The 144,179-nt window shown below is 38.1% G+C and overlaps 1 protein-coding gene, 2 long non-coding RNA genes and 1 other non-coding gene across 4 annotated transcripts; 2 read left to right on the top strand and 2 right to left on the bottom strand.

Moving 5' to 3' along the window:
• The first annotated feature begins 210 nt into the window (after window positions 1-210).
• LOC138830976 (uncharacterized) lies at window positions 211-97,577 on the top strand. The gene is made up of 4 exons (XR_011373097.1): window positions 211-258; window positions 28,747-28,890; window positions 51,010-51,046; window positions 97,097-97,577. It is a non-coding gene; the product is annotated as an uncharacterized lncRNA (long non-coding RNA).
• On the top strand, window positions 26,186-26,292 carry LOC138834744 (U6 spliceosomal RNA). Its single transcript, XR_011374249.1, has one exon. It is a non-coding gene; the product is annotated as a U6 spliceosomal RNA (small nuclear RNA).
• Window positions 40,674-46,607, bottom strand: LOC138830939 (uncharacterized). The gene is made up of 3 exons (XR_011373087.1): window positions 46,422-46,607; window positions 43,246-43,329; window positions 40,674-40,867 (listed from the first exon to the last, which is right to left on the bottom strand). It is a non-coding gene; the product is annotated as an uncharacterized lncRNA (long non-coding RNA).
• On the bottom strand, window positions 51,950-53,473 carry LOC138809090 (PC-esterase domain-containing protein 1B-like). The gene has a single exon (XM_069995510.1). The coding sequence runs from the start codon at window positions 53,471-53,473 to the stop codon at window positions 51,950-51,952; it is 1,524 nt and encodes a 507-aa protein (XP_069851611.1).
• Window positions 97,578-144,179: the final 46,602 nt, after the last annotated feature.

Genomic DNA, 144,179 nt, shown 5'->3' on the forward strand with positions numbered 1-144,179 from the left:
AACAAACTTTACAACTTCAGGGTGCGGGAGGGAGGAGTCAGGGAGGTGGGAAGGGAAAGGATGGGAGGGGAAAAATCAAGGAGGGGTAACAATATACTCATTACTCATGTAACTGTAACCCCTCTTTACAGTATCTTTACAATTATATATATATATATATATATATATATATATATAAAGAAGGAGAAGAAGAAAGAAGAAGAAAGAAGAACAAGAGGAGGAGAAAGAAGAGGAGGAGGTGGAGAAGGAAGAGGAAGGGTAGGAGGAGGAAGAAGACAAAGAGGAGGAGGAGGGGAGGGGGGAGGAGGAGGAGGAGAAGGAGGAGGAGGAGGAGGAAGATGGAAGGCGGAGGGGTGGGGGGGTGGGGGGGGGAAGAGACCTGAAGAAAGAACACCTGAAGTTTTTAAGAAACCACTTACCCAGTGCACTCAATTTAGCTTTAGAACTTTCTTGACTGGATGGCGAATTAATCATTGTCTACTTTCAAACATTCTGTAATCGTATATCCCTTATCAGGGTTGCATTTTTTTTCTTCATCATTGAGAAAAAAAAAAGAGCATTCTCTTTTATTGGAAAGTCTTTCCTCAGAATCTCTCATTGTATTTCTGGAAATGACTTAGGGCTCCTTATACACAAATACCGAAACCAAATAGTCATATTATCAGTAACCCTGAAGACACTTAGCATGGGTGTGGGTTTACATAACAGAGAAACTAGTATTGACCTGGTATAAATGCTAATGAAATGTTGAAAAAATAATTCAAGGATAATGCTGCAATGATGTGAAAGGCTGTGTGTGTGTGTGTGTGTGTGTGTGTGTGTGTGATCAAATTATAGTTAACAGTAGATCAGTAGATACAAAACTCAGGATAAAAACAGAAAAAATAGTTTGCATGAGTGGCGAGAGGAAAAGGCTGTTTCTTGCAGGGAAGGTTTGACTCACTCACTGCTGGATGAGGTACATGGTACCTCATTTTCCTGTTCTATCCTCCACCTCCCAAATGGGAGCTCCAATGATACCGCTCCGACAGTGTCTACCTCCCAGAGACAGGAGACTCATGTCCTAAAGTGCACGTATCTTTGGAGGGAAATATGGGAATGGAAGAATGCCAAATAATGAGTCTTTTAAGACTTTCTGGGAATTCTCTAATATCATCTTGCTCTTTGAAAAAGTGAAAGCAAAATGAGACTTCACAGATAAGTGCAACAGAGAAACTTGAGTTGTAAGGAAATAAGAGTGGAATGGGAAAAGGGTGTGGAGAAAGGAAAGCAAAACCCAACATTCTTCAAGGCAATTATTAATAACTTTTATTATAATTTTTATTATGTGTGTGTTGGTGCTAAAGTTTGAAATCAGGGCCTGGTCACTGTACCCTAGATATTTTCACTCAAGGCTAGGGTTCTTTCATGAGCCACAGCTTCATTTTGGGCTTTGTGGTGGTTCATTGGAGATTACCGTCTCATGGGCTTTCCTGCCCAGGCTGCTTTTAAACTATGATCACTATGATCCTCAGATCCCAACCTCCTAAGTAGCTAGGGTTACAGGAACGAGCCACCATCCCAAGCTAGTTTGTGTTTTAGGGTTTTTTTTAATATATATTTTTATTGTAAAGATACTGTACAGAGGGTTTATGGTTACATGAACAAGGTAATGAGTCCATTTCTTATTGAGTATTGTTTCATCCTCCTTTGTTGTATTTGATTCCGGTGTCCTGAATCTTGTATACACACTTTTCTAATTTGGGGGGGGGAGGGTAATAACTAAATGCTGAAATAAAGATTCAGGATGACCCATTGTAATAATGAGATGTACAAGACAGTATGTTGAAAATGAACTTTACAACTTTGCCTGGGGTAGGGGAGGAGTTGGGGAGGTGGGGAGGGAAGGGATGGTAAGGGAAAAACATAGTTTTACTTTTTTAACAGAGCAGATACATTCCACTTTCTATTGAAATCAACTTCTAATCCATATCTTCGTGCACCTGCATTGAACAGTTAAACTGTGACATATATTCCCACCCCTCCCCACCACACTGTCTCATTTATCTTTGGAAGTTACACTTTAATAGAATACATAAAAGTGAAAATATTGACGTTTCTTTTCTTGCCCCTTTTGAATGAGTTTTTACAGTAAGAGAAGTTTCTGATGTTGATATATTCTGATTCAATTAAAAAAGGATTTTTTTCTTGTTCATTTATCAAAAGGAGGAAGCTGCTTACCCACAAATTCTCTAAAGGAAGATTCAGAAGAAAAAGGAATTGCAGTTAATCCTCTCCCGGTCACACCTCAAAAATGTCTCAGCGTATAGGGAAGTCGGTTGTATTTTTATTATGAATATGCACTTCACGATATATTGAAGGGATCACTGATGGAGGACAAGTGTCAGAAGTTCAACCCCATATTTAAAAGATCAAGTATAAAATAGTTCTTAGCACATTATGATTGAGGATCCAAGAACATCTACTAAATATTTCCAGAAATACAAATGTGCAACAAAAAATCCTCAGTTAAATAATTCTGGGAGGCTGTATTAAAGAAGATTAAAGAACCTGGTGGTGATGGCTAGTGACTGTAATCTTTGCTACTCTGGAGGAGGGAGATCTGAGAATCACAGTTCAAGTCCAACCTAGGTAGGAAAGTCTGTTAAACTTTGGAGAATATCATGAATTTCTGAAAGAAGTATATATGGAGTAAGTAACAAATATCAACCTGAAACTAACTCAGTAACAGAAAAACAATATATAATATTTATTTATTTATTTATTTGTCCTTGTCTTAGAGCTTGAACTCAGGACCTGGTTGCTGTCCTTTAACGGCTTTTTGCTCAAGGCTAGCACTCTACCAATGAGTCACAGCTCTACTTCTGGCTTTTTCTGAGTACTTTATTAGAGATAAGAGTCTCATGGACATTCCTGCCTAGGCTGGCATTGAACTGCAATCTTCAGTTGCTAGGATTATAGGTATGAGCCACCATCACCAAATATATAATATTTTAAAGAAAGCAGGCTGGAAAATTCTGGCATAGAACAAAATACCTTGATATCTTTCTCCATACACAATGGCCACTCCATTTTTTTTACTCTGAGTTATGTATTGAGTCAATCTTTATGCTGAGATGTTCATACTACTTGATACAAAAATATGAAATATGAAATCTAATGGCCTTGCTCTGCTGTCCCTCAGTGAGCAGTGAAACAAGAAAACAAAAAAAAATTCAAGCAGTAATTTACAGAGTTAGGGCTGGTCACCATGGTACACTCATAATCCTAGCTACTTAGGAACTGATTAGGAGGAAGACCATAGCAAGACTCCATTTTAACAAATGAGCTGGGGAGGATGTGCCTGTGATTCCAGCTACATGGGATATATGGTAGGTTAGAGAGTTATAGTCTGAGAGTTGTAGCAGGACTCTACCTGAAAAATAACCACAGTGCAAATGACTACAGGGTCATGGCTCAAGTGGTAAAACACCTGCCTAACAAGTCCAAGACCTTGAGTGCAAGCCCCAATACTGAAAACAAAATTCCATTCAATGAGAAGCAGTGAATATTGACAGCAGCACTATTCAATCACAGCAGGATGAAAAGTTAGGAAATATTCTTTAGTGTTTTCAGTGGACACATAGTGTTGAATGGCAAACTCTCTTGTTTTCCTATGACAGTGCTTCTAGAACAGTATGCCTTGTTTTCATGATGCGAGATATGAATGATATTTTAAGTAGCTTTATGATTATCCAGCACTTCTCAATTTGTAGTGCTGATTTTTTTTTCAGTCAACCCTATTTTTCTTTGGGTGTCATTCTGTACCACAGGTGAAAATATTCTGGAAGAAGGAGTACGTTCACCAGAGAGACATGCAGTTTGAAACACATCTTGCTCTATCATTGCTTGTGACTAGTATCCCTACCTGGCTCACATAGATTGGAATTTGCCATGTGAAAGTTAAACTCCAGACTAGCAACAAAGAGCTTTAGAAGAAATCCACTGGTAATGGCAGGGAGACTTTAGTATAATGAACTGTAACTACTAAATATTCCCAACTGTGGGAATATTAATATGTCAAGCAACAGGCATTGGAAGATTATGAGTCCATCATCTTAAGTAACTCTCATTTTAAAAAAAACAAAGCAAAACTTCTAAGGAAGTGGAGAAGATAATAAACGAATCATAAATGAGGAAATGTACATGGTTTCCCTAAATTAAGGTCTTCAGAATAAGAGAGAAAAAGAAGAGCTATCTCTGTGGCAGGAAGACTGTAAATGAAATTGGCCCTGCCAGCCTGTTAGTCAAATATTCCGGCATCAGAATTCAGGGAGAAAGTTTGTTCCCACCACATGGCTCTTTTCCCTTCTGTTGACTCTTGTCTTCCTTGGCAACCATGCACAATGAATGCACTCTTCCATAGGCGGGTGATACAGGTGGCATGATGTAGCCTGTCAGTCATGTTGGACACGCCCCATAACAAGCACCCTTCTGATTCAGGTCCAGATAAAGAGTTCAGTGCACACTGTGTTGTTAAGGGAGGTGATCTGAAAGCATTAGCCATACAACTTTGGCAGAAACTGTTTTGTAAATGTGTCAGTGATATCTCAAGTACATGAAAAACCAGCTTTACTGTCTCTTGATACAAGATTAATTTTTTTTGTATTTCTAAGGCATTTACCATTGTATGGCGGACAAACAGTATCCCTGTTTTTCAGAAGTGGTAGAAACTGGAATGCTAAAAGGTTAAGCAATGTTCACAAAGTTACACAGTGAGTCACTTTTCTGTATCAGGAAATAAATCGGTGGCTGTGATTCCCTTTTCCCCCGATTCCACCAGCCAACAAGGCTTTTAACACTGTTTACAAAAGTGTTTTTTCTTTATTGCTTCGCAATGGGCACTGAACAGATTTCCTGAGACTTAACATCATAAAATGTGACATAGTTTGAGGAATAGCAGAATTTAGTCAATAACACTAATTCATGTAGCAAGTTTTATGGAGCATTGACTGGCCATAGTAGTCAAAAGTTTTCTGTCTTAATTTGAATTCTACCTATGCTTTGAAATATATGCAGTAATGTCTCTTTGCCTCCAGAAATAGAGAGCTACGTGTTCTTATTAAAAATGTCATAAGTTATGTGATTATATTACATGATATACTATGAGCTGAATGGAATTACAGAATACAGAGTTTTAAATGATTGTAGCACTTCCTTTTCTAGTATAACTTTGGTTAAGTTTGTTATGAAAAAGTTTTAAATTATTACCTTATTTTAGCAAATGTGTTTATAACTTGTCAATACACTTCAGAAAGGTGAGACATATTTCAATACTAAACATTTAAATATATTGTATACTTCAATTATAACAATCATGATATGACTCCTTAATATAGAATTATAATTTATAAAAGAAGCCAGCTGTGTGTGGGGGGGTGAGGGGGCAGGTATTGGACTTGAACTCAGGGTCTCACTTGGCTTTCTCCACTCATAGCTTTTTCTTTATCAGTTGAGATACAACTCTACTGGCTGGCATTGAACCTCAATATTCAGATTTCAGCATTCTGAGCAGCTAGGATTACAGGTATGGGCCACCAATACCTAGCTGCCAATTCTGTCTTTAAAAGTTTCTTGGGTGTCACTCCCTCATTCATTTTGCTAGCACAAACACTATATTTTCTGTTTTCTTCTGCTTTATTAGCATATATTAGTTGTAAAAAAGAGATTTCAATGTCGTGTCTCCATATACACATATAATGTCGCCCAAATAAACCCATCTCTTCTATCACTTTCCATCACACTCTCTATTCTCTTCTTGGAACATATTGAACAGGCTTCCTCATTCTATTTTCAAGCAAACGTAAAGCACATGTTGACCATAGTCTCCCATCATACCCTTGCCACTGAAACCCATCCCTAAACAGAACACATTTTACATTCCTATAATTCATTTTTTTTCAGGACTAGATTCCACATATGAGAGAACATATGATATTTGGTTTTCTCATTGTCATCTAGTCCACTTAAGATGATAATCATAGTTCCATCCATTTTTCTGCAAATTGTTTAAATAGGGATTCAGATTGACCACATTTTCTTTATTTGCTTTCCATTTGGTGGGTGTGTAGGCTGATGCCATATCTTGTCAAGAGTAATGAGTACTGCTATAAACATGGGTGTGCACATAGACTTACATTCCTATAGATATATGCCCCAAGTGGTATAAAAGGATCATATATAATTCTATCTTTGGAGTCTAAGGAAACTCCATCCTTATTGGATGCACTAGTTTATATTCCCATCAACAGTGTGTAAGGGTCCCTTTTCACCCACAGTATCCCCAATGTTAATATCGATTAACATTTTGATCACTCTCACCATGGGTTGAGATCTCAATAAGGCAATAACTAAAACATGCTAAAATGTTTTAAATTGATTTCATTAATGTAATCAGAGTTTTGCATTTTCTAGGCTGTTGTTTAAAAAACTTACTAAATAAGAAAAGCTAACAAGGACATAGATGTAAAAGTGTAAAACAAATAACAAAAGGACAGAATTTAAATGGTATAATTTCTTAGAAAAAGGTAACTCACAGTCCAACAAAATGAATACTAAGAAACTGGCATGTGAAAAGTGTGGGAACAATGGGTGTTGGCGGCTCTGGCCTTTAATCCTAGCTGCTCAGGAGGCTGAGATCTGAGAACTGTGCTTAAAAGTTAGCCTGGGTAGGAAAGCCTATGAGACTCTTATCTCCAATTAACCACCAAAAGCTGTAAGTGGAGCTGTGGCTCAAGAAGTAGAGAGATAAACTTGAGCACAAAAGATCAGGGTCAGTGCCTTAGCCCCAAGTTCAAGCTCCAGGTTCATTGTATTCAATACATATTCTATAAAACTAGGAAAATTGAGAGTTGGGATTGGTTTAAGAAGGATGGGAGAATAATAAAAAGAATAACATCAATCAAGAGACATTGTAGGGGCCGAGAAGGTGGCTTAGTGGTAGAGTGCTTGCCTTGCATGTATGAGGCCCTGGGTTCAATTCCTCAGTACCACATAAGCAGAAAAAAGCCAGAAGTGCTGTGGCTCGAGTGTTAGAGCACTATTTTTGAACTGAAGAGCTGAGGGACAGAGTCCAGGCCAAGAATTCAGGCAAAAAAATGAGAGAGAGAAAGAGAAAGAGAGAAAGAGAAAGAGAGAGGAGAGAGAGGAGAGAGAGAGATTGTACTCATAAATTGATTTATTGACTAGTAACCCCTTTGGAAAATACTTAAAGATATATGTATATATCTCTATCTATCATCTATCTATCTATCTATCTATCTATCTATCTATCTATCTATCTATCTATCTATCTATCTATCTATATCAGGAAGATTTCTGATTCAAGCTAGGTGCCGGTGGCTCATGTCTGTATTCAAGAGACAGATCTGAGGATCAGTTTTAAGCCAACCCTGGGCAAAAAAGTCTGTGTGAAGTAGCTCTGTGGCTCAAAGCCATAGAGCATTGATTGGCCTTGAGTGATAAAGCTCAAGGACAGCACCCAGGCCCTGAGTTCAAGCCCCACAGCTGATAAAAAAAAAATACATTTCTGATTTAACAATTGCTAACTAGAACTAACCCTGATAAGATCTGCCTGTCTTGTTTTAAGCACCATTTTGAGGAATCTGTACTGCGAGCTTCCTGTGGTTACCTGCTTCCTAGGCTTCTTACATGGCAGTTCATGCTTTGTTCTGCATGGGGACACCATCAAATCAACTGCTACAGAGAATCCCATTGAAGAACACCTAGTTCTCTGTTTCCATGAAAGGAAAGTAAAGTCTCTTGAGGGATTCTGCCTGGCTGAGATGTGCCTTAGGCAAACGGGAGGCCATAACTACTTTTGGATTGTTTCACAAGCTAACAAACCCTGCTGGAGCCAAGTGGTAGGATTCATGAGAGTAGCAGTAGTAGTGAGAAGAGTACGGCCCACAGAATGCTATGATGAGAGATGCCCAAGCAGCCCAGTAACCCCCCACCTCCTCACCACCAAAGCTCCTGCTTTTATGGCTGAGTCTTAGGTTCCTAGTAAATTGGTGCTATCTTCATTTTATGATGGAGAGGAAGAGAGGGAAAGGGAGAAGGAGAGGGAGGGAGGGAGGGAGAGAGAGAGATTGACAGAATTTAGAAGGGCAAATAACTCACAAGGGCTAGGTCAGCACTAACTGGTTTACCTTGAATTTGACCCCATCTCCCTTTAAAAAGCATGCTGCTGTTCCTTCTGAACAATCTAAGTCAGGATGCAATATAGGTACATCCATGTTTATAACAGCACTATTAACAAGAGCCAAGTTATAGAATCAATCTAGTTGCCCATCAACAAATGAATGGATAAAGAAAATGTGATATGTATCTATATACACACACACATATACATACAGATATACATACTTATGGGTTTATGCTTGTCTATATGTATACACACCATGCCTTGTACTCTCACTCTGCTTTTCTGCTCACAGCTGTAGCACCACCAGTTCCATGGAGTGTGATGTATCTGGGAAGAGAAAGGGGAACAGTAAGGGAAGTGAGGGATGATAAGAGGGAGAGGAGAGGGAGTGAATATCTTCAAAAAATATACTTTACCTGTGTTTGCAAATATTGTATAATAAAAGCCATTATTTTGTTCGATTAGTATGCACTAAGAAAAATTAATGGATAAAAATTTTAAAAACCAGCAGAGTCTGACTTTGTACCTCATGTGGCAAATCAAATGTCTTCCTAATCCGTGCCGTGTCCCCAAATGAATGTGAAGCCCCAGGAGCATTGATTTTGAGGTTATGGACATATTTTAGTGAGTAGATGATCTCACAACAATGGAATCTGCAAATAACAAGACTCAACTACAGATACAGAAACACCATGAGATGTGTTTTAATTCTCTTTGACCATTTGTAGCCTTTCTCCAGATTGAGCCATCAAAGCATTTCATCTTTATCCTGAGAAGTTTCTTCTTAGTGTCATTGTCAACCTTGCTTCCATCTTAATCTTTTCAATCCAATGATATATTTTCCACTACCATTTTAATGATAAACTCAGTGAAGAATCATGAATTTTTGAAGTAGTGTCACAGAATTAAATTAGTAAGAGGGATAAGAAACTAAAAATAAATGTCAGTAATAGCATATGATAGTAGGGCCAACATTGGGAAAAAAAAAGGAGAGATGGAAGATGGTTTTGCATGCATGCCAGAATTTCATTTCCACATAACTGTTGCTGTAAGATCCTCCCACTACCTTTTTAAACCAAGTGCTATCATCCCACGCAGTCCGCATGAGGCTCCTGCCATTAAGCGAAGTGATAGAAAAATAAGTGAGGGAACAGCAGGGTTATATCTCCCAGTGACTTGGAATGCATGCCTAGAAAACACGTAGTAGAAGTCGTACAGCAGAGAGGTTGGAAATACGGCAAGCATTTAGGAACCAGTGAGTGGTGACCTTCATAATATTATTTTATTATTAATGGGCTTTTATTGTTTTGATTTATCTTTAAGTAGCTGTATAAAGGAGGTGCTATTTATCAAAGCAGTTTGTGAATTCAATGCATCTTGATCAATGTCATCTCCTTCAACATTTTCACCTCCTTCAACCCACCTCTGACTTTACTTTTCTTAATTTTGTAGCATATACAGTGAATATTTTACTTCATTCTTCCCCCTATAATCCCTTCATTCATCAACCCCTCTATCCTTGCTCCTCCTCTTTCATGTACCCATATCCTGGTGCTGATATTGTTGGGCTTTAAAATCCCAGTGAATACCCATGAAAAATACATATGACCACAAATCATGCATTTGTTGGTCCTCAGATTGTATGGATTAGAGTTCACTTTATTTTTATCTCATAGAGTCTACAAACTATCATTAATATGAGTTTGGATTAAGGAGTTTAGGAACGATAGTAGTAATATTAAAAATAGTGTGTAAACACAATTGTCATATGTGTCAATAATGTTTGAAACAGTTTAGATCTGGCACTGAGTTTGTAGTCCACTCTAAATTGCTGGAAGGTCTAAGGAATCTGATTATATTCCATCTGAAATTTCAAGTTTAAGAAAATTAATTCCATGTATAGCAAAGCCATCTTTCTCACAATTTTCTAACCAATGAACATTGTGTGGGAAATTGATTCCATATGTTTTCAAGTCATTTATGCAATTTGAATAATTAAAATATTCATTGGTAGGAGCTGCCTGATGTCTTTAAAGTCAGGAAATTATCTTATGCCAAATTAGACAAACTTGAACACCAAAAGGTCAAGCTAAGTTTAAAGTTTCATATCCTAAAATGCAATTATTCTAAAAAGAATTAAATGTTTGCTAATCATCCTTGTTCATTATCACCTTGCAGGAAAACAAGAAATTCTTTTATTCTTATAGAATGTTAGCTGTTCCTTTTTAGGTTTGATTTTTTTTCTTGCTTATATGTCTTTCTTTGCTAAAGCTACCTCCAAATATTGCTGGAAAGCAGCCTAGCATACTAGTGACATTTGCAATGAAATCTTGTGGTTTTTCCTTAGGATAATAAAATATACTTTGCTTCAATCATATCTAAATACTTTTATAATTACTATTCTCATTTTGTAAATTTAGAAATCAAAGTCCTGATAGATCACACAGCCCCAAGAAATACAGCTTAAGTGAATGTTAAACTTTGCCTGTAATAATTTACAAATTCTTAGAACATGCAAAAAGGAGCCCATGGATAAATTTGGTCCTAGTGAAAATTGTGTAACCCCAAAGTTAATCTACTGAATAGTAGGAGATATAACTTGAGAAAAAGTTAAAAATAAAAAAGGGGAATATTGGAAAGCTTGCAGGCTTCTCCCAAAAAGATGGCTAAATTTGAAGTGGAAGACTAATGTTAAAATTCTAAGTCTTTAAGTTTGACATTGGGCTAGTCACTTGACCTCTGATTCTATGTGCTCTCATCCCTTCACTGGTAATAATGCAGCTATCTATTTAATGAGAATGAGATATGAATGTAAGGTTTCTATATTGAAAAGCACTACCTGTGCAAGTTAGTCATAATAGTTACAATATACCTAGTATAGTCAGTCCCTTTATTTTCTTTATTTTCTCATCTTGTCATCAATTTCCCAAAGTGAGATAGTTTTGCCTTATTTACTTTAAATTTGAAGCATCTTTAATTGGTTGGAAAATTAATGAATTTTACAAGATCGATAATGGTCATCTGAAGGAAATAAGGTATTCCTTTAGGAAAAATGGTGTGGAGAAAACAAAGGAAGAAAATGAATCATCCAGTTAGAAACAGGCAGATACTTGCCAGAACAATCCATGGGAATTGCCCATTTTGCTGTGCATATTGTGTTCATGCTATTATTAAAAGCAGATTAAGAAGAACTGGAGCACAGCGCCTTTGACTTGCTGTTTTCACTTTTGCCCTCAAGAGCAGAAAGCCATGATGTTATATTTAGCCAGTGGCACTAGAATAAGTTCATGCTATCTAACCTAACTCTTGGGCAGGGAGAGCTTTGACAAAAATTATTTTTGTTCTTGATGTTTCTCGCAAAATAGAATAGGCAAGGTAAAATCATTTTAAGCTAGAAATGCCATGTACCAACCAGGAACTTGAAACATTCCCTCTTCCCTCCTCTTAGTGCAATGTCTAGAGCACTAGAATTAGTCATGTTCAATATATTGGGGTTTTTTTTTTAACGTATTTCATCGAAGTTCAGCCAAGAACATTTGACATTGTGGCGAAGCTTTGCTCAATCTTCTGTCCTGAGAAATTTAAAACCTTGTTCTCAGTGGATGAAGTGCTAATCCTCCACCGTTTTCCCCAGGTAAGAAGGCTGCTCCTGTGTTCTTTGCCCTTTCTCCCCCTCCTCCTGTCAAACCAAGTTCCATTATGTTTACCCAGAAATGAGGCTTTGTGGCAATTAAAAGATTCCTAAGTGGCAGAGGCTAACGTACCAGTAGAGCTGGATTCCAGCTTTCCATGGTAACACCCAACTTCTCTTCCTTAACCTCCTCCTTCTAGCCGCCCAGACGATTCTAATCCTACTTCTGTGGTTACTCTGAAAAGGCATCCAGTTTGGTTATCAGAAAGGATCTTTCTTAAACAAATATTTGCCAGTGTCTATTTTACTCTTTTAGGGAGTGAGCAAAGGAAGGGCTTGATTCTCTTAATCCTTTTTGATCACACAATATGTGGAGGAGAGAATGCAGCCGGCGCCCCTAGCATGAGAGTCCAACCCGTAAGAAGACTTGGGTCTTCACGATCCATACTCGCAAGAAGTTAAGGGGCTTGATCAGTTTCTCGTCACCCGCGTGATTATTATTACTGTGGTCCCCGCTGCATGCAAGCCCTTCCTTTTCATGGCAGAAATCCAGGAACATTCCATGAGGGTTACAACGTTTTCGTTTGACAATAATGGGCCTTACCTTTTTCTTAGTTCCATGAACTCGTTAAATGTCAAAGTGATTCACCCGGAAGAAACTGATCGGACATTCCTCACCGACATGCCCAAAAATACAAGATTGTGTCTCTCATGACATTCTCTGATGCTATGTTCTTGATCTTTTTCATAATATCAGCCTGCATGGAGCCTGCTGGAAAAAAAGACATAAGGAATGTACAATATCTGGAGAAGAGGGCTTTTTATTATTGTTGTTGGTCTGTTTTTTCTTTTTTTCCCCTTAACCTGTACATTATCTACCTATTTTCAGTCCTCTGAACGACTACAAAGAATATCCCATGGTTCTGTATGTCCTGGTATTGTAGGATATTTCATTACTCATATCCTAATCTGAAGATAGTTTGTAGAGCTATCACTCTAAAACCAATTTGCCTTTCATAGGATCGAATTATACTGCCAACAAATTTTAAAGAATGAGAGTTCATTCTTCTTTCAAGTGGCTTATTTGCCTGAAACGAAATTTCTTTTTTTTAAATAAGTTTTTTAATTGTAAAAATACTGTAGAGAGGGGTTACAGTTCCATGAGCAAGGTAATGAGTACATTTCCTATCAAGCATTGTTGCCCCCTCCTTTGTTTGAAATGAAATAAATACATGTATATAGACACACATGAAAAGGTGTTCTCCTCGCTTACAAGCCTTCTTTTGACATGACTCACACCCAGCTACTAGTTTATTTTCTCTATTCCTTTTGAGATAAAGTTAGAGGTGTTGAATATACATGTACAGCCTTGATCTTCTCTCACTCCCTTTAGAACTTTCTTCTACCAGGCCTTTGTCTCTATCACTCCATCTGAATGACTATAAAAAACACAAACAAATAGAAGTGGAGCTGTGGGCGAAACAGCGCAGGGGCAATGCCCAGGCCCTGAGTTCAAACCTCACTACTGACAAAAAAAAAATGTAATTTAGTGTTTTGGGAGAAAAATGAGGGAAGGGCTAACAATTTGGATAAGAAATGTACTGACTACCTTATGCATGTAACTGTAGCCCTTCTGTATATCACCTTGACAATAAAATTAAATAATCAATCAATCAATAACTATAGTCATAGGATCCATCTGTGATTATACTCAAAGATACATCATTTTACCTAACAGATTAATAACAGCATTTAACTATGGTGCAGTATTTCTAGAATCCATAGCAGTTTCAACCTCTTCTTCTTCTTCTTTTTTTTTTTTTTTTTTGTGACAGTCGTGGGACCTGAACTCTAGGCCTGGGCACTGTCCCTCAGCTCTTCAGCTCAAGGCTAGCTACTACTTGGGCCACAACGCCACTTCCGGCTTTTACTGCTTATGTGGTGCTGAAGAATCGAACCCAGGGCCTCATGCATGCGAGGCAAGCACTCTACCACTGAGCCACCTTCCCAGCCTTCAACCTCTTCTTATTGATTGATGAACTCTGGTCCATCTTGAGAATGATTGGAGGCCTGAATGAATAAATGAATAAATTTCCATTTTTATATTTTAGGTGTTCTAAAAATAACATTATTTGTGTGAAAACAAACTAGAGCATATGGCTATAGCTTCACTCATTTCATTATTTTTGTGTGTTTATGTCGGTCGTGGAGCTTGAACTCTGGGCCTGTACACTGAGCTCTTCAGCTCAAGGCTAGTGCTCTACCACTTGAACCACAGTGCCCACTTCTGGTTCTTTCTGTGTATGTGGTGCTGAGGAATTGAACCCAGGGCCTCATGCATGCCAGATAAACACTCTACCACTGAGCCACCTTCCCAGCCCTCATTTATTTCATTCTTTAGTAGAATTTTCTTGTTACAACTTTTCCCCAAGTAATAACACTTTATTCAAAATCATAAAACACTGCAGTTTTATCTTAATACTTTAGAAACAGTGGAAGTTGTACCCATATGTATTGTCTATCATGACAATTCTCTTCTTTATTTTTGGTACAGAGATGTAATTCAGGACCTCATGGTTATTAAGCAAAATACTACCACTTTCTCAGCCCCTATAATATATATATAATAATATATAATATATATATAATCTATTATATATAATATATATATTATATATAATAGATTATATATTATCTGTGAAAAAAATAAACTTTGTTGCCAATTATTGGTAAAAATTAATCTGAATATGTGGCCTCATGAAAGTGTTAGGAATAAAGTATCTTTTTCTCATGCATCTGTCTCCTTGCTTGGCCCCTGCTTCTTGAGCCTATTTGTCCTGTTCTGGGCTCTTCTCTGGCTCCTATTATTAGCATGTATTCTCACAACCAGGAAGCACGATGCCCAGCAGGTTCTTAGCCTGTCTGATCCTGTCCCATGCTCGGTAACCAAGTCCTGCTTTACTGATTGTGGTCTACTTAACTCCATTCTTCCTGGTTCTTGACCTTAACTATGAGCTGGATTTTGAAATTTTCCTAATAAGCTTTGCTCTTGGAAGTAAGCTTCCTGTAACCAGAGGACCCTGACAGTAAGATTTTAATTCCCTTATGAGTTCAGAGATAAAACTATCAATCAGATTTGTACTATGAATTCTTTTTACAGCTATGGATATACATGTGGGTATAGCATACAGTGTTTTTAGTGGTAGAGTGCTTGCCTAGCATGTATGCCCTAGGTTCAATTCCTCAGTACCTCATACACAGAAAAAGCCAGAAGTGGCACTGTGGCTCTAGTGATAGAATGCTAACCTTGAGCAAAAGAAGCTCAGGGACAGTGCCTAGGCCCTGAGTTCAAGCCTCAGGACCAGCCAAAAAATACCTTTCATTTTAATAACTCTTCTCTTCCTTTGCCATATGAAATTTACAGTGGCCTAGAGTGGTTTAGACTAACAGTGATGATTCTTGAGTTGAAGGAAATTATTTTCTGTTAGACATGATTCTTTTTTTTTTGAGAATGTGACAGCAAGTATGAGTAGAGTTGTAAGAGAAGGAATTTATATTACTCTTTATGAAGTACTTAAAAATAATGTGGTATTTTTATTTGGCAACTACTTCTACAAATGTATTGAGATATACTCTTAATAAACAGAATCATAAAGAAGGAGGAGGGATAAAAGGGAGAAAGAAAGCAAGGAGAAAGGAAGAAATTGAGGGAAAGTAAGGGTGGAAAGAGGAAAGTAAGGAAATGGAAGGAGGGAAGAAATGAAGAGAAAGGAAGAAAGGAAGGGGGAAGTAGGGAGGAAAGGAGGAAGAGAGGAAGGGAAAGAATTCTCTTCACATGAGACACATTTCTCAAATGTTTCAGATAAATTGGAAATTTCTTTAAAGAGTTTAAAGAGAAAGAGAGAGAGTTTAATTCCTGGAGGTTCTATTTCATTATAGCTAAATTTAAAATTAAATCATAAAAGTAGGCTTAAAGTAGGAGAAAGTAATTATGTTCTTGAGAACTATTAATATGAAAAAGAAAAGAAAGTATATTAGGCATTGAGTTCAAGTCAATTGTAGGAGCATATATTTAAAAGAATGTGACTTATTGTGAAAAGCATAAAAGAATGGAGTTTCTTTCTTTTTTGGATCCACTTGTCAGTAAACTTAGACCTTATGTTATTTGTGCTCTTATTTTTACTTATGAAAACAGAAATCTGATCATTTGTTATTTTAAAACCTTACGGTACTTTAGAAGCATCACATTTATGCTAATTTATAGATATTAATGACAGTGAGAAAAGTTGCTGATTTGAAGGAAAATAATAATGCTGTAACCATTTTACTAGCGTCTATTGGCATGACATGCACACAACAAAAGTTATCATTGTACATAGCACTCCTTGATCCCATATACCAGGATTCTCAGAAGAGAAGCCAGAATTTTGACTCAGCAGAAAGATTGATCCCTATTGCTGGATCCTCCCATTTGGAATAATGTTCCAGACAGTTTGTACTACCACTCCCTATGCTGAATAAATACATAAATTCTGCTTTCGTGATGTGTCCATCTTTCCTTACCGTGAAATTCCCAGAAATGTAGCATAGAATGTCTTTGATAGTTATTTTAAAGGAGACAACAATTAGTCCTTATGGCTTAACTTTTGAAAACTACTTTCTACCTAATATTCACACATATACCCCAGCATAAACCCATGTGTTGCGCATTGGATGTTATAAGTTTGAACAAAGAAATACACATCAAAAAGAAGCCCAAATAGTATGGTTTCATACTGCAAGCACCTTCTTGGGAAGACTGATTGTAAAGCTAGGGATAGGAAGACACACTGTCATGGTAGGGGTGAAGGAGAGTCGCCATACTGTAAAGGCTTCTATTAGAACCTCTAAGGCAATTGCCAAGTATAAAAAGATCAAGGACCTTCATCCTTAGTTTAGTAAATGTGTGTGTGTGTGTGTGTGTGTGTGTGTGTGTGTGCGCGCGCGCGCGCAGGCATGCGCAAATCCTGAGGTAGTGTTGGTAAAATTTGAATCTCAAGCAGCAGACTTTTGTGTTTGTAGACCATTAAGCTGTTACTTGGTGAGTTTTGTATGTGTTAATTCTCTTTCCTCAGTCTTGTGATGACTCCTTGTATTTAGCATTCAATCAACAGGCAGAGACATACTCAGAGTCTCTGTGACACACCATCAACTTCTTGATTCCCTTGGAATGTGGTGACCTTTGTTTTCACAAACTCAACTACGCACGACATGGATTTTCATGTCACTGCTGTCTTTCACAGTGTTTTTGGATTCCCTTTCCCTACTGAAAGAAAAAAAAAAAGAATCCTGCTTCTAATACAGAGCTTCAGCGATCACGGGCCTGGATTAATCTGTCATCACCACATTGACACTCTTTGCAACAAAGTTCAGAAAGTCAGTTCTCCTGGCTTCTGAACAGCCCTTTGGCTAAGGAAAGGAAGACAGGGAAGGTTAGGCCCCTCGGTCACATATTTCTGAGCAAAGATCCAGGTTTATCAGATAAAAGTAAATCAGAGAAAGTTAAATTATTTTGAAAGAAATACCTCTTGGAACATTTCTGTAAGAATAACACAGAGCTCTGTCATCAGCAAGGTGTAAGTCATTCATAATTAGGATTCTGGGAGAGATGACTCATGTCTCCTGGATAGATGAACACAAAAGCAATTAGTAGGGTGTGAATTATTTGGTTTCTAAATGGCCTGGCATTTCTGGTACCCAAATTTAGATATTGTGTGTGTGTGTGTTTGTGCTGGTAGTGGGTACTGGGGCTTATTCTCAGGACAGAGGCTCTGACTAGGCTCAAGACTAGTGTTTTACCACTTGAGCCACAGCTCCACTTCTGACTTTTTGGTAGCTTTCCTGCCCAGGTTGGCTTTGAACAAAGTTCCTCAGATCTCAGCCTCGAGCTAGGATTATAGGTGTGAGCCACCAGAACTTGGCTTCAAATTTAGACTTTTATTTGTCCAATGTTGATTTTATTAACTTTTTATTATTAGAGTGAATGAGAAGCTTTAAATGTTTTTTAATTGTGTTATTCTAGTTTAAAGAAAGAGAGCATGGTCAAAAGATGTTATTCCAATTGAAGTCACCAAGTTAGAGGCTTTTTCTCAGTGAGACTGTCTAATATGAAGTAGAACTTCAAATCTCAGGATGGACATCAGAAGATCAGCTGTCTGTGAACCTTGTGCATGATAAACTGTGAAAGTTTGTAACCTTAATTGTCAAGGCTGTCTTTCCTTGCTCCAGGGAAATATATAATCTAAAATGCACACATAGTCATAGGCATAGGGAGCTGAGGACTACAGAGAGATTATGAAATTAATCACATCGTAGTGACTTATTCCTTAGATTTGTACTGAGACGTTATTTAACAGCATGAGTAACAGACAGAATGCTGCTTCAGAGCAAAGTCTTCAGAGCAGGATTGATATGGGTCCAAATACTGACCCTGAAAGTTTCCAGTTGGATCATCCTACACAATTCTTTTTTTTCTGTATCTTTATTGTAAAAGTGATGAACAAGGGTGTTACAGTTATTTAAGGTAATGAGTACATTTCTTTTTAAACTCTTTTACCCCCTCCCTCATTTTCTCCTACTTACTCCTCCTCACTCCACTCCCCCAAGTTGTATAGTTCATTTTCAACATAGTGTGAGCATCGTTGTTGCATTAGTTCCTCCTTTGTCCTGCTGTTTCAGGGATTCCCTTTCCCTTCCATAGATAGGATAAAATTATATACAAGACAAAGGGTACAGAAATTAAAACAGAAAAAAAGAAAAAACTACATATAGGACATAATAAGAACCTCTTATTTCCAATTCTTGGGGTTCATGTTGATACACTTCATTATATATGTCCCTATGCACTTAAAAATTGGGCTATTGAGTTCCCCTGTTAAGAATATCATAGACATATTTTAGTTATTACAAATTAGGGAAATGATGGGCCTGGCTTACTCTGTTTAATATATTTTTTTCCAGGTTATTCCATTTCCTCACAAATGGGGCAATGCCATTCTTTCTGATGGAAGCATAGAATTCCATTGTGTATATTTACCACATCTTCTCCATCCATTCATGTAGTGAGGGGCATCTAGGTTAATTCCATATCTTAGCTATCGTAAATGAACATGTTTGGAACAGAAATGATTATTGGCCTGATGCTAATGGTTTTCTTAGAGCTAAAATTAATTTACATACTACAACATTTTTCAATGGACAAGTTCTGGATTTTATGAATAACAATCTTCACTTGAGTCATCGTAAGGAGTTGTAATCAATTCCTCAACTAATTTCCCTAGTGTGACACAATTAATGAATTTAAAGTACTCTCTTCAAGGGGCAATCATTTTCCCTTGTGTTAAGACCCTGTTGTGCAGCCAAAAGTGTCTACATTCTCCCTCTTAGACTTCTCCAAAGGAACCTGTGTTCACTTATAGCATGCCTAGCTACTGGAAAAGAGGAAATAGTTATGTTTTGGCAGATCCTTGAGTACAGACTACAAAATGACATCAGTTTCTGGAATCCTAATTACTACCGTAGACCAATACTCAGAATAGGGGATTATGAGCTCAGGTGGTTGATGGAATATTACCTTAGGATCCTCCATACCCACAAATGCTTTATGTGATATTCTTTTCCTCAGTTTCAAAACTATACAGTCAATAATCCTCTATAAAATGATGCAAAATGCTATAATAGGTGGTAAGCACTAGCAGTAACTTATCATGCAAAGATATTAAACCAAAATTAACTATATTTTAGAGGGATTGTGGAGACATTTGATATTATCAAGCACCTGAAATATTCAGAAGTAATGAGTCTTAACGTATTCTTAATCAGCTTAATATCCTGTGTAATACACAGAAGAATCTTTGAGATGGAAATAAAGATAAGAAATTATATTAAGTTTAATTAGCTATTTACTCCAGTTGTAGATGTTGTACTTTATAGGTGTAACCATTCTTACCAAAGTAAATGAACCCCTCGCTATGTTAGATACAGACACAAGTTGGTAACTGGGTTATTCCTATTTCTGTGTCTCATCCTGCCATTCTCAGGACTGTTTGTGTTCAACTGGAAGGCCAATAGCATACTATCTTTGTGTTAGCACTACAATTCATGCTATTAATATTGTAAGCAAGAACTTGATTACTTTTATATTGATTGTAAATACTACATTGATTATGCCATTTTTTTTAAATTTGGGAAATGTAAAATGGGCCTTTTTGGGAAGATAAATAGATGCCAGAAAGATGGCCCACTGTGTTGGAAAAATTTCTAGGGATCTTTGGAGAGAAGATTAGCAGATTTTTGTTTTATAAATCTTGGCTGCATCCTATGAGGTAGAAGCCTGATTTGGCTGCTGTATGTAGTTACTCATTTGATTATTCTTTAGCAACTCTGTAAAAATAGTGGTGCAGAAGTTTCATGCCCATAGTGAAGTAAGTGAATCCTACTCATTACTAAACTAATGGATTTTGTCCAGAAGAGGATATACATTACATTCTAAAGCACAAATGTAAGAGGTTAGGACATCTTGATTAATAGTATCATCAATCCATCAAATAGGGAAAAGAAATTGCCCCAAAGTAATTCAGACTATTGCTAAAATGTGTGGGACAGATGTTAGACAACTAAGTGAAACTAATTGGAAATAAGAAATATGAAGCACAACTGAACAAAAATGTAAAGCATTATTATGCAAAGTAATGTAAATGAATTAGTATATAATTGGCAGTTTGGGAGAGCATGTAACAAAACCACATAATCAAGATCTTTGAAATCAATAGGAAAAGAATCATCCATCAAAACAAAAAGTAGAAAAGTGGTTAAAGAATAAGAAAAGGGAAAAATACTGATAAGAGTCATGTGATAAGACAGTGAATGTCACTACAAATCAACTAGGTGCAAATTGAAGGACAATGAAGGCATTTTTTCCCATCAGATAACAGATATTGAAAAAGATAGCAGTCACCATTAGGGCTGCTTGTACTATAGGATGGTACAGACTTTTGGAGGACAATACTAGTATTCAAAAAGCTATGTAGGCTAGGGATGTAGCCCAGTAGTAGATCACATACCTAGCATGTGCAGGATTCCTGGTTTGAGCATTTTGTTTTTTCCCTTCCGCTCACCAAATGCTTAAATAGGGATACAGGTTGACCCATTGTAACAATGAGATGTACAAGACACTATGTTGAAAATCAAACTTTATAATTTAGATGGCGGGGGTTGCGATTTGGGGGAGGTGTAGTTGTGGAGGTGGGAGGGAAGGGATGGTAGGGAAAAAACAAAGGAGGAGGTAACAATGCTTGGTAGGAAATGTATTCATTACCTTGCTCATGTAACTGTAACCCCTCTGTACAGTATTTTTACAATAAAAAAGTGTCAAAAAAGATTCCTGGTTTGATCTTCTGTATTGAAAAGAAAATTTCATAAAATCTATTTGTAAGTAATCTGTGTAAATTGTCATAAAAATTGTTCTCATATGCTGTTGAGTGAAATGGAAAGGTAAGTGGTTAATATATATATAGGATGATCCCTGTTGGTTTAAAAAAAATCACATCAAAGAAACTTCTGGAATGATCTATCCTAACTGGTGTATTGTATTTAACAATCTTGATAATGTTTTATCTCTTGAAAAGGATGTGGCTTAAGTGACAAGATATAATAATGGTTTTCTTGCATCTGTTTCTTGCATTTAAGATTATTACCAAAAATATCAAATATTTATATCTTTGTAATATAACAATTTAAAAAGGAGAAAATAGAACTTCCTGTTTCCTTCATAAATTTAAATCAATGTAGAATTTCCAGTTTTACTCATAATACTTACCTAATAGGATTATTTCCTATTTGGAAGTAAGAAAAAAGCAAAATAACTCAGGGGGAGTTGTGTTTTGCTAAAGTGTTAGATACAGAGTCCTCGGAAATGATAGAAATGGGAGACACTCATATCCAGCTTGCCTTTATTTTATGGTTGAAAAGAGCTTGGAATTCTAGGAAAGTGATTGGAAACTCTTGTGATGAAAGTGCCATTTCTCTGCTGTAGATTTTTGTAAAACATTCAGCAAAATAGACAACTTCCTCAAAAGCTCCTTTAGAGCAGGGAGAGTGGCACCGTCTAGAAATAAAACACGAAAGTGTTACAAGGCAAGGAAGTATTTAAAGCAGCCAGAACAGGTTTATTTGAAAGCAAAATAAAAATAGGAAAACAGACTTTCCTTAGAGAGGGGTCCCAGAGTAGGGAAGCAAATGGTGTCTTTTTGGAGGGCAGTTATTATACTGTGGTATAATTTCTCAATTCCTCACCTCCTGGGCTTTGTGTGGAGTTTTTGATGGCTTGTGTATGGACCATTAGTCTGGACTCGACTCTTTTTATTGGTTGAACATTATTGGAACAAGAAGTGCCATTATGGACCCCATGTTATGGGAAGATTGTTATGTCCATAATTTTTCAATACTTTTAGTATCTTTAATTATCTTTAGTTGTACAAAGGAGTTGTCACTCACCAAAGCAGTTTATAAATACTGTGCATCTTGATCTTTCAGCGTTCTCACCCACTCCTCCCAACTCACCCCTTCCCTTATTTTAATTTTAAGTTATGTGTTGATTTTTTTGTCATGTTATAAAAAAGTTTTATGTATAATGCATCTTGATCTGTGTCACCATTTCAACATCTCCACACCCTACTTTCAGCCCACCCTTTCCCTTACGTTTCTCAATTCTGTGGTATATACAATAAATTCTTTCCTTCTCTTCCCCTTCATTCTTCTACCCCTTTCCCCTTGACCCCACGCTCTTCTCTTACAAATACCCATTTCCTGGTACTTATTTTGGTGGGATTTGACTTAGTCTTTTTAAACAATTATACTATTTGCACTTTCCATAGAGTTTGTTACATTTAAGCTAATTCATTTGTAACCCCTTGCTTACCACTTAGTGTATTTATTTGAAGATTTATATACACATTCTAGCTAACACAAGTGAGGAATTGGTTCTTTGAAAAAATTAATTTACAGACCCTTAGCAATTCTTACTAAGAAGAGCTCACCCAAATAAATAAAATTAGAGATGAAAAACAGAATATCACAACAGAAAAAAGCAAAATTTAGAATATTTAGGGAATACTTTGCAAACCTTTATGCCAACAAATTGGAAAATCTGGGAGAAATGGATGCATTCCTAGGAAACATCTCAATAGACTCAAACTAAACTAAGAAGATTTAAGACAATTAAATAGATCTGTAACAAGTAATGAAATTGAAATGGCAATATAATATCTCTCATCCAAGAAAAGCCCAGGACCCGATGGCTTTACTGCCAATTCCATAAGACCTTCAAAGGACAACTGACACCAATACTCTTCAAACTCTTCAATGAAATAGCAAGGGAAAGATCACTACCAAACTCATTCTATGAAGCCAGCATTACATCCCCATAGCTAGATAGGGACCCATCAAAAAAGAAAACTGTAGACCCATCTCTTTGATGAACATCCATGCAAAAATTTTCAATGTCTACCATTTGTTTAATCCCTGTGTACCTAACTGAGAATGTCTAATCCCCCTCATAAGGAAAGACTTGATTCCTGTTCCTGGCACTGCCCTGTCTTTATGTGACTTTAGGAGGTCCTCTTGAGTCACAGGCACTCTGGTCCTTCAATTTAAAGTAATAGTAATACTTATTTTCTTACAGGGGTGTCCTTTGGAGTTGGTGAACTTCATATGAGAAGGCAGTTGAAAAGTAGAAAAAAAGCTTTACATACTTTCACCCCTTACTTTTCTTTCTTTGGTCCTAAAGCAGTGCAGAAATAATGAATTTGGAAAATATAGGACTGGTGTCTGCCTGCATCTCTGGGTCACTGACTACATGGCAGCTGAGAATGTGTCTGTGTTTTTCCCCATTAACTTTTCTATTACCAACAAATATCTGACTCTCACTGTCTATTTCATATATAGTTGAGTTAGTGAATGTCTGACTGACTGAATGACGAATGAATGAAATCCAGTGCTTTTATGCTTTTCTAGTCCTCCATAGGTTGACTGAAACAGGCCAAAGAGTTTAAGAAACCAAAAGCCACCCTGTCCCCCAGACTAAGAACAATAATTCCTTGAGCAATTTGGCCTCTCTCCTCCTCTCCCTTTCCCACTAGGATCAGGGGAATTCCAGAGGGGCTGGGAGGACTTCATCAGCCAAAGTCACCACAGCTCTGCCAGGCAGTCAGACACTCAAGGATTAGGTCAGTGCTGTGGCCTAATGGGTTTCTAAAGACTCTGGATCATCTCTTTGAGAATTCTTATTTGGGGGTCAGCCAGAGAATTTACAAAAGCTATTGACTTTAAAGGGACAGGACAGGCAAAAGGCTCTTTGGAAGCTCAGACTTCATTGTTCATTTGCTTTAACAACAAATGTTTCAAATGCCAAGAGGATAATCAGTCAGCTTGCATTAACAAATCAAACCAAACCCAAACTCAAAAGGTTTTCTTACCCTTGCTGGTTATTGATAGGTTTGCGGAAAAGTGATCTATACCTTGACAGAACTTGGAGTCTTGCAAAAATACTTTGATTGTTCATTTGTCTAGAATTTCTATCTGAATTTCTCCAACACACTTATTTCACTTTTTTTCTTCTACACATCTTTCTCTGTATTTCACAGTAAGGGTAACTAAGCAATTTTAAATTAAATAATATGTCACTGAACCAAGTTTCAGCTTAAAGAGGTAAAACCTTTAAAATATTGGATTTTTTCTTTGAAATAATGATTTGAGTAGTAAGAGATAATGAAAATATTTTATGAAATGTTATAAATTAAGACCCATTCAGAATGTTCCCACTTCTTTTGCAAAAAATAAATAAACCTGATTTTTTTTTCAACTGGGTATTCCAAAACTCTTTTGATAAGAAAGCTAATTTGAAAGGGGTTATGAGAATTAAATGGCAATGACATGGAAAGAAAATTAGAGAAAACAGAACTGCCTTTTCTTCCTCCTCCTCCTCTTCTTCCTTTTCCTCCTCCTACCCCCTTCCCCCTTTCTTCTCCTCTCCCCCTCCTTCATCTCCACGGGGTGGAAGTCATATAGATTTAATCAGTCCTATTTGTGCTTTTTATTCATTCAGTCACCAGATGGTGCTACACCATGTTATGGTTCTGTGTGCCTTCCTCTGCTCCAGGCAATCAGGAATTGTGGTCTTTCTAGAACTCACTTTTAAGAGCCTGACAGCTGCTAAGTAGAAGGTGGGGTTTTATTTCCCATCAGCCTGTCTCTATTTATGCCTTTCTTTGTGTATACAGTTGTTGTTTTTCCCCTGTCCTCTAACCCAAGTTTTTTATTGTCTGCCCATGTACTATTACACTTTACTGTATGATTTTAAAAAATAGCTTAACCAGCTTCAAAATCTTTTTTTTTCAAGTTTCAATATATCATCTTTAATTCTCACACCCTGCTGAGATATGATGGAATGCACAATAGCAGACTGAAATGTAGGCCATGTGGTATATAGCAAGGAATTCTGTGATACTGCAAACCAAATAATTTATCTGATATTGATCAAAGTCTCTCTAGCAGTACATTAAAATACTATACAAAGGGACACTACAGTATTTGAATTATTATGGCATAATACCATAATAGTCCCCTTTCAAAGCTATATATTGCAAATAGCAACCCAAGATCCCAGATGCTTTAGGTCAATTTTTATTTTAGATACTATGACCTGTTATCACTTTCTCACACACACACACACACACACACACACACACACACACACACACACACACTCACACACTGTAACCAGTAAACTACCTGCTCGTGTTACTTTCATCCAAAAGCCTCCTGGGCCCTCCTTCTTTCTTGCTTTATAACTTTTTTTTCCCCCTCAGCAAGCATTATACATATCTGAGAACGCATAGATTTTACAGTTCCACTTACTGTGCGTGGCATTTTTGTTTTTCATTTTTTACAGTACTAGAGTTTGAAATTAGAGCCATGCCCTTGCTAGGCAGGTTTTCTACCACTTGAGCCATATGCTTAACTATTTTTTTTTTGCTTTTGTTATTTTTAAATAAGATCTAGGCCAGCCTAGACTATGATCCTCTTCTTTATACTTCCCTTATAACTGAGATGATAGGTGTGTTTTTGGTCTGCTGAGATGTAGTCTCACAAATATTTTCCTCAAACTTTTCCACAAACATTTGGCTCAAGCTTTGATCTTTGTAATTCTTACCACCTGTATAGCTAAGATTACAGGCATGAGCTTCCACACCTAACTGACTTTTGAACTACATCGTTTTATTTCTCTTTGTGTTTCAGTGTCATAAAGAATTCTTTAAAAAAAGTTTATAGTAGTGCTCACTTCAGCAGTACATATACTAAAATTGGAACAATACTGAGAAGATTTGCATGTCCCTTGTGCAAGGATGACACAGACACTCATGAAACTTTCCATATTCTTAAGCACTGAGTCTGAAGCTACTATAGGAAAATGTAAAAAAATTTCTGGAAGATATAGGCACAGGAAATTACTTTTAAAAATAAGACTCTAATTGCCCAGGAAATAACAGAAAGAACAGACAAATGGGACTATATAAAATTTAAAAAATACTGCACATCAAAAGAAACAATTATCAAAAGCAAAAGACAACCTACACCATAGGAGACTTTTTGTCAGTATTCACAAATACAAGATTAATATCCAGAATATACATAGAACTCAAAGATTAGAAAATAAAAGAACAAATGACCCAATGAACAAATGAACAAATCAATCAGTTTTCTTACAAATGACTAATAGATAAAAGAATTAGTTATGCAAAATACTAGTAATTACATGAAGAAATGTTCAACATATTTAGCCATAAAAGAAATTCACATTAAAACTACTCTAAGATTCCATCTCACCCTAGTCAGAATGGCAATCATCAAATAAAAATAACAAATGCTGCTTATAAGGAACAGGCATTGAGGGAAAAATCCTCAAACACTGTTGAAAAAGTGAACTGGTATGACTATTATGAAAAAGTAAACTGGTCTAACCTCTAGGTCCACTAGACTGCATGGAGCATCTTCAAAAACTAAAAGTAGAGATACCTATAACTCTACCATATCATGCATTGGCATATACTTGAAAGAATGTAACTCAAGTGTACAAGAGGGATACCTACATACCCATATTATTACTGCAACTCTGTTCACAATAGCCAAGCTATGAAATTGGCTGAGACACACGAAACCAAGGAATAGATAAGAAATTATGAAATATATATGCACATACATATGCATAGACATCTTTAAATATATATGCATATATAATACACCATGGGATATTACTGAGCCATAAATAAGAATAGAATTATGTCATTTTGCAGGACAGTGGCTAGTAGTAGAGATCATCATGTTGAGTGAGATAAGTTCTTAGGACACTTAAAAAAACACACAGTAAATCCTCTCTGTGATTGATGCTATCATTGACTCACTCTTCCTCTTCAAACTCTTTCAATTTGATTCATATAGTTATATTATCTTTAGTGTACCATATTTTATAGTATTTATATCCTATTTTTAACCTTAATTTTATCAGTTGTTTAGTTTGTTGATAACTATAGACTTTTTTTACCACCGCCTTTTCATTTCTGAGTTTTTTGATTACTTTACAAAAGACTAGTTGTGTTAACCCCTACATGATTCACTATCCCTCCCTAGCCTAAAGATTCAAGCTCTATGTCAGCAATCTACCTTCTGGCAACATCTCCCGCTCCATCTGTCCACTTTCTCTGTATCCCCAACATTCTCTGTATCCTCTGTTTCAAGCATATTCTGTAGATATGCCAAGCTTTAAAAAAAATCTTTCTGCTACTTCTCCTAGTGTTGTTTGTGTTTGGAATACCATTTTCTCCTAAATGTCTATCTACTTGGCTTTTCATAGAAACTTTACCATTTCACTAAGCAATAGCACACTCCTTCCAATCACCAAATATCCAAATATAGAGTCCTTCTCTGCTTCTTTTGCTATGTATCTATCTTATTAGATATCCCATATCTACTCCATCAGTAGACCTTCTCATCTCATCTACAAACTATTTCCTAAATCCAATTACTCTTATGGTTATTATTCAGTTATTGTGATATAAGCTAATATATCTATTTCTTTGTTTACTTTCTTTGTGTCATTTTTGAAAAACTGTCTTTAGTCATACAAAGGGGTCTCAATTCAACATGTCAATTTATTAGTACAATGAATTTCAATCAGTGTCATCTCTTCCATCATTCTCTCTCAGGCCTGAGTGTTTTGCTTGGATAGCCCCATGAATCTCCACAGTGGTCTTCCTTCCTCTAACTTTGCCTCCCTTCTACTCTGTTCTTTATATTACCAGAAGAGTACTCTGTTGCAATCCTATTTTAACTCTCTGAATATCCTGAGGAGCTCTCTGTATTATTTTGTTGGATGGTGCTAGAAAAATGTGTTTTTTAAAGTAATAATATTCAATAAGTACACAGTATTTGGGGTGATGGGTTTTACTTAATTACCTTTAAATCGTTGCATCAAGGGGTTAAATTCAATATGCTAATTTATGTGGTGTATAATCCATCTTGTTTAGTGTCACTCCTTCCATCATTAAGATTGTATTTTTTATTCAGTTTTTTTTTCTATTCAAGAAATATTACTTCTTCGTATAAGGAAACTATTTCTGAACTCCTATTTCCTAAATGTATTGCAAATTTTATAAACAATTTTCTACTTGCTCATGGTTAAAAACATTGGCATTCTATAAATCAATAACTTTGCTTGGAAATTTGTATTAGAATCTTATATATGCAACTTATTTTTTATACTTATATTTCTGTAAAATTCTTTGTTGTTTTCAAAATAAGGTTTATGTTTTTTCACCAAAGATTTCTCCTACTGCAGGTTCCTTTGGAAGGAAGGAAGCAAAGAAAAAAGGAAGGATGGAAGAAAAGAAGGAAGGAAAAAGGAAGGAAAGAGGAAGGAAGGTGGGAGGAAGGAAGGAAGGATTAAATTTGATGAATGAAAGAGAAAAGAAAGAGTAAGAAGGTAAGCAAGGAGGCAAGAAACCTGTAACATAAAAATTCCTCAGCACTGAAACTAATATGAATAATGAATACTCTACTAGCAGTAATATTAATTTTCCTAGCAATATTGCCAACAATATCAGAGGTGTTCACAATAGACATCTATTGAAGACATTCTGTGTTCCAGGTTCAGAATCAAATACTTTACAAGCACCCTCCTTTTTAATATCCTTGTTATAATTGAATATTTATGTCATGAAATGTTAAGTGACACACACACGCCGCAGGTCAGCCAGTCATTACTGAAACTTGAACTTCGGTCTCCCAATCAGATCCTTTGATACTATCCAACATTTTTAAAAATCTTTCTCATCATTAAATAATGAACTAAAAAGGTAAAAAAAACATCTTTCAAGGTTGAGTTAAGAAACTGGAAATATTTGTGGTTATGGTTCTTATTTCCTCCATTGAAAAATAGATTGTGTTTCACAGTTTTAAATCACAACAATTCCATTAGCATTCGGCTTTTGTTGTAAGGTTTGGCTCTGTGCCATAAAATGACCTTTAAAATAAAATCTGGCCAAGTTGTAGCCTAGCAGCACAGTAGGCGGGCACAATTGATCTATTAAAAAGAAGTTGCCAGACTTTGAGTGGTCTAAGGACCATAAAGTATAATGCTGACCACACAGATTCAATTTTTAATGCCAATAAAGCACTAATTTTTATATTCAGAGGTGTTCACAAATAGTCTATCAAATTTCTTACACTTATTTTGGAAGCAGGCAACAGGGCCATCCTGTATTTAAACCGCAGCTTGAAGGAGTTGCTTCCGACACATTCCTTCATTTTCTTCCCCATTCAAATTTAGAAGAACTCAAGGCAGAGAATGCCTAGAATGGACTGCAGCTGATTCAGTGAACGAGTGGGTATTTAGGACCTTGGTAGTAAGTGACAGAAACTCAAAGGATGCGAAGCTCAAATACATTTGCCGATTTGGGGCGGGGGGGGGGGGGGGGGGACGGTTAAGGGGCTTGAACTCTGGGCCTGGGCGCTGGCTTTGAACTCTTCAGCTCAAGGTCAGCGCTCTACCACTTGAGCCACAGCGCCACTTCAGTTTTCTGGTAGTTTATTGGAGATTAGAGTCTCAGGACCGTCCTGCCCGGGCTGGCTTCAAACTGCGATCCTCTGATCTCAGCCTCCTGCATAGCTAGGATTACAGGCGCTGGGCTTGTCAACTGTAAATTTGAGGGGCTCTTGTTTCCAGTTATGTCAGGATCCACGGGCTCTAATAATGCTGGTAAGAAGTAATGAGTTCAGCTTGCGCCTTCATTGCCCGTGTTTTCCCTTATGAAGGCAGTATTCCTATCGGGGCAAAGATGGATCTGTTTTGTGTTTAGCTTAGTACCCATTAGAACCATAAAGGTGCCTCAGTTCCTGACACTTCAGATGCTTCCTGAAGCAGCTACCAGTGGCTCTTTGGGCTACTGTTGCCTACCAGTGGCTTTTCTAGTCTCAGCTACCCATCCCTGAATAGTATCAAGATTCTGTGGACCTGAGTGTCCAGAATCACAATTCAGATTTTCAATTTCAGCCAAATAGAAATCTTGTCTTTCTCTATTGCTCCTATCCTACAACTTGGCCAAATTTTGCCTTCAACCTCTTCTTAAAAATCAAGAGTCTAGTAGGTCTTCTCAAACACAGTGGTGGGCAAAATGAAGGAGATGTTGTTTGCGTTACTAGAGAACAAATTTTGGTTTGACAAACAACAGTTAGTGTGTTAGTTTACCTGTTAATTTTTTTTAAGTTACAAGTAAATCAATCATTCACCAGCATCTTATTTTATTGGTATTTTGCTAATTTAGCTTCAAACAATTTCTTTCCATTTACTTTAGCTTAACTTTTTTCATACCTGGTCTCTTTGGATCCTTACATAAGCCTGTACTTCTCATCAATTCTGTTGGCAATAATTGGAGACAGAATGTGAAACTCAATATAAAACCAGATAAAGTACAGTTTAGAAAAGGGAAAAAGTTGAAGAGTAAAAGCACAGGAAAGACAAGAAATAAGAAGCCTTTTCTTAGAGACTGTTAAATTTTAGCAATAGGTGTATGATGTGTAAGAGACTGATGATATCTGCTTTGAATTCACTTTATCTTAGAGAGAATTAATAGTTTACACCTCCTTATGTGTCAAGAGAGAATTAGAAAAATTAGCAACTCATCTAAGCTCTTTCAATGGAAAGCAATAATGTTATTCCCTCTCTCTGGTTCTATAGTGAAACAAAAGAGGTAAGAATAAATAAATATAACTTATAAATTCAAGAAGATAAAATTCAAGAAAGAGACAAAGAGTATTAAAGAAATAGATTCAGAAAGTACATTTTAATATTCACATTTTAAGCAGCAACACCAGTTTATCCATGAAAATCAAGTTGAATTGTAAGGAAGAAAAGTCTTAAATGTCTCTAATGAACAAACAAATATAAATACAAATGGAAAATTAATTCTGATATTATTATTAATCAGGAATTACAGTGGCACCTTATGTGTAGGGCTATTGTGAGGATTAAATGAGATGATAATACCCAGTGTCCCTCCATGTCGATTTATTCACATAAAGTGAAAAACTAATAGCTTGAATCACTTCACCTAAGACCTTGTTGCCTAACTTTAATTTTATTGAAGGTCTTGGATCTCAAAAATGGCATTTTCTAGCATGAGTAGTTCCACAAATCAGGTTGGAGAAGCTAGTATGGATATAATAGTGGTTATATTCCATAGGAGAAGAGAGAAAATTGTTGATAAATCTGAGTTGAGAAGATCTCAGAGAAAACTTTTCTTCACAATGCCACAGAGACCTTTGGAAAAGGTAAAGAGAAGGAGGGTCAGAGAAGGTGCCAGGTTTGGCAAAGGTCTGCTCAGATCCCAGTCAGTCTGCCAACTTTTAGAATCCTGAACACATTTGCAGAGCTACAGTAGATGTCTAGAGAAAATCCATTTACAGAAAACACGGTTAAAAGCCTCCTCTTCTCCCGATTCCTACTGGCTCCATTCCCATCCATGTGCAAACCTGTAGTCAGAGTGATCTGATTGCTGTTCTTGTGTAAACAAGAAAATCCTGCATCAGAAGCAAGTCTAGAATTTTCTCTCTTCCTAATACACTTCACATTTCATCACACTGTAATTTCTTCACCTCATTGGCACAAGCCAGGTTCAGGCTCTTTTCCTGAACCCCTAAGTTTGTGACAAGTATATTTTACTACTTCTCTTCTGTTTCTGAGCTCCTCTTGTTCCAAGCTTTCCTCCAGAGAGCAACCAGAGAGATCTTTAGTCAAGGAAAATTTGGCATTTTACTTCCTTGTTCACAATCTGTAGGAGATACCCCTGACTTACAGAGCAAAATACAAAGTCCATCGGATGGCACTCAAGGACACCAGTAACACCTGCTAACTTCCTGTCATAGTTTAGGCCCCATCCCTCCCAGGATCTGTGTCTTCCAGCACTCTGAATTGTGGTTAGCTTTTTGAACTTATCATCCTTTCTACACTTGAGATTATGTATAACATACATAATTGATATGTTAATTATATTTTATATATCTTAAACATAGTAGTAGGTATTTAATATGTTTAAAGAGTTAAGAAAAATTTAATGTTTGTGGGAAATCATATGCCTTACCTAGAATAGGAATTGTTTTTAAAATTATTTATAATCAAATAAGAGATGAAGTAGCCCTTGAGATAAAACTAGGCCATAACAGGAGAGAGAGAATTCAGAGCAATACAGAATGCATGAACATTGTGCATGTAAACCATGCGGACATTTCTCTTTAGTTAGGAAAACTGGATGATTTAATAAATAGTTCTGAGAAAACTGTCTGTCTATCCAAAGCAATGTAAAACAAGACTGTTGTAATGGTTTGTGTTTTTTTTCAAATCCTCTAAAAATGAAATTTTAATGCAACACAGACTTAAATGAAAAAGATAAAATAACAAAAACTTAAAAGATTAAATGTACCATCTATAGGTAGAAGAAATCTTTTGAACGAGTGAGGAAATCTGTAATCTATAAACTGGCTATGAGAATCCCTGTTGAACAATCCAAGACTAAGCCTCTGTTCTTGTAAACAGAGCTATGTCACTGTTCTAAGAATACCCACCTTTGAACAGGCCTTAGGAAACCATGATTGTTTGGGCCTTAGAAGTTATCTTAGGGTCACAGTAGTATTTAGCTGGAGGAGCAAAGGGATGAATGGAATGGGGGTGAACCTATGACTTAAATATTTTGATACCTCATTATGTGAAATTAAAGGATTCCCTTTTAGGAAAGTGATATTTGACTACTTTAGTAAAATTGTCCTAGATGATTTCACTAATATAAACATTTAAATTATACAGTGTGTTTCTTGGCTGCTTCAATATTGGCATATAGAAAAGTTACTGATTTCTAAGTGTTCATTTTATGTTTTACTCCATTTCTGAAGTCATACATCAGGCCTAGAGAAAATTTGTTCTGTGAAATCTGTAGTCTCTGCTAAGTATAGGATCATACCTTTTACAAATGGATGATTTACTTCTTCCTTCCCTAAGTGAATCTACTTTATTCTTTCTCCTACTTTATTTCTGTGGCTGGGAATGATAGTAGTTTGAGTAGATACTCATCTCATTCCTGACTATGAGAAATTATTACAGTTTTCCCATTTAATAAGATGCTGGCTATAGGTTAGTAGTAAATAGTCTTATGTGTTGAGGGAACTTTCCTTCTTTTTCTAGTTTCTTTAGAACTGTTACCATAAAAAGATGCTGAAATTTGTCAAAGACTTTTTTGTTATCAACTAAGATAATACCATGCTATTTTTTTCTTGATCCTGTATTTCATTTATTGATTTATACATGTTGAACCATCCTTCCATTTCTGGGATAAAAGAACTTGATCATGGTGCATAGTCTTTCAAAAGTGTTGTTCTTCGTTTGTATGATTTTATTTATTTATGATGATGGTCCTGGGGCTTCAACTCAGGGCCTGGAAGCTTTCCTTAAGGCTTTTCTGCTCAAGGCTAGCACTCCACCCCTTGCGTCACATCTCTACTTACAGCTTTTTACAGGTAACATGGAGGTAAGAGTCTAATGGACTTCCTGCCTGAGCTGGCTTTGGTAAAACTAACCACAATTCTTAGACCTCAGCCTCCTGAATAGCTAGGATTACTGGCATGAACACCTGACACCCTTGCTTTAGTTTGTAAGGATTTTGTTGAGAATATTTTGTTCAATATTCGTCAAAGAGATTGATCTGTAGTTTTCTTCTTTTTTATTCAGAGGAATTTTTATGCAGAGGGATTGGGAAAAGGGGCATTTCCAGGCAAGCCAACTTTTTCCACTTGACAGCTTTGCCATGGTCCTCTCCTGTTGTTTGCCTTTATCTAGATCCCGATAACTAGAAGCTGAAGCCAAAAGACTTGTCCTTTGTTCTGCATGACAGAGCACAGTGCAGCCTGAGCAAAAATAATGCTAATAATGCTAGTTCCTTACAGAGACTAGGGAAGCAGAGGGAAGCTGCTCTGTGCTAGAGAAGTTTCCTTCCAAAATTCTCCTGCTTGGATTTTTGTTTCCCACATACAGTTCCAAGGTGGTTGTTAGTTCCTTTAAAATGTTTTCTCTGTTTATTAGCTATCTGTTCTTCTTTCCTGCTATCAGCATTCTTGTTTATATTGATTTTGGACTTCAACCATCCTGCATTTTGTGGGAAATGGAGAGTTACAAGAATAAGTCAATAAACAGTGCTAGGACAGAGGAAAGGCATTCATAGGGCTATGCGCAATGTATGTGCCCACATTTTCAATTTAATATGCCAGGGATTTGCTATAGGTAGTAGGTAAAGGTATTTAATAATTTTAGGAGAGCATGTATAGACATTTATCACAGGAATATAGACATCAGAAGAAGGGTTTTAATTATTCATTTAACAAATTTATATTTGAGGTTGCTGAGGAACCTGAAGGAAAAAGAGAGGGAAAACAATTACAATGATCCCACATAGTATTCGTTTTATGCTGGAAAAACAAAGAAGAAGCCAGTGATACATGTGTATATGGTTGTATAAAGCATTGTGGCGAAAATAAAGAAGATTAATGGGTTACATATTGACTGCTAAGGTAGAAAAAATGAGTAGACATGTTGAAGAAGGCCTTTGTTGAGAAGGTGTTGCTTGAAAGTAAATCTAGGGGTTGGACCAATGGCTCAGTTGGTAGAGTGCTAGCCAATGAGTAAAAGCATCAGGTACTGAGTTTGAGTCTCTATTCCAGACCTTAAAAACAACCACAACAATAACAATATCAGTAAATATAAATGAAATAAGGAGACACTAACTATTCCAATAATTAAATATCCACCTTTTTAAGTGAAGAGACCAGCAAATGGTGTATTTCAAAAGGAGGCTATTGGTATTTACCACTGATAGCAACCAGATCTCATACGTGATCTGGGAAGGGGTAGCTGAGGCGGGTGAGAATGGGGCCGCTGGACATGAGAAGTTCAAGGTAGTAAAATTAATAAGAGAAGATGTTTCGCAATGTGAGTCTCCATGGATATAGATGCCATCATTTAAAAATGATTACAGCATAGTGGTGCAGTCAGAGAGCAACTCAATACATTTTCAGTTAATTAGAAGTGATGACCTCAGGGTCTGCAAATAACTGGAAGTAGGGAGGGGACATTCTGTTTGGAGGTTGTCACTTGGCACAAACATCAAAGGAGCTGGAAGTCTTTTGGAAGAAAGGAGGAGGTAGTACTTGTTTGGAAGTGCCAATAAGAAACAAAGGAGATTATCTACCATGTGTCCAGATTTATAAAATGTAAGGAAAAGAAATATCACCTGTGTTCGAAGCTAATGAGGGAGCACTCTCCATAAGTATAATCGGGTTTTAAGGTAGAAAGGGAAACCAATCGCTTACAAGGAAGAGTTAAGATTAGGCTGATGATTATCAAGAATTTCAGAGGGCACATTGGAAGACTCTGAGAGAGAAGGGAGGGGTGGCAGATGGTTCCAGATTAGGATCTGTTTGGTGTGCTGTGGGGAGGAGAGTTCGGGTGATGAGGGATGACTTGTGGTTCTTGGGGGTGATTGAAATCAGCAAGAATGTAGGGCATGACAGGATGAGCCCAGGAACAAGATTTTGTTATCTGCACAAATGATTACTCAGTTCCAATGTCATCTTGGGAAACCTCCAGGAAAGCATGGAAAGGTGAGAAGAGGAATTCAGAGTTTTTAATTTTAAAATGCCAGATAAAGTTTTAGAATTACCCAACATGACCAATCACCTAGCAAAACACTGTGTCTTAGAAATATAATTTATTAGTAGGTTAGCAAAAATGGTTACAAACAAAAAGAAAAAATACACGAGCACTAAGTCTCACTGATTATTAAATACTTGTTTTACATATTTATTAGGATATGTCATTTTCATTTAGTTTCACAAATGACACTACAAGTTAATATGCTAACTTCTGTATCATCCTTTAACAATGGTTGGCAAATATTTGTATTTAAGAATTCTCTAACCTCACTGAAGGTATGGCTCAAGAGGTAGAACATCTGTCTACTAAATCTCAAGTTCAAACCCCAGTACTGCCAAAACAAACAACCAAGGTGACATAATAATACCGGTTTTCTAGGTAAAAGTATGTATCACAAAAGTACATATTTCTCATTTATTACCATGAATGCTAGCTTAGGTAATGTAAGTACTAAGAACACAGAAAGTAGAGTATATGGTATTGTAATACCATTTCTACTGTGTGTTAGAAAAGGTCATATATGAGAATAATTTAATGGCTCATTAAGTCATTATTTCAAACAAAATATATTTTTAAATATTTACTTTGGAGCTTATAAGTGGTTTTCTGATGGTGTTGAGACAAAAATGTAAGAAAAAACCTGCCCTGTAGAAACTCAATGTCAAACAAAAGAGACAAAAAGAAATATGAAATGGATGTATGGATAACATTGGCTCTTATTCTGAGAGTCATCATATATCAGCTTCAATGAGAAAATAAAAACGACTTATTTGGAACATTGTAGATGCTTTTACATATATATATGTATATATACATATACATATATATATGTGTATATATTCTCATTACCTGTTGGTTTCTGCATTTTTGGGCTAGTCAACCAGAATGTCAAAAAGGAAGGGTCTAGGAATTGACAGTGACTCCCAGAGAGTCCTCTGATGGCACAGATTTGGGAAGAATGAATTCAAACAAAGGATTTTAACCACAGGTACACAGTAGAATCATTGAAGGCAGGTTAAAAGGAGTGGTGCCTGGCTTCATATAGTCAGTCCTATTGAACTAGAAACTCTGGAGGTGAGTGCGCAATGGTTGCTTTAAAAGTTTGTCAGGTAGCTGGGTGCTAGTGGCTCACGCTTGTAATCCTAGCTAACTCAGGAGGCTGAGATCTGAGGATTGCAGTTCAAAGCCAGCCTTGGCAGGAAAGGCTATGAAACTATTATCTCCAGTAAACCACCAGAAAGCCGGAAGTGGTGCTGTGGCTTAAGTGATAGAACGCTAGCTTTGAGCTGAAGAGCTCAGGAACAGCACCCAGGCCCAGAATTCAAGCCCCATGACAGAAAAAAAAAAAAAAGCCAGGTGATTCTACTTGTGAGAACCACTAAAAGCCAGAGGAAGGAGCCTAAGAAACAGCATAAGGTCAAGAGAAGCCCCACCGGCAGGAGTGTCTCCCTCCTCGCAAACCGCAGAGATATGATTAGCTGAGAAAAGTGTCTGAAACAGCAACAAGGCCATTGGACTGGATCTGGTGAGTCTCATCAGTGCAGATTCCAAGCACAGAAGGACAAAAGCCAGAATATAACGGACCAGGGACTGAATGAACTATGAAGTAAGTGGAGAGAGAGTGTGTATGTTTATGCATTGATTATGCTTTTACAAATACCTTTAAGTCATTGTGCAAAGGGATTTCAATATAACAAACTAATCTGTAATTACGTGTATCTTGATCAATGTCACCCTTCTATCATTCTCACTCATCTTTCCCAGCTCCACACTATCCCTAAAGATATGTGGTCTAGATATGTTTTTTTCCTAAAGCCTTCTTTAAAAGGAAGAAGGGGGAGGTGGGGGTGGGGGTGAAAAATCAACCAGGACCAATAGTTAGTCTTGAAAGGATAACTGGTAAAGTTGAGAAAACCTGAGACCTAGAACAGGCGGAAAGTTAGTAGGAGAAAGGCAAATTCTTCTCGAAAAAGATATTTGGGGGCAGGAAAGGAAGCTCAAGAAGCTGCTCATTATTGCTGGCTACTTAGGTCACAAAGTTATTGGGGTTGAGGATGGGGAAGGTTGAGGAGCTCTGTTCAGTTAGTGCACACCCAACAAATTAAGAGCTCAGTCCTGCAAGAGCCCACAAGCTGAGAGTGGCAAGTCATGAAATCCACAAGTTACTCACAACATGTGGCTGGTTTGACTACAAATTGAACATTCCCCCACAACTCTCTGCTCCGGTTTGCTGATTTGCTAGGGAGGTTCACTGAGCCCTTGAAATCAGGTTTCTTGCGACTGCTAATTTAGGGCCTGTGATCGGTTAATAGATACAAACAAGCAGCCAGGTGGACGGATAATAGGGAGGAGTTTGCAGCAGGTTTCTGGAAGTTAGGTGCAAGTTCTCAGCAGGTAGAGGTGTGTGCCAGTCTGAAAGTTCTCTAAACTAAATAGTCCAGGCATTTTCCCTGAGACTTTCTCTCATAGGTATGGTCAAGCATTGACTCAATCTTTAGCTTTATTTTCCTCCCCAGAGGATGGGTATAGCGATGCTGTACATTCTAAGCTTCTAATCATGTCTTGGTCTTCCTGACAACATACAGGAGTCCAGCAAATGTTATCTCCTCAGAACGAAGCATTCTCTTGTCATTCATGATATCAAAAGCATAGCGGCTCTGATTGAAAGTAGCACAACTATCAAGATCCTAAAAGGATTAGCAGATCTGTGCCAGCAATTAAGGGGAGAGGTTGTCTGTTTGTATCTATCTATCTATCTATCTATCTATCTATCTATCTATCTATCTATCTATCTATCTATCTATCTATCTATCTATCATCTGCCTTTTATATTTGTAGTATCTTGGTAAGGCCAAGCAAATTGTCTTGAATTAGTTTTATACATATTGTCCACCTGGTCTAAATATTTGCCTTCCTAGTCCTTCCAGCTTTCATGGTTCTTTCACTGTTTGTGGCCTAAAACCCTTATCCTCTGTGACCTGACCCTCCTTCCCCTCCCTAGATCTCAAAACATTTGTTCTTTAGTGGCTATGATATTCTTGTTGACCTTTATGATGTTCTGTACTTCTTTTATTTCCTAAGTGGATTTATTTTAATGGCTTGCCTTTTATTCGTATTTTCCATCATCTTCTGTTCTTGAATTGGGAGGTCGCATTTCAGAATATGCCTGCCCATGGTTTGTTTGGGGTTGTTTGTTTGTTTTTCTGTTGATCTCAAAGCAAGCTTCTTCCTCTCTGCATGAAATTCCAAACAGGATTGTTTCCAAAGATAATTGTGATCTTGGTTATAAAAAGCGAACTTGTAAACTTGTACTCACAACATATTTGTAGGGAAATATGCTTTACTAGTTCTTTATGTGAAGCTCCATTGGACAATTAGTGTTCTATTCTTCAGCTACCATTTCAAAGCTAGCTCATGTGTCTTTGTTGTTATATGGAAAAATGATTAGCAATCATACACAGTGTTTTGTAGCAAAGAGAATCAAAGGAAGCTCTTTGGTAAAAATCTTCTTGGTTCTGACCACCCTACTTTTATAGAACTGCCTTCCTTCAACAGCAACAGCATATGTAACATTCTTCTGGTTAGCCATTGGCTGCTTTTCTAATTATATCTGGGTTTTTCATGTGTATAACACTGTTTGTTCTGGCTGGAAAGTGTCTTTAATATTTGGTTGGCTTTTATAGCTTATCTATTTCATTTTCTTCTTCCTGCAAATTCTATACATTGTTTTAATTGGTCACCTTTCTTAAAAAGCCTTATGTTGCTGCTTGAGGATTTAAAACAAAATACAAAAACCAAGCATGGGAAATATGAACTAAGTGGCTGAACCTTAGGTTGGTATTATTATAATTGTTATTTCTAAAAGATTTTTTTCCTTTTTAATCTAAGCTTCATGTGAGCATTAATCCTTTATATTTTATAGTGCTTTATACCCATCACAAGTAGCTAACAGAATCAGGTAAACAGTCACCAGGCAGGAAAAATAGTTGTTAGCTTTTGGTTTAAGAACACAGTCAACCAAGAGTGAACAAGGATTTTTTCGCACCACTCATTTCAAGTCCATTATGCTAATTTATTGAATTCAGAATCAATTAACCAAATCCCAATTTTTATGGCCTCTGAGAGAAAATGTTTCTCTTCCTCTGCAAATTACTAAAGATACAATCTAGAGCCATGCAACTTAAAAACCAAACACAGTTTTGTCTATTGAATTTACAATCAGTTAATTAAAACAGTTCTGTCTTCTATATAGTTTTTGGCCTATGAACCACCATACCCATTTATTTTTAAGACAAGATCTGCTAACTTTTTACATGGGCTGGTTTAGAACCACAAATTCTCAATCTCCATCTTCAAAGTAGCTGGGATTATAGGTTTATCCCACGATCCCCAGCCTTCAAATCTTAACTATTTTAACGCCTCTGCTAACCCTGTGTTTGCTGGTATGAAGCATATATGTTAAAAAAAAAAAAAAGTAAAAAGGGCATATCTTTATTTTGATACTTTATTCCTGTTAAGCCAAAAACTAAAATGATAAAATAAATGAAATAAAATAACCACTTCAAAGTTAAAATCAGGACGTATCATGGAGCAGTACATTCACAATTACGTTGTTTGATCTCATCCTGTGTTTAGCACAGTTCCTCCTTCCCGTCTTTTACTCTTGAACTATGCTCACTGTTCGAGGCTGGGCAGCTTTTGTATGGCCCTGTAAAGTTAAAGGAAACATTTTAAAAAAGAGAGAGAGAAGCTTCATTTCTGCTCTCAAATGAGAGGCACAATTGAAATCTTTAGGAACCCGCATTGGTAACCCAAATGTCAGAAATCTGGAGGGGAATGTTGTGTCTCTATTTTGGGTTCCTGGATGGCTTTGAGCCCTAGCCCTGCTGGCTCACACTCATAACATTTATTTGAATATGGATTGTCATCCACCCTGTACATCGATACCAGATAGCTTCATAGAAGTCCAATTTTCTAATCCGGTGTGAGATGCAGAGTGGGACAAGATTTAAACTGTGTTAACCGTTAGGAAGCAACAGGGGGCCTGTCATCATTACTAAGTAAGAGCAAGAGGCAAAATTAAGGCCCACAATCTGTACAATCATTTGCATTAGACTCTCACATGTTCTGAGCTGAACGTGTATCTTATGTGTTTTCCCCAATGTTAGTGTGACCTGGAAGTAATATGTCATATGGATTCTGGTACATCAACCATCAGTAAAAGTTATTGTTAAGGGAAAGATCCATGTCAGTGATAGGTAGCTTTCAAAAGACATCCATGGGAGGCTGCCCTCAAAACATTCCCGTGCCAGGTTCTAGGCTCAGACTGAGAACTTAGATGTCCTCTTATTTCCATACCAGCTCGGAGTTGTATGTGGAAAGGATGGCAGAAGATGGTTGTCTCTAAATTTTCCCACCCCTTCCTCTAACCACCTCTCCTCTTTCCCTCTCTCTAGTTGTAGTACTAGGGTTTGAACTCAAGGCCTAGTGCTTGCCAAAGAGCAGTTTTATATTAGCCACACACCCCAATCCTTTTCATTTTTCAAATGAGGTCTTGCATTTATGCCCAGCCAGCCCCAGCCAGCCTAGACTATCATTCTCCCATTTATGCTTCCCATGTAGCTGGGATTATAGGCATGAATCTCCACCCCTAGTTTGTTTATCAAAACAGGGTCTTACCATTCTGGGGGGAGGATGTGTCTCTTGCTAGCCTCCAACCACAGTCCTCCTGATCTGTTCTTCCCAAGAGGGATGAGCTACTGTATCTGGACAATTTCTGTTGTCTCAGGCTCTCTCACTTCTGTCTGGTACTGTTAAAGAGATCTGGGGATGCTACATCCCACCTCTAACAATGATTTTTTTTTCTCAGTCATGGGGTCTGAACTCTGGGCCTGAGTGCTATCCCTCAGCTCTTTAGCTCAAGGTTAGTGCTTGAGCCACAGCTCCACTTCTGGCTTTTTCTGCTTATGTGGTGCTGAGGAATCGAACCTAGGGCCTCGTTACTACCTTCCAAGCCCTAACAGAATGATTCTTAAGTTTACTTATTAAGGTGGGGTTGGGGGAAGATGTCTAGCCTACAAGCTATATAAGGCCTGTGAAGTAATTTAGTATGTGACAAGACAGATACACATGATTCTCGAATATTTCTCTGCTTATCAGAAGCTTCTCTTTCACCACTTGTGGCCATCTGCCTATATTGATATTCTTTATAACCTCTGATGTTATAATATCCAAATGGCCTTTGTCAGAAAAATCACAAAGTTTCCTCATCCTGTATCCCAGGCAGGCTACAAGGCTAGGCTTTTCCCTTAACAAAATAGTTTTTTTTTTTAAAGAACTGGGGTTTGAACTTAGGAGTCCTGCATTTCTTAGGGGGGGGTACTTAACACTGAGCCATGCCTTCAGCCCTTTTTTGCACTAGCTAATTTATGCATAGGTTTTGCTTCTTCCCCAGGCCCAGATAGGACTATGTTCCAAGTTCCTGTCATAGCTGGGGTTACAGGCACACACAAGTACAAACAGCTTTTGCTGTCAACTTTCCTTCCTGCACTTCCTGGAGCCTCAGTCCTTCCAGTCTCAGTCTTCCAAATAGCTGAGACGACAGGTGCGCATTATCGCACCCAGATACTGGTTAAGAAAAGCATCATGGGCTGAACTCAAAGCAGGATCCTGCCTTCTCAGCCTCCCAAGCAGCCAGGATTACAGGCATAATCTACTACACCTGGCCTACATGAAGCATTTTGAACTCTCTTATCACATCCTGATTTTTAAACCAGGTCCATGGGACCTGAAACTGGAGAGCTGCCATTCTTATCATTCTAGTTCCTAAAACCATACAAGACAGAGGAAATTATTATGGTACTCTCTGAACCTCTCCATTAGATCATGTGCTAAGGTAAATAAGGCTAATACAATGATGTCAGCCTGGTTTAGTTTTCAAACGCAGAGCTAGAGCCCAGTGAGAGATGGTTAGGAAAGCGCTGGTGACTTTACCCTCTAAAGACGCCCAGGTGAAAAGGGAAGTTGGATGAGACTCATGAATTCATTAGATGCAAAGGGCAGTGGCTCCAAAGCAATGCTTCTCACCTCTTCCTGTATGGAGAAGACAGGTATGCTCCCTGTTTTGTCATCTTAGGGACTGGCCTGGGAGCAGAAGTGGTCATCTACAATCTGAAAGAAAAGGAGTTGGGAGATAAAGGTAAAGTTTCTGGGCATCAAGAAAGACTTGGGGACAGGTGGACCCAGAGACAAGATAAGAACTCCACGCCACAGCTGCCCTACAACATAGAAAACCTGTTTTACCAGAGAAATTACTTAACCCCCGTGAATCACATACGTACTACCACTCTCGACCCTCACTCGATCAGCAGGAAGGGCAGGGCAACGGAGGAACCATGCCCCAACCTCAGAAGCCCTCTGGGACACAGATGGCAACTCCTTTGTGCAACTACTTAAAGACAAACAGAAAATTGAAAAGAAAAAGAATGAAATTCTCAATACCTATTCTTAATACCAAAGATATCTTTGGCCTAGGAAGGTAAGATTAAAAACTGGAAGGGCACTTGAGTGAGTCTGGAATAATAGGGTTTTTAGTGCTATTTACAAAAGCTAAAGGAGCAAAAGTCAACTGCAGGCTTAAAAAAACCATCACTGAAAATGTGCTCAAAGAAACTTAACAGGTAAGAAATAGAATTGCCAACATGAATGAAAATAGAATGATAAAAATCTATTGAAATTGCTTTTGGGGGGGGATTGATCTGAATACATTGTTCTATTTGTTCATGTTTCAATTTCCACTCCACCTGTTTGGTTTGATTTATCTTTCAATATTGAAGAGTAACTCAGCCCTTCTTTGTAGATATAATTCAGCATGAGTTCTTTTTCTTTGGTACATATACAGAAGAGTTGTGTGGTGCCACTACTACTCTGAAAAATCAAATTCCTTTGAGGAAACAAAACTATGATTATACTGCAATCAATTGTTTATTATATTCTGGTTGTTTGGGCAAACAACAACAAAACAAAACAAAAATCCATACCTCCTTCCTTCCTTCTTTCCTTTCTTCTTTCACACCCTACATCCTTAGGTCCCTCTAAGCTTAACCAGAATTTGATCTCTGGCTTCTTGCTAATCTTTCAAGATGACAAGCAGGCATCTTCTCAGGACTTTAGGATTTTTGTTGTTGGTGGTGGTGGTCATGGGGCTTGAACTCTGGGCCTGGGTGCTGTCCCTCAGCTCTTCAGCTCAAGGCTAGTGCCTCAAAGTGATTGAGTACTAACCTTGAGCAAAAGAGTGCAGGGAAAGTGCCCAGGCCCTGAGTGCCCAGGCCCTGAGTTCAACCCCATGGCTGACAAAAAAAAAATAAAAAAATATATACATATATATATATATATATATATATATATATCACTAATCTTTTCTCCTTTGCTACTCTTTTCTCCAAATCAGTTTGCATTTTATAGTTGAAAGACAATGCTACCTAGGGTGGCTGAATAGGGAGGAGTCACACACATCTATAGGACAGACATTGACATATGGCTGGTGGGTAATGGAGGCACAAATAGATTAAGTTCTGATAGGTGAGACCATTACTCCATCATGGTCAACAATTTTGCCTAAGGTTGGTCATGGGGGGAAATATCCACACCCCCCCCCCTGTATTTCTTTCCTGAGGACATTAAAAGTAAGAAATAGACACACAGTCTAATCACTGAGATTAGATATCCTGAGATCATGCCCAGTGGGGACAAGTTAAAATCTTTCTCCAGTTGTGGCTGTGATAATTGTTTCTTTTCTGGCCACATCATCTTTAACTTCTGGTTTGCTGACTCATTTCCTGTGTTTCACATTGTTCTTTTTCATCAGTTTTTTCACCTCATGGAGTTGTACATTAACTTGAGAATATTCTTATTTGCATAATGGTAGACCACCAGACGTTCAGATTTTAAATATAAGGCTACCTAAATAATCTTGTTCATCTAACTTCTAAACTACACTATTTTTGAAGTTTTCAAACCACTAGTGTTACAGCTAGCAGCCTGGCACATGCCTGTAATCCTAGCTACATGGGAGGCAGAAGCAAGGAGGAAGAGGATTGAAGGTCAACCCTAGGCAAACATGAGGCCCTATCAGCAAAACAAAATGAAATTGCTGGTAGGTCACTTATTTGTACTTTGGGATGGGATTGATGAGTGTGAGCTGAGGGAAGAGACTACACTCCTGTTCTTTGGCTGGAAACCAGTTTCTATACTGAAACACAACAAGCAAAGGAAATTGCTCATTTGAACAATTTTCTTGTAACACTCAGAGGGTTCACACTGAGTGTTATTTAAATTTGAGAAATGTTACATTCTAGATATGTTATTTTTGTGGTAGGCTATATTTGTTTAGTACTATAAATCCAGTTTAGTACTATACATGTTTGCTCAATAACTACTTTTTATTGCTGCTGCTGTTGTTGGCTGTGGGGCCAAGGTGATCTCCTTGAGTTGTTTTGCTCAATGCTAGCAGTCTACTACTTTAAGCCACACTACCACTTCCACTTCTGGTTTTCTGGTGGTTAACTGGAGATAAGAGAAAGTCTCTAGAGACTTTCCTTCCTGAACTGGCTTTGAACCTCAATCCTCAGCCTCCTGAGTGGCTAAGTGTACAGGTGTGAGTTACCAGCACCCATCTAACAACTACTTTTTTGTGTTTGGTACTACTGGAGTTTGAATACAGGTCCTTGTACTTGCAAGACACTTTTCTGTTGAGCCAGGTTTCCAGGCTTTTGAGGGATGGGGTCTTGCATTTCTTCCTAGGTCCATCTTTTGACTGTGCCCCTCCTATTTTAGGCTTCCCTCAGTAGCTGAGATGACAGGTACATACTACCATGCCCAGGTTTTTCCCACTGACATGGAGTCTCACAACTTTATTTTTGGCTCGGGATAACCTCAACCACCATTCTCCTAATCTCAGACTCTCAAACAGTTAAGATTACAGACATGAGCCACTGCAGCTGGCTTGAACAATTGCTATTCATTAGAGTTTGGGAATACAATGATGACTAAGACAATACTATCTCCAGAGATGTTTTCCTTTTGGCCACATCTTTCTCAAGTCTTTGAACCAGGACACCACATCAGTCTATCTTGAATGAGTGCATGCTAGCTCATTACTGGATTGGGCCCCAAACCAGAAACCTGTCCCCATCTGATCCCACATGCTCCCCAGTGACCCCAGTGGGAATTTTAAGGGTGTATCTGAGCAGAATGTTGCTCACTCTTATTTGTATTCCTTCTGTGCCTCAGCACATGGACGCAAGCAGTTCGATGCTTATCTCTCTTCAGGCTTTAACATGCTGGTGCCTACTGTTGTGGAACTGGCAGGAACATTGGAAGCACATGGTTCTTCAAAATGAGATAAGAAGCTAGAAGACACATAAATTATTAGATCTAAAAGGAATACATGGTGGTTATCCAGTCACCACATTCTAGAACTTAGATACAATGGAATTCTATGCTTCCATCAGAAAGAATGGTATCGTTCTATTCTTAAGAAAATGGAAAGACTTGAAAAAAAAAACGATACTAAGTAAGCCAGACCCAAAGAAACATCAACTGTATGTTTTCCCTCCTTTGTAATAATTAGAATGTGCCTATAAATCTACAAGTAAATCCAATGGAAAGTAAAAGGCAAATAATTACACTTGGACATGATTAATTAAACAGCAGCCTGAACATTCACACAGTGAGAACAAAGGAGGATATTCTTAGGAGAAGATCACAAGAGCACAATCGCTGTGTACATATAATCATATAAAATGATGCTTATCAAAATGAACTACAAGAAATGGAAGCAAGAGGTTTTATATTGCACTGTTTGTAGATGTTTTTCTTCCTTTTTTTCCTTTGGTTGATTCTCTTCTGTCATTTTTAAAACATTTCTGTATCCTTTGTCTTGTATATCAGTTTATCTGATTTGGGGAGGGGAAGAGGGAAGCACTGAAATGGTGGGACAAAGGGTGAACCAATTCAGCAGTGAAACCTACTAGGCTATATTGGAAATGAACTATACAGCTTGGGGGGAGGGAAACTGGGAAGGGAAAAACTGGGAGAGAATGAGGAAGGGGGTGACACTGTTCAAAAAGGAAATCTACTCATTACCTGACTTACTCTGTAACCCTTCCTTACATCACCTTTACAATAAAATTTATCAAATTAAAAACCTTGATTTTACTGATACTCTAACATTGGTGAGGCTATTGTACATTACTCAGGGAGGCCTAGTGACATTGGCCAGGGTCACCTAGCTGGGAGTGGTTTAGGCAAAACTGGGTATTACATCTTCTACTCTTGTTTTTCTGATTAAGGGTGTCTGATGTTTTTGATCCTCGATTTCAGTAATGTGGCAAGCCATGGTTATATACTGTGTAGAGAGGTCTCAGCTTTGGCAATATGATTTTCTTAAAAGCAAGAAAGGGTCGATAAAGAACTATGAAAATAATTTGTTATGAATAAAGGTGACTATTACCACCTCTTAGGGATTCTTTTTCCTCATTTGACTTTCACAAGTTCAAATTCATTCATTCATTTCTCAGATGTACTGTATGAAGGTATTTAGGATTAGTACTCCTAAATTCTGACATTGTCATGCATCCCTCTACAAAATCCTGCTCTTGGGGAGAGAGGGAGGTGGTGAGGGTTAAAAAACAGGAAAAGACAAGCTGCCAGCATTACAGTTTTAGCCAGTTAATTATAATTGTGTCCAAGTGAAGTTTTCAACCAACAGAACTTAATAGCATTTTTTTAGCAAGAAGAGAATCTTAGAACCCATTAAGTCAAAAGTTGAGAGAAAGGAGACTAGCTAAAAAACCATCCTCTGTAGAAAGATAAGATGCTAATTTTTAGAGGCACTCAGCAGTTAGAAAATCAATTTTTCTAAACATTGAGAATTATTGAGTGGCTAGAAAAGCATCTTACTCTATGAAATATAGTCATTGTTTAGTGCCTTTCCATTTTATTTACTATTTAAAGCATACAACAGCTAGTTAACCAACTACTTATAAAATATATTTAATGTTTAGAGGCACTCAGTGTGGTTATAAAATGATTTTAAGGGTATACAAAAATGGTATGTTAACCACATTTCATGAACTATGGTTCCCTCTGGAAAAACAAAAACATTTTCCCTGGCATCCTGCGGCATCTCATCCTGAAGTTTGTAAATGGCCCACACTGCTCAAACCGGCTGCCTTGCTGGCTTTTGATGCCAGCCACTTTAGCACACACACCAGATAGATCAATATAACCCCTACATAAGTGATAGAGCACTGTGCACTCAAAGGCTGTTAGATTCGCTAATAAAGAATGGCTTGACAGCTGCAGTGAAATTAAGCAGCATGCAAAAAAAAAGAAACAGAAACCAACCCAGTGAAGAGGCTGGAGGGCTGCAGACTTTCCTCAGTTTATGGTGAATTGATGGGTGTACTGTGACACAAGACACATTGAGATGTGACTTGGCCCCTGCCATGGGTATGTTAGCAAGTTTATGGCCTATGAAAATATGGGGGGCGTCTAACACTGGATGGGCTAAGGATGGAGCCTTTATCCAAAGGAACCTGCTACACATCATCATGACAAGGGAGACATAAGGGAACTCAGCTCAAGCTTAACAGTGAGGGAATGTTCGACCATATGTATTTCCAGGCAATAGCCTGCTTCTGTGAAAACACCGCTATCACCACGTGCTAATCTGTATTTTTCATTATTGAAATTCTGTATCACTGGATCTTTAGGAAATCGATGTGAATGTGACTTTCAGACTTTTTGGTTTATCTCATAACGTTGAATATGTAATGATGTTTGGCTTATATTAACAGGCTCTTGCTACATGCAGCCTGGCAAAAGGGTCTCTAGCCCAAGACTATGCCACGTTCAAGCCAGAGAAAGGGACATAAAGACAAAGACTGAGAGAAGTCTAGTGCAAACGCATTCTTCAGCATATAAAGTGTAATATTTCTAGTGAAGTTAATCAATGTAAATTTCTAGTCAAGGACAAGTGATGTGTAAGGAGACCCACTTTTAACCAAAGGTTTTAAAAATGCATAAACTATGAAAGTGGAGAAGATTAAAAGAATAAAAATCCAGGCATTGGTGCCTCATGCCCATAATCCTAGCTATTTAGGAGGCTGAAATCTGAGAATCTGAGTTGAAAGTCAGCCAGGGCAGAAAACTCCTTGAGTCTCTTATCTCCAATTAACCACTACAGATCCAGAAATGGAACTATGGCTCAAGTGGTACAGTGCTAGCCTTGAGCAAAAGAGATCAGCATAACCAAATAGAAAGCCAGAAACAGTGTTCACAAATAGCTGATCTTTGGCAAAGGAGCAGCGGCAATACAATAAACAGTGCTAGCACTAGATATCCAAGTGTGAAACAATATTTAAAATAATATAAACACAGGCTTCACAGCCTTTAGAAAACCTGCAATACACTAATAACAGGCTATATTTCAATGTATGCAAAGCAGCATGAACTCATTCATTGTTGGTGGGAATACGAATAGTGCAGTAACTTTAAAAGACAATTTCTGCAGTTAATTTTCTTTTTCTTTTATTTAAAAAAAATTTCCAGTGATGGGGAATGAACTAATTCTCAGGCATGACAGGCAAGATACAGGTTCAGCCTGTCAGTCTCACAAAACTGAACATACTCAAACCACACAAGTTAGCAATAAAGTCCTTGATATTTCCCAAATGAACTGAAAACTTATGTCCATGCAAAAACATGAACGCTTGCACACAAATAGTTGCAATAACTTTATTCATAACTGCCAAAAGCTGGAAAAAAACCAGCGAGTCTCCCAGTAGGTGAGCAGACCAATAAACAATGGTACCTGCAGACAATAGAATATTATTCAGTGTTTAAAAAAATGAAGTATCAAGCTATGAAAAGACATAAAGGAAACCTTAATGCTTATTATTAAGTGAAATAATCCAATCTAAAGGAGTATATACTGCATGACTACATAATTTTCTAGAATAACAATTAAAATAGCTATGGATCCATGGTTTATCAGAAAGGGAAAGGGAAAGATAAAATGGTTTGTTAACATAGGTTCCCCAAGTGTAACAAATGTGCCATCCGTTGCTGGAGAATGTTTGTGCCTGTACTGAATCAGGGAGCTTACGGGAACTTTTCTGGCAACTTTTCAGGCAATTCTGCTGTGAACTTAAAATAGCTCTAAAAATACAGTCTAATTTTTTTTTTTTTACTTTTGATGGACTTGAGGATAAAGATGGTAATATTTCAAGCAAGGAATAAAAACCCCTATTTAAAAGAACACACACCTTTGTCACTGTTTTTGATTTCTGTCCCCTTTGTCTCGATTATAAGTTTATCTGATTTGGGGAAAGGAAGGAGAAGCACAAAAATGGAAGGCAAATGGTGAATTCAGCAGTGATACTCACTAGACACTACGTTGGAAATGAACTATACAACTTGGGGGGAGGGTGAAATTGGGAGGGGAAAAACTGGGAGAAAATGAGGGAGGGGTAACATTGTCCAAAAAGAAATGTACTTATTACCTGATGTATGTAACTGTAACTCCTTGTACATCCTCTTTACAATAAAATTTAAATGAAAGGAAACGAACACACATCAGTTAGGATGTGTTTCACACAAGTGACATAAGGAACTGTTACCACGGGGTGCAATTAATACTAATTTTTTGAATAATAAAAACACTAAGTATATAGTCTGCAAGGTAATTTGAAGCTTAAGTTCTATAAACATAGGCAAAATCTAAAATAGTGAAACTGAACTGAACAGAAAGTTTTGGAGAAATATTTTTCTTTGCTTTTGCTTTAGGAAGAATATCCAATTTTGTGTGAAGACTTCCATTCAGGTAAGACTTACTATTTTTCCCTTTTATGCCTTGTTTTATTCTTGTTCTTTTCCTTCTTTTTTTGTGCCAGTCCTGGGGCTTGAACTGCCCTGGCCTATTTTACACAGGGCTAGTGTTCTACCTTTTGAGCCACAGCTCCCGTTCTGGACTTTTGCTGGTTAACCGGACACCAATCTTAAAGACTTTCCTGCCTGGGCTGGCTTAGAGCCATGATCCTCAGATCTCAATTTCCTGGGTAACTAGAATTACAGGAGTACACCACTGTACCCAGCACTTTTTTGCATTTATGCATAAATGCAAAGTGTATGGCAAATTGTGTTCAGTCTGAGTCTCCTCCCTAAGATGTGGTGTGAAAGTTCTAGCAAAAAGGAACCTGTGAGGTTGTTCATTGCTGAGAATTGGTGAAAACAAGCCACTTAAAGGCACTGGTGGGTCAACACCTGTAATCTTAGTTACTCAAGAGCTAAGTTTGTAAGACTTTCTCTCCAATTAATCACAGAAGCCACATGCCACTTCTGGTAAAGCACTAGCCTTGAGCAAAAGTAGTTCAAGGGCAGCAGTCCAAGGCCAAGAGTTCAAGTCACAGGACTTGCAAAAAAAGACAGATAAAGAAAGAGAGGGGGAGGGAGGGAGGGAAGGAGAACAGAAGGAAGGAAGGCAGGAAGGAACTACATTAGAAGTGGAAATGTAGCTAAAGTTACATAGAGAGTGTCACCTGGACTGAAAAAGCCAATAACAGCACAAAGTCTAGCATTCAAGCCCCGGTATCGGTGTGAGTGCACGCGTGCACACACACCACCACCACCACCACACCATCACTCTGCCAAGTCCACTGAGTTGCTGAGGACCAAGTCCCTTTTGGAGTCAGGCTGGGTTAGAACCTGTTGGCAAAGGGACCGGCTGCTAAGGCCGTCGCCCTGACCACTTTGGATGGCATGCATAGGACTCATTAGGTTGCCGGGGAGGGTAAGGGGGAGCCCTTCTTCGGCCATGGCTCTCACTGGAGATTCTGCGGATGGGACCCAGTCTTGACTCGCAGAAAAACATGGCGCTGGCTTCTCTGGGGTAGTCCATTTGGCGTGTCGAGCTGGCGTCCCTGTGGTGTGGGTGGCGCGTGGAGGGGGCGTCCCTGTGGTGTGGGTGGCGCGTGGAGCTGGCGTCCCTGTGGTGTGGGTGGTGCGTGGAGCTGGCGTCCCTGTGGTGAGGATGGCTGGTAGAGGGGGCGTCCCTGTGGTGTGGCTGGCGCCTCGAGGGGGCGTCCCTGTGATCTGGCTGGCGCAGGGAGGTGGTGTCCCTGGGGTGTGGCTGGCACATCGCGGGTGGACACCGGTGGCGAGCTTGGCGTGGTGGGTTGGAGGGCAAACGTGGGTCTCGGTGGTGAGGGCGGTGGTAGGTCTGGACGGGGATCTGAGCGCGATAGGGGGGCTCAGCCCTCCGTGGGGAGCGGCAGGGCGGGGCAGCAGGTGGGTGCCAGGGCAAGGGCAGTGGGCGCGGGTCCCCTCTTCTGCCCTGGGACTGTCTCCTGTCCCTCGTGTCTGAATGTCTGTCACTGTGGGCATCCGCGATCCACCTGCCTACGGGGTCTGGGCTGCGGAGGACCACGCCCCAGGCGTCCGCCACGTGGGCCAGCAGCAGCTGGGAAAGGTGTCGGTGCGCCACCTCGTCCCAGTGGACGCCGTCTGGCTGCCGGTGCTGGGCGGCCCGTCGGAAGTGGAAGTGGAGATCGAGCACATCGAAGCCGTATCTGCCCGCCACGGTGGAACTGTAGAAATTGGCCTCCATCACGTCTTCCCCCAGATGAGGGGGGCAGCGGAAACCTGCGAACGGGGGAAACCCCCCCGAGACGGTGTCGGCCACGGGCATGGCCGTGTTCCACACGAGGAGGCAGGATTCGGGCAGCGTGCGTTGCAGATGCCCGAAGAGGCTCTCCAGGTCCTGCGGGTAGCGCCTGCGGAAGTGGCGGCCATACCTGAACAGATCCCCGAGGCAGGAGTTGAGGATGAGCAGGTCGGGGGTCGGGGGGCCCCGCCGGAGCCGGTCGAGGAGCCGGCGGGCGTAGGCCGAGTAGGCCCGGGTGAGGAAGTAGAAGCGCACCAGGTGGTGGCCGGTGCGGAACTGGCGCACCTCGCGGTAGCGCGCCCGGGGGGCCCCGGGGGGCGCGGGCAGCCGGGGCCGGGCGCCGCCGCCGCCCCAGCGGCCGCGCTCCAGCAGCGTGTCCCGCTCGAAGCTCGGCTCGCCCTTGGCCTGCAGCTGGTGGGGGGACAGCAGGCAGTCCTTCTGCAGCAGCAGCACCAGGTCCTTGTACACGGCCCGCTGGATGGAGTCCCCCATGATGACCACGAACTTGTTGTGCAGCAGCTGCCGGACCTCGCGCGCTCGCAGGTGGACCGTGCTGGGAGAGGTTCGCCTGGAGAGGTTCGCCTCCATGCCGACCCTGTCCCGGGGGGATGAAGAAGCGGGGAGGGGGGGGGGCGTAGCAGGGTGTCGGGGGTCAGAGAAGAGCCGGGGGGAAGGACGCGAGCTCACTGGGAAGAGGAGAGGCACGCACAGGTGGGAGGAAGGAGAGAAACAAAATGGGGGCTGGAGATGGTGGAACCATTTGGCTCCAACTGCGCAGGCTCCTGCGAGATCCAGGGCGCCACCTAGCGGAGGGGAGGCAGGAAACCTGCCAGGTGGTGTGGGCATCGCTCAGCCCCGCCCCCTGGGGGCGTGGCGAGTCTGAGTGACTCCACCCCTGGGGATGTGGGTACCACCCTACGTGGCCCTGCTCTTGAGGATGGGGCGGGGTCTTCTGTGAGGCCCCGCCCCTGCGGGTGTGGGGCCCCCTGGCGGTGTGGGCCCCCCCACACCCCGTGCAGAGCCCCTCTCTCCAGATGGGAGCCCCATGCATAATGGGGGTGCTGCCCCTGTTGACACGCACATCTACACACACATGAAAACAGGAATCCCAGGCCACGTGTGCTCAGGGCTCAGCCTGCAGGGTGGCGTTGTCTGTCCAGTCATCGCGGCAGTGGGGTGGAGGCCCCTTTTGCACGTCTTTGCTGTGTGTGCACGTTCCATTTCCGTGGAGAAATTCTTCTTTGTTAGCTTGGAGAACGTCCTGCAAGCCCAGCCCCGTAGTCTTGGCAGCTGGGTGGATGTTCCCATGGTGGCAGGCTCCTGCTAGCCTGGCTACTGTTGCTGCTGCTGCTTGGGCTTCCTGATCTTCCCAGTGGATGGTGTGGGGCCTTTGCAAATACCCTAAGGCTCAACACTTCATTTCCTCTTATACTTGTCCAATGTGCATTGTGTCCCTGTGCCCTTGTGAGAAATGATCCAGAGAGATCCCCGTGTACCCTTTGACCGCTTTCCTTCGTGGTTGACATTTGGGAGAGCGGTGGTCCCCAGGTAGATCTCATTTCCTCATGGCAAGGATCCTTGTCCTCAATGGCTCACCTCTCCCCCACCCCGGTCCACAATGCCAGCCCCCCACTGAGTTATTCCCCCTCCCCCTTAACAGAATTTTAGCACTTAAGGGATTTGAACATTTCAGGGATTCCACATGAATGGAATTGTATAGTAAGTAAGCATGGGTGTGGGGCCAGGGTCAGCTTTTTCAATTTTTCTTCAGCAGTATTTTCTGGAAACTCCTCAATTTTGTCCACTTTATAAACTTTATTAAAGGCGCTGTGAACCTTTTCCTACACCAATGATGTGTACATTGAGATTTTCATTTCTCTTGAATAACCAGGTACCCTCCCCTCCTCTCTTCTGGAACGGGGCTTTGAACTCGGGGACACTTACTAGCCCAGATTTCTACCACTGGATTGATCCCCTGTTTCTAGTGGTAATTTTCAAGGCAGATTCAAACTTTTCTGTCTGTTGCTGGCTTTGAATATTGGTCTTTCTGTTTTCACTCCTCCCATATATATATGAGAGCATATTCTGGATGTGTGAATGGAATCCTTTATATACTTGATCAAGCAAGTCTACTCTTTTGTTTAGGGTTGTTACCTTTGATCTTATGGCCTAAATCTCAGTTATCACTTTTTCTGATATTTACAAAGGAGTCATGCAAGAGGAAGAAATCTTACCTTCTTTAGTGCAACTCTATAGTTAAATTGTATGATACTCTTGCCCCATCTAGTTTTTTTTTTTTGTAGTAATTAGCCTTTAACAAACCTTGTGTGTTCAACCCCCTAGTAATTAGACTTTGACGACCTTGTGTATTCAACCCTTCTATTTAGAATTTTAGGGGCTATATTTTCTGAATTTTTTTCCCCCAATGATCAGATAGGTGTCTTTTCTAGAATTTTATCAAATTACCATCAGAAGCTCCTTATTTCTCCAGGACTGTAATTTTAATTTATTTTTTTCTGAGTTCAGGATAAACCAGAAACATGCATCCTGAATTGAATAACATCTGTTCAATTTTGGATTGTGTACACAAAATGCCTTGCACAATTAGCATCACCTTGCTAAATCTGCTTCTCTAAATGGTACTTGGTGGCCCAAAAGGTGGGAAAATCCACTGATTTCTAAAGTAATTCTCACCATATTACAATAAATGACTGGACCTTTTATTGGAAAGTTAAAAATCTTAGGATGTTAGCATATTATGTTAACAGAAAATTATTTTAATCATCCTTTCAACTGATCTTCCAAATATACCCAAGTCCTTTAGTTACTCACATTTCCACACACACACACACACATACACACATACACATACACACACACACACACACACAGGCAAAAACAAAAACAAAAATGTTAATCTAATAAACTATTTGTGTTAATGTATGATTTAGGCCTATATGCCAATATTCTTTGTTTTTGTTTTTGTTTTGTTGTTGTTTTTGTACCAGTACTAGGTCTTGAACTCAGGGCCTGACCACTGTCCTTTAACTTTTTAACTCAAGGCTGGAGCTCTACCATTTGAGCCACAGCTCCATTTCTGGCTTTTTGGTGCTTAATTGGGGACAAGAATATCACAGACTTTCCTAACCTAATGGCTTTAAACCACAATTCTCAGATCTCAGCCTCCTAAGTAGCTAGAATTATAGGAGTAAGCCACTGGTGCCCAGCAATAATAAAGTTTTTTTTTGGCTTCTTGTTAACTTTGAAGCTTGGAGAATGACACTACTTACTTTTCTCTGACCAAAAGCAGATGTTACTATCAGTTAGATAATGTCAGAATATCCTGATTCCTGTCATAAAATACACATTTCCATTTAAATATAAAGATTTATATTTGTTAACTTAATGAAGAGGATGATGTAGATGAAGGGAAGACAGAACTTTCTTGACATAAGTAGAGGCTATAAATAAATAGATGTGGCTCCTTTACTCCAAGAAATCACCTAGGACTATAAAAACAGATATGAGCCAAAATATTATGAAATATTAGATGGGGAAAGACATGTATACTGTATATAAGATATATAGAAGTAGTAGTTTCAAATAAAGCCTTAAGTGCTACAGACAGTCTGTTTTTAAATTTCACTGTAACTTTTCTTTACTATTACTTTAGTTATACTCTTACTTCAGGTTTAGAAGTTGAAATTATTCTGGGTTTAAGAGTTAAGAGATGGAGGGGAGGGAGGCAAATGAGTGGAGAGAGGAAGGGAGGTTAAATACAGTTACAATATTCAAGATATATATATATATTATAGATAGATAGATAGATAGATAGATAGATAGATAGATAGATAGATAGATGGAACTAGGTAAGTTGAGGGGTTGAATGGCCTTGAGAAAGATTGTGGAAGACATTGATCGAGATTTTTTGTACACACAAACTGACTTGTTAAATTGAAACCACTCTGTACCATTCTTAAAAGATAACAGAAAAGACTTAAAGAGGAAACCATATGAAGGTGGTAACTAGCATATGGAAGAAAACTTAGGGCCTTAAGAAGGGGCTGATTAAGACTTAGAGAAGTCATTGCAATGAAAAGATAAACTTGACCAGAAGGGCCTTTCCTGACCATCCTATCCATTGTTAAATCCCACACCTGCTTTATTTTTCTTGATGAAATTGATAACTGCCTGACATTTTATTATTGGATTATCATTATATTATTCTGTAAGACTTGTCTAAAAAAATAGCTTGCTTCTATTTCTTGATGTATCCTCACATTTGGGATGATGTTAGGTAAGGTCCATAGCTGGTTCTCAATAAATGTTTGTGAAATGAAAACATGAATGATAGAAACTCATTATTGTAAGAGATCTTTAAAAATTACTCTGCACACTCACCTAATGCTTGGATTGCCTACATTGCATGAATAGTAAGACTTATCTCGTCTGTGTTCTTATGTTCATTCTGGAAAACATTCTGCTTCCCCTGTCCTTTCTTTGATTTCTTTAAAGACTTTATCCACTCAGACATTAGAGGACCATGATGATGCTTCTTCCACATAACAATCTTGGTAATGTATTTGGATACAACTTGGGACCCCATTCATCTCCTGAACAGTCTCCCAAATATCTTCAATTACTAAGACTAAAGCATGATTTCCATTATGTGTTAGTGAATGGCTCAAGTAGATATAATGAAAGGAATAGGATTCCGAAGACTGTCACTGTGGCACAAGAATTTCTTTACATGGTGATAAAGTGGATCCCTGTGGAATTATGCCTCTGCCCTTCTAAAGGATCATGAGATTAGTGAGCTTTTGACAGCTGCATCCTCTGTTCTGGCAGATTTCGACTCTACACATGGAGTGGATGGCTGCGTGGGGGTGTGGGAAGCAAGAGTTCCCTCATCTTGTCACATGGATGGTTGACCTCATGCTTGTCTCTTTCTCTTTTGTTTGCTGATGAACCAGTAATATCAACACTGCCAAGTTCAAGTTGTCATTGACATCAGTTATTAAATCCAATCCAGTTTTTGTCATTGGTCCTAACTTATAAAGCTCTTCTCCATTCCAAGTTTACTCTTCTCAAAATCCATCACAATCCATATGTGACATTGAAGGTAAATCCTGTTCTCTAGGTGTGGATTGATGAACACAATCACAGATTTGGATTTTCACCTTTTTTGTTAATTAATGCTGCCTAAAATCTAATCTGCATTTTTGGAGGGTTCACCATGCTTGTGACTCACATTGACTTTCTCTTCCACTAAATATATGAGTCATTTTAATACATGGTAAAGGGTTGTCTTCCCTGTCCTAAACCTGTGCCTCTGGCTTTTAAAATTTGAGAACAAATCTGAAGACTTTATGTCAGATGAACTGTACTGTTCCTATTGACCAAGGTCTTTTTATTCTATTGCACCCGCCTGTCAAGACACTTCTGACTCTTTCATCTTGATGTTCAGTATCCATATCAGCAATCTAAAACTATGCCTGAGAAGCACCCCTTCTAGAATCGACAAACCAAAATGAAAAACACTAAGCTAGAAAGGAGCTGTGGTGCATGTATCCCCCCTTCCTCCTTCCAATTTGAATGTATCTGGAATTCAGTAGATTTTGATATCATTGTTTAATTTATTGTTGAGCTACATAATTATATTTGCTTTTGGAACATATTTTTCTGCATCCTGCCCAAGAGGAATAACTAGTACACTTTATCAGAGAAAGTCCTTATATACAAGAGGAATAGCTAGTACTATCAGATATCTTTCTAGAGAAAGTCCTTATATACAAGGCCTTCAGGTTTCATGGATGTAACAACATAACTTTGTAAAGGTATGAAGAATATTCTCCCTTCTTTTCCCAATCCATTTATCTTGGCCTTGCTTTGGTTCCCTGGAGGCTGTCCATCCGCCATATTAGCTGGGTTCCTAGGTCTTGTACTGGTATTTCCCTAAGTCTTTCTCCACAGCTGCAGAGAATCAATGTCAGTGTAAGTGACTCAGTTCTTCTATCAAAGGCTGAAATGTCCCTCCAGTGGACTCAAGAGACAGCTAATTTTTTTTTTCTACATTTCAAACACTTCTGCCTTCCTGTAGCTTCAAACCTAAATGTCAGAGAGACTTCTAACCTATATGATCCTATAGGTTGGTTTAAGGCTTTGTGTTCCCTGTCTTGAAATTCTTAATCATTCTTAACAAGGGGCCCTATGGAAGATACAGTCAGTGCTGTAATAGATGGTATTAGTTCCTTGTAGTAGTCACTTCAGTATCTGTTTACTATGAGCCTGACCCATGCTTCAATGAAGAGCCCCTTTCCCAAACACTCCTTAATTCCCTGCTTTGTTATGCGTGTCCTCTGCTCCATGCTCAGACTCTGACTAATACAGTAAGCACTAGAGATCATTACTTCTTTATTTGCTCCACACCTATTCCTTTGTATAAGAGATTCTCAAATCTTAGCTGAGATCAATGTAATACTTACATTGATCCTAACTTGTCCCATTTTTCAAAATTGGCTAATATTTGCTGGCATACAGTTTTTCCCCTTGTCATTTAATAGCCCCTCACAGGCCAGTGGCAATGTATGATTTAATGATCTAGTTTGTAGATTCTTTAGAAAGCCCTTGAGAAAATTCAGAAAAGTTTACCTAGTGTTTCAGTTTCATCTCATCTGTATGCTTGGTCTTCATTCAGTCCATTTAAGGCTTGTTTTCTCTTCCTCATCAGTGAAAGGGATCATTGACATACACAGAATATTTCCTTTCTTTGCCTTCTCCTTACTCTGGTTCAAAAGTTTAAAGGCTATTTTCCTTAACCTCCACTTACTTAGTATCTATTTTGTGCCAGCCTCCTGTACGAATTCCCTTTCCTGCCTTTTGGTGGATCATCTGACCATGCAGAAGGGACAAAGATATTAAAACACAAAGCCAGAGACAAAGTCAGCATTACTGCTGTAGCTATAAGAAGGAAGGATTCTGTATTGTTCTCCTATGGCTGGACTTTTGTCATTCTGGTTGGAGTTCTCAGAAGAGGCTTAGGGAATGGAGTGGATGTGGCAATATATGTTTGGATTATTCTACAGCAAAGTTTTAGAGGAGTCACAGAGAAGAATCTAGAAAGATGACAGATGTTAAGGAAGCAGCTGCAGCAGTGATGAGTGATGAGTAAAGACAAGAATTGAATCCAGTTCAGCTACATGTCTGCTTAAGACTTTGGTAACCTACTGGGTTTCTTTTTTAGTGCTTTCTTGATGATTATTGTACTACTACACATATCAGCTGCTCAGACCATCCATGAGAAGGAGCAGTGATGTCTGGATTTTATAGAGGTTCCATCAAAATCTGAGCTCAGCAACCACAATGCTTTCTTTAAAATATCTGGTCCCTCTCTTCCTCTGTGGCTTCATTATTTGCAATTGAGCAGTTCGAATTGCATTTATATGAACTCCTGCTATCATCGTCCAGGTCAGTATTTCCTGGCATTAAAAATAAAATGTTTATAAAAATAAATCAAACAAAAACCAAACACTAAAATCTAGTTCACTATTTCTTGCAGCCTTGTTCTATGGGATACTATTTGCGGCAGATTTTGTTTGTAGAAGACTAAAATCCAAATATTTTTTGAGACACATTTAGAAAAATGCTATTTGTTATTGTTTTTAGTTTATTTGGTGCTGTCAAAATAGAGTAATTTATAAGAAGATATATTTCTTAGATTTTTAGAGAGTGGAAGACCAGGGTTAAGGGGACAGCATGCAGGGTGTGGTACTTCTAGTCACATCATCGTATGGTAAAAAGGGAGAGGATATAGGAGGCAAGCTATTGAACTCCAGCAATCTCCAGCTGTTTCATAATTATCATGAATCCTCATGACCTAATCCTTATGCTATACCATGAAGACCCATCTTCCTGTGTTTAGTGGTAGAGACAAAGTTTCCAACTTATTTTATATTATTAATATCTTTATTGTGAAAATACCATACAGAGGGGTTACAATGACATGAGCAAGATAATGAGTACATTTCTTATCAAGCATTGTTGCCTCTTCCTTAGTTTCCCCTTCCCATCCCTGCCCTCCCAGCCCCTCCTCCCCTGCCAAAGTTGTAAAGTTCGTTTTTCAACATAATGTCTTGAACATCTCATTTTTGCACTGGGTCCACCTGTATCCCTATTTAAACAATTTGTTTTTTCTCCTTCCCCTCCCCAAATTATACCAACATCAAATGCAGTGAAAACAGGGGTTATATTTGCAATAACTAGTATATGTCTGAGACAAGTAGAAACGGTCAGATAAGTTGATGTTAGGTGAAATGAACCCCAAGATAAGGACTCAAATGGTTTTTCTTTCTTGCTCTTGTTTCTAACATATTTATAAGATGATTTTTTTGTTGCTTTGTATGTCCCTTCCCCTCCGTATAACCCCTGTTTTCACTTTTTGTTTGTTTGTTTGTTTTTGGTGCTACTCCTAGGGCTTGAACTCATGGCCTGGCATCTATCCCTGAGCTTTTGTGCTCAAAGCTAGCACTCTATCAATTGAACCATAGTGCCACTTTGAGATTTTTGGTGGTTAACTGGAGATAAGAGTCACAGACTTTCTTGCCTGGGCTGGCTTTGAACCATGATCCAACAATCTCAGCCTCCTGAATAGCTAGGATTACAGGCATGAGCCACCAGCCCCTGGGACCCAGCATCTTAAGTCCCAGCAACATCCCCGAAGTTCAGAGTCCAGTGTCTCATGGGAATCAGTGATGTGTGAAATAATTCAGCTGTAGGCTTATGAGATTTACAAGTCATGATCTACAAAATAGCATAGTGGGACAGCATACATTCCAACAGGGAAAATAATGTTAAGCCTTATAGCTTCAGGATACCTCCTTCAACTTTATGTCTTGCATTTTGGTACAATGGAGTTGTAGTTGGACTCCTGAAGTTTCAGGCCGACCTGACCCCAGGCTTTGCTGGGCTGAGGTTGCTCAGCTGTTCTCCCAGGTTGAAGGGAATGCCTGCAGCTGTCCTAGGCTGGAGTTGCAGACTGTTGCCCTATGTTCCTGTAGTCTCAGGTTGTTGTTCGATTCCCCTGGCTTCACTCAGAAGTGTCTTTATGGAACTTCTTTTGGTGGTCCTGTTCCCATGACTCCACTAGGCATTACCCCAATGGGGATCTCTGGTGTCTTCCCTTTTGTCAACTCTTGGCCTGGTTTCCTGGCCAGGTGTGTCATCCTTTGATGAGAACTACTATGTCCCTACAGCTTCTACATTGTTTGTCCCTACAAAATTAGCAACATAGGGATGCTGCAAAGATTTATTGCTTGTGCCTTCTGGTATGGTTGGTTTAAGTACTCCTAGGTCATTTGAACCATGGCTTGGATGGTAAGGCGCACTATGCTAGAATTTGGAGATATGTGTGTAGCAGCAGCATAGGACATAAGAGCCAGCTGAGGTAGGAGGAGGGGAAAAATGTCCTTCCTTCACCAACCCTGGCATTGCTCATTTCACTCACTACAGCACTTGGCCATTCCTTTTGTATTCTCTCCTAATGTTGTTCTTTGTTTTTGTTTCTGTTTTTTAAAACAAGGTCAGGCATAAATCTTTCTGTTCTACCTAATAATTTCTGACTTTAAATTCTTTTTTTCTTTTTTTCCATTTTTACCATAAATATCCTAAGTGAGACATGAAGCACCTTGAATTTAGATAATTCTCCTGCCAGTTATCCCAATTCATCACTATTTGGCCTCTGGTGAAGAATTTCTGACTGTATCCTAAGGGGGGGGGGAAGAAAGCAAGAGAGTGGAGACAGACTCACTCTTCTATACCAACCTGTTATAGAACCTAATCCACTTCTCCTTTAATCCCTTCACAGGGTGCCATGACCCACATCTCATCACTTCCTACTATGCCCCGTCTTTTAAGATTTCATCACCTCTCCACGTTACTACACTGGAGACCAAGTTTATAGCACATGAACCATAGCAATCACTCTTAAACTCAGCTTTTCACCATCTTCTAGGATATGAACACATTTCTGCCACGTTCTTGGTAATTATGTAACAAGGGAGGCCTTCATCAGGTTTGTAATTCCTTGTTTCTCATTTCCAGAAGAGACCTTATCATGAGGGCCTTGTACTATTCTTCTTTAGCCAAGAGTCTGTTCATCGCCACTAACCCAATTCCTAAGAGATTGTGTTTCTTTTCTTACAGATCTTGTTGTTTGAGCTCTGACCCAAGTTTCCCTTCATGCTGTGTACACGGCAATCTATGCTTTTTCTAATCTGCTCCTTTAAATCCGTTCAGCCTCTCCCCTGTACTTAGTTTCAGATCCACTTTCACATTTTAAAAAAAATTGCTGTAGCAACACCCTTGATCACTGACACCAATTTTCTGTCTTAGTACATTTTTCTGCTACTATAAAAATACACAAGAATGAGTAATTTGTGAAGGAAATGGAGGCTGGCAAGTCCAAGTTGGAGTGGTCTATATCTGGCAAAGGGCTTTCTTTCTCTGTCAGCCCATGGCAAAAGGCAGGCAGGTGAGTGAAAGCAAGCCCAGTTAGACTTGCGACCTCTAATTCTTTTATCATCACGCATATCCATTCATGACGTGAAGTGGTCTAAACAACTCCCTTCAGGCCCCACCTCCTCATATTGTAGCCTATTGAACTAATGTTTTCTGAGATATGCTCAAGTCCTAACAAATGTATCTTTTTACCTTGGAGGTGACATGCAGATTCACTTTTAGTAAGAACTAAAAAGTTCTATAAAAGCATTTGGTAGCTGGTGCTGGTGGCTCATACCTGTAATCCTAGCTTCTTAGAAGGTTGAGATTTGAGGATTGTGGTAAGAAACCAACCCTGACAGCTGGTCTGGGTGACTCTTATCACCAATTAACCAGAAAAAAGGTGAAAGTGAAGCTGTGTTTCAAGGGTTAGAGCCCTAGCCTTGAATGAAAGAGCTAAGCAAGAGTGAGAGGCTCTGAATTCAAACCCTAATACTGAAGAAAGAAAGAAAAATATTTAATGACCTTCTTTAACATAGGAATCCCTAGATTTACATAGAGAACCAAAACAACTTACAAGTTTCTTGTCTATGCTCTGTGAAAGGTGACTACCATTTGGCTGTCTCCATTTACATATTTTCACTGTTCAGGAAACTGGCTCAGTGAAGTTGCTTATTCATTCATATTTTTAATTTTTTATTGTAAAGATACTGTACAGAGGATTACAGTTACATGAGTGAGGTAATGAGTACATTTCCTATCCAGCATTGTTACCTCCTCCTTTGTTTTCCCCCACTATCCCTTCCCTCCCTACTTCCCCAACTAACCCTCCCCCCCACTCCGTAAGTTGTAAAATTTGTTTTCAACATAGCGTCTTGTACATCTCATTGTTACAATGGGTCAACCTGTATCCTTGTTTCAGCATTTTGTTATTTCCTTTCCCTCCACAAATTAGAAAAATATATACAAGATGCAGAGCACAGTAATCCTACTTTCGGGCATTTATCCAAACGATCACAAACAAGGCCATAAAAGCTACCAGCACAACTATGTTTATCACAGCGTTATTCACCATAGCTAAGACATGGAACCAACATGCCCCTCAGTAGATGAATGGATCAAGATATGGAATTCTATGCCTCCATCAGAAAGAATGACATTGCCCCATTTGTTAGGAAATGGAAAGACTTGGAAAAAATTATATTAAGTGAAGTAAGCCAGGCCCAAAGAAACATAGATCCCATCATTTCCCTTATTTGCAATAACTAGTATACATCTAGAATAATCTTCCCAGACAAGCAGAAAAGGTCAAAAGCTATGCACATATGACCATATAAGATGATGCTAAGCAGAATGAACCCTAAGATATGGACACAAGAGGTTTTTTTTCTTTGTCACTGTTTTTTTTTTTTCTTGCCCCCCCCCGTCACTGTTGTTTTTAAGGTACTATGTAATTTTTTGTTTCTTTTGTATGTTCTTCCCTCATGGTATAACCCCTGTTGCACTGTATTTGATTCTGGTGCTGCATCTTGTCATTCATTGCTTAATTCAAAAGCTACCAGAAAAATTCACTTATTTATCTGCTTCATTTCCCCCTCATTGGTGAAAATACCCTTTCCTAGGACAATAGCATCAAAAGATGTTTCCTCTTCAAAAATAAATTTGGGGCTACTAGTAATTGGGTCTGACCACTTGTTAGGCCAGCATTCTGGTTTGTAAGCCATACCTCTTGCCCTTTTTCCTTGTTTACTTTTGAGTTACGGTCTCACTTAGCTGAAATGACAGATGCATGCCACAAAGCTCACTGTTTCTGTTGAGATGGATCTGGAGAACCTTTTCACTTAGGCAGGCTAGGAACGATGGTTCTCTTGAACTCAGCTTCTCACACTGGGGTCACAGACACATGTACTGGTCAGCTATTGGTTGGGATGGGGTGTTAGGAACTTTTGCCTGGATTTGTCTTGAACTGCAGTCCTCCTGATCTTCATCTCCCAAGCAGCTAGAATTAAAAACATAAACCACCTACCTAGTTTAACATTGACTACTGATATGTGATAGTAATCACAGAAATCACAGAAATTAGGATGTGATTTATGTAAATCATTACTGATAGGTAAATTTGGTGGTAGATATAGGTATTATTTCGCATGAAGATAAAAGTAATCATAAAAGTTGTGTACTATTATGGTTATTAACATTTTGGCTATATTAATATAGTTTTCAGCAAAATCTTAGTTTAGGATAACTACTATCAGCTTTTTGTCTACTAGCTCAGCTTTAAATTTAATTCATTCAGAGTAAAAAACTACCATGATGATCGAAGGCATAATTATAACACATTTATAGCCTATTGTTATTGTAACATTCTGAAGTAAAGGGCAAAAATTCCACCTAGTGAACTTGTTCTTCCTGTTACTGACACAAGATTGAGACATTTAAATGCTAAGACATGGATCCCTTAGGCAGAACATAAAATATTTATAATGAAGGGAGTATGAACCAATAAATTTCAGTTATGAATGTTTTTAGCTAGGAGAAATAATAAATAACTTTCCACAGGCAATATTTCAGTTTTCATTTATTGTACCCCATCACACCAGGCTTTCAGGAAACAATAATGATTGCATAGTAGGGCACTAAATTACACTCCTGTTTAATGAACGATTAAACTGTTAAGCTTTGATTAAGATATAAGAGCCTCCCTAATTTGACTGTGAGATGTGGTTGCCTGAAAAGGTATATTTTAATGGTAATAGATTATAATTTATATTTTTGATTTAAGAAAATAATTTCAGATATAGATAAGGGTTTGAGAAATAATATGAAGCTTGTAGGTGTGGAGAAGGAAGAAATCATTAGCATTTAAGTGACTGGGAGATGAGTTATGTACTTAGAATGTCTTTGTTTTTAGTCCATGTAGGCAGTGTTTAGAATTGGTATGGAAAATGGCCTTAATTTGATCTGATAACAGACAGAAGTTGATAGGAGGTATTGTGGTCCCAAAGTGATAATGTAAGCTTGGAGTTAGAAACTGAAAAGCAGAGCTCTAACTTGTTAACTAACTAGCTGCATGACACTGCACGAGTCATTTCTCCTCTCATTCTTCTTTATTTGTGAAGCAACAATATGATCTACCTTTGCATTTTGTTATAAAGATGAAAGAAAAATACACATATGTATCAGCCTGGGCTGTTCAGAGATTGAGCCTGAATAAAAGCTTTTATGTGTGGTCATTTATGATCACAGAGGACAGAAAAGAATGAAGCACATGAGAACCAAAACTAAAAAGGAGGAAGAAGCAGCACCAAGCTAAATTGTTGGTAGACAAATCTTACTGGCTTGACTGCCAGGTACTATCTGCAAGTCTTTGTATGGAATGCGAATCAGAACCTTTTGTCCAGATGTTGAATGGGAGAATTCCTTTATCTGTTCATTTCTCAACATCAATCACTCATGGAGTATGTTAGGAACTAAGTTGTATCCTCCCACAAGTTCATAAGTTGACCCCTGACATTCAATACTGCTTAACATAAAGGAGTGAATAACTTAACCCAAGGCCAATAGTATAGACCTCAGTGCTCTCTGAATAGTGTCCTTATGATAAAAAGAGGGAAGATAGATTCCTTAGGACCCAATGAAAAGGTGATCATCTGTAGACCAAGAGCAGAGGATGAGAAGAAAGAAAACCTATTGGCACTTTGAGCTTGGACTTCTCCCCTCTAAACCTGTGAGAGAATACATTGCTTTTGGTAGTGGTATTTTGTTAAGGCAGGCCTAGCAAACTGACATAAGGGGTTAACTCCCCCATACTCTAGGTGGTACTACTGTGAAAAGAGTGTGGATTCTGCCCTTGCAGACAGGTTAAAATGTCCACAGAAGAGCCTTAAGTGGCAAGTGAGAGACGGGCTATTGTTGGGAAGAGGTGTCCGACTGTGTTTGTGAGATGCTATGTTTGTGGGATCCTGGTAGATCATGTGGGAATTTTTGATGTTTGGAATAGTATGAGACCAAGAGAGCAGAAAATGTACATGAGGTGATATAATATAAAATGCATAGATTTACGCAAGACTCATATTAATATTGCATATAGTGCATGAACACATGAACTCATAATTGCATTTCTAAATTTATTTTTAAATCACATTCTGATTTTGAGGGACATAGCAACATAATGTTCTTCTAAGAAGCACACTTCAGTCTTTAAAAACAAGTAAACTAGTCAATGCCTTGACTTGAAAAGGCAAAGCATTAGATTAAACCTACCATTGCCCTCACTCTGTGTGTGTGTGTGTGTGTGTGTGTGTGTGTGTGTGTGTGTGTGTGTGTGTGTGTGTGTGTGTGTGTGTGTGTGTGTGTGTGTGTGTGTGTGTGTGTGTGTGTGTATTTGCTTCCCTTGAAATCTACAGCACCAGAATTTAGCCTTCAAACTCCAGGTCCCATGGTCTATTGCAAAGAATGTTGAATTGGACACAGTAGAGAGATGAGTGATTTTCTTGGTCACGAGAGGCGTGCATATGGTTGTAAGTTTGGTTACACGCGACCGCAAAAGCTTTCTGTTATATTTGTGGAGATGTCGGGAAATGTCTTCATATTTCAGGGGTAGTTAAAGGGTTTGTGGATTGGTGAAGTGAGAAGGAGTGAGAGGAAATGTGGTTTCTGTGGGTGAAGAAATGGAGTCAGGAGTCCTGAGTGCTATTGTATGTACATGCATGGAGGCCCATGCTCCTGAAGCAAACAACAACTGAAAACTTACCAAATCTGAATTTCCCATTTCAACAGATTCAATATGATCAGAAATCACACTGAGTAGGAGGTCAAACTGATTTTCATACAAACATTATCAAAATGTTACTTGCTGAGCAGCCTGATAAATGTGGGTAAGATGAAATGTGAACATTGAAATTGTAGGCTTTGCAGAAGTCATCAGTTAATAACTACCTTATTTACCTAATAACTACCTTATTTACCTAATAGCTGGGAAGGAGAAAACATGAGGAGACAGATGTAGTTGCTCACCCACTGTTTAGCTTTGTGTTCCTCTCTGGCTGAATGCCATTTCCAGGTGTCTGGTGTTGAGCCAAATACTAAAATTAGACATGTGGTACAGGGCTTGAGACATGGATGATGCAGGAGAGCTTGTTCAGTCATTGGCCCCTGACATTACTATTAGTACCTGCCTTTCTTAGGCTGTCAAATTTACCTACCAATTTAAAGGAAAATGAAATAAAGAAGATAGAAATGTGATTATGAAAAACTACTAGACTCCTACATATTAATGTCTCCCTCAAATTGTAGTGTTAATACACAGCTATTTTAAATTCATTTTCATTTCTTTGGGAAATCATAGAATAGGAACCGTGATCATATTCATATTAGAATTTGATACAAATTTTACTCTAGAAGTGCTCAGAGATACGTTGTAAAGATAAACATTGGAGAAGCAAAACCCAAACTTCAGACACCAAAAAATAATCAGGTTGTTCATATGTAAATACATCAGATCATGGAATATGATTCTCACATGTGCTAGTCTGAAGACCCTGTCTTGATAGTAATGCAATTATATTGATAAAGGAAATGCACAATAGACTGGTGTCTGTTATAAGTTGGTTTCAGTGAAACGGGATCCAAGTATCACAGCCCTTGACAGATCTACTTCGATTTACTCTCCATAAAGTACAGAATACCATAACTTTAGCAAGTACGTAACTTCTGAATGTCTCTTTTACTGCTCTGAATCTTTGTCCCACATATTGGAGATAAAGGAAGATTTATAAAGAAGAAAAAAGTAACAGAAATGCAAAGAAGCAGCAGCTCAAATGCAAAGGGTCAATAGTTTGACATTATTTCTATCAAAATGTAGGTAACATAGGTTGATGTCTATCAAATAAGTGAAGCCATACTGGATAGCATCTCTCTACCATTATAGAAACCACAGGCAAAAAAAACTGAAATGATGTTTCAATGGTAACTCTGTCAAAAATCTGTAATGGTACTCGAGACAGAGATTAGGAAGACTGTGATTCAAGGTCAAATGTTAGTGAGACTCCATCTCAGAAAGCTGGATGTGAGGGTGTAACTGTTATCTACTTTGCATGGGAGATCTAAGTAGTAGACTTGTGGTGCAGGCTGACTTGGGCAACAAACATGTGGCCCTATGTGAAAACATAAGCCCTAACAAAAGCAGAACGGGATGGAAGTGGTGCAGTGGTCCAAAGTGGTAAAGTGCTAACCTTGAGCGGAAAAGCTCAGGAACAACCACAAGTCCAGAGATCAAGCTCCATGACCAGAACAAAACAAGACAAAAGCAAAAAAAGCAGGGATTGGGAGTTTGGCTTAGGTGATAGAATGCTAAGGAAGTGCAAGGCCCCGAGTTCATATCCTAATATTACCAAAAAACAAAAACACAAACAAACCCCTTCTACAGGCTCTGAAATAGTAACAGCATTTTGGCTGGTACAGATAATTTATTTTGACATCAAAGATTAATTCTGGATATTGTACCTATACTCTTTTTCCAATATTGAAGAAATACCTAAGGTCTGTTTGAAAGGCACAGAAGAATTTATATTTATAACATTTTATTCTCTGTAATTATAATTAGTAGGGTCCTGTTATATGGCCTCACTGCCAACCATGTGCACTCTGGTTTCATACGTATTAGAAAAGGAAAATTGCAACCAGAATAAGAGCTGAGGAATAAATCCTGTTTCTGGCCTAACGTGTAGCAAAAGTACCTTTCCCCAGATTGGACACACATGGAAATCTTCAGGAATCGGCAGTCCAAAAGATTTCCCCAAAAGCAAGGATTTAAAGCAAGAGAGCTGGTTAGCTTACCTCTAGGAGGGTTTTGTCTCAGCCTGCTAAAATGTGTAGGACTCATATAAACATCTCTACATTTCTTTCAAACTCCCTAGAACAAATTCTACTTTCTCTATTCCTCAATTCCACCTTCCTTTATCTTCCCTTCCTTGAAACCTTCCTTCTCCTTATTATGTTAAAAATATGTACACATATGATTATATAAATTATACATTATATTTAGTGAAACCCTACACAAGTGACAACATTAAATCATTATACAGCATGTTCACAAATGCCCCAAATCATTGGCAAATAGTATGTTGGCCACATTTTAATGTAATATGTTCAATACATTTCTCTTTTACATTCAGACACACTATAGGTTAAGGAGTTGGAAGTTTATAGCAATTGGAAAAAAACTGAATAGTTACTCAAGTGACAATAAGCACACTTCTCTGTTTTCAATTTTTGTGACTCTCATTTGTATATTCATTGTACTTCTCCAGAGGAAAAATTAAACCTACTGCTTAACGTTTAGAGATAATGTATATACCACACACACACCACACACACACACACACACACACACACACACACACACACACACACACACACACACACACACACACACACACACACACACACACACACACACACACACACACACACACACACACACACACACACACACACACACACACACATACTGTCTTTCCTTTGTGGAGCTTGGACTCCGGACTTGGACACTAGCTCAAAGCTAGTGCTCTACCACTTTGAGCCACAGCAGCACTTCTGGTTTTCCAGTGGGTAATTGGTGATATGAGTCTTATGGACTTTCCTGCCCTGATCCTTAGATCTCAGCCTCCTGAGTAGCTAGGATTACCAGTGTCCAGCCCTGGCCCTTAAAATGTTTTGAGTAAACATACTTTAAGTATATGAGTATATATATACATATATATGGATGAATGTGTGTGTATACTCAAACTATGTTGGGTATATATGCTCAAATGTAACTAACATGACATTTTTAAATGCTTATCTATGCTTTTCAACTTCTCAGATACCTTGTGGTTCTTTTAGAGAAACACTCAGGGTCATACAACTTAAAGCTCCAAATAGAACAGAGCCTAATGGTATTTACTGTCACTTAATCCTAGCTATTGACTGATTTATTACCAAGGCTTTGTATTTTTCATTTTTCTCCCCATGTCACTTAATCTGACATTTTGTTTTTAAAGGATTTCCCCAGTTCCATTTTCCACATAAATAATGAATGCTCAAGTAAATCTTCCATATACTCTGCTCCTGCCTTCCTACCATTCACTCCTGAACAATGATCACCCCAGGTAAAGCAGCAAAAACGGTGACTCTAGAAAACAGATCCAGCATGCGTCACTTGGCAAAGCTGTCCTCAGCCTTGTGAGTAGCTCATGTTTATAATAAACAAGCCATAATACCATTCTACAAAGCACAACTGTAGCACAGACATCAAGAGGGCGTTAGTATTGACAGGAATGATAATACAGGGGAACCGGCCATGTGTGGGATTGAGCTCCTTGGCTTGAGCACTTTGAACACGTGCAACTTCTCTCAAGTGTGATACTAACTCCTTGCCAATGTCTGGTGAGGGTTGTAGCGCTGGGGCTTCTGTGATTTAGACAGAGACAGCCTGTGGCTGAAATAGTAGCAGTCACCATCTGGGAACTGTAGATAACTCTCCCGCAGCTGGTGAGCTGATTCTGGATGACCTCTTCTTGCTAAATGATCCTGGGCCAATGAAGCTTACCTCTTGGAATCTGAATCCAGGGTCTGACAAGTCCCAACATAACTATAGCTCCTGATACCTACAGAGTCTGGACTCCAGCTAACCTACTGATTCCCTGAACTTGTTGCCTGAGGCAGAGAGGGAGCTAATTAAAAGAAAATGGAGCTTCAAAAATAAAAGATCTCAGAGAATCTTTCTCTGAGATACTGCCACTAACCTCAGGAGTTTGAATCACTGCCCAACAGAGAAGCTGACAACGAATCTCTCCATGCTGCTGAACTAGGAATAAGATACCTATAATTGTAAAAATTGCACATGCTCCTGCTTCTATCTTTCTTTTTCCCTAATATTTAGAGTGAAGTAAAAGAAAGTTGAGAGTAAAATAAATAAATAAATATGTTGGGTATATATTTGGGATCATCACTGCATGCATTTAAGGGATATTTATAAATATCAGCACAGAAACACTAAATTCTCTGTGTGATAAGGACAATTTGTTCCATTTTATAGGTAAGAGCAAATGAGATAGAAGTTAGGTAATTTTTCTGAAGTAATCCGAGTCATCCAGAAAGTCGGTTGGATGAGATTACAACTCAGAATCGCTGACACCGAAGTACATGTGGAAACCACTAGACCACATCCTTATCTTTCTCTTTCGAATCAAGTATAACAAAACAGCATATCTATGCTTACAAAATTCTTGACTGTTTGTTCTGAAGCAGTTTCTAGGTAGATAGGGCAAATGAATCACAAGTCATCATTTAATCCTGGCTGCCCTTGCAAGCATTTTGACCAGCAGCGAGGAGGGAGATGTATTTAAAAATCATACCGAGACCCTAATATTTTGTTGGTTGCACTCATGACCCAGATCAGATTGTACCACTTCCAAAAAGCTGCAAAGGCATCTTTCCAGATGACTCCTTCCCAGGAAAGAACCAGAAAGATGAAAAGAGACCACAAGGCTATTATGAGACAGAACAAAGAGACCTGCATCACTGTCCAAAAATCATAAAACCTTCTTTCTACAAGTAGTGTGTGCGTTAGTGATACATGTGCATCTATCCTGTTGCATTCTGAATAAAAATTTTCAAGATAGGAGTTTACTCCGGGCTAAGCAAATTAAGTCTTTTCTAATGACCAAAGAGTGGTTTACCAAGATTCAAAAACATTAAGCCGATGGTATCTCAGCAGTGTGAATCAATCCAGCTCAGGCTCTTGGGTTCTCCCTTTCTCCAGAATTGAAGAAGTGAGAGACATTAACAATTGTTCCAGATAGACAGAGAATGAACTAGAGGTTCTAGGGCTTTCACAATGGATGTGCCACTTACCTACAACTGTGTAACTAATCACCTCAGAACTTTGGAAATGATTTCGTGAAAACAAACTTTACTTATTATTTGGCCTGTCTCCATGGTTTGGTAGAGTAATCCTTCCAGTGTTTTTCCCTGGCTCAGTCAGGTAGTGGCATTCTACCACAGGGTCAATTGGAATACCAAGGATGGCCTTGGTACCTACCATGTCCCCTATTTGGTACTGTTAGCTGAATCACCCAGGGTCTCCATGTGATCTGTGACTCTGCGGTAGGCTAGATTGTTTCCATAATCTGGAAGTTTCAGGGCTGTTTTCCTAAAGTGCAATAACTATTTGAAATCTCCATATAGAAATTCTGAGAAGTGTTTTCTTTCCTTTCCTTCTCTTTTCCTGGTCAGTTGTGGGGCTTGAACTCAGGGCCTGAGTGCTATCCCTGAACGTCTTTTTGGTCAAGACTAGTTCTCTAGCACTTTGGAGATAAGAGTGTCACAGACTTTACTGTCTGGGCTGGCTTTGAACTGAAATCTTCAGATCAAAGTCCCCTAAGTAGCTAGGATTATAGGAGTGAGCCCCCAGTGCCCAGCTCTGAACAGTGTTTTAATCAGTCTATGAGAGAAGACAAGAATAAGATGAGGCTATTTTGAAATAAGCGTAATTTACTAGAAGTTGCCCTTTGAAGACTGCAGTTTTTCTCAATGATTTTGGAGACATCCATTTTGCAGTAATGGAGACTTAATTTCTGTGCAATTTCTTTTTAGTTATTTATTATTTTTAAAATTTATTGTAAAGGTGATGTATGGAGGGGTTACAGTTAATAAGTCAGGTGTTGAGTACATTTCTATTTGAACAGTATCCCCCCTCCCTCCTTTTCTCCCAGTTTTCACCCCTCCCCATACACACAAGTTGTAAAGTTCATTTCCCACACAGTGCCTAGTGAGTATCAGTGCTGAATTGGTTCACCCTTTGTCCTACCGTTGCAATTTCCTTTTAAAGAATAGCCAAAGCTGGGAGTTCACGCCTATTTTAGCTACTCAGAAGGCTGAAATCTGCGGATGGCAGTTTGAAGCCAGCCTGGGCAGAAAAGTCTGTGACACTCTTATCTCTAATAAACTGCTCAGAAAAAAACTGGAAGTGTCGCTGTGGTTCAAGTAGGCTTGGGGACAGCTCACCAGGCCCTGAGTCCAAGACCCAAGACCAGCTAAAAATAAAAAAAAAAAAATTAAAAAAGAATAGCCAAGAACAGTGTAATAAGACCTATATATCTTTAAGACATTCCATTGTTGAATTCCAGTCTTGCACTAATGCTATTAAGAACTTTCAGTACTTCTGCTTGAGTAATTCAACTCATCTTGTATCCATTTCCTTTTCTAAATTTTGCATTTTTATAACCCAAAACACTGTTGAAAGGAATAAAAACTGTGGTAAAATAAGAAGTAAAGTATAATCTAACATAATGGTTTTGTCAGGAAAAATTATAGAGGTTTCTACAGGGAGTTCTTGTGTGTCTAGAATTCAAAATTTTCTAGGGAAGAGAATGGTAGCTGTACTGCCGCTGAATAACATGGAGAATGGTAAAACGCAGGGCTTATTCCCAGAGGAAACTCAGAGGTGAGCCTTAGGGAAGTGATTTTTAGTTTTCTTTTAAGAAGAAGGCAAGCTCTTCTAAGATAAATGAGAAACTAGAACTTTATCCTTTCTCATGCATTTTCATTGATGTTTAGCTTTTTCCTTGCCAATACTAGGTTTGAACTCAGGACCTTACCCTCAGCTGGCTTGCCCAATTATGCTCATCTAGCATTTTACCACTTGAGCCAAGCCTCCAGCTTGCCTAGATTATTTTGGAGATGGAGCCTCTTGGACTTCTTTGCCCAGGATGGCTTTGAACCACAATTCTCCAGATCTCAGTTTCCTGAGTAGATGGGATTGTGAATGACTGGTGTGAGTCACTGGAGCCTGGCTGTCATACATTTTTAAAGCTTCAATTTCTCTAGCATCTTTCTACCTATACACATGTTAAATTAAGTAGTCATTCCAGTACGTCTTATCTAGACCACAAGGTGCCTCAGCTGAGGAAGCAGATCAACAGAGAGGAAGTTGGGAACTATGTTTTTGACTCTTGGGGCTGTACCAATCATCTAGTAATAGGTTGTTATCTAGCTACAAGAGACACTAAACAAAGAGGGTAATATTCTCTTTCCCCTACTTGGATCAGTGTTTAGATTCCTACTTCTAAATGGGAGAAGAAAGCTTACAAATGAAAGATGGAAGTTTCCTAAGTAGAGATATTATGCACAAATTGGAATGGGCAAACACAATATAATGTCAGAAGGTCATTGAATCAGGGTATCTTCTTTTCCTTTTTTTTTTTTTTTCTTCTCATGCTGGCACTGGGCTTAAACTCAGGGCTTTACATTCTCTCTTGGCTTGTTTGGTTTTTTTTAAACAAATGATTGGAGCTTTACCACTTGAGCTATACCTCTACTTCCAGCTTTTTGATGCTTAGTTGAAGATAAGAGTCTCAGGAACTTTTCTCTCGGGTCTGGCTTTGAAATTTGATCCTGAGATCTCAGCTTCCTGAAAAACAAATCAAGGTATTGTGCGTGCATGTGTGTGTGTGTGTGTGTGTGTGTGTGTGTGTGTGTGTGTGTGTGTGTGTGTGTGTGTGGGGCTTGAACTCTGGGCTTGGTCGCTATCCCTCAGCTCTTCAGCTAAAGGCCAGTACTCTTAACATTTAAGCCACAGCACCACTTCCGGTTTTCTAGTCGTTTATTGGAGATAAGATTCTCACCGGCTTTTCCTGCCTGGGCTGACTTTGAACCATGATCCTCAAATCTTAACGTCCTGAGTAGCTAGGATTACAAGTGTGAGCCATCGGTGCCCAGCTCAAGGTATCTTAAAAAATTTTTTTTAAAAAAATAACTCTAATTCATTCTAAAGTAACTTATCACTCCTTGGTTGGATGACTTTGTTTCTAGCAGTTTGATGTTTACTCTTGGGAGGCAACTGATTCTATTGTGAGATAGCAGAAGCTGTGAGAAAATATATGAGGTGGGGAATTACTTGAGGCTTGGGGTTGCTATGCAAGACTCTCACCACTTGAGCTTTTGCTTTTAGAGTTTTAAGAAAGAGACTCTGGCTCTGGCTCTCTCTGCCTCTGTCTGTCTGTTTGTTTGTCTATCTCTTTCATTCAGATAGGCCTTAGACCATAATCCTCCACCTTTTGCATCCCAAATAGTGAAAATTTAATCATCAGGCCTGACATGTTTTAGAAGCAGGATCTCAATGACTCTTTTACCTGACTATCCTCAAACCACAATCTTCCAGTCTGTGCCTCCCAAGAAGCGGAGATTACAACTGTATGCCATCACGCAACCTAAAAACAACTTTTGTATTGTATCAGAATATATATCTATATATATCTATATATATGCAGTGTAATATATATATGCAGTGTATGTAGGCAGTATATATATGCTTTGTGTATATGTATATTTTGTCTAGTGAATTGGATAAAACCAATAACTTCTATAGCAAACAAGCATCATGTGCCCATACAGCAATCTGGGAACTTAGATACTTCTATTAATCCCATTTTTCAACTGTGGAAAATATTATTATAATTATTTTGCTAGTTCTGGGGCTTGAATTCTGGGCCTGGGTGCTATCTCTGGGCTCCTTTGTGTTCAAGGCTAGCATTCTAACACTTGAACCACAGCACCACTTTTGACTTTTCCTGTGATTACTTGGAGATAAGAATCTCACAAACTTTTCTTCCCTGGCTAGCTTTGAACCACAATCCTCAGATCTTAGCCTGAGTAGCTAGGATTACAAGTGTGAGCCACTGGTCCCTGGCTTGGAAAATTAATTTTCATTACATTGAATTAGTCAAGGTTGTGTAACTCCTAAAAGGCAGGCAGGATTAGTATTTAAAACAGGCAATGAGATGGTAAGATCTTGAATATTAGCAAGTCCAGATACACATCAACCTGATAACACCTACTCACAGAGGTATTTAAGAGTTAATGGAGGGACTATACACACAGCATTTGTTACATCCAGTGAGCATATTTTGATACATTGCCTGCATCCAGTTCTTCAACCTCAGTGCAAAGGCAGTGAGCCATATGCACAGCTGTGATGCACAGCCATGCTGTCTCTATGTACTGGTGCCTTCCCTGCTCTAGTCCCACATACCCTGACATGTGATACTTGCATTCCTTAAGCCTTCTCCTTCCAGGCTAAATATGTGTAGCATGTGTACAGTGTATCATATTCATATGTAGTAAGAGGATGTTATGTTGAGATTTTACTTTTCTCAGGCACTGTAGAAAAGTAACCCCTAACTTATTTCTTAGGCAGCTAGATAGATTGTTGAAGGGAAGAGGAATATGTTTTCAAATGTCCTAGCATGCTAAAAATTATGGTAAAAGTATTGGTTAAATGAGGAAATAGAATTATCACCTTCCACATGAAGCTAATGACCAAATATACTATTCTTTGAGAATAGGGAGAGAACTCTAACTATTTCTGAAACATTAGGGATTTTCCACACATTCTTGTACTGTAACCGAGACTTGGAAGTTAAATAGGAATAACTTAGCTGGAGAAGATGGGACAGCTGTAAGCAGAACAAGCAAATGGGCAGAACCTTGGCCATAAGCTGAGTATGACAATACAGGAATTATAACTTAATTCCTTGGACAGAAAGGTCTACAAGGGTCTTGGATTTAACTTCTACCAGGATCTGAATGCTTAGTCTCTACTGGTAGCTTGCCAAATTGCTTTGTAATTCATTTTCTTCTGCAATAGTCTTGCTCAAAAAGTCTCATATTCTCACTTCCATGTCTATCTTTCCTATCTCTATTAAGCTAGAATCTGGTAGCTCAGATGGACAGGTGACAGACCTTCTTGTACTTCAGCCTTAATCTGCATAGTTCTCTCTCTCTAATCTCCAAGAAAATGTGGAAACTTTCGGTATTACAATACAAATATATGTATAGGAGCAGTAGTTCCAAATGTGCTGTATGCCACATGGAAAATATGATGAATTCTACTGATAAGTTTGGGTTTTTTTTCCCTAGACTGATAAATAGGCAAAGGATGTGGACATATCTTTTAGCTTTCAGGAGATATCCAAACATACTTGCACATGTTAGACTTCTAAAATGTCAGCAGTATATAATGTTCTTAATAATCACACTGGGATTTATCTGTTACCTTCTGATGCTCCAATATCTTACCAGTAACACATGTATTTACCACTTTCTGCTCTTCTGGTACATCAAAAAAGGATTCAGTAGTGTTTGTGAAAAGTGTAGTTTGTGAAAATTAAAAAATAATTGTATATTTCTCTTTCCAGAGTCAAACCTATTCCAACTAGGAACAGGAAAAAAGGAGATATAATCATAACACAGAAAGAGAGTAAAATTCCTCTGCCTGTGGAAATTCTTCTTATTGCTCAAGTATCACTCAAGAACAGCCAACAGTATGAAAGCTGCTTTTCCCTTTATCTCTTCTCCACCTGAAGCTAGAAGGAAAGTCAGCAGAACTGACTAGTAGCACAGACAGGCACAAAGGGAAAGGGGTGTTGAAAACACTTGGCAATGGGAAGAAGGATTAGGAGGAGCTAAATGTTTTTGAGGATGGTCATAAGGATGGTGAGAGGCTTTGTGGAATAGCGTCTTGACTTTCGTAACTCCCTTGTGGACCTTCTCGTGCTTTTGAGTAACTACAACTTTAGACAGAAGTAAAGGATTATATTTGGTAAAAGTTTCCAGATGCCCTTCTTTGTGCTTGACCTAGAAAAGTATGAGGTTTGTGTACTTCCTCTACTCTATACCAGAGCGATAGTGCTAGTTACAAAGATTTTTAACACTAGACATAAATTTGTATCATTAGGAAGTGAGTCTTGCTGTTAAGGTAAATGAAGCTGTGTTAAAGTATGGGAAGATTAGGGAAGAAGTGTAATGGTTTGATTTAGGATGGTGGCATGAGAATGGAAAGGCAGGGAGATATTTCAGATAGATTTATGAGATGGAGACCCAATGATTGATTTAACTTGGAGAATGAACAAAGAATAGAAATAATGTCTTTAGCAACTGAGTAGATACCAGTACCCTTTTCTGAAATAATTGTGTAATGGAAGAAAAGAGTTGTTATATTATATATTGTATATATTAAGTTTAGCTTTGATTTCAGTGTTTATGAGACATAAAAATAAAGCTGTTTACCTGTATCCCTATCCATTGCAACAATGAGATGTACAAGATGTTATGTTGAAAAACAAACTTTACAACTTTGGTGGGGGCGGGGAGATGGGAGGGCAGGGATGGGAAGGGGAAACAAAGGAGGAGGCAACAATGCTTAATAAGAAATGTACTCATGTAATTGTTGTAACCCCTTTGTATGGTATTTTCACAATAAAAAAAATTAATAAAAAAATCATGGAGACTGAAAAAAACACCAAAAAATAGAGATGTCTGTTAAGGGTTTGATCTGAAGGTCAAGTCAGGAGTATGGTTGGAGAGAAGGTTTTGGAACAATTATGATACAGATAGTTAATGTTAGGTTTTTAAAAAGAGGTAGCCGAGTAAGAACTGCACCAGCACGCACGTGGTATTCAGGTAAGGGGTAGGTTTATTTAGTAGACCTGCTGGGACCAGGCAAGGTTGGCACTCCACGTGGCTGGGAAAGGCCTGGGAATGAGAGAGAGCTGGGAAGAGAGGAAAGAGAGAGAAAAGAGCCAGAAAAGAGCAGAGAGAGGGGTAAGAACAGTAGCACTCACGTGGTATTCAGGTAAGGGGTAGACCTGCTGGGACCAGGCAAGGTTGGCACTCCACGTGGCTGGGAAAGAGAGAGAGCAAGAAAAGAACAGAGAGAGAGCTAGAATAAAACAGAGAGAGCAAGAAAAGAGCAGCAAGAGCAAGAGCAAGAGCAAAGCAAGAGCAAGAGCAAGAGCAAGAGCAAGAGCAAGAGCAAGAGCAAGAGAGCGTCTGGGCCTGGGTTAGGCCTTATGTAGGGTATGGGTGGGGAAAGGTGTGGCCACATCAAATTCAGATGTGACCTCAGCGGATGCAGATGTGACCTCTTCCAGGTATCCCAGTTGCCTAGGTAACACAGGTACTAGGTGGAGACTTTGCTGCGAGAAGGGTGGAGTCTGCTGGCCATCCAGGAGCGGACCTTACAGTTAAGCCATGTGAGAGGGCAGGATGGGTTGGAGAGAGGATGTATTCTATAACAGAAGGAGGTAAGTTGCAGGGGCCTACAGTTAATTAGCAGCCAAAGTTCGGAGGTGTTGACACATGAAGTGTTCGTCTCAGTCTGTGTAGGCTGCTATGACAAAATATCATACATAGTGTGGTATAAAAACAATAGAAATTCATTTCTCACAAATCTGAGTCTTGGGTCAAGGTTCCAATGGGGTCCATGTGCAGTGAGGCATCCCCTTTCCATACACAGATGGCATCATGTAGCTGTGTCTTCAGACGGAGGGAGAGGGGAGTGGTCTCTCTTGGACCTCATCAGTAAGGCCATCCAGCCCACTCATGATCTCTTTGTCTCCACAGGCACCTCCTTTAATCGCCACAGAATCTAATCACTACCATCCTGAACAGCTTCACCTTAAGGATTAAGATGACCAACATATGACTTTTTAGAGAAGCACAAACATTTATATCATTTCTAGCCATGTAGATGACTCCCATAGTGACAAAGAGACTCATGATGAGAAGAATAGGTTGCATGTTAAATCTGCCAACAAACAGAAAAAGAAATAAAAAAAAATCTGTGGAGAAAGCCACAAGGAGAGGAGTATAGGTTCACAAAGCAGGATGGTATGGCGTCACAGGAGCACACAGCCTGGCTTAGGAATGAGGATGGCATAGACTTTCTGTGGTTGTGTAGCAGGTATTGGGTACACATGATTTGAAATGGTTAGATGTATCTGCAGGTGATTTTTAACTTGGAACAAGAGCCATGGAGATTCTCTGAACTTTTAGAATTTTTGTTGTTGTTGGGTAAAAGATTCATAACTGAAAAGTTAGGAAGGAAGTAGTGATATGGGATGAAGAGACAAAGTGCTGACATGAGAATCTATACGATGGTGGCAAGTGGGTGGGCTAGGGACTGGCAGCAGGGACCCGTGGGCAAGAACCCACCTTCACCCAAAAGGGGCATCTCAGCAGGTGCTTGTGTTGGCCACTGCAAGGTTGGTCAACATGTTTGCTTGGAAGGATGATGAGACACTGTGAATGCTGGAATGTTGTGTGGGAGAGAGCTCTGCCTTTCCTAAGCATTTCTGGGTCAGGTTTGAAGTTTACAAATGTCAAATGCCGCTGATGGATTCTGGACTGTTCCCGAGGACAACGTAAAAGACTGCTGGGAGAAAGTGGAGGGTGGTTCTTGACTATAGAAGAGAAAAGGTCAGTGGAGAAATGGTAAGGACTAAGAACTGAGATGGAATGTGCTGGAGATTTTACAGAAAAAAGAGAAGAGATTCAGCTAGGGGGTAAGCCATCTATGTTACCATGGGCGATGATGTTTGTGAAGGAGAGATGTCTAGTAACATTTGAGAAAAGTTTGCTCTGCTCTGCAATGTTTTATGCAATCCCACTTGAGATGTTCTCCAGAAAGAAGAAAGGGTCACATTTTTACTTCAAGACTTCAGGAGAAACCAACTAGGATATGCTTTGACCAATCAGGAGGAAACAATAAGGACATGCTTTGACCAATCAGACTCAACATTGATATATATATATATATATATATATATATATATATATATATATATATATATATATATATATATATTTACTGAAGTGTCATGACTTTCTGAGTACTGGCTCAGAGAATTAGTTTCTATAGTTTAAGAATGAATCTCTTTCTTAATAATTTGATCATATTCAAGAATATCCCTATAATATGTCCTAAAATCCTTCTTTTCTCAAAGATTCAATATAGGGGGGGATGTAGTTATGAGAAGAGGAGTTGGATTTACCTAAATGGAAGACATCATATCCTTTAGCCCCCTACCATTATAGAGTTTAGAAACTTAAAATAATCTAGCAAAGGGATAAAGGGAAGGACTGGGAAATCAAAGGTTGAGAATGTCATTCCTAGAAAAACCTCTCATTCACAGGAGATAATAACTACCTCCAGCTTCTGACTTGGAGTCCCATAGTCCTACATTTACTCCTCTGTAAACTCCAGTACTAGGTCTTTCCATAGTTAGAAGGCATGTAAGGAATATGAGAAACATAGCTCACTAGAGAAAGACCAAATTTGCTTCTGATACCTCTTATTCTTCATATTTTAGGGCCAGAGTTTTGTTCATTTCTTTGTATTCCATCTCTGGCAACCATCTTTCTTACCTATGCCTGTATTTTGAGTCAAATTCCTTAACTAAAATCCATTCTCTGACAAAGATTTCAAGAAAGGCAAGTCCTAAATTGTAGTTGCCCAGATCCCATAGATTTACACCCAAGCATCACTTTATTTTATTTAGACTTGGGTTCCTTAGTCATTCTTCAGAAAACCTGCTATTACTAATGTTTCTCTCACTTTTCAATGTTCTGATTATGGGCCTGAGATGTCTCCATTCATTTATCTATTTGTTGGGTTGTTATGGTTCCATAATTTAACACAGACCAAGTCTTGCCTTTCTCTACACCTCCATTCCACAAATGGTTCATACGATCAACTTTCCTGTCATAGCACTGCTGATCCTCCAAAGAAGTGAGAAAGACCAGGCCACAACAGGAAGGCTAGACATGCAGGATAAGAGAGAAAGTGTGGCTCACCAGGATATATCATTAGAGGATCATATAGACAGGGGTCCTGGGTACCATTAATTCATGAAGTGTATGGATAGTATCCATGGCTTTTCAGATCCAAACAAGAGATTCATGACTGAGATGGAGGCAGGGAACTGAGGTCAGATGACCAGAGCTACAAGAAGTATGTTGTAATACACTAAAGGTAGTCAGAGATCCAGATTAAAACTATGATGGGTAGAATGGGGAACTGCATCCAAAAAAAAATCAAGACAAAAATCATTTGGGTAATCAAGGAGCCAAACAATAGGCAAAAATTAAAGATGTAATAATATCTTAGGTTAAAGACAAGGTGCCTCCAACTTGGTCCTTATGTGTTTTAATTTTCTTTTGTTAGATTTTTCAAATGATAAGGATCAGATGCAAGGCTTTATGTATTCTAGGCAAATGCTCTACCACTAAGCGACAACTAACTTCTGTAGGTGTGTGTGTATGGGTGTGTGTGGTGTGTGTGTGTGTGTGTGTGTGTGTGTGAGAGAGAGAGAGAGAGAGAGAGAGAGAGAGACAGACAGACAGACAGACAGACAGACAGACAGACAGACAGACAGACAGACAGAGAAAGACAGAAGGGAGCACAAGCCAGTGGGGCTAATAGGATTCAATCCAAGGTCTAGGGCATGCTAACCATGTGCTCCTTCATGAGGTTGATAACCTTGACTATTTTAGAGATGGAGTCAATACTATAAAGGTATTTTTGTATTTTTGTCAATAACTATGACAGATAGGGATCCGCAAACTTATTTAGCATTTGCCACTAACTTTCATAAACATTAGATACCCAAATATGTATTTGCTTTATTTTTCCTATGTGTCACTTTCTCCACCACAGCACATGAGCATCTCCATAGTGTCTGCTCATAAAGTAATCATAATTGAATATGATAGAATAGCAATTACTTATAACATTTGTGAAGTTAAAATTTGTGAAGAACAAAACACTAAATGTTGTCATATGGCACTACTGATGGGGACAGGTAGGCATAAGAAGGGAGTTAAAGGACAATTGAACTGCATACTAGTTTTTGCACCTTAAATACACAATGCAGGTAGGGGTTTTGCTTTTGTCTCTGCCAGTATGGTTGTTGAGTACATTCAATGTTTGGGGCCAGAGCAGTAGGGAGCCACACAAATGGAGGGAGGAAGGGTGATCAAATATAGTCATTATATTCAATGTACGTTATGTAAACATTGAACTATGTAACTTGAAGGAAAGGATGGAGGGAAAAAAACAGGGGAAAGCAATGGTTGGGATGACAGACCGAGATGCATGTACTCATCATTACTTAATAATCAATTCCAAAAAAATAAGTTTCCCATTTTACCCTGATGACAACCTTTTCTGTACTACATATCCATCTGAGGACAAATAAGAAGGTTGTAGGTAATTATATGAAATCCTTTGAATATACATATGTTTGTATCCATATACATATGTATCTATATATGTGTGTGTTTGTGTGTGTGTGTGTGTGTGTGTGTGTGTGTGTGTAAAAATGGTGCATATTATGATTACAACCAGTTCCACAGTCTTCAAGTCCTCCAAAGGCCCCAGGCTTGGCTTGGTTTGGTGCCAGAATATGTCAGGTTGACAGCCAACAATCATGGCTTATGTCACTTTTTTAAAAATAATAAGAAGCCTCTTGGCCTACTGCTACCTTGCCACATGACCAAGAAGACACTGAGGAGGTTTCATTTTATTTATGTCAGACCTTGTTATAAAAAGCCAGACAGATTCTGGACTGCCCACACAAGAAGACATTCTCTTCTCTTTCTTCAACAATTAAATGTTCTCTTTTACCTTGTTCTTATTATATTCAACCCATTTAGACCTCAAAAATATTCAAAACCCAGTCACAACACCCATCTAAATATGTTGCTTTTTCAATCACACTAAATTACACACACACACACACACACACACACACACACATATATATATATATATATATATATATATATATATATATAGAGAGAGAGAGAGAGAGAGAGAGAGAGAGAGAGAGAGAGAGAGAGAGAGAGAGAGAGAGGTTTACTTAGGATTAGAAACCCCCAAACACTTAGCGTTATGTGCTGAGAAAAAGGCACTCCAAATGAGTGAAGTTGCTCAAACAAGCTCACGCCAGCCATGTGCAGCCCTGTTCTGGAACCCAAAGGATCACGGTACTTTCCCTAGCAGAGCAGACATGAGGAAGGTTAACAACTCAAATATGAAAAGGCCAGAGAGTGACCATTGTGAAGGTAGGTAGTATGGTATAGGTGTAGTTAGTATAGTGTAGGTAATATGAATAATGACAATTTGGACTCAAGATGGAAGTGAGTCAAGGCAATGAGAAAAATGGACAGCCCAAGAAACGTAAGGCAAAGAAAGACTTTCATTAGGGTCAGTGAAAGAAACATATTTACTGTAGGAGAAAACAGATGAAGGACACAGTTACTCCATTTTGAAAGCTATTTATGTGGTCACTTCCCACTCTACATTCTGAGATTAAACTTTGCCTTAAGAGAATGCCTCAGTTCTAGGCTAGCAGCTGAGCTTTCAGTGACCCTGGCTACTTTCTGATTTTTGTGATGGGTCCTTGGTTCTGACTTATCACTTGTGATCAAGCCCTTGACTTGAACCTAAATTCACCCAAATTATCCTCATATGTCCAGTTCATAATCTGACTCATTGCCACAAAATCAGAACTGAACTCTAGCAATGAGATTTGCTTTGTATTGCCACTCTTCTCAAGCATGTTAGGTAGACCAGCAATTATCTCTCTCACAGCCATTTCTCAACAACTTATACCAAACTGATTCTGTTTGGGTTCTGTCCGACCATATATATTAAAAGATTCTGAGCTCAGTCTTACCTGTTCAGGAAAGGGAATTCTACTTAGTCAGAGCCAGGTATATAAATTTTATTCTCCCTGTAATGTTGTTTTGGAAGTGAATGTGTCAAAATTATCTGCTGATGGTCTTCAAGGGATAAGCATGATAAAAACTTCTGCCCAGTTAGATCTATATGGCCTAGCTGGCAAATAGACACATAATCATGAAAGGACATGAAAAGACTGAGAAGCAATAAGAGGAAGAGGAGTTGACTTCATGGAATACCATTGAACTTCTGAGTTGGTCACTGGCACTTTTGTTCACCTTTGGCCTTGTTACACAAGAGAGTTCTTCACTCACAGTTAAATTTTAGTGGATTATCCTTGAAACAAAACATTCTATGTAAGGAATCATAGATGAAAAGGCTAAGAGACACTGATTTTATTGAGGTCAGATTACCCAGGCTACTTGTGCAATATTCTATCCATTTGGTATCATTTGGATAACACTGTTGTTATCCACGTCTTACTCAAAGCCTGAATCTTCTTACATGAAACAGAAAGTCCTGACCCCTAAATTTAATGTCATGAAGTGCTGCTTTCTAGGCTTTTCTGATACTGTTTTCCTAGACTTTAAACTTGATGAATATGTAAGTTCCACAGTAGAGTATGAGGCTATGAAATAAGAGCTGACTCAACCTTAGCCTATTTATGGATTGGTTGAACTTTAACAGATTACTATTACTATTGATAAAAGACAATAATAGCACTTACCCACAAGAAATTATTTTAAGTATTAGCCTAGATAATGCCACTAAAGCATCTAGGCAAGACTGATACCAATTTAGTCTGTAACAAATGTGCTTTATTCATATTACTAGTGCCACTGTAGTGCCACACAGTCCATTTTAACAATCCCATCACAGAATTTTAGGATTACCCAATATTGCAGAATGAAATTCTGACCATTGAGAAGGAAACTTAACCTATAATTTAAAAAATAGCTCCAAGCAAAATATATAAATGACCTCCTTGTGTGCCACTCTTACAACGCTACACAGAATGAAGTTATATCACCAGGAAACACATTTGGGGTTAACAAACCAAGAATACAGCCATGAAGCTACATGTTGGGAGGAATGTTACCATGTCTGAAAAAACATGCTGTTTATTTGAAAGAAAGTACATAAATTAATCATGATGAAGGTACTTTGAACAATTAATGTGTATTTTAACAAAAATGGATGTGAAGAAGGTGAGACAAATCCTGTCTGGGCAATGAATACCAATGGGAGGGTGAGGGCAAATCAAAAGGGTCAAGGAGACCGAACATGGTCAAAGTACCTTACTTGTGTACGTGGCTGAAAATGGAACAATAAAGCTTGTGGAGCTGGGTTTGTAAAGGCGGGAGAAGGGGTTGGGGGAGAGGATCTGTTCAGAATGTATTGTGTGCATAGATGAACATGGCCAAATGAAATTACTCTTTACAACTAATCGATGCTAATTGAAAAAAAAGTGTTTAAAAAAAGAAAGAATATTGAATTCAGAATTTAAAAAATGTTGCAAGGACCAAGTCCTTTCTCCATTATTTATTAGACCTGTAACTCTGTGAGCCATTTTGGTACCTGTAAATATCAGCTTCTTCATCTTTTAAAGTAGAGGTAACAATTTAGCCTGCTTCTTGCCTCTCGGATTGATTCTAAGAACAGAGGTGTATACAAAAGCCTTTCATATATTGAAATGTAGAGTATAGCTTTGAAGAAGATAATAAAGATTTCAGTGAGCAGAGACTTTAGATTCTGTGTTCTGTGGCATGTTCTTTAGGTTTGTTTCCTTGGGATATTTATTCATTACTGATTCTGAAGTGTCAGCAGACTTTCTGTAACTACACGGTGCAACATAGCCCAGTTCCTCAGATGGCTATAGCTGTAACCAGAGCCCTTTGATGAAGGGGATCCTGAAAGGTTGCCCGTCCCAAGGACTGCTCTCACTTTGTTCACTGTAGTTGGTGATATGAAACTGCACGCATAGGATGTGACAGTCAGTTTGAGTCAAGGTTGGAAATCATTCAGTCAACAGAACACTCAGTCTGTCCAGAAAACAAATGGATTTGAAAAGAAAAACCAACATGACTCAGGCTCAATCCCCAAAGCGTTTTTAATGGGGCATTGATTCAGCCTCTACTGAATATTTACTAAAAATAAAAAGTAATGTTGGCAATTACCCTTTGTGGAGTTTCTTACAGACAGCTACGATCACTGAGAAACACTTGGAACACTGCATATAAAAACTATCAATAACAGCATCCTCCTTATCTAGGATTATTTTTTCTCTTTCCACAAGGTCTTAAGCAAAAATATAGCCGTTTTCCAGGAAGCTACAAAGCTCTAGAACTGCCCATTTACTAATGGGCACCAGTGAGCACTGGCCTATTATAACAATTTGTCAATTTTTTTTTAATGCAAACCAAGGGTCTCTGTGGAAGCTATGTTTAAAAATACTATAAGCAGGTCCAAACACTGGCTACAAGTTCAATATGAGGAAAATAAATGGGAGGAGGCTGCTCAGAAAGCCAGAGCAGCCACTAACTCATATTAACAGGGGACAAGCATCACAAGAGAATAAGAACAAGCCAGAAGCAAGAGGTCATGTGCCATTAAGGGGGCCAATGTGAAGGATATGCCCAGAATAAAATGAGCTTTCTCTTTCCTCACAGCCAAACATCTGAAAGGTGTGGTCTGCATTGATTCACTATCTCCTATCAATAAAAAAACTTACGATATTGGATACACATGAAAAGAGATGATCCGTATGAAAATACCACGGTAGACTATATATCAAGGACTTCTACTATTCAACTGTAGGGAATACAAATATCCAATATTTCCCAGAAGGGACAGTTTCATGAAGTTTTTGCACCAATTTATTATGTCTACCCATGAATAACTTTTCATGTAGTTCTCCATCCTTCCCAACACTAGTCATATGTCTTGATTTCTGTCCATCTGAAAGTCATGGAATTATCTATTATGCTGTTAATTTGCATTTTCATGATTACTGAAATGATTACACACACCCCTCTCATGTATTCCTCATTTTTTCCCCTCATGTCGGCTCATGTCACTCTTACCTATTTTCAATTTGGTAGCTTATTTTTTTGGTTGATATATAAGTTTGTAACATGTAGGGGGAGGGAAAGAAGAGAGGAGGAGAGAGAGAAACTTGCTAGCTTAGTACACTGCGAAGAATTTGTCTTCAATTTATCTGTAGACCACCACTTGACCACCACTACTTCTGGTTTTCTGGTGATTCATTGGAAATAAGAGTCTCACAGACTTTTCTGTCCAGGCTAGCTTTGAACCATGATCTTCAGATCTCAGCCTTCTCAGCCAGCTTATTTTTTTTCGATGAACAAAAACTCTTAGCCAACATAGTTAATTTCAAGTTATTTCTCCAATGTTAAAACTTTTTGCTTCTTCATTAAGAAATACTTATTCAAAAGATATAGTGTATTCTTATCTTTTTCTAAATGCTTTAAAGATTTCACATTTAAGTTCCATCTGGACTTGGATTTGAGCTTGATTGGGTCCCTATATGACTGTGTAACTAAATGTTTTAATTGTGCTATACTTCTCCAACACTTGTTCAGGGTCAGGTCAAAATCAGACTTCATGTTATCAAATCCAATGTGAAATTTCTTGTTCTAATCTCTGGGTATGGTTTTTTATTTTGTTTTTGGTACTGAGGTTGAAAGTCAGGGCCTTGAATTTGCTAACTCAGCTTTGGACCATGATCTTCCTCCTGCTCCTTTCCATGCAGGTATGTAGCACCATGTAGCTACTTTCCCTTTAGCTGAGAACACAGGTATGTAGTACCATCCCATCTTATTTGTGGACTTGGGACCTCACTAAATCCCACCCCCCACTTCCCCCACCCCTCGCCCCGCACTCAGACTGACATGAAACCACTATCTTCCCAATATCCATCTCTGAACTACCTGGGATTATAAAAATGAGTTACCATGTTCAACCCCGGGCATGGTCTTTTTCACTGGTGACATTGCTTTTTCTGTGATTTTGTGTCTTCATTGCTTTCCTCCATTCACTTCCATCTTCAGCCATTTCCTTTCTCATCTACTTAGACCTTCCCTTTTTCTTCCAATATCCATTGCTTAAGTATACACCTATATTTTTATGACTCAAATACTCATTAGCTGAAATCTAGGCTGCTATCCATAGCATTAGCCAAATGACTACTCAACTTTGCTTTGGGAATATCTAAAAGCATCTCAGAATCAACAAATAAAAACTATTTCCTCCATTCCCCAAGTTCCTCAAGTCCACTCGCTTTATTTTATGACCTAGCCCCAAAATGGGCAGCAGTCTGTGCCTGCTCAAGATTCAGAATGGAGAAGCCATCACTCTTCTCTTGCCAGATCTCCCGCTTGTCCCTTGAGTCTAATCCATCACCCAATCCTACAGACTTCTCCTTAAACATTCCTGTGCAGCCTCCTCTCCACGCCTTCCCCTCCCTGGGGAAAAGGTTGTTTTGGGTTTTTTTTGGCACCTCCCCAAACATTTTCTCTACCTGCTTCCCCTCAACAGCACAAAGTCTAGCTGGTGAAGCTGCTTAATAGCTGAAGATTTTCTTTTGATGCTTATTTGTAAGTAGGGCCAAGTCTGTAAGTTTTCTAGTCTTCAGGCTGACCTGTGAATGCTTACTTCCCATTCTTCTAGTTCAAGCTTCTAGGGCTATAACATCTATAAATCTGTCTTTAACTTCTCTCCTTTTTTTGTCCTCTCTTCCCCTGTTTATGCTCTTTCTTGTTGTCAGATTATTTTTTAAGAACTTAATGCTGGTCATGTTATTTTCTTGCATGTTAACTCTTGTAATCTCATGTATACACTATAGCATGAGGCTTCAATTTCATTCTTTTGCAGATGGATATCTGTTTTCCCAACACTGTTGAAGAGATGATCACTTTCCCATTATGTATACTTGTACCATACTGCTTTATCACCGTATCTTATCAGGATGTATGCTTTTGCTCGAGATTACTATTTGAATATCTTTGCTAGCTCCATATGAATTTTTGCCCCTTTGTTAGGATTGTTTCTCTTTGTTAAAAAAAAAAAGCCACTGGGAGCTCACACCAGTGGCTCATGCCTGTAATTCTAGCGACTCAGGAGGCTGAGATTTGAGGATTAAAGTTTGAAAGCAGTGTGGGCAGGAAAGTCCATGAGACTCTTATTCTCACTTAACCACCAGAAAACACAAGTAGAGCTGTGGCTCAAGTGAAAGAGCACTATCTTTGAGTAGAAAACCTCTAGGACAGTGTCCAGGCCCTGAATTCAAGCCCCAAGATTGGTGCAAAAAAATATATCACTGAAGTTTTGATGTATGGACATTTTAACACAGTTTAACAAAATTAAACTTTAACACCTAAACACAGATACCTTTTTATGGGACTTAATTTTATCAATGTGAAATTGTAGCTTTCAGTATATATGACTTTCAACTCCATGTAATAAGTTTTTTCCATTTATTCCTGGGTGCTTTATTCTTTTTGTGCTATTGTAAATTACATTGTATATTTCCTGTTAGAATACTTTCATTATTAGCATATTGAGAGCAACTGAGCTTGTGTGTGTGTGTATGTGTGTGTGTGTTGATTTTTGTAGCCTGCAACTTAATTTATGTATTAGTCCTACTACAGTTTTGATGGAATTTTCAAGGATTTCCTGTGTCTAAGCTCACATCTTCTGCAGAGATAAAATTAGATCTTTTATCCCCCCCCCCCAACTGCTTTGTCTAGAATTGCTGGTGTTGTGTGGATTGAAAATGGTGAGCATTGGCATTCCTTTCTTTCTTCTCATCGCAAGGAATAGGTGTTTGATTTTTCCAAACACCTGATATTCTCTAGGGCTTGTTACAGATGGCCTTTATTAGTTCAATTAACTTCTTTCTATACCTACTTTATTGAGATTTTTTGTTTACATGGTACTAAGGTTTTCACTCAAAGATTACCACTTGAACCACACCCTTAGTGGGTTTTTTTTTTGCTTATTTTATTTTATTTTTTTTTAGGAAATTTCTTGGGTGGGCAGAGGGGACAGGGCTGGGACCAGCCTCAGACCGCCATCCTCTGGTGGTTTGCTATGTAACTGGGATCACAAATCTGCCTTATTTCACATGGGGTTTTCGTTTACTTTTTCCCCCTTCTGAGTAGCTGGGATTTCAGTCATGAGTCACCATCCATAGCCTGCTAAAGGATTTTGTCATGAAAAGAGGTAGAACCTTTCTTCCTGCATGTATTGAGATAATTATGTAACTTTTACCCTGTATTTGGTGAGTGTGGTGTATCACATGATGTATGCTTTTATTGAAGAGCCCTCACATCCTAGGCATACATTTTACTTGATCATGCTCTATGACCCATTAAACCTACAACTATAAAACTCCTGGGGGAAAAGACAGTATAAGAAAGCTCCTTCATATTTCTTTTGGCAGTAATTACTTGGCTATAACACAAGAAACAAAAGCCAAAGTAGAGATGAGAGACTGTACAATGAAGGGAAAAAATGACAAGACTGCAAAGGCAGCCCGTGGATTGTAAACCATTTACCTCATAAGATACAGTTACTTTTTCTAAAAATGCTTTAAGTCAAAAGAGAATTGTAAACTCTTTGATTTGCCAAGCACAGTTCTCAACACCCCTGGCGAAGCTGCATTTTCAGCATCTTCTCCAAACAGCTCTTCTTCACTATCATTTTGATGTAACCTAAGACAATTTGCTATTGTTCCAGTAGCCCAAGTGTCCTCATTCATACCATACATTGGAACTCAGTGAGTTTTGATTTAAGAGTTTATTCATCCCTTACCCTATCACCTCAAACACACCTAAACTCTAACCAATATAGAAAATGTCCCTTTTTTTGAAGACTCCATAGACATAAATTTCCAGTTTTCCTTGTAACTTAGCAAAATTTTGAGTAACTTGTATTTTTACATTTCATGGGCTCAAACCTAGAATAGTTAACGTATGCTCATCAGATATATTTGTAAATGGCACTCTAGTTATCAGAGTTGATGTAACCACCAAGTTACAGCACCATTTCCTTTTATCTCAGAGGCTTAGCCTCATATGTAATATATGGAAATAACTTGTGACTGCTTATTTAAATTAATAACTGTGGCATTCAAATATGTCTATGCACATTGATTTGCCTTTTTGTGTCATTTTTTTCTTACTACTGTTCTCATTGCAAGCACAAGACTCAAATATTGAGTACATGATGAGTAAACACTTTCAAGGAAAGATCCTCATATTAAGTTTTGTGAACAGGACTATGCAAATTATTTGATACCAAAAGACTTAGAAAAAAGATTCTAGGACTATTTGTTTGTCACAAGAATTCCTATTTATATAACACTTTATCTTTGACAAAGGCCATGTAGATACTTAGTAATAAACTAATGACCCTTTTTAACTGAAGCAAATGAATATTGCCTGTGAACTTAGTGTAAGAGTATATTATGCAGCAGCTGCAGAATATTGAGGAATGAATCTCACAAAAACAAAACAAGTTAAGGTGTTTGAGTGTATAGCATATGAAAATATGTTAACAGGATCTCCTAACAAGCAATAGTTCATAGTCTAATTTTTGTCTCTTTTGAAACCTGAATATATCTACTTCATGTTAAATGCTTATTGATTTAAAAAAGTGATAAGGAGTTACAAAACACATGGAATGAATCAGAATGGATTAGAATCCAGCTATATATCACTCCCTCTCAACAGGAGAGAAATTCATAAATCATAGCAGTGCCTTGAAATGCAGGTTCTAGTTAAGTATGGCCACATTCTTTTTCTGTAATAAATAGACTTAGGAGACTTATGAAATTTAAATGTTATCACCCCAAGGATAGCATTAACCTACCTCCTTTGGGGAGAGAGATGGTGAATTTATTATTAGGTGTTTGAAGAGTATGATATCCAAATGAAACATGACCACATTTAAATTCTTAATTTTGTGATTGAAACTGATTGTTAGAAGAGAGAAGCAAGCGATGGTATTTATGATAAAAGGCAATGGTGAAAATAACATTTGAAATATCAGAAGGTCAGACTTATCAGTGAATACTGAAAAACTTCAAGAAGACATGGTAGTATTCAAAGACTCAGTTTTTTGGCATTTATCAACTGTGTGGGCCAGAGAAATTACTTAAAAATTATCTTTTTCAATTTCCCCCACTATTTGTCAGGAATCATAATAATGATGGAATTCTACTGAAGATATATTAAGAACTGCAAAAGGGATAAAAGCAACGTCTTATGCTTCACATTAATGGCAGACAGTGATTTGTAACTCAGCATCTTTTAATAAAATGGAAGTACAATCTTGATGTGTTTAATTGCTTTTGAAAAATATAATTTAAAATGGATTCTCAATTTTTAAAGTACTAAATTAAAAACACTTGAAACATTGCCTATTTAGTCTTTTCTACTTTGTTCATTGACAATAAGCATTAGACACCTATTTCCCCAAGTGCCCTGCCACACCAGGCATTCTAGTCCTGGATGAATAAAATCTAGGCCCTGCCCTACTTAGGGAGCTGACAAACTCATGGTGGCACCAGTCCATGGAAATTCACAGTTACTGTACAATATGAAACTAGCCTATATGAAATATGCTGGAAACAGGTGTCCAGCGCCTCACCTCCTCTACTAGTCATGCAACAAATATGTGTGCATGTGGTAGTTATGTGCCAGAGACCTTTTCTAGGCATTGGAGTAGGCAAGTCAATGAAGTAAGTTTCATGAATGAAGTTAAGTTTCTGGATTCATTGAGCTACTAGTCCCATGGTGTGAGAAAGAATAAAAGCAAATAAATGAAAAGGAAAAAATAAAACCAAATTCATAAAGCAACATTAACAGAAAATATGTTCTTAGTCTCTGTTTTATAAAGGATGGGCAGCCAAGGCCTTTGTAGGAATCTAGGGAAATGGGGTGAGTTAGCAAGTCTTGCAAAAGTGTGAGGGGGTGTGGCTCAGAGGTAGTGCACTTGCCTACCTAGCATGTGTGAGGCTCTGGCTTTGTTCCCCAGGATTGCAATAAGGATAGAATAACTCTCAGTGGAGTGATTAAGAGAAGGGTAATTTGAAGGAACGTGGGAAAAGCAGATGTCTTATGTCGATAGAATAGAAGATGGTCAGAACCCAAGTATGAATGATGTGATAGTCCCTGAGGGAGTAGAATGGAAGGTAAAGGAAGGCTTTCTGTTTTCTCCTTGTTTTGTCACGTCTGTAGAAGACATTTCCAAGTCATAATGCCAGGTGATGGTATTGGCTTCCTCTTCCTCATCTTGCAACTATGAAGTGTTGCCTGCCATCTCCCTGGATATTTTACAACTCAGATGTTCTTAAAGGAGCCACTTTAACAAAATAATAGACCTTTCCACTGACTTTAATTCTAAATAAGAGTTTTCCTTTTCATCCTACACTTCCTATGTAAGATTTTTTAGCATTGACCAAAGCTTTGCTTCTCCTTCCGTGGCTAATGTTTAAGATAAAGTGTATGGCATGATGGCCATAAGCAACATGGGAGCTAGATGGCAGAACTTCCTGTCCTTTGATTTGAACGTTTAATTTATTGAAAATACTGGACAGCCAAATGTATCACTTAAAATATTGTCAATATTTTTGAAGAACTACGTATTTGGCAGTATTTTTCTTTCCTCGGTCTGTCATTTGACAAATATTGAACATATGAAGCACTGTATTGGTTGACAGACTACATGTTTTATGGCATTGTCACTGGTCAGGGGAGTGGTTTACCTTCATTATTTCTGAAGAAAAGAGGTGACAATCTATAAATACTTACCGAGTTTTCATTAGTAAGTTATATGTATGTGTTCCTATGTGTGTATATAGGTATATAAATATATGTGTGTGGGTGCATGCATGTACATTATACATACATGCACCTATACATATATACACATATAAATGAGACATACTTATGAAATATATATGGGTCTGTACATATGTGTGTTGTACATGTGCTTTTGTGTAGTTCTCAAGTAATAACTGTAAGTTTGGCCAAAAGGAAACTGCCTCATGGTTCAGACAGAAATGAGTTTATTGGGGAGAGAACAAACTGCCGGGCTGCATGAGATGGAGGTGAGCAGAGAGAAGGGAAGGAAAAAGAAAACGGAGGGTGATTCATTTTGAGCCAGATTATATAGGGAAAAGTGAGAGGTAGGGCCAGAGCAGATGCGGAAGTGATGTCAGAGCCTGGGGAACCTATCACTGTCCGAGGGAGGTACGGCCGGGGTGGTTCAGGAAGTGACCTCAGATCCTGGGGTCCTTTGCTGACTCAGTCAGGTGATTGATAGTCGGGTGATTACTTCTTTCAGTCAGGTAAAGAGGAAGAGGGAAGGAGCTGTTCTCCTGGACAGACCTAACAGTAACCACCATTTATTTCCTGACCTCTTGTACCAAGCATTTCTGACATGTAGTTTAAGTTTTCATATTTTAAGGTCAAAAAGTCTATGCATATCCTTCACCCAAGGTCAATGGGTTGAAAAGGAGAAATCAGAGTCCAAGGCCAGGTCAGTGGGACCACAAAACTCACACTGGTACCTCCAAAAGTGTTGGTGTTAGAAAAATGCAAATGTGCTTAGGAAAATTTAATTCTAAGGAAGGTAAAACCAGTTTAAAAGTCTTTGCCACCAAAACTGCATCTCTGTTCATTCATTTAGCATTTCTCTGGAGGTTCCCTGCAAAGAGAGACTTACTTTATTTTTCAATGCACACATATGGGTATTTACATCACTGACTTCATTTTAGAATATTGTGCCATACAAAGGTACACCTCTTCTTTCGTGTAGTCTGTTGCTTCCCTTTTAATAAAAGATTGCAAAAGCTGTTAGACCACATTCAATGAAACACTGGATCCTCAGGCTTTTACAAGTTTTTTTGTTAAACTAGTGATCACGATGAAAAAAGAAAAAGTTCTGGCTGGCAATACGATGAACAGATGAGCTCACCCTGGTATGCAAAGCTGCCGAATTAGCTGGTTAAACAGGCTGCTGAGATAATTACATTGTCTGTTTTGTGACATATTACACCGGTGCACTTGGGATTAACCTGTTCTCTTGTGTCTACTTCTGATCAGGTTTTTTTTTTTTGACAGCCTTTTATCTGATGAAGGAGCACAGACATCAAAAGAGAAAGGGGCGTGGATGAAAGAGAAAAAAAAAGAGCTTCCATAAAGCTGAAGAGTTAAAATTTCTATTTAAATTACTGAACATCTATCCCTTATTTCCATAACTTTGCTTGCTCTCTAGACTCCTCTGCTGGTCAATGTAGGTATAGATGAACATCATGTTTTCCATTCTAATTCATTGTTCTCATTTTATGGTAGTTATTAAATTGTAAAGTCAGTAACTAAGAATGAGATTCCAATGTCATGCAACAAACATAACACATTAACTACAAAGCTGTATATGAGTCAGACCACTTGGAGTTTCAAAAGTATCAGAGAGCATTCTAATGCTAAAAATAAAAGCAGCAATAGTCAATCAGCAAAAACACTTATACTTTGGTAGCCTACTATCAGCTTAGTAATTTTAAATTTTACTTTATTATTTTGTATTATTTTCACATTATTACTTTCATAAATGCCCTCAAAGTTTAATTGGAATTATTTATTTGAAAATTAAATGTCGTACAAATAAAGAAATGCATATATAAATAAAAGTAAAATAAATAAAACTATGCTTAAAGAATTTTATTGGCCTTTAGTTCCATATCATTATACTTAAAGAGAAAAATTATGTAGACCTTCTGATTATGTGGGAATGTAATCTGATGTGCAAAATCTTATGTGCAAACATAAGATTTCATCATCAGTGATAATTTAGATAAGAACAATTAGCAAAATAAATAGAAATCTTAGCTGTTAACAGCCTCTGGCAACTCAAATTGGATTTAACTATCTATTGAGCCTCTGGCAATAGGGAGATGCAATTTAAAGCAGGTATAATAGATTTGAGCAACTAAATTTTGTTTATCACACTGTACCAAGTAAGTTATTAGTTAAATGGGGCAAGAAATTTCCCTTCATGTTAATGAACATCAAATTTAACTCCTGCTGTTTCCCCTCCCCCTCCCAAATAGCTGTCCTTGACTTATTAGGCCAGAATTCAAATGAGGTTTTGGTGAACAAGTGTTCAGGGTGAGGTTTAACTCAGTTGAATCTGCTTGCTTTGTGTATTTCCAATTTGTTCATGAGAAATGATAAAATATTGGCATATTTCCTTTCTATTAAAGCCTTATGCAGTATAATGTCATATACAAATGCTCTACCAAGTTCTATTCTATCTGCAGCAGTATTAGACAATGACATAGAATTGCACCTAAAGCAATCTGTTTTTGTGGAAAAAAACACCAGACATTTTTATTAAGCAAAAGAAAATCCTCAAAGTCGTCACTGGAGTCAGTTTTACAGGCTCTAGATCTGTTTTGTCTCTTTGTTTGTTAGTTGGTCTCTTTTAAGCTCTAGTACTAGAACTTGAATTCACAGCCCAGGCACTGTTCTTTAGTTTTCTTGCTCAAGGCTAGTACTCTACTACTGGAGACAGTGGTAGATGGTTAATTATAGATAAGAGTCTCCTGGATTTACCTGTCCAGACTGGCTTCAAACCATGATTCTCAGATCTCAGATTCTGAGTAGCTAGGATTATAGGTATGAGCTACCATCAGTTGAATTGTGATCTATCTAGTTCCTGTCTTATGGGTGAAGTGCAAATAAAAGTGAGAGATAATTGTGCTTTTCATCCATGAATTTAAAAATCCATAGGATTTTATGACTTGATTTCAAATGTCTCTTGTTATGGACTCAGAATTGGAGTACGTTTTGTGATTAAAAAACAACAACAAATGTCTCAGATAACTTATAAATAAACTTAATTTCTAATTAAATTCAGTAATATACTTTCAAAAATATCTGTGCCTGTACAGCTGTGATTTCTGTTAGAACTCACTAGGATTCTGGCATTGCACTTTGTATCAGATACCAAGACTGGAAGAGCTGGGCACCAGTGCCTCATTCCTGAAATCCTAGCTATTCTGGAGAGTGAGAGCTGAGGATCACAGCCTCAGAGAAACATCCAAGACTGTCTTGTCTCAAACCAAACAGCCAAATGCCAGAAGTAGAGGTCTGGCTCAAGTGGTAGTGTGCCAACTTTGAGTGAAGCACTTAGTGAAGAGAGTGAGGCCCTGATTTCAAAAGCTGCTAGAGCAAGCAAGCAAGCAAGCACACACACACACACACACACACACACACACTGCAATGAGAAAGTATACACACACACACACACACACTGCAATGAGAAAGTACATACACACACACACACAATAGAGGAAATTACAATTGTGTTTTCCTACTTCTAACTTTTATGTTTTGTTCAGTTTCCATGCATATGCATAACAGAGTATAGCACAAATTCCAATTACATTTTTCTAATAGGAATGAATACAAATGGTAGCTTTGTAAAGCACTTAATATAGAGCATGAATATGTACTTAATATGGACCATCAATATGCTATAAACTGTATATAAATTTATATCTTCATTTTTTTGTTGGTTATGGGAACTCAGGGCCTAGGTGCTATCCTTGAGCCTCTCTGTGTTCCAGGCTAGTGCTCTACCACTTGAGTCAAGGTACCACTTCTGGGTTTTGAGTGATTAATTGGAGGTAAGAGTCTCACATCCTGGACTGGCTTTGAACCTCAATCCTCAGATCTCAGCCTCCTGAGTAGCTACGATTATAGGCAAGAGCTACTGGCACCCAAGTTTACACATATATTTTTCTAATCATACTGTGACATTATGATTATTAATACATTTTGCAGACCAGGCTATATGGCTTAGCAAAATTAAGTAACTTGTCAGTGTTAGTTCAGGGTAGCAGATTCTCCATTTTTTTCTACCTTAAAACTGAACATTGTGTTGTACTATTTCTGAAAAATACACAGCAGTAATGCTCAGTCAACATGAATATCTTCAGGCAGCTGATCTCAAAACCCTTGATGATACTAAAATGCTCAGATTGTCAAATCCCTTATACACAATGGTGGAGTACTACCTATAGATTACAAATATCTTCTTGTATATGTTATCCAAATGACATACAGTATCTGACAATGTAATTCGCTGTTATATAGTTTAGTGACTAAGAAGAAATGTTTGTATGCATTTGATATGGGCACCATTTTCTTGTTCTTGAATATTTTCACACTAAGGATGAATCTATGAATATGGAACTTACAGGTACCTGTGGAACACTGGCTGCCTTATGGATGCCTCTTTTAGCAGTTGGATACATTTTTGTATGTTTTCTAAAAGAAGGAATAGCCTGATAGTCACAGTAGTGAAACCCAAATTGTCATTCTAGATTCCAGCTCTGCAACTCCATTTTCTTTCCTTTCATTCTGGTGGTGACAGTAGTGCTGATATCAGATACTAAAATGCCCACGTACAATTTCTATAACATGGAACTCATAGAGAGCAATCCTTAGGATGATATTGTGGTGAGTGGCTCAGAAATAAAATTACCTTGAGTTTAAATCCCAGTGCACCACTGCAGAAGCTGTGACATAAAGTAAGACCTGGGGCTGGGAAGGTGGCTCAGTGGCAGAGTGCTTGCCTAGCATGCATGAAGCCCTGGGTTTGATTCCTCAGCACCACATAAACAGAAAAAGCTGGAAGTGGTGCTGTGGCTCAAGTGGTACAATGCTAGCCTTGAGCAAAAGAAGCCCTGTGTTCAAGCCCAAGGACTGGCAAAAAAAATTTTTTTAAGTAAGACATGTGACAATCACAGTAATTTTATTCTCTCTGTTGAGTGGAGACATTAATACCTACCACAGTAGCTGTGAAGTTTAGCTATGAGTAACTATGAAGGTTAAATACATTAAGGGCCCAAAGCATAAAAAGTGCAAGGTAGACTCCCATCTAATCCTTCCCTCACAGTTAGTTTTGGGAAACCCAATGTGCATATTTGATACAAGTAGACCTGAACAATGAAAGAACCCTGCAAAACTGTGCTCGACAAGTTGCATTGTGTGGATTTAGGGAACAGTTTTGTCAATCTGCAGCAGAGTTTCAAGAAGAGTATGCAGGGAGAATTTGGGACTTGAGATGAGCCTTAAAAGATAGGGGGATTTTATATATATATATATATATATATATATATATATATATATATATATATATATATATATATATAATCCCCCTATCCCCCTATATATATGTGTATATATATATATATATATATATATATATATATATATATATATGTAGTTTGAGAGAGGGAGTCATTTTATTCAAGGAAGACAGCACAAACTAGCTGAATTACTTGGATGTAATAAAAGTCCAATCCAGTTGCAAAAAATACCATTCCAGTGAAAAGCTTTAATGAGATTTCTGCGCCCTGGCAGATGACCCACTTATTTAAATGCCACACAATATTCAATAGTACAGAATTCCTTGATCACACAATTTAGTCAATCTCTGGCAATTGGGTGTAATTTAATCAGCACAGAAATTGAGAACACTTCACTTGTTGTCAGCATATTGCTTCTTGGGTTAGCATTCCCCCCAAAACTAGCCAAAGTCTGGCTCCACTTCATGAGGCCTACTGCTTTTCTATATGGGGATTTCTGTGATTTCATTATTTGGGCTCTAAGACCACTTTTGCCTGCTGATAAGGAGTGGCTCACCCTTTTTGTTTTGTCAGACTTGTCTGTATCTCTGCAGATGCAACATGACTTTCCTTCTCACTTACTGGTGGTTCAGGTGATTTGATTTATTCCTGGTGTCCCTTGTAAGTCTGAACAGTAAAAGTGGAACAAATATGGAACACCTGTCCTTTTAGTTTCAAGCCGGGAACTTTCATCTGCTTTTGGTTATGGGTGCACTTGACTGTCGCCTTTGGGGAGGGAAATATGTCAAGAACTCTTAAGTTCTCGAACCCTTTTGTTGAGTAGTCTATATATAGAAGCACTTCCAAAGTGTGTATGTAGGGGGAAAAATTGTAGGAAAAAAGCTAAACAGGAATGAATGAATTAGTTGAGATATATTCATACTATGCACTGTTGCACAGTTATTAAAAGTGACTTAGACATACACATGACAGTATGGAAAGACAATTCAATTTCACTATTAAATAGAAAGGAAAATTTAGCAGCATTCCCTATTTGGACAGCTGTGGTGTAATCTGGCACCATTTATTGAAAGGACATTCCATTCCCATTTGTCACTTTTTCCATAAATCAGGGCTGAATTTGTATGCAGCACTGTTTCTGGACCCATTATCTTGTACTTTGGTCTCCTTGTTTATCCTTGCAGAAAGACTGTGCTGTCTTTGATACCTTAGCTTTGGCTGAGTGTATTGCACAGTCTTCAGTTTTCTCTAATTTTTCATTATTACCCTTGATATTTGGTTCTTTACATTTCCATGACAATTGTATATCAGTCAATTACATTCCTATACATGAGTTATTCACTTTTAAAATGTATGTTGGATTGAGTCCATTGGAGAAAATTGACACCTTAACAATATTGAACCTTCAATAACAACATTGACACCTTCAATACTGAGCATTATGACTGTGTCATATCCTTCCATTAATATAAGTTTAAAGTTTTAAAGTTAAAACCTTTAAAAATTATTGATACTCTCTTACAGCTCTTCCAATAAGTGTTTTACAGCTTTAATTAGATTTTTCCTCAGGTAGTTATGTTTTTTGATGCATTTTTAAATAAAATTTTATTGTCAAGTTGATGTACAGAGGGATTACAGTTACATAGTAAGGAAGTGAATACATTTTTGTTGAACATTGTCAATGGCATTGTTTAATGGAGTCCAGTTAGTCATTCTTTACCAATTTATTAAGAAATTCTTGAGCATCAGAAGACATTGAGAGAATGACAGGAAAATACACATTGTGCTCACAAGTAGGAATAAATATGTATTCACAGTCATGTAAAACAAAGACAAGATGACATATAACCCAGTATTTTAAATGGGCAACATAGAATGGATATTTTTCAAGAGGATGGCCAAAAATTAAATAAATATATCAAAATTAGGGAAATGAACATTAAAATTACAATAAGATACTACTAGATTATCAGTAAAATTGACTAAAAAAGTCTACCATGATAATACTGTTATAAAAGAAAAGGAACAACTGGAATTCTCACATTCACAGCTGGTAGAAAAAATATTTGTAAAACTTTGTAAAAGTAGCACGGTCTCCTAAAAGTTGAGTATAACAAATATAACCCAGCAATTACACTCCTATATAAATACTTTACAATAATTCAAACATGTGCTACAAAGATTCCAACCAAGAATTTCTGGCAGCATTATACATAGAAATAAAAATCTGGGAACAACTTAACTGTCCATCAAAGTAGTGAATAAATAGTGTCTTGTTCATATATTAGAACACAGTTTAAAAAATGCCATCATACTGTTCATTGTAAATATCTTGATGAGAAAACTCATTATATATGATCCTGTTTTTCCAGGCAAACTAATTTATGGGATAAGAATAAAAAGAAGAGGAAGCTGGACATGGTGGCTTGGGTCAATAGTCCCAGCCTCTTGGGAGACAGATCAGGAGATCAAGGTTCAAGGCAAGCCTAAACAGAAAAGAGATTATTGTGATTGAAATATAATGAAATATGCTATATTGAAATATAAGCATAGACAAACATTTTTAAAAAGTTATGGTAGCCAATGTATGGGTCTGCTGGCATATATACTAGTAGCATGGAAAAGCACAGATAGAAACCCAGGCATAAAATGAGGCCCTATCTCAAAAAATAACCATCATGTAAAGATCTGGCAGGAGTGGCCCAAGGAGCAGAACCTGCTTAGCAAGTAAGAACAAGGTCCTGAGTTCAAAATCTGGTACTTGAAATAGATAGATAATAGAGATAGATGACAAACAAATAAATGATAGATAGATAGATAGATAGATAGATAGATAGATAGATAGATAGATAGATAGACACTCAGAAGTGTATGAGGAGAAAGGAGAAGGTAGTGCTTGGTAGAGGGTATAGAGGCTTCTGGAAAGCTTGTATTATTCTATTACTGAATCTATGTGATAGGGTGTGTTTATAATACATGGGTGTGTTAATTTTATGATAATTCTTCAGCTTTCTACTTGAGAATTGTGTACTTATCTCCACATATACTATAGCTCAAAAGAACTTTCTAAACATCATAGAAAACAGAATTATTCTAGAAATGGATATAAGAACTTTGCCTCTTCTTAATGAGTGAGAATACAGATTTGGACAGAAATAATTTAAGTTTTTATTTAGAAATTCCTTATTTTTTATTTTTATCCTCTAGCATGTCATATTTTATCATTAAAATGATGTAAAAAGTGATGTATACTTGAAATTCATTGTACTCTGGAAGCAGAGGTAGGAGGCCAAAACCATAAGACCCTATATTAAAAAAAGACAAACTTAAAACCAAAAAGGCACGGCTCAATAGTATGACACTTGCCTAGCAAGAAAGTGTTCCTGAATTCAATCCCCAAAATCAGAGGGGAAACTTAAAAATCTGGAAAAATATCTAGGAAATTAATGTCATAATATTTCTTTATATGTAGAAGAAAGATTATTTCTATTGTGTAGCCTTATTTTGAATAGAAAATAGTATATATTTAAAAATACCTTCCATGATAACATAGAAGGAGCGTAATAAGGACTGGGAAACTGGGGGGTATTGATGGATGTTACGAACTATAGATAACATTTCAGTTTCTAATTTCCATCTTAGAATCTATTCATATTTGTATTTATGAGAAAATAATAATTTTATACAAATTTTACTACTTATGTCCTTATAAAACTTTGGTTCCTTATCTCTCATACAATTATCATAAAGTTTACAAGTAATAGTTATTTGGTGGGCTTGCTATTATACAAAAGTTATTAGTATATTCTAAGCAAGTCAGATGTGAGCAATTGAAGTTGCTAAGTTGGATCTAAGTTGGATCTGATATACATATAAATTGTCATGAAAAACAAACAAATGAGGTATTTGTAACTTCTTACAAGTCACAAATCCTTACAAAGTCTTTTAAAAAATTTTTTTTGTTGTAAAGATACTGTAGAGAGAGGTTACAGTTATATGAGCAAGGTAATGAGTACATTTCCTATGAGCATTGTTACCCCATCCTTTGTTTTTCCCCTACCATCCATTCTCTCCCCACCTCCCCAACTTCTCCCCCTGCCCTCCTACCTTCCTGAAGTTGTAAAGTTCGTTTTCAACATAGTGTCTTGTACATCTCATTGTTTCAAATGGTCAACATGTATCCTTATTTCAGCATTTTGTTATTTCCCTACCTCTCCCCAAATTAGAAAAATGTATATACAAGATGTAGGGCACCAGAATCAATTACAGTGAAAACAGAGGTTATACAGTGGAGGAAGAACATACAAAAGCAACAAAAAAATCACATAGTACATTAAAAACAATAGCAACAAAGATAAAATCTCTTGTGTCCCTATCTTGGGGTTCATTTCGCTCAGCAGTCTTTTTCAGTAGAATATTTTTCTGCCTTAGAGAACATACACATATAAACCATGAGAGCAAATAATCTTGAATTAATTGTGATTATTGATTTTTAAAATCGTATTTTTCCTAAGATACTTCTCTACATCGTTGCTGTCCAAATTAGCATGCACTTATGAAGAGATCAATTGAAAGAGCACTGGGGGTTTGAATGAGGATTCACTGTCTATTTGGTTCTGTTCCACATAAGAACACTGATTTGAATTTGGCTAAGGCAAATTTCAAATTCAAGAGCTATACTGATAGACTTGGAGGGTTTGTAGTTAACACTTGGCAGGTGGTGGTTATTGGTGTCTATGGTAGCTTCTTCTGGTTGGCAGCGTTACGTGGGGCCACGGCTTCACTGAGTGTCCAAAACACAAAATGTCCAATAGTTTTTTAAATTTTGTTTTTAAATTTTGTTAAATTTCATGTTTTTGTTAATTTTATAGTTATTGGCATTTTAGGTGTTAAAGTAACATGGCAAAATTTTTAGTGATTTGCTAATGATTGTCTTTTGCCTTGGACGGAAAGGTGAGATTCATATTTGTTGATGCAGATTGGATCTTAGAATTGTACATATTACAAACATATACAAATACATATATATCCATATATATATAAAGATATATGCATATATGTATGTGTGTATTATCTAGAATGAACCCTATACACGTGTGTGTGTGTGTGTGTGTGTGTGTTTCTTCCAAATCAGAGCATCCAGAAATTCTGGTAAGGACTTCTTGCATCCTCTCATGTTGGAGGACATCATACCTAAACAGGAACCCAAATCCTCCTCTATGCTTTATAAACTACTGTGCCTATAGTGTCCCACCAATATCAACACAAGCCCCATAAAGAAGATGGGTGATTTTATATGATCAACTGTGGAAAACAGTCTTCTCTATTAAACTAGAGACATTTTGAAAGAGCCACACAAAGCTTTTTACCTTTATAAAACAATTTTCCCTAATGTTGGAAAATGGTTCGTTTATTCTCATGTGCCCCATGTTGGAAGATTTAAAATTCTATGGCATCATTTTATTTAACAGACAATACATTTTGTGCTTGTGACACATCGTTCTTTTTTTAGAAAAAGTATTGTTTATTTGTTTATTTTGAGGATGGGGGTTTATGGGAAATAGACCTATTGTCCGCATGGAGGTCTTGCTTCCTCTTCCTCTTTCTCCAGGGTTGCTGCTTGTCTTTCAGATTCGGCTGAGTGCTTTCTAGGGAGCTCTTCCTGATTCCCCACATAAGTCTAGGCTTCCCTTTTGTGTAAACATGATCTACTCATCTAGTATTAAAGTAGTGGTTTAAATCACATGGCCTTCCTAAACAGCTTCTAAAGTTTCTGAAATCCTTTTTGTTTGTTTGTAGTTTGGTTTAGTTTCATGTTGTTTTGTTTTGTGTCACTTCTTTTGGAAGTAGACAATAGCCACTCAAATCCTGGTTCACCACTGGACCTGGGCCAGTCCCTCATTAAGATGGAATTACACTAAAGGTAAAACACATGTAAATGCACATTGAACATGAACACATAGATTAAGTTATACTGTCACAAACTCCCAGACACAAGTAGACATAGTTTGCCTTTAACAAAAATAGCGCCCTTTAGCTTTCTTATCATACTGTTAAAATGCTATGTTCCTCAAGTTCAACATCAAAAGCAGCCTTCAGCCCACAGAATTTACACTAGAAAGTTCAGTCAGTTGCTTTTGTAGTACTCCTTAAACCTGAGAGATAGTCTTAATTGCCTGAATTGCCTGTAAACAGCCATACATTAATGGGTTATGTTACTACAGTTTAACTGGGCTAGGTTCCAAAATATACAAACTTTGCATGTGTGTTTGCACAAAATGAAAACGTTTTTCTGTTCAGCAGAGTAATTAGGAGAAGGTACAAAGAAGTAGAGAAATTATGAGAATTCTCTAGAGTATAATACCATAACTGTACAAGTATAAAGTTTGATTTATGATGGAAGTTTGGAAGAGAGACCTAGTGAAAAGTGGTAGAACATTAACTGGAAGTGGAGGCATGCGAGGAAGACATAATTACAGACTGAATATATTAAAAGGTGTTGATGCCGTAGAGGAGAGGAAACACTCATCTTTTATCTTTTCACATTATCATTCATTTCCGCTTTTTTTAAGTGGTGATTTCCAAATCATATACCTTCTAGTCCCTCTGTGACTGGATATTATCTTTGCTGTCTCAAAAACCCATATAATTAAATTCCCTAAAACCTTTCCTTTTCTCTGTATCAGCCTGTTTCTATTAGTAACACTTCAATGTCTTAAACTTCCATGTCTTCTAATGCCAGCCCAGTGTACATAGTAGGAGCTCATGTAACATACAGGACTCACATTATTCTCCCATGTTATCCACCTGTATTCAAAAGCTTTGTATTCAGAGGCTTCCCTGGGGGACAATTATTGGTGGTTGTGATTCCAGTCATCCCAAGTCCCAAGTGATGTTCAATGCAGACAGCAACAAACAGGGAACAATGTTGATCTCAGTAAACAATTCATCCAGAATCTGCATATACTATATCTATATTTTGTATCTGTGTTTCCCCTCTACAATCTAAAGAAATATATTCAAATTCTCCATCCTTAGTTATTTGTGTAATTTTAACATGAGACCTTTAATGTTTACAAAGGCCTATATTCCTTCTTATGATTACAGATATGTGTCATGTAGCATCAAATGAATACTTTGCTGTTTAAATTTATTTTAATTAAATATTTACTAGATAATGGGCATTCTTCCTCCCTTCTTCTCCTCCTTCTCCTTCTTCTTCCACCTCCTTCTTTCACTTCTTCCTCCTCTGCTTCCTCTTCCTCCTCGTCTTCCTCTTCCTTCTTCCTTCCTTCCTTTCCTCCTCCCCCTCCTTTTCCTCCTCCTCGTCCTCTTCCTCTTCATCATCCTTTTTGCTAGTCCTGGGGCTTGAACTCAGGGCCCTTCTCTGAGCTTCTTTGTGCTGAAGGGAAGTGCTCTACCATTTGAACTGTAGTGTCACTTCTGGCTTTTTCTGAGTAGTTTATTGGAGATAAGAGTCTCACAGACTTTTCTACCCCAGCTGGCTTTGAACAGTGATCCTCAGGCCTTAGTCTCCTGAGTAGCTGGGATTACAGGGGTAAACCACCCACACCCAGTTTGACACTCTTCTTGATGGTAAATACATAATAAGTAAATAAGCGTACCTTATTTATGGATTTATTGTGCATAGTTTTGACCAAGTACAGTACAAATTTTACAAACAAAAATATTAAATTCTCTTGCTTGAATTACGTACCTCTATTGATGTAGAAAAGTTCTGAACCAATTCTGTGTTATTGTCAATTGTGTCTAGATTGTCGTGTGATGTGTTATATTGGGCTTTTTTCTGTATTTTCTCTGTACTTAATTTTGTGAACATATGCCTCCCCCAAACCAAATGGTGCTCAGAAAGCTAGGTGAAGATTAAATGTTTAATTTAAGCAATAAAATGAAATGTCTGTGTTTGTTGAAAGGTGGCATGTCTTTAGCAAAAGTTGGGTGGCATTACAGAGAAAATTAATCCTGCCTGTGCAGGAGCAATGTACTGATAGATAACATGAATACACAGTATATATAAACTGAAAGAGCTGCCCTCATAGAGCTGCTTTATCAATTAAAGACAGAGGCATAAACAGATAGTAAAACATATAGTGTTGGCAGTTGCGGAAATGTTGTGAATATTTTGTGAAAGAAGGCATCAGGCTATGACAAAAGATTTTTTCTGAAGGATCAGAAAGCTCTAAGCAAGCAGCATTTACGCAGACACCTGATGGAAAAAAGTAAGCTATGTAGATGGAAGGAGGAAGAAAGTTCTAAGGAAGATATACAAGTGCTCCTAAGAAGGGGTTCACTTAATAAGTTAAAAGAGCATACAAATGTGTCCTAAAGGTTATTAGACTAAATAACTAGATGAATGAACATATTATTTCTTAGGATTAGAAAGTCTAGAGAATGACTTCCAAGGTGGGAAGTGAGAGAAATCCAAGAGTTTAGTTTTCCACATGATAAATGTGAGATAAATGTGTGATAAATGTTGAGTAGCAGGGCAAGTTGAAGACTCTCAAGATGTGAGTCTGGTCATCATCATCACTGAGATTCTATTTAAAACTGTGAGCCTGCTTGTAATTTCCTTGATGATAAATATATATTTATAGGAGGATTGAGTGCAGAGGCTGAGGATGTAAGGAGATTGATAACTGGGGTCTGAGAAAGTAGAGGCAGCAGAGAATAGGTAAAGACTTACAGGCCAAATGATTACACAGTATCTAAAGAAAAATCAATTAAGGCAAAGAATGGGGATTTGTTATGGCAAATGGTAATGGGAGGGCTGCGAATACATTTCAGTGGTAGAATGCTTGCCTAGCATGCAAAACACCCTTGGTTCAATCACTAGCACACACACACACACACACACACACACACACACACACACACACACACACTCCCATACTCACATTCCACCTCGAAAATAAAACCCCATCAAAATCAGAAAGCATTGCAGTGCCACCTTAGATTCTTTGATTTTATGATTTGAACAGTTGGGAAGATTATAACCTATTTTCAGAATGGTCCTCAAGTTGAGTCTGTCTGAAGTCTGGATATTCATAATATTTTCTTATTTTGTGTATTCTTAACACTCTGGCATGTGTACCCTCACTGACCTGGGAGAGAAGGCCTGTCTCTGGGGAGCCATTTCTAAGGAGATTAGCAAACCAGCCTCCCAGAGTGTCTTTCATGTGCAAATTAACCTATCCAGATCTCTTACTCTTCCTATCTGACTCTAAACCCCAGAAGTTATATTCCTTTGTTTCTAAGCACTCCAGGCCAGGTACCAGAAAAGACACTCTTTGCTTTGGGTTCACTGAAATAGTTGGGATTAGCCATTTGTAAACCTGCTTACTCTGAATTTCCTTGCTTCTTTCATGGAAACTGCATTAAAGGCTAGAACTTTGCCTTTTCTGGCTCGCCCTGGTGCTACCTTGTGCACCTTGTAGGAAGGACATAGTATGCTCTGCTCTTGGGAACTGAAACAAACTATACTTTCAGTGGTAATTGGCTCCTGATCTGTTGGCCTTACCTGTGTAACGACCTACATTTAAAAAGAATCTTCTTACAATTAGATTGAGGTTACTCATGTATATAGAATGTCATATGAATAGAACTATATCTCATGTTAGACAATTTTGGGTTTTTTTTCCCCATTAATCAAGTTGATTTTACTTGATTAAAGTCATGTTTGCCAGTCTTGACTATGAAACTAATTTTTGTGTGTATATGTGGTAACAGAATTGGAATTCAAGCCTTGTGCCTTGTACTCTACCACTTGAGCCACACTCCTGGCCCTTTTTACTCTTATTACTTTTCAAATAGGTTCTCTCTCAACTTTATGCCTCATCAGCCTGGACCTTGATCCTCCTATGCTGGCCAATGGTCAATGGGCAATGAATGGTCTGTGGTTGTTAGATATAGCTAGTTGTATAGCACCTGACAGATGTCTCTAACTTTCAGGGTCTCTATGATTACCTCATTGCAAATGAATGTGTTTTTATGGGTTAGGGATGCATGGGACTACAATAAGCAGACATCTCTTCTGGTTTAAATAGTATTATTGGTAATCTATTACATACCATAGCCATCATGACCATTACCTGTTAGCAACAGACGCACAATCCTATTGTCACATAGCATCCAGTGGAGTAAAAGACTTTCTCATTTTGCAGAAGTTCTTATTTTCTTACCTGAGTTCTATAATAATAGAGAAAGTTGTATCACATGACCATGTGGGAAGTAGTACTGTCCAGGAAAATCAATATATGATGATTCCCTCCCACCAATCATGAGTCATGTAATTCTCCACATCAATCACTTGCTATACTTTCCCAAGGTGGTCTTATCCAATGCTACCTACAAAATATTTTTCCAACTAGCAGCTCTAGAATGAAGTGTTGCCTGAGTGTCAGGCCCAGGAATCTCTTTCACATCCCTGCTGGTATGTCCTTCAAACAACTGCATAAACAAACATGTTTAGTCATTGTGTGTATCCTAACCCTATCCCATTCAAACATGTTTAATTGCATTTCTTATTTCAAACTTTTAGTTCTTCAAGCCAGACATCTTGGTGCATTTATAAGTCTTAATTTTTTTTCTGCAGCAGCACCAAAGCAATATTAAGTCTCATGGATGGTACTATCTTCTCACTTTTCCTCTGTCCTTTGACACACATTTATTTCAAAGCACAATTGTATTTTCCCCAGAACAGCATAAAACATCTTTTTTCTTTTCTTCTCTTTTCTGTTGCATTAGTATACGGCATGTCTTTTATTTCATTTATTGTTTTTAACTCAGGCCTTGCACTAGCTCAGCTCGCTTACCTACTGACATGGTATTATTTGAGCTTATACTCCAGCCTGCTTTTGCTGCTTATTTTTCAGAGATGTAGTCTCAAGGACTTTTCTTCCTCGGTTTTGAACCATTATCTTCTAGATCCCAGACTTCTGAGTAGCTAAGATTAAACCCACTACTAGCCTATGCAAACTACCTTTTCATTGAACTTTTTGCCCTAGTCCAAATAGACTTGTATAGAAAATAGTCTAATCCTGACACTCCCTTAATTAAAATACTCCAAAGTCATAGTATAAAACCTCAGTATAGGATGATGGATATGTTAGATAGTATTCTGGCCCTGCTGTCTGTTCATTTTCATCTACTGCCACTCTCCACCTCATAGTCTTAACTCCTACCAAACTGAAGTGCTTGGAGTTCTTTTCATGTCATTCTCTTCTCTGAACTATTTTCTCTGCCTGGAAATGGGGTATCTTACTGCCTGTCTCATTCTGATACACTTTTTGTGCTGTTCAGGCATCCATTTATATAGTAACTCTTCTAAGAAACTAACATAGACATAGACCTTCCCCTCTGGCACTGGGACTATCCAATACCAGACTGGTGTGTGTGTGTGTGTGTGTGTGTGTGTGTGTGTGTGTGTGTGTGTGTGTGTGTGTGTGTGTGTGTGTGTGTGTGTGTGTGTGTTATATCTTAGCACTCTCAACCTCCACTTTAGTAGACATACCACTCTGGATGAATGATTTAATCTGTGTTTTAGCTTACAATGTCTATATGGCAAGTACTAATTAGTCTCATATACTTTGCCTGACACTTATATAGAAATAGGACAACAATCACTAGCCTAAAGGGACAAGTAAAATATACTGGGACTGTATCAGAATATTAAAAGGCATTGCCATAGGAAGGACAGGTGGGTGAACCCAGGTGGGAAGCAAAACTCTGTCTGAAAAAGTACTATGTTTGGAGGAATGGCTGAATCCATGGTAGAATACTAACAAGCGAAGCCCCTGAGTTCAAAATCCACTGAACATTCCCTGCCCCTATCCCACGAGGATTTGTTTTCCTTCTGAAAATTAACTTCTATTCTCAAGAACATTTATATCTTACTTGATTGTAGCAACTAATTAAATACTGTTGTACATGTTCCCAAAGTAAAAAAAATGCAGCAATGCTCTTTTCTCCCACTTTGGAAGTTCTTGTTAGAAGAGCTGACACTTAAGTCAAGTTCTTCAATCATGAAGTGTGGAGTTTCCTTCCGACAGAAGGAACTCACTATGCACTCAGGGTGTTGTCAGAAAATTTGACATTAATTCTGGTCATGTAAAGCAAGATATTTTGATGCATTTTTAAACATAATTATTATTATTATTATTGCAATAAATTTTAAATACTTTATTTTGTGTTCTTGGGTATCTGGATAGTTGATTACCTTATCGAATTAAAAAAATATTATTTCTTTTCTTTTAGTGGGAAACAATTACTTCTTTCTGGAGGAGGAATATATATTCCAAACTATCTATCTATCTATCTATCTATCTATCTATCTATCTATCTATCTATCTATCAATCTATCATTTTTGGTGCTGGGGATTAAATCCAGTGCTTTGTACATACCACCAAATATGGATCCTACTATTGAACTACACTCGCCCAGTGAGCTATCAAAATTAATTATCTAAGTTGCAAACATAGCATTCCAATACTTGAGGTGCAAAAGGGCACAGTGAAGGTGGCTTCAGCCTCAAAGAGAATTAAATGACTAGCTAAGGAATAGGTTCATCTCTGGCTTGTTTATTCACCTGTCTGGTGGTTGCTCATGAATATTTTGGATACCTTAACTGGATGGTACAGCATTGTCAGAGTTCAAAGATCTTTGCTCTAAATAAACAAATAAGCAATAAATAACCAACAACAATAAAACCCCAAAAGGAAAAGCATGATATGGTTATGCTCTAACCATGGAAGCCTTTTTTATTTTTTGTTTTTGGGTCTGGTCATGGGGCCTGAACTCTGGGCCTGGGCGCTGTCCCTCAGCTCTTCAGCTCAAGGATGGTGCAGTACCACTTGAGCTACAGCACCACTTCCGGCTTTTTTCTTTTTGCTTATGTGGTGCTGGGGAATCAAACCCAGGGCCTCAGGCATGCAAGGCAAGCGCTCTACCACTGAGCCACCTTCCCAGCCCCACCATGGAAGTCTTAAGGTACCATTTGCATATACTCTGCTATTGGTGATGGTCACAAGGCAGTTTATATTTAAGAGTAGATGTCACAAAGGAACTAGAGGTGTGGCTCAGGTGGTAGGGTGTCGATCTTGAATGAAAAAGCCAAGTGACAGACTGAGGCACATAGTTCATGCCCCAATATCAGCACCAAATAAACAAAAACAAAAAACAAGATTTCATACTGTAGCTTCTAGCAATGGAAAACTAGTGTTGTGGTTACCTTGAACTCTTCAGTTTAAACTTTGCTGTAGGAGGTTTTTAAACATGTAAAGTCTGTGTATAGAAAAATGAAACTACAAGCTGGGTGCTATTGGTTCATGCCTGTAATCCTAGCTATTCAGGAGGCTGAGATCTGAGGATTTCGGTTCAAAGCCAGCCCAGGCAAGAAACTCTGTGAGACTCTTATCTCCAATAAACCACTCAGAGACCTGGAAGTGGCCCTATGGCTCAAGTGGTAGAGTGCTCACATTGAGCTGAAGAGCTGAGGGACAGAGCACAGGCCCAGACAAAGAAAAGAAAAGAAAAAACGAAAAGAAAAGAAAAGAAAAGAAAAATGAAACTACTGTAATAGATATTCATTTAGGGAGGCTAGAAAAACAATGCTTGATAATAATTCTCTGGGTTGCACAAATATATTTTTTTTTCATTTAGATTGTGCTATAATTAAAAAAACTTTTCATAATTGTTTGAAGTAACCTGATTTCTGTAATATAAATTTACAGAAGTGCAGTTAATCAAATGATGAGTTTTTTTAAATCACTGTGCAAAACAATAGCCTTAACCATAGTAGATGTATGCTTTTCTTCTGTAATTTTGGAATTTGGCAGTATAATAGGCATCATATCTTTAATATTAAAGAAAAAATAGTTTTAGTGCTTATTATTGTCTATCTTTATCAAATATCAGGCTATTATCAAGGACAGTGTTAAAAAAGGTCTAAGTATCTATGTAAATAAAGGCACTTTAGGTCTTATAATTGTAGTTATAATTATGTAATAGTTACATAGTTATATCATAATAATTTAAATATTAATAAATACCTAATTCCTTTCTAACTAGACATTCTGTAGACACTGGTGAATATTACAAAGTAATAATTAAACACTAGTTTTAAGCCTATTTTTCTCTTACCCTAATTCTACACTAACTGTAGCCAACAGTTTATTTTTAAAAATCAAAACAATATTTAACCATCATTGTTTTGTCATTGTACAGAAATAATACTGTAGTGAAAACTTAAGCATTGTAAAATTTGTGCAATCTATTGTAAGATATTTTTTCTCAGGATATTATTTTTCACTTAATTGGTGATCTGCTCCCTTCTTTACCTAGGTTTATTCAATGTTCTCTATCTTATGGGGGATTTATATTTTGAACAACAGTAAACAATTCATACACAGAATTTTTGCTTATTTATTTTTATTTTTTTATGTCAGCACTGGGGCAGGAACCCAGGGCCTGGACACTGACCCTTTGCTTTTTTTTTTTCTGCTCAAGACTAGCATTCTACCACTTCAACCACAATTCCACTTCCCGATTTGTAATACTTAACTAGAGATAAGAGACTCACTGACTTTCTTGCCCAGACTGGCTTTGAACCATGATCCTCAGATCTTAGCTTCCTTGAGTAGCTAGGATTAAAGGCATGAGGTACCAGCACACAGCCTCCTACACAGTATTTAATAGTCAAGGTTAGAATGAATTTTCAGATTTAATCTAAAATTACAAAAAGAACTTTATGCATAATCTAGTGGTTTACTCCTACAGAAATTGATGATGAAGGATATTCTGAAATCTTCATAGAATTAAATGTCACAGTACAAGGAAGGCATGTTATGTTATACTCTACTATAGATTTAAAAAAAAAACAAACCTTGGTACCATATGTATGACAGCCTACATAAATATAAGAGAATACTCTAATTTATCAAGTACTGGTCATAGAAACAAGGAACAAAATGCCCAGAGGTTCTTTGGAAGGTTCCTGTTCTGTCTCACCCCATGCCCAGTAATCAAGCGATAAATGCTCCATTTAAAGCATCCTGAGATCTAAGGTCTCACCATCTGGCCTTCAGCAAGTCATTTAATCACTTTAGAATTTAGCACAAAGAAAGGGACAAGTGTGATCTCAAGCTTCTAGTGGATCATGTGCATGTGGGGTTGGTTTGTAGCTGCATGTGAAAGCAATTCATTTAGAAATGCACCAAGGAGGGTGATCAACCTTGGGACTCCGTTCCTTCCCAGAGCTTCCTACCTTGAGATGTGGCTTATGTGATCTTCTCATCATTCCACTCAATTAGCTATTTATGCCACACTTAATACTAGGACTTTTTTTTTCCCTGAGGAGGAAAGAGAAAGAAAAATACCATCACTTACCTTAAAAAAATATGTCAGGCAAATCCTAAAGTGATTCTTATTTGCAAATACCTTTTCAATTGTTTTCTACCCTGGTCATTCTAATCTGTCAACTCTTTTTTTTTTTTTTTTTTTTTTTAGTAATAGAGTGCAAGCAGATATTTAACGGGGAAATCAAGTATCTTTTGTCATCTGAACCTATAAGAGCTTCTCCAGTTCTCTTGGAAGAACTGATGTGGTAACAAATTACAAATTCTGTGCCTGCTTATCTCTAGTTAGTTTTGCCTTCTTAAGAAAAGAGAAATAAACCCAGAAACACATAGAAATGGATATTAACTTAAATTGGGATATTAACTTAGCTGTCAATATCTTTTTTTAAAAATGAATATTTTTATCTCTCCATTCTTAGTGATACAACACATTGTTTATGTTTGCATTTTAACTTAGCAGGCACAAATGTAGGAGGGCTATTTGGAGATTGGCAAGCTTTTCCATAAACAAACTGGTTGTAAAATAATTTAAATTAATTATGTATCATCTAAGGATTAAAATATGCCTTTGATTCATCTTGTAACTTTTAAATTAAAATTTTTATATTTAAGTTTTTATATTTACATTTTTCCAGCGTAGGGAAGAAAGTGGAAACAGTTAATAAATGAATGATTTAATGACTCAAATTTCATGAAATGTTTCCCGAAATATACTGTCAGCTTTCTGGCACCAAATTTTGAACCTAAAACAACTTTTATAAGCCATTAAAAAAAGAGACAAGTTTAATTTATTACCTTACTCCCTGGGAGAGCTTGTGCAATCAACATTACTAAGGCAAATATAAAATTATCTCTGTAATTGTATTGCTGTAAAGAATTTCTGTCTTCAGCATTTCCATAGCCTACAGTGAGTGCTTCAAGTACTGTACTAAAGAAATGTTGCAAGGTACTGAGCCATGACTAATTTATTACCTGTAGAAATGCCTTTACACTTAATAAGGTGTTAATTGCATTCAGGTGACACAACTGTGGCTGGAAAGATAATTCGGTGCACCTTATCAGAGCTGATGGAAGTGAGGAAAGCACTTAGGTTACCCCCACAGGAGGAAGGGTGAGTCCTCACAGATTCTCTGCACTTGATAATGGACCGTTAGCAGGCTAACTCATAATACCACTTGCTCCATTGTCATTCGTGAAAGGCATTGCAATGAATAATCAGAGAAAGTTGCAGTTTTGTTTTACAATGTTTTGACTTGTCTTTACAAAAGTAGTTAGGAGGTCCAATAGGAACATTAATTTTTTTAATTGAACTATTTATCATTCATATCAGTAAAAAACCTGGGAGTTTAATGGTTTTTCTCCTAAATGTCACCAACACATTCAGATGGAAAATGGAAAGTTCATTGAGTTATCCACAGTCCTACTGTAAATTTCCTCAAATGAGAATATGAACTGCGATTAACATTTGTAACAGAGAAGACTGAGTTACTGTTCAAATCTGTTGTAGAATCTTAGCTTGGAGTGGCCCAGATATACAGTAGAGAGTGTGTGTGGAGGGGTGTAGGGGGGTTAGAACATGAGTCTCAGTACCAATGGTATTTTCTCACTTGATACCCCAGGACATTTACATGTATTACAGCTTGATCCTATTTAGGCCAGTACATTATTAGCAGTTAAAGTATATCCATATGTTCTAATCCATGAAACTTAAAATGCTTCAGTCCTAGAGAATTATTTCAGGTTTTTAGACTCATGCTGACTTAGACTTTGTTCTTCACATTTCAATCTGTAGAATAAAATGTGTAGTTGCTATTTGCATTTTCATTTATTAGATACTTGCAATAGTAGTAATAGTAGTAGTAGTAGTAGTAGTAATAGTAGTTGTTGTTGTTATTGGTACTCATACTGGGGCTTAGACTCAGAAGCTCACTCTCTCATTTAGCTTTCTCACTCAAGTCTGGAGCTCTACTACTTAAATCATACCTCCATATCCATCTTTTTGCTGGAGATGAGAGAATCATTATTTTCCAGCTCCACTTCAATTATAGAATTATAGATGTGATCTACCAACAACCATCTATTTTGGTTTTATAGTAACAGAATTTGCTAACTATTATTTGCATACATATATGTATGCAATGTAATATAAATGTAATGTGATATAAACAGCAACTGAAAAAATAAACTCCTGTCTAAACACTGTTCCAGTTTTATGTGGATTATTTGAAGTCTCATAAGAGCTCTCTAAAACCAGGATGTATGTGTATCTGTATCCATATTGCAGATAAGAACACCAGAGTTCAGTTTTATCAGTTTTCCATGAGAAAACTAGAGCTTAGTCCACTAGAACTACAGTCATATGCCTGGTTAGGGAAAGCTTACCAGGAACTAGCAGAGTTAGCTTCTGTATGTTTCAGTTTGCAGAACAAATACTTTACAATTTAGTAAATGAAACTTGAATGAGAGTTCTCTTATTCTAGAACCACGCATGCCTATGAAATGTTTTTCTTTTGTGGGATCTGGGAACAGTTTCATTTGTGTTATATCTTTCCTTTCCTTTTCTTTTTCTTTGAAGGGGATTGGTCTACTTAAATGATAGAATGGTAAGAATGTGAGGATTTTACATACATCATGAATGTATAAAAACCAGTGGGTGATTTTTGGCATGGAAGCTCATGCCTAAGAAAAGATCATAGCCGGGCGCTGGTGGCTCACACCTGTAATCCTAGCTACTCAGGAGGCTGAGATCTGAGGATCGCGGTGCAAAGCCAGCCCAAGCAGGAGAGACCGTGAGACTCCTATCTCCAATAAACCACCAGAAAACCGGAAGTGGTGCTGTAGCTCAAGTGGTAGAGTGCTCATCTTGAGCTGAAGAGCTGAGGGACAGTGCCCAGGCCCAGAGTTCAAGCCCCACGACCGACAAAAATAAATAAATAAATAAAATAAAAGATCATAAAGATGGTCATGTTAAGCAATTGCCACTGAAAGGAATTGTCTATTGTGCAAGATGTCGTAGTATATGCCTGTAATCCCAGCTACTCAGAAGGCAGAGGCAGGGGATCTAGAGTTTAATCCAGCAGAGCCAAAGATAAAAAGGCACTATCTTGAAACAAAATAAGATCAAATGGGTTGTGAGTATAGCTCAGGTAGTAGAATGCTTGCCTAGCAAGTAGGAGACCTTGGGTTTAATTCTCACAACTACAAGAAAGGAAACAGGTCTCATAATAGTGTAACAACATTGCAATAGAAACAATGAAATAGGAAACTATTCAGTTAGCTCGGGCTTTATTCATTTGGTTGACGCTGAATTATGTACTTGAGAATGTTCTTAAAATACTGCTTAGAGAATGAACTGTAGATAAAAGAAACACGAGAAAGAGCAAAAAACAAAACAAAACAAAAACCCCCCAAACTTATTGATGTCACTATTGTATATTCCTCCAGACTTTCTGCCTATGGACATTATGGAGGAGGATTTGAAAACAGAAACATGATGAAAAGGGAGTTTATGACTTGATACAAGTTAGATTCTTTTTCTAATCATTTTCCTTTTCAAACTTCCTGTAGTTGTGTGCATGTGGCAGTTAGCTTTCCTGAGTTTTGAAATTTCTCCTGGTAGAAAAAAGAAGCAAAAGACATTGTTCAGTTCAGGCAAAACTGTAATGGTAGGTGAACAGAGCAGGGAGGAACTTTCACATAAACAAAGATTGCTGAGTTGGATATGAAGATCTGGGCCTTGTCCTTAGGAACTTCCCAAGTAGTATATGTAAGAAAAGACACATGCACATACACCCATAATAAACATATACATATGCACACAGACATACAAAACATGTGTTTCATTACATTACATATACATACATGAATACACATGTACATATGCATACATACCACAAACATATACACATATACATGCATGCACACAAGAGAGAAGGATTAGGGCTGGGAAATTGGCTCAGTGGTAGAGTGCTTGCCTCACATGCATGAGGCCCTGGGTTCCATTCCTCAGCACCACATAAGCAGAAGAAAAAGAAAGTCAAAACTGGTGCTGTGGCTCAAGTGGTAAGACCTAGCCCAGAGCTGAAGAGCTGAGGGACAGTGCCCAGGCCCAGAGTGCAGTACTCATGACCTAGAGAGAGAGAGAGAGAGAGAAACAGAGACAGAGAGAGGAGAGAGAGAGGAGAGAGAGACACAGAGAGAGTTTAGAGGGTCAATTTAGTACTAAATGAATTTTAAGGTAGAATATAATGGTGGAAATTAAAAAAATAAAAGTTTGTTTAATGTCTATATTACAGATATTTAAAGCTGTAAAAATGATCTCATCAGGGCTAGGCTGGGGGGAAGGGGGACGGGTGGGGAATATATCTGTAATCCCAGCTACATGAGAGGTAGAAATCACAGTCCCAGCCTAGCTAGGATAAGAGTTAACAAGACCCTATTTCAAAAACAAAATGGGTATGGTGGCACATGTGTGTGATCCTGGCTACTTAGAAAGGGGATATAGGAGGATTGCTGTCCAAGGCTGGCCTGGGCTAAAAGCAGAAGACCATATCTTCACAACTCAGAGTTGGCCAACCATTATTTGGAGCTTCTTCATAATGGTGCACTAGCAGCCAATGTACTTTACTGCCTGTGCCTCATATAGCCACTGACTGCCCACTGCATATTACTGTCCCTTCTTGGAGGTGGGGCTTATCTTCACTTCTGCTGTAGGAAAATGTTATCATCTTCTCTGTGTTTTATTTCTATAACAGAATTTCCTAAGCACTATGGCTAAAACCTTTTTCTCCAGTCATGCTGGTTTTGTTCCACACTCAAGATGCAAAAATATAACACAAGCCAGGCACCGGTGGCTCACACCTATAATCCTAGCTATTAAGGAGGCTGAGATCCAATAAACCACTAGAAAACCAGAAGTGGTGCTGTGGCTCAAGCAGTAGAATGCTTGCCTTGAGCTGAAGAGCTGAGGGACAGTGCCCAAGCCCAGAGTTCAAGCCCCGTGACCAACCCCCCAATATATATATATATATATATATATATATATATATATATATATATATATATATATATATATATATATATATATAATATGTTTTCCTTCCCTTGGATGCAGAATCATCATCTTAACACAAACCAAACCCCTAATATCCTTTGACCCTCAATCTTGTTGATGAGTCCTGTTCTTCAGCCCAGCTTCCTTTACCTAGAGTAAATTTTTTAAATTAATTAATCAATTTTTAAATTTTATTTTATTGTAAAGGTGATGTACAGAGGGGTTACAGTTATACAAGAAAGGTAATGAGTACATTTCTTTTTGAACATTGGTATCCCCTCTCACATTTTTCTCCCACTTTCCTTCCCTCCCAAACTCCTCCCCCCCAAGCTATAAAATTCATATCCAACATACTGTCTTGTGAGTATCACATTGCATTGGTTCACCCTTTGTCCTTTGTGTCATCATTTTGTTATTCCCCAAATCAGATAAACGTATCTACAAGCCACAATGTACCAAAATCAAAAACAGTGACAACAGGGGATAAACCAAAGGAAAAAGAAAAATGAAAGAAAAAAGAAATAATTTCACACAGTACATTAAAAGCAACAACAGCAGCAACAAAAAAACCTCTTGTTTCCATATGTTGGAGTTCATTTCAATTACCTTCATTTTATATGGTCATTGCACATCGTGATCCTCTTCTAGTACTTTCCTAGATATAAGGCCTAAACTCTATCCCTGAAATTTAGTTTTGTTAGCTTCTCTCTCTCTCTCTCTCTCTCTCTCTCTCTCTCTCTCTCTCTCTCTCTCTCTCTCTCTCTCTCTGTCTGTCTCTGTATCTCTCTGTCTCTGTCTTTCTGTCTCTCTCTCTCTCTCACACACACACACACACATACACATACACACACACACACACACACACACACACACACACACACACACACACACACACACACACACACACACCTTTGATCTCAGCAGCAGCATGACCCATTTAGAAACCAACATTCAGATACTCTTGTATTGCTGTGGCATTGTGACCCATTTAGAAATTAACTTATTTAATTAATGTATTATTTTTGTTGTTGGTATTGCTTTTTCTGTGTGGTGGGGAGAACACCTCAAATTTGTTTTTTGAGATAAGGCTGCATATTACAAAGGAATGAAAATTATCCAATATGGCAAACTAAGCAGAGATTGATGTGTCTAAGATCTGGGTCCTTTCTGTACCGACGAAAGACATGCAGGCTCCTTTGGAAGGTTGAGATCTTGAGATGCTGATAGGCAATAAATAACCATTGCTAGAAAGGAGAAGACTGGGAGAGAAAGAGAAACGCAGACTCATAGGTGACAGGAAACACGCCCGAGAAGAGAGGTAGTAGCTTCAGGTCCACTATGACAGAGGTTTGAACCTTTTCTGAATGAATGGTGGAAAACACTTTGTTAGGGCCTGAAAAAACAGGGCACTGAAACCCTGGGGAGCCTGTGCACGGCACATTCTCTACCCAAGCTGAGCTGGGTAGAAATGATGTGCAATAGTCCTCCTGTGAAGGACTGGGCATGCTCCAGCTAATTCTTGGACCAGAATGGCAGCTCTGAGCAGGAGGTTGAGAACTAACATTGAATCTGCGCCGCATACGGCAGCTAAGTGCAATGGCGGCTATAGATCGTATTATGCACCGGGTCTCCTTGTGGAGCTTAGGCCATCCTCAGATTTGGGATCCTTTCTGCTTGGGCCACTCAAGCGCTGGGGCTACAAGGTATGACACACCGTACCTTGGTTACATGCTTTCCCTCTTGAAGGTGGAGGTAGTCGTTTTGGCAAAACGAAGTCATAGAATACTGAAATAATTGAGGCTAGAGACAGCAGGCAATTTGGCTTTCTTCTCAATCTGATATAGATTTCATGCAACACATGAAGACACAAGGGACTGCTTGCTGCTTGAGGAATAAAGCACCCTCATGGGCCTCTTAGAAATCAGTGGTATTGGAAGATAAATGAGGAAAAGATGTTGATGGCGGGGGAGATTTGGAGGGTGCATGTGCATCATTGCCACAGGTATCAGGCAAATCCAACTCTTGTCATCTAGGACTCCTGACTCAATTCTCTTAATATCTTGTGTGCAGTGAATTAGAACCATCCGTATGGATGTCTGCTTTTTGAGCAAAGATTATGTGAAGTAATTAGCAGGACTGACTAATTAAAGAAGTTTTGTTGGTCAAAATTATTCATGTTAATAAACTATGATCGATATTTTTTGTCTCTATCATGCAATGCCTGACAAGACATTTATAACATCGATATTTAGTCTTGGGATGTTTTACTGCAAAGTACTATTGGGAAATTTGAACTCAGTGCCTTGTACTTGCTAGGCAGGTAGTCTACCTTGAGACAACTCCAGCCCATATTTGCACTGGTTATGGTTGAGATAGCGTCTTGCTTCCTGCTCAGAAATGCATTAGGACTGTGATCCACCTATTTCAGGATTCCTGTGATAGGATGAAATCGTGTCTTATAACTCCCAGCTTCTTTTCACTGAAGCCATCTGAAAGACTTGTTTGCATTTGATGGTCTGATTGGCTTGGAACCCTAACCATCATCCTCTGGAGTAGCATAGGCAGGCGGAAACACTAGCAGCCAGGGGCAGTTATTCCTTCATGCTCACATTTGTGTGAGTCTGTCATCATTTTACTTTGTCACCAGTGCAGATAATGCAGAAATTTGAAAAAAAAAAAACAACACCAAAGACAGTGTTTTAAATTGCCTTAAATTGGGCTGGGAAGGTGGCTCAGTGGTAGAGTGCTTGCCTTGCATGCCTGAGGCCCTGGGTTCGATTCCTCAGCACCACATAAGCAAAAAGAAAAAAGCCAGAAGTGGCGCTATGGCTCAAGTGGTAGAGCGCTAGCCTTGAGCTGAAGAGCTGAGGGACAGTTCCCAGGCCCAGAGTTCAATCCCCATGACCGGACCCAAAATATAAATTGCCTTAAATTAATATATAAATCTGGAGTGTTGTCTAGTATGAACATGTTATCTACTGGGCAGAGAAAATTCTTATACTATAAATTTCATATTGACAATGTTACCTCAGACTCCTCCCCAATTATTTCCTTTTCTTCTGTCTCGTGTTATTTTGAGGACTGATTTCCCAGTGGTTGTAAGTCCAGATCAGAATCTCACAGGAAGATAAAAGTCAGGAAAATGACTTGGTTTTTCTTTTTTTTTTATCAGGGAGGATTTAATTGTACATATATTCAGGTTGAATCCAGATGCGCCTATCCAAGTGGAATTTTCTGGTAGGAATCAAGAAATACTGAGGTTACTACCTGTGCACTTAGGAGACACAGAAGTCAGACTTTGAAGATTGTCCTCATACATGATATCTGAGGAGAGAGTTAAAGAGAATACGCAAGGCCCACAGGTGCTTTGCTAGTGGTCTCTTGGGTCACGTATGAGGGCGACTCTCAAGAAGCATTGATTACTCCTCCCAGTTGACTTCTACTCACACTCACTAGCCAAACTTCTGCAAGCACAGCAGCACAGGAAAATGGAACCCAACCATCTCCACATTAAGCAGGGACTGCTTGTGGTAAATCAGTCAAGCCATGTGTCATGAGGCTTTCCCGGGAGGAGCAATAATCCCAGCTAGAGAACAACCAGGGAGCCAGTTAGAGCAACACTGTCGCCTCATTCTCAGAACAGCTCTGGCTCCATATGACAAAATCCATGACCCCAAATGATAGGCAGCTTACCCTCCCCCCGCCCAGACTACCAGCACAGATCCTGATACACAATGGGAAGAAAGAGAGCTAGAAGGAGCTGTGAGTGCAGTTTCAGTTAAAAAAGTAGGATTATGAATTGTATCTTTTTTGATAGCACTGGTTTAAAATTCACAATATAGTTATTAATCACACACATGTGGTGTGTGCACACGCATTTCCCCACCCCATCCTTAGCATGAGTTTTTGTTTGCCCATCATTGACTACATTTTGCCAAAGGGACCTGTCAATAAAATAGAATCTCCAAAGGCTCTCCCTGGTGATCATGAAAACTATGGAGAAGTGTCTAGTGTTGCAATCATCCTCAACATGTCTTTAAAAGACTCCCTTTCCTGTGTTAAACTTTATGGTTACTAGAAGCCATAACTTACTCCAAAACCTAAATTAAACCTCACTACCCATTTCAGAATTGCTATAATGCCAATATTACTAAGACTTATGATGTAGGATTTTTTTTAAGAAAGTATTTCCTGTGTCTTAAGAGTGAACCAAGGAAATGTGTATAACTTCATAGTGTACTGATCTCTCTGTACTGTTTCTTTCTTCTCATCTTCTCAGGTTCATCTTATGTGAAGTATATGTATTGTTTACTTGTCATGCATATGGTCTGTGCTTTCAAATTATACATTTTTATAAACTAACAGATTGGATGTCCTCTTTTAATAGTCATTATAGTTTCTAGTAAGAGCTAACTCTTGGTAAAAGTTTGGTAAAAGATTAAAATGAATCAAAAGAAGTTCCTTACACTTAAATCCAATTTACTCCATTCAAATTGTTACATTTTATACCAGTGGTTGTCTATTTGTTCTATGACTGGAAGGACACATACATAGTTATTTATGAGCACATTAGGCTTTCCTGTCTGTTTCTATATGTATATGTGTGTGTCTGTATAAAATTACATTGATAATAAACCCAACAATTGTGTGACTTTAATTCATATGTCTTATAGAAATAAAATAACTATCAAAAAGTAAATATTGTAAATCTCTAAGAATTAAGTAAACATTAAAAAGTAAAATAAAAGGTACATCATTTTCTGTAAGTATAGTGGCTAATTTCTATGTATATCAACTAGAATTTTTGTACTTTAGGACCTGTGTATGTTTTCCTATACAATTTAAAGTCAGATTTTCTGATAACTGCCAAATAACTAGCTACCAAATGACAAACTTGAACTGTCCAGCAACTACACTAGAGTACAAAGTCATAGTTTATTATATATTATGAAGAACAAAATTTAAACTGTTATTTTCAAGCTTACTACACTGAGCTTGAAGATTCCTTTCAAGATGACTCTACCTCAAAATGGGGAAGACCTTTTAAGTTTGTATGCATTTCCACACTTCCAAATCCACACACCTCTCATACTTGTAAACTGGGGTAGAAAAAAGTTGTGAAATATGAAATCAAAGTCAATATCAACCTGTCAAGATCTACAGTAGAGCTGGGCGCTATTGGCTCAAGCTACAATTCTAGCTACTCACGAGGCTGAGATCTGGGGATCTTGGTCCAAAGCCAGCCTGGGTTGATAAGTCCACAACCATCACCACCACCACCAACAAAGATCTAGAATAGGCTTTATGCATTATTTGGCATCAACACCTCTAATGAAGACAAAGAAAATATTTAACTTGCTAACCAAAATGTGAATTTGATTTGGAAATTTCATTAGAATAAATATTTTTGTAGCAGAGCGCTGGTGGTTCACACCTATAATCCTAACTACTCAGGAGGCAGGGATTTGAGGATCTTGGTTCACTATGAACCTAGGAGGAAAGACTACAAGACTTTTATCTCCAATTAATCACCAGAAAACTGAAGTGGTACTGTGGCTCAAAGTGATAGAGCAGTAGCCTTGAGCAAAAGAGCTCGGGAACAGTGCTTAGGCCCTGAATTCAAGCATCATGAATGGAATAACAAAACAAAACAAACAAAAATCTTGAAAATCTGACTATTTTCTGAAAAATAAACCTTTAATTTTCCTTAATCACTTCAGATAAAGCTAGAAGCTTTATCTGATAGAGTTGCTGTTTCTTTTCTACTCACAGATGATTCCACAAAGCTTTTGTTGCAGCTCCTTTATGCAAATATGTTATTTATTTATTTATTTATTTATTTATTTATTTATTGTCAGTTGTGGGCCTGAACTCTGGACCTTGGTGCTATCCCTGAGTTCTTCATCTCAAAGCTGGCACTCCACCATTTGAGCCACAGCGCCACTTCCGGCTTTTTCTGCTTATGTGGTGCTGAGGAATTGAACTCAGGGCCTCATGCATGCAAGGCAAGCACTCTACCACTGAGCCACCTTCCCAGCCCTGCAAATATTTATTTTCATATGGCACAAAATTTGATATTCTCTTTTCAGCCAGTCAGCTGCAGATTTCTAAGCCAGTGTGCAGTAGTGTATGGGAGAGTAGAGCTGCAAAGAGGGGCCAGGTCACTTGATTTATAGGGGATATTGTTACAGAGGGATAACCATAGGCAACCTTTGTTGACCAGAAATAGATTGTTGTGTACATTTAAAAGAATTATTGTCCTTTGTGATGCTCTCAAGTAATCTGCTGGCTGTGGTGATTCATGCTTGTCCTTAAGCATTCAGGAAGCCAGGCAGGAGGATCAGAAGTTCAAGGTCAACCTGAACTGCATAGTGAGATCTTGTCTCAATCCCTCTCCACTGCAAAATAGATTTTATCTGCACTGCATATGAACAGATGTGTTTTTTTCCCCTGTCACCAAACCCTGAACAATGTAGTATAAAACCTATTGAGCATTTACATGGTATTGCCTGTCACAGGCAATTGAGAGATAATTGAGTAAACACAGAAAAGGGAAAATGTGCATAGATGATATGCAAAGATATAATCTATCAATCTGAGCATCCATCCATTTAACTATCTGTAGGGAACAAGATCTGGAATCAAACCCCACAAATAATAAGGCATAACTGTACATTTGCAACTCCATATTATTTTTCCATTCTCCATGTTGAATCTGGGGTGCTCACCTATCACCCTATAGATCCTGTTCAAAGTCTCCCGTATTTGTCGACTTGACCTCTGCTGGTTCTGGTTTTGTAAGCCTCACTTCTCTTCTTCTGCATTGTCAATTCAGGGAGAACAAATCTCTGCCTCAACTTTGCTCATACAATGCTTTGTCCTTCCCTATGTTGGGATGAACCGTGTTGTAAATGCATTACATACTACATATTCACATGCTTAAAGACAATGTGAATTCCACCAATACAGAGACCACTCATTATTTATTTTGGGTAACATAAACTTCATACTTGGGTCAGAAATTCTATTTTTATTGAAAAAAAAGCAAATAAATACACATGGAAATGAATGAATGTAAGTTATATAGTAAATACATACAGGAATAAGAAATCTCTGATATCTTTTTATGATCATCTGTTTTTCTAGTCTTTTAAATCAACCATACTTACATATCCTTTATGTACTACATTTATGTAAACTATATCTGTTTAAATTGAGCAATCCTAAATATAATTGTTTGGGTGGTACTTGAGATTGAACTCAGGACCTCATCTTTACTGGGCAGACTTCCACTTACAACATGCTTCTGGCCTTTTTTGCATTATTTTCTAGGTAGGATCTCTCTTATTTATTCTTCCTCATGTACTGAGGATGACAGTGGTGTTTACCACTTTGCCCAGACATTGGTTGAGAGGAAGTTCCATGAACTTCTTTTTGCCTGGGTTAGCCTTGAACTCAGTCCCTCAAGCTCTGCCTGCTAACTAGCTATGATTAAAGGCTTGAGCCCTCTCAACTGACTCAATTCTAGAAAGTTTGAACATCCACTATCACCAAAATTAAGATGTGGAACATTTTTACCAGACTCAGTGATTCCTTATTCCCTATTGTAGACTAGTCTCTCTACTTCCAAACTAATAGTTTGCCTTCCAAATTGGTTTGAACTTTAAAAAAAAGTTGGGTAAATGAATTCATAAATGATGTGCTCTTTTTAAACTATTTTTTGAGGAGGTTGTAACTGGGGTTTAAACTCAGGCCTAATGCTTGCTAGGCAGGCACTCTATTACTTGAGCCACGTGTATAGCCCTTACTTAGATTTTTTTTTAATGCAACCAAATGATATTGAGTTTCCATCATGTTGTTGTGTCTGTGGCTTTTTGTATGGTCTGGTAGTATTTTACTTATTTCTGTATCTATTAAACAATATGGTGGTTCAGGTCTTTGTGTAACATGCTTTTATTTCTCTAGAGAAAAAAAATTCTAAGAGTCATATGGCTCTGACATACAAGAGGTTTAACTTTTAACAAGTGTTTTTAAAAAGCAATTATAGAAAAGAAAAAAAAAACAATTATATCATAGTGATGGAGGGGTGAGTCTAATCAAGGACTATTGTATGCATATATGAACATGTCAAATGAGCACTCCCTGTACATCGAATTGTTGCTGTTAAAACACCAGGGAAGAAAAAACACCATTGTTCTCAGCTAGAGTGTATCATAATTTCTGTTGTTGCACACTTGTTATTAACCAATTTACTGGACTTGCAGTGCTATCTTATTATGGTTTTAATTTATCTTTCTTCAATGTCTAATGATGTTGAATGTCTTTTAATTTGCTAATTGACCAGTCATATTGAAGGCTCATTTTTTTATGGCTTAGCTTTGTCTTTTCTGTTTTATAGTGTGTATGTATGCATATATGTGTGTGTATTTAACTTAGAGAAAAACTAGTTTTCCCATTAGTATAAAGATTTTCTTTTATAATTTCATCTATAAGTTATATGGCTTAATTTCTATACTTAGGAAGAAGATCTGTAAAAATTTTTCATCTTTTTTTTTTTGGTTAAGAGTCAAGAGTTGTTTTATTTAATTTTTTACCTTACAAATACCAAGTTGTTCTAGTTTATAGCTATTCTGAGCAGTGCTTCACTGAATGTGGGAGTGGGAAGTTTATATTTGATATTCTGAATTCCTCCCTTTGGCTGTATACTCAATAGTGGGATTGCTATTTCATTTGGTAATTCTATTTCTATTTTTCCTTTCTTTTTTTGAGTAACTTTCATATTGTTTTCCATAATGGTTCTAATAGTTTATATTCACACCCACAGTGTGCAAAAGTTCCTTCTTGTGTCCACATCCTCACCAGGATTTGTACTGTTTTCTCTTTTTGATTACAGCCATTCTAACTGGAACCAGATAATATCTCATTATGTTTGATTTGCATTTCCAGAAAGCTTTACATTTTGTCATATACTTGGCCATTTGTATATCCTCTTTTGAAAAATGTATGGTGTGAAGTATCAAGTCATTTGTGCTTTTAAAACCAGATTATTGGGTTGATTTTTTTTGCTGTTGTACTCCTCATAGAGTTTGGATTTCAATCCTCTGTTAGATGAATCATTTATAAGTATTTCCTCCAATTCTATAGTTTGTCCTCTTCTTCTGATGAATATATTTTTTGCTATAATTTTCACTAGCACAATAAGCTTCATTGAACCATTATAAATGACTATCAGAAAATCATGTTATACAGCAGAAATATATACAATTTTTTCATCAATTAAAATGTATTAAAAAAGAAGACCTTAATAAAATAAAACGATAATATATGTGCCTTATGTCTGGATTTTCTGGCCCTTTCTCTGAGACTCTATTCTTCTGCTACTATTACATTAGTTGGTTAGATAGCTTTATAGTAAATTTTTAAAATCAAGTACTCCATTCTTTCACCTTAAAATTGCATTTGCAATTCTAAATCATGTGCATTTCCATACACTCTTGGAGTCAGCTTTTCAGTTTTGACTAAGACGTGTTTGGGAACATTTTATTAGTATTATATTGAATTTCTCCACCAGTTTGGAGCTCAGATACTCCTTTACCATTTAAATACTTCCAAAAAGGGCAACATGAAATTACTGGCGTTATTGTGACTATATGATAAGTGAGATTTAACAATGAACAGATGAAAATGTACAGGATAAAATCTATCTTCTTTGTCCCACAAATTTTGCTTAGAACCAACTTCAGCTAAAGCTTCACTCATTTTCCCCAAAGAAAACAATGAAACGTTCACTTGTATCTAACATCCTCGTTTACAATGCAGTGCATTTTGCAGGATCTTTTCTCCCACCCACTTCACAAAGTGCTGATACTTGTTTAAAAAACCCACTGTTCCAGTGTGTAGACAGCACAGCATTTAGAACTGCAGGTTAGTAGCGAGGAAGTCCCTTCTTTCTGGACCCTCTTTCTTTCTTTGCTTCAGCACCAACTAAGAAACAGACAAAGGAAATATTCCAATTGATTTAGATAATAACACATCTAACACATCAGAAGAGTTGAAACCACTTTCGATACAACAGAAGGGGAAAGGCACTTCACCCCTAATGTAGATTTCACAAAGCCTCAGAGAGCAAATGCGTAGAATTCTAGATACTTAATTTTTTTCTTTGACCTTTTGAAGGGCTCATCTTTTCTTTCATCTGCTTTGGTTAAACTCTGAGGTCTTTTTGGCATTTGGGGGGGTTGTTGTTTAGTATGTTCCCATGAACACTGTTTACTTAGAACAAAATTTTGTGACTCAAAATTTTGTGATTCAAGGCAGAAATGTGCTATTCAATACTATATGAGAGGATATTATGATCCATAATACCTTGTGTCCTGGAACTGAGATCATTGCTGTGGTCTGAGGACTTCCCATGTGCCAGGTGGTTGTGAGACATGTGTTACATGTGAATCTCTTTTCCTGATAGTTTGTGCACCCCTGGAGGCACACAGGTAGTTTTAGGTGACTCCATCACTTTCTAGACTGGATCACCAATGTGAATGATAGACCTGTTACTAATAATTCCTTCAGGACAACAGAAATAAGCTATTTGGACAGGTTAAAAGAAATGGGATTCCCCTAGATTCACAAGATAAATATTTATATGTGTGCTGTTTGCTATTTATGGTAAGTGGTAATTATGATAAGGTCCCCAGTTTTCTTTTGAAAGGTTTATGGAAAATAATGACAGTAAATAACACCCTGGGTATTATCTAGATTCAATGCAATTGTGAAAACTAAGAGTGATGGAGGTTTGTTAAATGATCCACTCACTAATCACAACAAACCTGTGGGATGTGCTAGTGTTATTTTTAATTGATGAAGAGAGTGAGTGGAAAAGTTAAGATTAACTCAAAATTGTAGCCTGAATTGGTCCCTGAGCCTCTTTGTGCTCAAGGCTAATGTTCTACTACTTGAGCCACAGCGCCCCTTCTGGGTTTTTCGGGGTAGTTTATTGTACAAGATTCTCATGGACTTTCCTGCTCAGTCTAGCTTTGAACCATGATCTCAGATATCAGACTTGAGTAGCTAGGATTACAGGTGTGAGCTACTGGCACTGACTCTCCTTTTAAATTCAGAAATGGTACAAGTATTCCTGGTGGGGTTTAGTCAGCTTAGTGGAGTTTAATGCCTCTTTTCTGAGGGTACTGAGTCTGAATTAATCTAAAGTCCTATTGAACTGAGCCTATCTTAGATAGTGTAATACCTACCAAAGCATTTTCCAGACTTTTCAAGTCCAGCTAACAAAGAGGAATTCTATTCATCCTGTATAGAGGTCCATTTGAATCTCCCATCATTTTACTCAATCCTTCCCTTAGCAAAGAGCATGCTGGATAGAAGCCAGCTTGCACCACCCCCACAAATTCCTATGTTGAAACTTAATCCCAGATATGATGTGCTTTGGAAATGGGGCCTTTGGGAAGTGATTAGATCCTGAAGGTGGAACCCTAATAAATAGGGCTAATACTTTCATAAAAGGGATGCCAGAGTCATCCCTCACATGGCCCTTCTGCCATGTGAGGATCCAGGGAATAAGTGGTCTTGATTTTACATTTCTCAATCTATAGAACTGTGAGAAGTATTTGTTAATGTTTGTTTGTTTTGTCAGTAATGGGGCTTGAACTCTGGGCCTGGGTGCTCTCCTTCAGCTCTTCAGCTCAAAGCCAGTGCTCTAACACTTGAGCCAGAGCACCACTTCCGGTTTTCTGGTGGCTTATTGGAGATAAGAGTCTCATGGACTTTCCTGCCTGGGCTGGCTTTGAACCATGATCCTCAGATCAAGTAGCTAGGATTACAGGCATGAGCCACTGGCACCTGGCTTTGTTATTCTTGAACTTCTGTTAATTTTTGTTACAGCAATGGACTAAGACAATGGGTTTCTTTCTGATCTATAGTGGTTGTTCAGGGCATAAGCACTGTTTGATGCTTACAGCTGATTTAACCATAGGTGAAACCTCTCCTTTTTCATAGTATCTTCCAAGCTTTGTAATGGGATGTATTCTGATTCACTCAGAATCCATTTTGTTTTTAATGCTTCTGTACCTTAGAACTCTTCTAAACCTTAGACAATGTCAATAAATAAAATAAACAAGAATGCATAAAAAGTCAATGAGAAACAAAAGTCAACAATGAAAGATACTTAGTTGAAAAAATTTAAATAAAATAAAAAATAAAAAAAATTCTAAATCATAAATGGATCAAGAAAATGTGATATATATAATGGAATATTATATATATATATATATATATATATATATATAATGGAATTCTATGCCTCTATCAGAAAGAGTGACACTGCCCCATTTGTTAGGAAATGAAAAGTCTTGGAAAAAATTATAATAAGTGAAGTAAGCCAGGCCCGAAGAAGCATAGGTCCCATTGTCTTATCTGCAATAACTAGTGTATGTCTAGAACAAGCAGAAAAGGTCAAAAGCTACGTACATATGACCATATAAGATGATGCTAAGTGAAATGAACCCCAAGACAGGGACACAAGAGGTTTTATTTTTCTTGCTGTTGTTTTTAATGTACTTATAATGTACTATCAAATGTCTTTAGTTTACTTTCACCCCATTGTTGAACTTCCTGTTTCCAGCTGGCCAGGTTTCTCACTAGATTCCTGTTCCTCCCAGAGGAACTCATTCTGGGAAGCAATTCACACCTGCTTGAGTGATTCTGATGTCCTAAAATGAGGAACTCTTGCACAACTCAGGTCACTAGATGATGACTCAGGGTACCAAATAATGAGTTACTCAGTTACCGCCTTTAACTCTTCTTTTACTACCTAACATGGTAGTAACTGTGAATTTAATAACTATATTTTATAAGGATAATTTTAATTTTTCAGTAGTTAAAAAAACTTAGAGAATGTCATTTCTATATTCACACTAAAAATGAGATATGGATAGATGAATTAAATAAGAACCAACTGTCTCCTTGGCAGTCATTATTACTTATTCTGCAGCAAATTGTATTGATGGCTTTCAGGGAGAAGCCACATATGAAATATGTCATGGCTCAGATAGAGAATTTACACAGATCCAGGTCTTTTGAGTAAACTCACTTATCTTAGGTTGATTTGTTGCATTTAGCTTGCTCTCTCATAATAGCAATGTTGCTGATTTTCAAATATCCCTTTGGCTATTCACTTCATTCCTTCTGAGACTCTAAAGAGATGAACTGGTTTTTAAATTTATTATTACTTAATTCGTAGGCTAAAAATACATGTAGTAATATGACTCACCAACTATGAGGCATCATCCCACATAAAGAGATGCGATTGTTTGGGGCCACGAAAATCTGGTTTTGAGGGGGTGCTGTCTGGTTTCACAGTCTAGACTCCCTTCCTCTCTGCAGTGGAGTCTTTTCAAAGGCACTTCTGAACAGCTCTGAACAATTCTAGGAGATGTGGTTTTGTGCAGAAGTTAGGGCAAGGTGGAGGGGGTGGGGAGAAGAAAACTTCCCTCTAGTAATTTGTCAGAAAAACATCTCTAAAGGTTATACACCACCCACACATTCCTTTCAAACGATCAAAGACTTAAAGGAAGTCATGGAGGGGGAGAAGAGGGAAAAAAAGAGAGAAGGGGAAGGGGGAGAGGGGGAGAAAGAGGAGAAAGAGAGAGAGAAAGAGAGAGAGAAAGAGAGAGAGAGGACAACTGGAAGAAATTTTTTAAAGTTCTTTGTATTGCTGAATAAGGGACAAATTCGGACTCTGACTTATTTTTTGGAAGATCTCGGGATCGAAGGGAATGAACATCACATCACCTGAATTGATACCTCTAAAAAGAACAACATGCCTATCTCTTATCTATGTCTTGTTCCAAATTCAGCATCATTTTCATCTATCAAATTATTGTGTATGTGTTGCTGGGAACTGAACATAGGTTTTTGTACACAGTAAGCAAACAGTCTATCACCAAGCTATGCCCACCCCCATGAAATCTGTTACATGTTATTGTCATTATGATTATTATGAATTACAATTCCTATTATTGTTGTTATTAATTTTCTCTAGGTCTCATTACCATGGCACTCGTTACTTCCTGGTTTCAGCAGAATACACCAAATTTGTTTCATCTTGCTATTTCTGGCCCATCCCAAATCAGGAAGTATCCAACATTTATAAGAAATGTGTTTGGACATGATTTCCTTAATGTTTTGTAATCTCAAATCCAATCTTTGAGTTGGCCTAGGTTGTATGCATCTTAGGTCATTATCGCTTGTTTCTGCCCCCCTACTCACTTTGTCAGGGCTCTCTCATGCATGTTTTCTTAGTAATTTATGCCTTGATTAGAACTTTACTCATGTATGTATCTATTTGCTGGCCTCACCTTGGTATTGCAAAGTCCTCAAGGGAAGAGACTGTCTTCTCTGTTTTTTATGTCCCTAGCAAACTGTCTGACAGGTAATGGATACTCAATAAATATTTGCTGAAAGAATTAACAGACATTTGCAAGGCCTCAGGGATAAATGTAGGGTTTGTTTTTTGTTTTTTTTTTCTTTTTTTCTTTTTGACACTCTCTACCAGGTGCAAACGGCTCAAGGCCAGACATTTTTGTGCTGATGTTTAATCCATGTACTGCTCTACCTTCTTCCTCCTGTCCTGTTGCCTTGATACACACACACACACACACACACAACACACACACACACACACACACACACACACTCACACTCACACACACACACACACAGAAGACTTCTGCCACAATACAGAGGAAAGATATAAGAACAACCTTCAACTTTTCATTTTGAGAAAATTTTACAACAGGTTTGTGCTTGATTCTAATAAATTCCCCTTGATAGCTTAATGCATATAGTAACATGCAAATATTCCAAATAAAAAGCTTCTCTTTCCATGGTTTCTGGTAACACATTCTGTGTTGCTCTCCTGGCTTGTTACTTTCTCCATTGACTTCTAATCTCTGAGCTATCCCTAACTCCAGAACCTTGTCTGACTAGTGACTGACTTTCCTGGACCTCTGGCTACAGGGTTTACCCTTTATTGGGAAAAACACTGAGTATAGTGTTCTTCTGGCCTGAAGTCTGAGAGCACTCTTCCTATTGGGATCAGTGTTTCTTTCTAGAACACAACCTGGCCAGAGTCTACATGGTCAGTAAACATGTCACATTGGAACAACCATGGTTGCCTGTGTACACTCTCTCAGTATGACAACTTTCAACCCAACTCGATTTGGCTTCACCGAATCCCTGTAGTTTTTTTCTCCACATTATCTCCTTGATTTGCAGCTTAATATTTTAAGTAAGGAGTATTTACCATATCAAATGTACCATATTTTCTGTTTGGAAAGGGTGTGTGTGTGTGTGTGTGTGTGTGTGTGTGTGTGTGTGTGTGTGTGTGTGTGTGTGTGTGTGTGAAAGAGAGAGAGACAGACAGACAGAGACAGACAGAGAGACAGAGACAGAGAGGCAGAGAGGTAGAGAGATTTTTATTGGAATGTAGGCTTACATAAATGAGGAAGATCTGTTTAGTATCATTGCATTGCTAATTGAACATACTTGAGGGAGTATTTATCGTTTGGCATGCTCAGAAGAGCTGTTCAACCATCTCATGCCATGTGGCTCTCATGCCGTGAGGGCTGCGGGTCAGAATCACCTCCAGCTTCTCTCTGTCCAAATCTTATTTCCTCGATTCACTTTATTTTCATATCCTGGCCCTGTATGGGATAAATCTGTGGATGGTTTGAGAGCATATGGCCAGAGAAAATAAGAAGTCTTCACACCTAGCTTCATTAGACAAATTTCAGAGAAGGACCTTCAATAATGGATCTCTTTTAACATCTGGCCACAGAAGAGAGCGAGGCTTGTAGATGTGGCGTAGAGAGGAAACTACAGTGGCTGGTCCAGGAATAAGCAAGTGACCCCAAACTGAGTTGCTAAGGATCCATGCACCTGCCATTTGTTGACTAGAAATAGAATGGAAGACTTATTAATATTTTCAGACTATTATCTTTATTTTCCTTATAGACATGCCCCATACAGAACCGGAATAGGAAACCAAAGTTAACAGGGTGAGCATGAGGCCAGGTGCCTGGGATTGAGCTCTCGAAGGCACTCTGCTCTCTTTAAGCCAAATGCTCCCAATTCTCTTTCTGGTTTCACCACAATCATATTAATTACTTTTTTTTTTAATTTAACATTGCTTTTTCTTCTTTTTGTTTCATTTGTATTTTCTAAATTTTCGGCCAATAACACATCTCAATTTACAAGAAGGAAGAAAAGGTTCGTGAACTTGTATTTTATTGGTCAAAACTTGTCAGAGTGAAGAATGCATATTTTAAATTTTAGGAATAAGAGGTTTATTTCTCAGCCTATTCATCATAATGAACTCTCTTCTTGCTCTTCTTTCTCTTTCTTTCTTTCTTTCTTTCTTTCTTTCTTTCTTTCTTTCTTTCTTTCTTTCTTTTGTTCTTTCTTTCTTTCTCTCTCTTTCTCTTTCTCTCTCTCTTTCCTTCTTTCTTTCCTTCTTTCTTTCCTTCTTTCTTTCCTTCTTTCTTTCCTTCTTTCTTTCTTTCTTTCTTTCTTTCTTTCTTTCTTTCTTTCTTTCTTTCTTTCTTTCTTTCTTTCTTTCTTTCTTTCTTTCTTTCTTTTTCTTTCTTTCTGGTCAAGGGCTTGAACTCTGGGCCTAGGGGCTGTCCCTGAGCTCTTCAGCTCAAGGCTAGGGCTCTACCACTTGAGCCACAGTGCCACATCTGGTTTTCTGGTGGTTAATTGGAAATAAGAGTCTCATGGACTTTTCCTTGGCCTGGGCTGGCTTTGAACCACAATCCTCAGATCTCTACTTCCTGAGTAGCTAGGGTTATAGGCATGAGCCACCCATGCCCAACTGTGCTTCTTTGCTGTTTGAGACTTGTTTGTCCACATGTACTAACTGGACTGGATCGGAACACTTACCTGAACAAGTATGCAGCCATGCTCCATGACACAAAACTCCCAATGACCAACATGGAAGTCTGCTCATTCTGGCCAATGCAGATGCCCTTTGCATTATGTGTGGACAGCTTTGAAATACTGGAAATAGTAATGTGGTAAGGTACAAATGCCTTTCTCTTAACTGAACTAGAGTTGTCTGCTAACCAGGGCAACAAGCAAGTTTTCCAGGGAATTTTGTCCATGACTCTATGGATTTGATAGAACTTCCAAGTAGCCTCCAACTTTGTTTATTGGTCCAGAGTTTTTAACTATAAATTGCATGTGTGGTGTCGTTCTTGGTAATGACAGCTAATGATGAGAAAGTCAAAAGATAAGTTAAAAAAATCTCAAAGAGCTAAGCAAAATGAGCCCCAAGATAGGGAAACAAGAGATTTTATCTTTCTTGTTGTTCTTTTTAATGTACTTACAATGCATTATGTGATTTTTTTTTGTTTGTTTCTTGGTATGTTCTTTCCCTATGGTACAACCCCTGTTGTTACCATATTTGATTCTGGTGTCCTGCATCTTGTATATACATTTTTCTAATTTGGGGAGGAGAAGGGAAATAACAAAATGCTGAAATAAGGATACAGGATGACCCATTGTAACAATGATATGTACAAGAAGCTATGTTGAAAACGAACTTTACAACTTTTCAGGAGGTGGGGGGAGGAGGACGTGGGGAGGAAAGGAATGGTAGGGGAAATACAAAGGAGGAGGTAACAATGCTCGACAGGAAATGTACTCATTACTTTGCTCATGTAACTGTAAACCCTCTGTACAGTATCTTTACAATACAAATATATATATTTTAAAAAATCTCAAAGAAATGGCACTATGGCTCAAGTGACAGAGCTTGAGCTGAAGAGCTCAGGGACAGTGCCCAGGCCCTGAGTTCGAGCCCTACGACTAACCAAAAAAACCAAAACCAAAACTGGAAGTAGAGCTATGGCTCAAATAATAGAATGCCAGCCTTGAGAGAAAGAGCGAGAGAAAAAAATACTCACGTGTAGTGGAGCTTCACAGATTATCTATTGCATATAAAGACGTCTACATTCTAATTGGTTTAGTTATATGGTTAAAAACAAGAACATGTAAATTAACACTGAATTTTTGATTACATATGTTTCTATAATTTATGAAAAGATTCTAGATATTGCATGGGAAGCACTACAAGAATAATTTAACCACTAAATAATGATTAAAAATTACATAGGAAATTAAGATAAAACAAGTTTTGAAATTTGAGTTAAGGTTTTCTAGGAGACATAGGATATGGAAATCTAGTACATTAATACCATTTTTATAACCTTTAATGGAAAATGAAATTATCCAGAAGGCAATGGTAAAATATGGGATTATGAGGACATACAGAAGTGTTCTGATTCTTCTTCTGCCCTTTCCTTATAATGTACTTTTGGCAAGCTTTTGTGAACTATGTTCATCTTCTCTATAGAATGGTGATAAAAGTACTTAATCTCTTCATGAGCAGCTAGTAAGGAGTAGAATAAAACTGAGAAAAAGATCTAACATACAGATAATTTCAGTAAATGCAATTAATGCAATATTTTTAATACAGTGGTCAATGATTAACATTTTACTAGGCTTATTCATGTTGTGTACATCAACACTTTAAGAAACAAGTTAAGAGTATGGCACCAAAATGGTTCTTTATGAAGTCTTTTCTGAGGGAGTGTTCAAGCAAATTAATCCAAGCTGAGACTCTGGCCATCTCCAGGGTAACACTTTGAGACAGGAAGAGGTATTTTGCATTTACCTTAGACTATTCATTGCGATTATCAATTATGATGAAAGATGACAGATAGGAACCACTGAAACAAGTCAGCACTTTTCCTTTAAGTGAGATGATTTTAACAGAGCATTTACAACTTTTATTTTCATTGCACAACCCTCATAACTGATGAAGATATGCAAATGAGCCTATTAACATGTATTTACTCAGGCTAGCTTGGTGTTTATGTCACCAGCTTAGTGCTCCTCCTGCTGCCAGGGGTTCCTAGCCATGGGTCTTCAATATGTTCCTGACAAGTCTCCTCATGTACTTTGACTCAGGCATGCTCTTGATATCCAATGCCAACAAGTCATTTGAAAATAATCGGTGTCTCCGACTGCCACTAAAATGATATGTCTTGTAGGTGTCATCCTGGGTTTCTAAAGCTGAAAATCCTGGGGTGCTAACAACTTATCTCCAGTCATAGTATGGTCTGAACAGAAATAAACATGTTACATCTATTAATTGGACTCAGATCTAGGGCTGGGTCATACTGTATAATTCCATTGTTTTCTTTTCTCAAGTCCTCTAGTCAGTTTTCTCCATCTTGCAAATTTCCTACTTTCACTATAACCCCAGACAATGAGCTCATGCAAAAAGATAATTGACTACTGTTGAGATGGCGCTGAAGATGATAGAAGAACCAGTATCTCTTAGTTTAGGTACAGAGTACCTTTTTATATTACTGGTGAAGTGGAAAACTGATGAAACCTGGCAATTTTTCTAAAATCATTTGATCTTTTAAGCATCAGAAAATTGTGTTCGCATGATGTCTAAAATGAAGAGAATATGCTAAGTCCATGAAGGGATGTCCCAAAAGATATACAGTATCACTTTTTTAGGGAACTTAGGCTAGCAAGACACATTGTAATTCTTTTCACTATCCTCTTTTTCCTGCTCCTTCTTATTGAGGAAATATCTAGTGGAAAAAGAACTACCAGAGGATTGTTGAATAGTGATGAAGGAGAGGTGATACAATTCTATCAGAACGTCCATATGGAAGAGTCAGAACAATATTGCAATTTCCTTTGGAAATTGAAAAGTATAATGAAATAGTCTAAGTGGTCTGTATCACCTGCAAAAGATAAACTGATGTCTTTTATTAAGTGGTCTGTATCACCTGCAAAAGATAAACTGATGTCTTTTATTAGAATGCAAATGAATGGTATTGACCTCAAAGGCTCCACCCACATCATTAACTGAATCAGATTCCTTGGTATCTTTTCCAGCATTTAGTGAATGCATATAGAATCCTCCACTGGATGCTGAACAGTCTCCACCTTAGGATTTGTGAACCTAGAGATGAAAGACCAATGTATATGAAATAAAGTATATATCACAAATAGCAGAATTCTCCAAGGAGAAGGCATAAAGTTTGGTCTATAGGAAAACAAAATGAAAGAATGAATAAATTGGGACATTATAATAGCTGAGAAGTATATGAAGAAAGAGTTGGAAGCAAAGGATGGAGATTTGAAAAATTTGAAATTCCCTCCAGTGTCAAAGAATGATTGACATATATGGGCCTTCTAAATTTGATTATCCAAATGTACAATCTAAAAATTGTCCAGGGCCAGACATTAAAAAAATAATCTTGCAGGGAACTGGTGTCTCATGCCTGTAATCTTAGCCACTTGGAAGGCTGAGATTATTGAGAGCCTGGGCAGGAAAGACTTCACAAGATCTTCTGAAGGAAGAGATGGTCATGTGCCCATTATCCCAGATACCAGAAAGTGTAACATAGGTGGATGAGAAACCCTGTCTCTCATATAACCAACAGAAAATCAGAAAATGGGACTCAAGGCATTGCACAGCAGTTATATTAACAAGCCTGAGGCCTAAAATACAAATATAGGTTCACACACACACACACACACACACACACACACACACGTGCACACATACACACTTTTGTTTATAATGTATGCAGCCTTGATTTTGCATTTTAATATACCTGCAAGACAGTTCATTTGTATTTTGAAACTTGAAATTTGTATTTTAAGTTTGAGCCTTTCTAGTGTTCTAGTATGTTGGTTGTAAGTCTCTAGCTGTCCCACTTCCTGTCTTACTTCCTGAACTTTCCTTCTGACCCCAGGATTGGCATATTATTGTTTGGGTCACATTAGGAAATCAACATGCTCCCCTTTTCCATATTCCCAGGACTATTCTGAGCCTCTGGTCTTTAGAGACAGAAAGGATTTTGCACTAGCTCTGAAGAAGCCTCTGATAACCTAGTTGGCCACTATGCAACAGAGCTTCTGACTGTGATCTGATCACTTCCCTTTGATCCATTCCTTAATAATTTTCTATTCAAGCTTGCATTTTGCTTTTCCAGTCTCTCTCTCTCTTTCTCTTTCTTTCTTTCTTTCTTTCTTTCCTTCCTTCCTTCCTTCCTTCCTTCCTTCCTTCCTTCCTTCCTTCCTTCCTTCCTTCCTTCCTTCTTTCTTTCTTTCTTTCTTTCTTTCTTTCTTTCTTTCTTTCTTTCTTTCTTTCTTCCTTTCTTTCTTTTCTTTCTTTCTTTCTTTGGAATCCAGGTCTCTCTTTGAAGCCCAGGCTAGCTGGAAATGTGTATTCTTTCTTACCTCAGGAGGATCATGGTGGCATGCTCCACTAGTGAAATACTAGGGAAATGCTTTACCAGGGACTTTCTGAGCCAACCCTTTCTTTGTTGTTGTTTTTTTGAGATTTTTTTTTAATTGTGAACATACCATACAGGGGATTACAATTACAGGGTCAAGGTAATGAGTGCATTTCTTATCAAGCATTGTTACCTCCTCCTTTGCTCCTTTGTTTCCTCTTCCCATCCCTTCCCATCTTCCCCTCACCTCCCGCACGCCAAAGATGTATAGTTCATTTTCAACATAAGATCTTGTACATCTCATTGGTGCAATAGATCTGCCTGTATCCCTATTTAAACAATTTGTTTTTCCCCTTCCCCTCCACAAATTATACAAACATCAAATACAGTGAAAACAAAGGTTATACTACGGGGGAGGGACATACAAAGCAACAAAGAAATATCTTATAAATATGTTAGAAACAATAGCAAGAAAGAAAAAAAAAACATTTGAGTCCTTAACTTGGGGTTCATTTCGCTTAACAACTTATCTGACCTTTTCTGCTTGTCTCAGACATACACTCGTTATTGCAAATAAGGGAAGCCTTATTTCTATCACAATCACTTGATCACCAGAGTTTCTGCTTAGTTACTTAGAAGGAGATTTCTCTTAGGTCCATTTAGGATCTCCTCTAAGATTCCTACTTTCCTTTCAAAGACTTTTGCTCCACTCAGTACTAGGAACTGCTTTTGGGGTGCTGAAGAGCAGCTGTTAGTACTGGGGAATATACAGATTAGCGTGAACATCAAAGACACTAACATTCCTTTATAGAAATCTGCATGGTTGTCAACAACCATGTGTGTAGTGACTATTTGGATAATTATGCTTGTGACTTAGCTAGGCTTATTGATTGGCTTTGTGTGTGCACACATAGATTAGGATTTTGTAATCTTAGGAGAAAGAAAAAGAAGAGAAAGAAGAAAAGGGTTGGAATATGTCACAGTGGATGGGCTCTACTTGCTGTTTTCTGGATCCCTATGAATTGAGCTTGAATTGACCAACTTGTCAATGCAGATGTTTTCACATCCATAAAATCCAGCACATCTTTGTTGTATTGTAGCTTACTGCAATCTGACAAATACCCAGCCTTTATGTGAACACTGATGTTGACAGAAGGGATGGACTTAACCTCAAGCTTCACAGAGCCTCGTGGGAAGAAAGGGAATCGATGGAAGTGATATAAACGTCAACACAATGTGCCTTAAGTGATGTGTCTGTAAGGTGCTCTCGTTCTATGGGCCCA

Source organism: Dipodomys merriami, unplaced genomic scaffold, assembly GCF_024711535.1.
Source record: "Dipodomys merriami isolate MVZ:Mamm:240054 unplaced genomic scaffold, mDipMer1.0.p SCAF_1, whole genome shotgun sequence".
In the NCBI taxonomy this organism is placed as follows: Eukaryota; Metazoa; Chordata; class Mammalia; order Rodentia; family Heteromyidae; genus Dipodomys; species Dipodomys merriami.

What these genes read in the sequence shown, in the direction of transcription:
- LOC138809090 (XM_069995510.1), bottom strand. Translation starts at nt 53,473, where the DNA reads ATGGAGGCGAACCTCTCCAGGCGAACCTCTCCCAGCACGGTCCACCTG.